This window comes from Symphalangus syndactylus, chromosome X (genome assembly GCF_028878055.3).
Source record: "Symphalangus syndactylus isolate Jambi chromosome X, NHGRI_mSymSyn1-v2.1_pri, whole genome shotgun sequence".
Taxonomy (NCBI): domain Eukaryota; kingdom Metazoa; phylum Chordata; class Mammalia; order Primates; family Hylobatidae; genus Symphalangus; species Symphalangus syndactylus.
Window position 1 is genome coordinate 105,789,680 of NC_072447.2, and position 103,119 is coordinate 105,892,798.

At 43.0% G+C, this 103,119-nt stretch overlaps 5 protein-coding genes, 1 non-coding gene and 1 pseudogene across 14 annotated transcripts; 3 read left to right on the top strand and 4 right to left on the bottom strand.

The window, feature by feature from the left end:
* Window positions 1–9,188: 9,188 nt before the first annotated feature.
* LOC129476545 (U6 spliceosomal RNA) lies at window positions 9,189–9,293 on the top strand. The gene has a single exon (XR_008654981.1). It is a non-coding gene; the product is annotated as a U6 spliceosomal RNA (small nuclear RNA).
* Window positions 9,294–21,065: 11,772 nt separating this feature from the next.
* On the bottom strand, window positions 21,066–28,571 carry LOC129475366 (NANOG neighbor homeobox-like; annotated as a pseudogene).
* An 882-nt stretch (window positions 28,572–29,453) lies between these two features.
* On the bottom strand, window positions 29,454–32,778 carry TIMM8A (translocase of inner mitochondrial membrane 8A). Of its 2 annotated transcripts, none has more exons than XM_055269369.2 (2): window positions 32,310–32,778; window positions 29,454–30,456 (listed from the first exon to the last, which is right to left on the bottom strand). In XM_055269369.2, the coding sequence occupies exons 1-2, from the start codon at window positions 32,439–32,441 to the stop codon at window positions 30,295–30,297; spliced, it is 294 nt and encodes a 97-aa protein (XP_055125344.1). In that variant the 5' UTR covers window positions 32,442–32,778; the 3' UTR covers window positions 29,454–30,294. The 2 variants fall into 2 exon arrangements, with proteins under 2 accessions (XP_055125344.1, XP_055125343.1); XM_055269368.2 differs by having other exon boundaries at window positions 29,454–32,179; window positions 32,310–32,737.
* A 448-nt stretch (window positions 32,779–33,226) lies between these two features.
* On the bottom strand, window positions 33,227–70,779 carry BTK (Bruton tyrosine kinase). Of its 5 annotated transcripts, none has more exons than XM_055269354.2 (19): window positions 70,519–70,779; window positions 59,662–59,832; window positions 59,040–59,138; window positions 55,614–55,682; window positions 53,979–54,060; window positions 46,541–46,669; window positions 46,151–46,218; window positions 44,509–44,696; window positions 44,029–44,091; window positions 43,085–43,139; window positions 42,408–42,487; window positions 42,101–42,228; window positions 41,301–41,375; window positions 40,574–40,745; window positions 39,838–40,054; window positions 38,412–38,476; window positions 37,641–37,759; window positions 36,965–37,122; window positions 33,227–33,733 (listed from the first exon to the last, which is right to left on the bottom strand). In XM_055269354.2, exons 2-19 carry the CDS (start codon window positions 59,800–59,802, stop codon window positions 33,662–33,664), a joined length of 1,980 nt encoding a protein of 659 aa, XP_055125329.1. In that variant the 5' UTR covers window positions 59,803–59,832; window positions 70,519–70,779; the 3' UTR covers window positions 33,227–33,661. The 5 variants fall into 5 exon arrangements, with proteins under 5 accessions (XP_055125329.1, XP_063491169.1, XP_063491170.1 ...); XM_063635099.1 differs by having other exon boundaries at window positions 44,035–44,091; window positions 70,519–70,737; XM_063635100.1 differs by having other exon boundaries at window positions 36,998–37,122; window positions 70,519–70,737.
* A 4,508-nt stretch (window positions 70,780–75,287) lies between these two features.
* Window positions 75,288–80,165, top strand: RPL36A (ribosomal protein L36a). The gene is made up of 5 exons (XM_055269367.2): window positions 75,288–75,474; window positions 75,886–75,991; window positions 76,182–76,249; window positions 79,710–79,832; window positions 80,098–80,165. The coding sequence occupies exons 1-5, from the start codon at window positions 75,364–75,366 to the stop codon at window positions 80,116–80,118; spliced, it is 429 nt and encodes a 142-aa protein (XP_055125342.1). The 5' UTR covers window positions 75,288–75,363; the 3' UTR covers window positions 80,119–80,165.
* Window positions 80,166–82,200: 2,035 nt separating this feature from the next.
* GLA (galactosidase alpha) lies at window positions 82,201–93,180 on the bottom strand. Of its 2 annotated transcripts, XM_055269356.2 has the most exons (8): window positions 92,759–93,034; window positions 89,822–89,944; window positions 88,527–88,701; window positions 86,029–86,206; window positions 85,073–85,164; window positions 83,183–83,344; window positions 82,768–82,965; window positions 82,201–82,497 (listed from the first exon to the last, which is right to left on the bottom strand). In XM_055269356.2, the coding sequence occupies exons 1-8, from the start codon at window positions 92,950–92,952 to the stop codon at window positions 82,207–82,209; spliced, it is 1,413 nt and encodes a 470-aa protein (XP_055125331.1). In that variant the 5' UTR covers window positions 92,953–93,034; the 3' UTR covers window positions 82,201–82,206. The 2 variants fall into 2 exon arrangements, with proteins under 2 accessions (XP_055125331.1, XP_055125332.1); XM_055269357.2 differs by lacking the exon at window positions 89,822–89,944 and having other exon boundaries at window positions 92,759–93,180.
* HNRNPH2 (heterogeneous nuclear ribonucleoprotein H2) lies at window positions 93,179–99,470 on the top strand. 3 transcript variants are annotated; one of them, XM_055269366.2, is made up of 3 exons: window positions 93,231–93,368; window positions 97,272–98,426; window positions 98,478–99,470. In XM_055269366.2, the coding sequence occupies exons 2-3, from the start codon at window positions 97,325–97,327 to the stop codon at window positions 98,672–98,674; spliced, it is 1,299 nt and encodes a 432-aa protein (XP_055125341.1). In that variant the 5' UTR covers window positions 93,231–93,368; window positions 97,272–97,324; the 3' UTR covers window positions 98,675–99,470. The 3 variants fall into 3 exon arrangements, with proteins under 3 accessions (XP_055125338.1, XP_055125339.1, XP_055125341.1); XM_055269363.2 differs by having other exon boundaries at window positions 93,179–93,368; window positions 97,272–99,470; XM_055269364.2 differs by having other exon boundaries at window positions 93,185–93,356; window positions 97,272–99,470.
* Window positions 99,471–103,119: the final 3,649 nt, after the last annotated feature.

A 103,119-nucleotide genomic window follows, 5' to 3' on the forward strand; every position in this document is an offset into this window, starting at 1 on the left:
GCCTGGCTTATTTCATTTAACATAATCACCTCCAGGTACATCTTTGTTGTTGTAAATGACAAGATCTCACTCTTTTTATGGCTGGATAGTACTCCATTGTGTATATGTATCAAATTTTATTTATCTATTCATCTGCTGATTAACATGTAGGTTGCTTCCAAATCTTGGCTATTGTGAAATAATGCTGCAGTAAACATGGGAATGCAGATATGTGTTCAATATACTGATTTTCTTTCTTTAGAAGTGGGATTGCTGGATCATATAGGAGCTCTATTTTTAGTTTTTTGAGGAAATCTCCAAACTGTTCTCCATAGTGGTTGTACTAATTTACATTCCCACCCACAGTGTACAAGGGTCTCTTTTTGCCACATCCTCATCAGCATTTGTTATTGCCTGTCTTTTGTATAAAAGCCAGTTTAACTGGGGTAAGATGATATCTCATTATCGTTTTTTAGGGGGTTTTCTTTTCTTTCTTTTTTTTTTTTTTTTTGACGAAGTCTTGCTCTGTGCCCCAGGCTGGAGTGCAGTGGCACAATCTTGGTTCACTGCAACCTCTGCCTCCCGGGTTCAAGTGATTCTCCTGTTTCAGCCTCCTGAGTAGCTGGGATTACAGGCATGTGTCACCACACCCGGCTAGTTTTTTGTGTTTTTAGTAGAGACGAAGTTCACCATGTTGGCCAGGCTGGTCTCGAACTCTTGACCTCAAGTGATCCACCCGCCTCAGCCTCCCAAAGTGCTAAGATTACAGGTGTGAGCCACCGCACCCGGCTGGTATCTCAGTATAGTTTTGATTTGCATTTCTCTAATGATCAATGACCTTTTCATAAACCTGTTTGCCATTGGTATGTCTTCTTGTGATAAACGTCTATTCAGATATTTGGCCCATTTTTAAATTGGATTATTAGATTTTTTCTTTTTCTCATAGAGTTGTTTGAACTCCTTACATGTTCTGGTTATTAATCCCTTGTCAGATGAGTACTTTGCAAATATTTTCTCCCACCCATGGGTTGTCTCCTCACTTTGTCGATTGTTTCCTTTCCTGTGCAGAAGCTTTTTAAATCACTTGTCCATTTTGCTTTGGACTGTGCTTGTGGGTTACTCAAGAAATCTTTGCCTAGTCCAACATCCTAGAGAGTTTCCCCAGTGTTTTCTTGTAGTAGTTTCATGGTTTGAGGTATTGGATTTAAGTCTTTAATCCATTTTGATTTGATTTTTGTAGATGGTGACAGATAGGGACCTAGTTTCATTTTTTCTGCTTATGAATATCCAGTTTTCCCAGCACCATTTATTGAAGAGACTGTCTTTTCCCCAGCATATTTTCTTGGCAACTTTGTTGAAAATGAGTTTGCTGTAGATGTATGGATTTGTTTCTGGGTACTCTATGCTGTTCCATTGGTCTACATGTCTGTTTTTATGCCAGTACCATGCTGTTTTGGTTACTATAGCTCTGTAGTATAATTTGAAGTCAGGTAATGTAATTCCTCCAGTTTTGTTCTTTTTGCTGGGTATGGTTTTGGCTATTCTGGGTCATTTATGGTTGCATAAAAATTTTAGGATTTTTTTTTCTATTTCTGTGAATGTCATTGGTATTTAGATAGCGATTGCATTGAATCTGTAGATTGCTTTGGATAGTATTGGCTTTTATTTTTATTTTTTAGATGGAGTTTCACTCTTGTTGCCCAGGCTGGAGTGCAATGGCGCAATCTCAGCTCATCACAACCTCCGTCTCCCGGGTTCAAGTGATTCTCCTGCCTCAGCCTCCTGAGTAGCTGAGTATAGGTATGTGCCACCATGCCCGGCCAATTTTTGTATTTTTAGTAGAGACGGGGTTTCATCTATTGGTCAGGCTGGTCTCGAACTCCTGACCTCAGGTGATCCACCTGCCTCGGCCTCCCAAAGTGCTGGGATTATAGGAGTGAGCCACCATGCCCAGCCAGTATTGACATTTTAACAACATTTATTCTACCAGTTTATGAACATGGAATATCTTTTCATTTCTTTGTGTCTTCTTCAAGTTCTTGCATCAATGTTTTATATTAGGTTGGTGCAAAAGTAATTGCAGTTTTTGCCGTTAAAAGTAATGGCAGCTGGGCGCGGTGGCTCATGCTTGTAATCCCAGCACTTTGGGAGGCCGAGGCAGGTGGATCACTTGACGTCAGGAGTTTAAGACCAGCCTGGCCAACATGGTGAAACCCATCTCTAATAATACAAAAATTAGTCAGGCATGGTGGCATGCACCTGTAATCCCAGCTACTTGGGAGGCTGAGGCAGGAGAATCGCTTGAACCCAGGAGGCAGAGATTGCAATGAACCGAGATCGTACCACTGCACTCCAGCCTGGGTGACAGAGCAAGACTGTCTCAAAAAAACAAACAAACAAAAAACAAGTAATGGCAAAAACTGCAATTACTTTTTACCAGCCCAATAGTTTTCATTGTAAAGATCTTTCACGTCTTTGGTTAATTCCTAGGTGGGTTTTGTTTTTTTCTGTAGCTATTGTAAATGGAATTGCTTTCTTGATTGCTTTTTCAGATTGTTCACTGTTGGCTTATAGAAATGCTACCGATTCTTGTATGTTAATTTCGTATACTGCAACTTTACTGAATTTATCAGTTCTAATGGTTTTTTGGTGGAGTCTTTAGTTTTTTCCAAATATGAGATCATATTATCTGCAAACAAGGATAATTGGATTTCTTCCGTTCCAATTTGGATGCTCTTTATATCTTTCTCTTCTTTGATTGCTCTAGCTAGGACTTCCAGTACTATGTTGAACAACAATGGTGGCAGTGGGCGTCCTTGTTGTGTTCCACATCTTACAGGAAAAGCTTTCAGTTTTTCCCCATTCAGTATAATAATAGCTATGGGTCTGTCATATATCGTCTTTATTATGTTGAGGTATGTTCCTTCTATACCCAGTTTTTTTAGGGTTTTTATCATGAAGAAATGTTGAATTTTATCAAATGCTTTTTCAGCATCAATTGAAATCATCATATGGTGTTTTTGTTTTTGTTTCTTTTGATATGGAGTCTTGCTCTGCTGCCCAGTTTGGAGTGCAGTGGCATGATCTCAGCTCACTGCAACCTCTGCCTCCCAGGTTCAAATGATTCTCCTGCCTCAGACTCCTGAGTAGCTGGGATTATAGATGTGTGCCACCACACCTGGCTAATTTTTGTATTTTTAGTAGAGACAGGTTTCACCATGTTGGCCAGGCTGGTCTCAAACTTGTGACCTCAAGTGACCCACCTGCCTCGGCCTCCCAAAGTGCTGGGATTACAGGCGTGAGCCACTATGCCCACCCACATCATATGGTTTTTATCCTCCATTGTGTTGATATGATGAATCATATTTATTGATCTGTGTATGTCTAATCAACCTTGCATCCCAGGGATAAATCCCACTTGGTCAGGATGAATGACCTTTTTAATGTGTTGTTGAATTCAGTTTGCTAGTATTTTGTTCAGGATGTTTGCATCCATATTCATCAAAGAAATTGGCTTGTAGTTTTCTTTTTTTTTTATGTGTTTGTCTAATTTTGGTATCAAGGTAATACTAGCCATGTAGAATGAGACTGGAAGTATTCCCTCCTCCTCTTTTTTTGGAAAAGTTTGAGTAGGACTGGTATTACTTCTTTAATGTTTGGTAGAATTCGTTAATGAAGCCATTGGGTCCTGGGCTTTTCTTTGCTGGGAGACTTTTTATTATGCCATTGATCTCATTATTTGTTATTCGTCTGTTCAGGTTTTGGATTTCTTCCTGGTTCAATCCTGGTAGATTATATATGTCTAGAAATGTATCCATTTCTTCTAGATTTTCCAATTTATTGGCTCACAGTAGCCACTAATGATCCTTTGAGTTTCTGCAGTATCAGTTGTAATGTCTCCCTTTTCATCTCTGATTTTATTTATTTGGGTCTTCTTTGGTTTTTTCCCTCATTGTTCTGGCTAAGGGTTTGTCAATTTTGTTTATCTTTTTAAAAAACCAACTTTTTCTTTCATTGATCTTTTGTATTTTTTCTTCATTTTTATTTTATTTCTGCTCTGATCTATATTATTTATTTTCTTCTAATAACTTTGGATTTTGTTTGCTCTTAGTTTTCTAGTTCTTTAAGATTGATGGTTAGATTATTTATTTGAAGTTTTTCTTCTTTTTTGATGTAGGTGCTTATAGCTATAAACTTCCCTCTCACTACTGCTTTTGCTGTATCCCATAGGTTTTGGTATGTTGTGTTTCCGTTATCATTTGTTTCGAGAAATTTTTCAATTTTCTTTTTAATTTCTTCATTGACCCACTTGTCATTCAGGAGCATACTGTTTAATTTCCATGTGTTTGTATAGTTTCTAAAATCTCTCTCATTATGGATTTCTAGTTTTATTCCATTGTGGTCAGAGAAGATGCTTGATGCTATTTCAATGTTTAAAAATGTTTTAAGACTTGCTTTGTGACCTAACATATGGTCGTCCTTGAGAATGATCCATGTGCTAGGAGAAGAATGTGTATTTTGCAGCTGTTGGATGAAATGTTCTGTAAATATCCATTAGATTCACTTTTTATATAGTGCAGACTAGGTCTGACATTTCTTTGTTGATTTTTCTGTCTGGAAAATCTGTCCAATGCTGAAAGTGGGACATTGAAGACATGATTGTGCCACTGCACTCTAGCCTGGGCAATGTCGCAAGATCCCATCTCTAAAAAAAAAAAGGAAGAAGAAAATGTGGTATATATACACAGTGGGATACTATTCAGCTATAAAAAAGAATGAAATCATGTCATTTGTAGCAACATAAATGGAACTAACTAGATGTTATTATATTAAATAAGCCAGGCACAGAAAGACAAATACTACATATTCTCACTCATATGTTGGAAACGAAAAAAGTTGACCTCATAGAAATAGAGAAGAGAATCACAGATACCAGAGGCTGTAAAGGGTGTGTGGGTGGGAGGGGGGTGATGAAGAAAGGTTGGTTAATGGATCCAGTCATACCGTTAGAAGAAATATGTTCTAATGTTCCATGACAGAGTAGGGTCACTAGAGTTAGCAACAATATATTGTATATTTCAAAGTAGCTAGAAGAGAGTACTTGAAACGTTACCAACATATAGAAATGACATGCCAGGCACAGTGGCTCACGCCTGTAATCCCAGCACTTTGGGAGGTCAAGGCAGGTGGATCACGAGGTCAGGAGATCCAGACCAGCCTGGCCAGCATGGTGAAACCTGGTCTTCACTAAAAATAAAAAAAATTGGCCGGGCATGGTGATGCGTGCCTGTAGTCCCAGCTACTCCGGAGGCTGAGGCAGGAGAATCGCTTGAATCCGGCAAGCAGAGGTTGCGGTGAGCCAAGAGCACGCCACTGCACTCCAGCCTGGGCGACAGAGTGAGACTCCATCTCAAAAAATAAAAATAAAAAAATAAAAAACTCAGCTTTGCTCTCATACACTGCCAGTGAGTATGTAAATGGTTTCAACCTTTCTGAAAAGCAGTTTGCTAACATATATTAAGACCCTTAAAATGTCATACCTTTTTTACTTAGTAAGTCCACTTCAGAGTAACTCCCCTAAAAGGGTTTATCTGAAGTGCACACAATATTTTATGGGCAAAGATGTGCTTTACCAGGTTGTTTGTCATAGGAAATAAATGGAAAGGATCTAAATGTGCAACATTTGAGGAATATTGTGGTGAACTTTATGATTTGTACATACTATGAAGCCTTTAAAATGATATGGAAGAGGCTGGGCGTGGTGGCTCACACTTGTAATCCCAGCACTTTAGGAGGCCGAGGCAGGCAGATCACGAGGTCAGGAGTTCGAGACCAGCCTGACCAACATGGTGAAACCCCATCTCTACTAAAAAAAATACAAAAATTAGCTGGGCGTGGTGGCGCATGCCTGTAATCCCAGCTACTCGGGAGGCTGAGGCAGGACAATCGCTTGATCTCGAGAGGCGGAGCTTGTAGTGAGCCGAGATCGTGCCACTGCACTCCAGCCTGGGTGACAGAGAGAGACTCCGTCTGTAAATAAATAAATAAAATAAAATAAAATGATATGGAAGAACAGTGTAGCACAACAATCGAGAACATAGGTTTGGGGGATAGATCTGAATTCAAGTCAAAGCTCCATCATTGGCCATATGATTTTGGGCAAATCACCTAAGAGTCTTTCTAAGCCCCACTTTTCTCATCTATAAAAATAGGACCAAGAGCAGTTTCTAACCCACTGTTTTTTTTTTTTTAATTAAATGGCATTATTCATGTGTTTAGCACAGTGCCCAGCAGATAGCTTAGTAAACAGGAACTCACAAGGCTGAGGGTGCGGTGGCTCACGCCTGTAATCCCAGCACTTTGGGAGGCTGAGGCGGGTGGATCACTTGAGGTCAGGAGTTCGACACCAGCCTGGCCAACATGGTGAAACCCCGTCTCTACTAAAAAGACAAAAATTAGCTGCGTATGGTGGTGAGCGCCTGTAATCCCAGCTACTGGGGAGGCTGAGGCAGGAGAATCGCTTGAACCTGGCAGGCGGAGGTTGCAGTGAGCCGAGATTGCACCATTGTACTCCTGCCTGGCTGACGAAAGCGAAACTCTGTCTCAAAAAAAAAAAGTAAATAGTAATTCACAATAACCCCAGGATGTAGGTTTTTACTACTGAGGACATGGAATCAGAGAGAGGATGAGTCACTTGTCCAATGCCACATGGCTAGTAAGTGGTGAACTGGGACTCAAACCCAGAAAGTTTGATTTCAAAACCCTTACTCCTGACAAAAACACTAAAATGTTAGTTGTCATTTATGCTGTTATTGCAGCTATTGCTGCTGCTTAATAACATAGGAAAATGCTTATGGTAAAATGTTGAGCAAAAAAAAGAAGAATATAAGTTTTTATGTATAGGATTATTCTGATTTTGTTTTGAATTTTTGTATTGTGCATATACATGCATCAATAAAACACTGGAAGAAAATATACCAATATATTAAAATGATTATCTCTTGGGTACAGTGTTTAGAACAATTCTGGCACATAGAAAATGTTAAGTATTATCTCCAGGAGCATTTGTTTTGATGTTCTAAAGATTCAATAAAATGGTCTAAATGTGAATTTAGTTGTATTTATCTTGCTCAGGACTCATAGTTTCTGAATTTGAGAATTCACATTTTTATTATTTTTTTTAATTTTAATTTTTTTTTTTTCTTGAGACGGAGTCTCAGTCTGTCACCCAGGCTGGAGTGCAGTGGCACGATCTCAGCTCACTTCAACCTCTGCCGCCTGGGTTCAAGCAATTCTCCTGCCTCAGCCTCCTGAGTAGCTGGGATTGCAGGTGCCTGCCACCACACCTGGCTAATTTTTTGTATTTTTAGTAGCGACGGGGTTTCACCATCTTAGCCAGGCTGGTCTTGAACTGCTGACCTGGTGATCCACCTGCCTCGGCCTCCCAAAGTGCTGGGATTACAGGCGTGAGCTACTGCGCCTGGCCCGAGAATTCACATTTTAAAATAATCAGTTCTAGAATACCCTCAGTCATTACTTCTTTGAATATTACTTTTAAAATTTGTCCTGCATGTTTCTTTACCTCTTTTCATATTTTTTATTTCTTTATCTCTCTGTGTTGCATTCTACATATATCTATTTTTCCAGTTACCACTTTTCTCTTTAATTGTGCCCAATCTGTGGTTTAACATGTCCATTGAGTTTTTAAATTTAAAACTTTTTTTCATGTCTAGAGTTCTTTTTCAATACTACCTGGCCTTTTAAAAATAGTGTAGGCCGGGCGCAGTGGCTCACGCTTGTAATCCCAGCACTTTGGGAGGCCGAGGCGGGCGGATCATGAGGTCAGGAGATCGAGACCACGGTGAAACCCCGTCTCTACTAAAAATACAAAAAAAATTAGCCGGGCGTGGTGGCGGGCGCCTGTAGTCCCAGCTACTCGGAGAGGCTGAGGCAGGAGAAAGGTGTGAGCCCAAGAGGCGGAGCTTGCAGTGAGCCGAGATTGCACCACTGCACTCCAGCCTGGGCAACAGAGCGAGACTCTGTCTCAAAAAAAAATAAATAAATAAAAATAAAAATAAATAAATAAATAAAAAATAAATAAAATAAAATAAAAATAGTGTACTGGAGTGGAATAATAGACATTGTAGACCCAGGAAGGTGGGAGGTGCAAGAGGTGTAAGGGATAAAAAATTACCTAATGGGTCAGGCACAGTGGCTCACACCTGTAATCCCAGCACTTTGGGAGGCCAAGGCGGGTGGATCACCTGAGTTCAGCAGTTTGAGACCAGCCTGGCCAACATGATGAAACTCCGTCTCTACTAAAAATATGAAAAATTAGCTGGGCTTGGTGGCACACACCTGTAATCCCAGTTACTCGTGAGGCTGAGACAGGAGAATCGCTTGAACCCAAGAGGCAGAGATTGCAGTGAGCCAAGATGGTGCCACTGCACTCCAGCCTGGGCACCAAGAGCAAAACTGTCTCAAAAAAAAAAAAATTACCTAATGGGTTCTATGTATATGATTTGAGTGATGGTTACACTTTAAAGCCCAAACTTCACCACTACACAATATATCCATGTAACAAAGCTGCATTTGTAGCCTCAAATCTGTAAAAATAAAATAATGTCTTGTTCTTTTCTTACGTTTTCAATTGTATCTTTAATCATTTTAAGCAATTTTATAGTGTGTATTAGATAAGTCTGCATATTTTGGGGTCTAATTCTATGTGTTGTGTCTTCAGACATTTGATTATGGTGTGGTGTTTTTTCATGTGTTTTGTAATTTTTTATTTTAAATTGTGTTCAGTGCAGCTTTACTTGTGAGGATCTTGTGAGGGATATGTCTCTCTAGAGCTGTTTTATGTTGCTTCTGCTAGGTAGGAATAACAATAGTTATACTCTTAAGTGAGTATACACTTTGTACTCATTTTTTGGTGTAGAGGGTTCCTGGACAGTGTAGGAGTTATAAATTTTGAATCCCAAACCCATGTGAAAGCAGGCCTCAGAGGGAGACCCTGTTTTCTACCTTCTTAGAACCCAGGTTGTCTTCCTATGCTAGTGAATGAATTTTTGTCTAGTTCAACCTTATTGAAGGTGTAGTCCTTTGAAACTCCCAACTTCCTACAGGTGTTTCAGTTCCAACCCCCTGCCTTACTTAGGACCAAGGCTCTGTCTCCTGCCTCTACAGGCCATCAGAACCTAAGCACGTACGCTCGCTTCAGCAACACATGTACTGGAATTAGAATGATGCAGAGAAGATTATCATGGTCCCTGCACAAGGATAATGCACAAATCCGTGAAGTGTTCCATATAAAAACAAACAAGAAGAAGAAGGTGGATCATGGCAGATGGGAGGCAAGACTAGATTGCAGCTCCAACTTGGACGAACAGAGCAGCATGTGGAGGCTCGCATCATGAATTTTTGCTCCAGAATGACTGCAGAAATACATCAGGAAACCCAAGAGGACCCACAGACCCTCTGAAGGAAGCGGACTACTCCTGCAGGACCCAGGAGGCACACCAAATACTGTGAGTGTGGAAGTGGGAAAGGGAGATCGTCTACCCCTGAACACACACTCCCACTGGAGAAACTGAAGGCCTAGGTTATGGGAGAAGATTCTGACCTTACTTGGAGCTGAGTCAATTTAGACACCGAGCGAAATACAGGAGTAGAGGAAAGAGCAGGAAAAGCCCTGTGAGCTCATTGGGTCCCCTAGCAAACCATTTCTGCCTGGCCTTACAGGGGTCCTTTGGTAGGGCGTCCAGAGGCACTTGGAAAAGGTCACAGGGAGAAAGAAATCTCCAACCGAACTTTGTAACAATTTGAACTGAGGCCGGGCACAGTGGCTCATGCCTGTAACACTAGCACTTTGGGAGGGTGAGGAGGGTGGATCACCTGACGTCAGGAGTTCGAGACCAGCCTGGCCAACATGGTGAAACCTCGTCTCTACTAAAAATACAAAAATTAGCCAGGCGTGGTGGCGCATGCCTGTAATCCCAGCTACTCTGGAGGTTGAGGCAGGAGAATCACTTGAACCTGGGAAGCGGAGGTTGCAGTGAGCCAAGATCATGCCACTGCACTCCAGCCTGGGCGACTGAGCAAAATTCTGTCTCAAAAACAAACAAACAAACAACAAAAAAACAGTTTGAACTGATCGAGAAGTCTTCTGGTCAGAACTTGGCGGGGGGTGGGGCATGAATCTGGTGTGCAGACTCCATAGGCGGGGGAAGAAGGAAAGCCATACTTGCTTTCACAGCTGAGAGGTGGGTAGCCTGGGGCAAGTTCTCAGCCCTGCTCACTCACTGTCTGGAAACAGACTCAGTGCTGTTGGTGGGGTGGGGGTGGGGGTACAGTGGGAGTGAGACCAGCCCTTTGGGTTCTGTGGGAGCTGCGTGAGGCCTGTGACTGCCGGCTTTCCCCCACTTTTCTGACAACCTGCATAACACAGTAGAGACATCCATAATCCTTCTAGGATCATAACTCCATTGACCTGGGAGCCTCACCCCCATCCCCCACAGCAGCTGCAGCAAAACCCACCCAAGGAGACTCTGAGCTCAGACACACCTAGCCCTGCCAATGGTCCTACCCTAACCACCCTGGTAACTGAAGACAAAGGTCATATACTCTTGGGAGTTCTAGGGCCCCGCCCACCACCTGTTCCTCCCCATACTACCACAGCTGATGATCTCTGGAAAGCACCACCTCCCAGCAGGAGGCCAACCAGCACAAAAATAGTGCATTAAACCACCAAAGCTAAGAACCTTCACAGAGTCCATTTCACCCCCTTTCCATCTCCACCAGAACAGGTGCTGGTTTCCACAGCTGAGAGACCCATAGATGGTTCACATCACAGGACTCTGTGCAGACCACCCCCAGTACCAACCTGGAGCCTGGTAGACTTGCTGGGTGGCTAGATCCAGAAAAGCTGTAACAATCACTACAGCTCAGCTCTTAGGGAGCCACATCCACAGGAAAAGGAGGAGAGTATTACATCAAGGGAACATGCCATGGGACAAAAGGATCTGAACAACAGCCTTCAGCCCTGGACTTTCCCTCTGACAGAGCCTACCCAAATGAGAAGGAACCAGAAAACTGACTCTGGTAATATGAAAAAACAAGGTTCCTTAACACCCCCAAAGGATCACACTAGCTCACCAGCAATGGATCCAAACCAAGAAGAAATCCTTGATTTACCTGAAAAAGAATTCAGGAGGTTAGTAATTAAGCTACTCAGGGAGGCACCAGAGAAAGGTGAAGCCCAATGTAAGGAAATAAAAAAATTGGCCAGGCACGGTGGCTCACGCCTGTAATCCCAGCACTTTGGGAGGCTGAGGTGGGCGGATCACAAGGTCAGGAGATCGAGACCATCCTGGCTAACACGGTGAAACCTCGTCTCTACTAAAAATACAAAAAAATTAGCAGGGTGTGTCCCACCTACTCAGGAGGCTGAGGCAGGAGAATCGCTTGAACCTGGGAGGCGGAGGTTGCAGTGAGCCAAGATTGCGCCACTGCACTCCAGCCTGGGTGACAGGGTAAGACTCCATCTCAAAAAAAAAAAAAAAGAAATAAAAAAATGATACAAGAAGTGAAGAGAAGCCCGGGCATGGTGGCTCATGCCTGTAATCCCAGCACTTTGGGAGGCCAAGGCGAGCGGATCACCTGAGGTCAGAAGTTTGAGACCAGCCTGACCAACATGGAGAAACCCTGTCTCTACTAAAAATACAAAATTAACCAGGTGTGGTGGTGCATGCCTGTAGTCCCAGCTACTCAGGAGGCTGAGGCAGGAGAATCACTTGAACCCAGGAGGCGGAGGTTGCAGTGAGCCGAGATAGCGCCATTGCACTCCAGCCTGGGCAATAAGAGTGAAACTCCATCTCAAAAAAAAAAAGTGAAGAGAGGAATATTTAATGAAATAGACAGCATAAATAAAAAACAATCAAAGCTTCAGGAAACAATGGACACACTTATAGCAATGCAAAATTCTCTGGAAAGTCTCAGCCATAGAATCGAACAAGTAGAAGAAAGAAATTCAGAGCTCAAAGACAAGGTATTCGAATTAACCCAATCCAACAAAGACAAAGAAAAAAGAATAAGAAAATATGAACAAAGCCTCCAAGAAGTGTGGGATTACGTTAAATGACCAAACCTAAGAATAATTGGTGTTCCTGGGGAAGAAGAGAAATCTAAAAGTTTGGAAAACGTATTTGGGAGAATTATCGAGGAAAACTTCCCCAGCCTTGCTAGAAACTTAGACATCCAAATACAAGAAGCACAAAGCACATCTGGGAAATTCATTGCCAGAAGATCATCACCTAGGCACATTGTCATCAGCTTATCTAAAGTTAAGATGAAGGAAAGAATCTTAAGAGCTGTGAGACAAAAGTGCCAGGTAACCTATAAAGGAAAATCTATCAGATTAACAGCAGATTTATCAGCAGAAATCCTGCAAGCTAGAAGGGACTGAGGCCCTATCTTCAGCCTCCTCGAACAAAACAATTATCAGCTAAGAATTTTTTTTTTTTTTTTGAGATGAAGTTTTGCTCTTGTTGCCCAGGCTGGAGTGCAATGGCATCTTGGCTCACTGCAACCTCAGCCTCCCAGGTTCAAGCTATTCTCCTGTGTCAGCCTCCCGAGTAGCTGGGATTACAGGCATACGCCACCATGCCTGACTAATTTTGTATTTTTAGTAGAGACGGGGTTTTTCCGTGTTGGTCAGGCTGGTCTCAAACTCCTGACCTCAGGTGATCCGCCTGCCTCAGCCTCCCAAAGTGCTAGGATTACAGGCGTGAGCCACTGTGCCCGGCTAAGAATCTTGTATCAAGTGAAACTGAGCTTCATATATGAAGGAAAGATAGGTTTTTTTTTTAGACAAATGCTGAGAGAATTTGCCACTACCAAGCCACCACTACAAGAACTGCTAAAAGGAGCTCTAAATATTGAAACAAATCCTGGAAACACATCAAAACAGAAACTTTTTAAAGCATAAATCTTATAGGACCAATAAAACAAAAATACAGACCAGGTGCAGTGACTCACACCTGTAATCTCAGCACTTTGGGAGGCTGAGGAGGGTGAATCATGAGGTCAGGAGTTCGAGACCATCCTGGCCAAGATGGTGAAACCCCATCTCTACTAAAAATACAAAAATTAGCTGGGCATGGTGGCACTTGCCTGTAATCCTAGCTACTTGGGAGGCTGAGGCAGGAGAATCACTTGAACCTAGGAGGCGGAGGTTGCAGTGAGCCAAGATGTCATTGCACGCCAGCCTGGGCAACAAGAGCGAAACTCTGCCTTAAAAAAAATAAAAAACAATTTAAAAACAAAAAGAAAAAAAAAACAAGCTATACAGGCAACAAATAGCATGATGAATGGAATGGTACCTCACATCTCTGTACTAACATTGAATGTAGATGGACTTAATGCTCCACTTAAAAGATACAGAATTACAGAATGGATAAGAATTCTATAAAAAAAAAAAAAAAAGAATTCACCAACCAACTATCTGCTGCCTTCAAGAGACTCACCTAACACATAAGAACTCACATAAACTTAAGGTAAAAGCGTGGAAAGAGACATTTCATGCAAATGGACATGAAAAGCGAGCAGGAGCAGCTATTCTTTTTGTTTTTGTTTTTTGAGATGGAGTCTCGCTGTGTGGCCCAGGCTGGAGTGCAGTGGTGCGATCTCAGCTCACTGCAACCTCCGCCTCCTGAATTCAAGCTATTCTCCTGCCTCAGCCTCCTGAGTAGCTGGGACTACAGGCACTTGCCACCATGCCCAGCTAATTCTTGTACTTTTAGTAGAGATGGGGTTTCACCATATTGGCCAGGCTGGTCTTGAACTCCTGACCTTGTGATCCACCCACCTCAGCCTCCCAAAGTGCTGGGATTACAGGCGTGAGCCACAGTGCCTGGCCAGGAGTAGCTATTCTTATATCAGACAAAACAAACTTTAAAGCAACAGCAACTAAAAAAGACAAAGAGGGACATTATGTAACAGTAGAAGGCCTTGTTCAACAGGCAAATATCACAATCCTAAACATATAAGCATCCAACACTGGAACTCCCAAATTTATAAAGCAATTACTAATAGACCTAAGAAATGAGATAGACCTCAACACGATAATAGTGGGGGACTTCAATACTCCACTGACAGCACTAGACAGGTCATCAAGACAGAAAGTCAACAAAGAAACAACAGATTTAAACTATACCCTGGAACAAATGGACTTAACAGATACTTACAGAACATTCCATCCAACAACCTCAGAATATATATTCTCTTCAACTGTGCATGGAACTTTCTCCAAGACAGACCATATGATAGGCCACAAAGCAAGCCTCAATAAATTTAAGGAAAATGAAATTATATCAAGCACTCTCTCAGACCACAGTGGAATAAAACTGGAAATCAACTCCAAAAGGAAGCTTCAAAACCATGCAAATACATCGAAATTAAATAACCTGTTCCTGAATGATCATTGGGTCAAAAATGAAATCAAGATGGAAATTAAAAAATTCTCCGAACAGAAAGACAATAGTGACACAGCCTATCAAAACCTCTGGGATTCAGCAAAGGTGGTGCTAAGAGGAAAGTTCATAGCCCTAAAAGCCTACATCACAAAGTCTGAAAGAGCACAGACAGACAATCTAAGGTCACACCTCAAGGAACTAGAGAAACAAGAACAAACCAAACCCAAACCCAGCAGAAGAAAGGAAATAACCAAGATCAGAGCAGAACTAAATGAAATTGAAACAAACAAACAAAAAAATACAAAAGATAAATGAAACAAAAAGCTGGTTCTTTGAAAAGATAAATAAAATTGATAGATCATTAGCAAGATTAACCAAGAAAAGAAGGGAGAAAATCCAAACAAGCTCAATAAGAAACGAAAGGGGAGATATTACAACTGACACCACACAAATACAAAAGAACATTCAAGGCTACTATGAACACCTTACACGCTTAAACTAGAAAATCTAGAAGAGATGGAAAAATTTCTGGGAAGATACAACCCTCCTAGCTTAAATCAGGAAGCATTAGATACTCTGAACAAACCAATGACCAGCAGTGAGACTGATATGGTAATTTAAAAATTACCAAAAAAAGGGCTGGGCGTGGTGGCTCACGCCCCAGCACTTTGGGAGGCCGAGGCAGATGGATCACCTGAGGTCAGGAGTTCGAGACCAGCCTGGCCAAACATGGTGAAACCCCATCTCTAGTAAAAATACAAAAACATTAGCTGGGCGTGGTGGCAGGCGCCTGTAATCCCAGCTACTTGGGAGGCTGAGGCAGGAGAATTGCTTGAACCCCGGAGGCAGAGGTTGCAGTGAGCTGAGATCACGCCAGTGCACTCCAGCCTGGGCAAAAAGAGTGAGACTCCATCTCAAAAAACAAGAAAGGGCCTGGCGTGGTGGCTCACGCCTGTAATCCCAGCATATACTTTGAAGACAGAGGCAGGTGGATCACGAGGTCAGGAGTTCAAGACCAGCCTGACCAATATGGTGAAACTCTGTCTCTACTAAAAATACAAAAAAATTAGCCAGGCATGGTGGCACACGCCTGTAATCCCAGCTACTCAGGAGGCTGAGGCAGGAGAATCTCTTGAACCCAGGAGGCAGAGGTTGCAGTGGGCTGAGATCGCACCACTGTACTCCAGCCTGGGTGACAGAGCGAGACTCCATCTCAAAAAAAAAAAAAAAACTACCAACAAAAAACAAAAGTCCAGGACCAAACGGATTCACAGCAGAATTCTACCAGACATTCAAAGAAGAATTGTATTGACACTATTCCACAAGATAGAGAAAGAGGGAACCCTCCCTAAATCATTCTATGAAGACAGTATCATTCTAATACCAAAAGCAGGAAAGCACGTAACCAAAAAACAAAACCACAGACCAATATCCCTAATGAACATAGATGCTAAAATCCTTAACAAAATACTAGTAACCAAATCCAACAATATATCAAAAAGATAACCCATGGGCCAGGCGTGGTGGCTCACTCCTATAATTCCCAGCACTTTGGGAGTCCAGGGCCGGCTGATCACCTGAGTTCAGGAGTTCGAGACCAGCCTGACCAACATGGAGAAACCCCGTCTCTACCCAAAATACAAAATTAGCTGGGTGTTGTGGCGCATGCCTGTAATCCCAGCTACTTGGGAGGCTGAGGCAGGAGAATTGCTTGAACCCAGGTGGCAGAGGTTGCGGAGAGCCAAGATCGCGCCATTGCACTCCAGCCCGGACAACAAGAGCAAAACTGTCTCAAAAAGAAGAAAAAAATAAAGATAATCCACCATGATCAAACAGGGATGCAGGAATGGTTTAACATATGCAAGTTAATACATGTGATACACCACATAAACAGAATTAAAAACAAAAATCACATGATCATCTTAATAGATGCGGAAAAAGCATTTGACAAAATCCAGCATCCCTTTATGATTAAAACTCTCAGCAAAATTGGCATACAGAGGACATACCTCAATGTAATAAGAGCCATCTATGACAAACCCACAGCCAACATAATACTGAATGGGGAAAAGTTGAAAGCATTGCCTCTGAGAACTGGAACAAGACAAGGATGCCCACTCTCACCACTCCTCTTCAACATAGTACTGGAAGTTCTAACCAGAGCAGTCAGACAAGAGAAAGAAATAAAGGGCATCCAATTGGTAAAGAGGAAGTCAAACTGTCGCTGTTTGTGGATGATATGATTGTTTACCTAGAAAATCCTAAAGACTCCTCCAGAAAGCTCCTAGAACTGATAAAAGAGTACAGCAAAGTTTCCAGATACAAAATTAATGCACACACATCAGTAGCTCTTCTATATACCAACAGCGACCAAACTGAGAATCAAATCAAGAACTCAACCCCTTTTACAATAGCTGCAAAAAAGATAAAATACTTAGGAATAGACCTAACCAAGGAGGTGAAACACCTCTACAAGAAAAACTACAAAACACTGCTGAAAGAAAGCATAGATGACAGAAGCAAATAGAAACACATCCCATGCTCATGGATGGGTAGAATCAATATTGTGAAAATGACCATCCTTCCAAAAGCAATCTACAAATTCAATGCAATTCCCATCAAAATACCACCATCATTCATCACAGAATTAGAAAAAACAATTCTAAAATTCATATGGAACCAAAGAAGAGCCCACATAGCCAAACCAAAACTAAGCAAAAAGAACAAATCTGGAGGCATCAGATTACCTGATTCCAAGCTATACTATAAGGCCATAGTCAGACAAACAGCATGGTACTGATATAAAAATAGGCACATAGATGAATGGGACAGAATAGAGAACCCGGAAACAAACCCAAATACTTACAGCCAATTGATCTTCAACAAAGCAAACAAAAACATAAAGTGAAGAAAGGACACCCTTTTCAACAAATGGTGCTGGGGTAATTGGCTAGCCACATGTCAGAGAATGAAACTGAAACTTCATCTCTCACCTTCTACAAAAATCAACTCAAGATGGATTAAGGACTTAAATCTAAGACCTGAAACTATTAAAATTCTAGAAGATAACATTAGAAAAACCCTTCTAGACATTGGCTTAGGCAAGAACTTCATGACCAAGAGCCCAAAAGCAAACGCAATAAAAACAAAGATAAATAGCTGGGACTTAAACTAAAGAGATTTTGCACGAAAAAAGGAACAGTCAGCAGCGTAAAGAGAACCCACAGAGTGGGAGAAAAGCTTCATAATCTATACAACTGACAAAGGACTAATATCCAGAATCTACAATGAACTCAAACAAATCAGCAAGATAAAAACAAACAATCCCATCAAAAAGTGGGCTAAGGACATGAAAAGACAATTCTCAAAAGAAGATATACAAATGCATATGAAAAAATGCTCAACATCACCAATGATCGGGGAAATGCAAATCAAAACTGCAATGCAATACCACCTTACTCCTGCAAGAATGGCCATAATAAAAAAATAAAAAAAAAAGTAGATGTTGGTGTGGATGCAGTGAACAGGGAACATTTTTATGTGCTGGTGGGAATGTAAACGAGTACAGCCGCTATGGAAAACAGTGTAGAGATTCCTTGAAGATCTGAAAGTAGAACTACCATTTGATCCAGCAATCCCACTACTGCGTATCTACCCAGAGGAAAAGAAGTCATTATACGAAGAAGATACTTGCACGCATGTTTATAGTAGCACAATTTGCAATTGCAAAAACGTGGAACCAACCCAAATGCCCATCAATCAACCAGTGGATAAATTAACCGTGGTATATATATATACAATGCAATACTACCCAGCCATAAAAAGGAATGAATTAATGGCATTCACAGCGACCTGGATGGGATTGGAGACTATTATTCTAAGTGAAGTAACTCAGGAATGGAAAACCAAACCTTGTTTGTTCTCACTCATAAGTGGGAGCTAAGCTATGAGGATGCAAAGGCATAAGAATGACACAATGGACTTTGGAGACTCAGGGGGAAAGGGTGGGAAGGGGGTGAGGTATAAAAGACTACAAATTGGATTCACTGTATACTGCCCGGGTGATAGGTGCACCAAAATCTCACAAATCACCACTAAAGAACTTACTCATGTAACCAAATACCACCTGTTCCCCGATAATCTATGGAAAAACAAAAACAAAAACAAAAAACAAACAAAAAAACCTGAACACCTTATTTAATGAGATAACCAAGCTACCTGCACCCCACCTCACCCCCACCCTTAGTGGAGCGACTGACATTTTAACTCCTACCCAATGCCCTGGTTTTGGGTTTTTCCACTTTGTTTTGACTCCGGGGGATTTCCTTTACTTACTTGCAAGTTCAGCTGTACATTTAAAAGGATTTTATATTTGGTATTTCTAAGTGTTTTGTAGTGTGGGAGGACTTTCATTCAGGTTATTTTGGCTACCATATTACTGGAAATGGACATCAAAGATTATTTTTAAAGGAAAATAATTTTAGGATGGCAAGCAGCATTGGCTTAGATGCCAATATTAGATTGAATTCTTAAAGAATTTTTATTTAGAAGGACATCCTTCTTTCTTTCATAGAAGAAGGTAAATGGATTTTTTTTCTGCCTTATTTTATCTTTAAATATTTTGGCTTGCCTAAAAAGTAAACAAAACAGTCGACCTACCAGCATTATATATAATATGAATATATACATTCATATTTATGTAGAATAATTTGGGAGAAGTTCTAGTAATCTGGTGCAACTTAAATGCAAGGTAGACATTGGAGAATCTCTAGAGATGAGAATCACAAAGTAGACATGGACTACATAATTATGCCACGCTAAGGAGTTTAGATTTTATTTTGAAGGTGATGGGGAACCTCTCTATCTATATATGAATCTTGGCATATTTGGCAGAATACCAGTTTTCTTGCCAGTTTCTTAAAAGAAGACTTTCTTGAAATGGACTGTAGTGGGGGTGAGGAGAAGGATACATCTTACATATGTGCATGTGTATTCTGGATGGGTATGAGAATCATGATCAGATTAATGGTTCTGAAGTTTTTTTTTTGTTTGTTTGTTTTTTTTTTTTGAGACGGAGTTTCACTCTGTAGCCCAGGCTGGAGTGCAGTGGCACAACCTCGGCTCACTGCAAGCTCCGCCTCCCGGGTTCACGCCATTCTCCTGCCTCAGCCTCCCAAGTAGCTGGGACTACAAGCACTCGCCACCACGCCCGGCTAATTTTCTTGTATTTTTAGTAGAGACGGGGTTTCACCGTGTGTTAGCCAAGATGGTCTCAATCTCCTGACCTCGTGATCCGCCCGCCCCTGCCTCCCAAAGTGCTGGGATTACAGGTGTGAGCCACCACTCCCAGCGGTTCTCAACTTTTTATGGTGAACTCTGCCCCACAAATAAAAGGTGCTTGGCATGCTTCTTAGAAAAGAGAGAGTAACTTATTTCCTTTCACACGTCAGGAAGAAGATGTAATATGGATAAAGAGCAGATTGTTTATGGTGAGTCTTGAGTGGTCATCCTCTTTTGTTTCCTCTTACTCCTCGTATTCAGAACCTAGTCTGTCTGTCTTGGAATTACATTTCTACCTTAGAAATCGACTAAGTCTCTACTCCAGTCTTGTCCTTTTTGACTTCAGCACTCACTCACGTGATTGTAATCTTCTGGAATTAGGTGCTTAAAATATTTGAGAGGTTCCCCATCACCTTCAAAATAAAATCTAAACTCCTTAGCGTGGCATAACTATGTAGTCCATGTCTACCTTGTGGTCCTCATTTCTAGAGATTCTCCGATGTCTACCTCACATTTAAATTGCACCAGATTACTAGAACTTCCCCCAAATTGTATATGTTAGACCTAAGCTTGTGATTTTTATTTTATTTTATTTTTTTGAGACGGAGTATCGCTCTTGTCGCCCAGGCTGGACTGCAATAGGGCCATCTCGGCTTTGCAACCTCGGCCTCCCAGGTTCAAGCGATTCTCCTGCCTTAGAATCCCGAATACCTAGGATTACAAGCATGTGCCACCACCCCCGGCTAATTATTTGTATTTTTAGTAAAGTTGGGGTTTCACCATGTTGGCCAGGCTGGTCTCGAACTCCTGACCTCAAGTGATCCGCCCACTTTGGCCTCCCAAAGTGTTGGGATTATAAGCATGAGCCACCGTGCCCAGCCAAGCTTCTGGTTTTTTTTTTTAGGGGATGTTTATTTATTTATTTAGAGACAGAGTTTCTCTTTTGTCGTCCAGGTTGGAGTGCAATGGCGTGATCTCAGCTCACTGCAACCTCCGCCTCCCAGCACAAGCAATTCTCCTGCTTCAGCCTCTGGAGTAGCTGGGATTACAGGCATGGGCTACCACTCCCAGCTAATTTTGTATTTTTAGTAGAGATGGGATTTCACCATGTTGATCAGGCTGGTCTCGAACTCCTGACCTCCAGTTATCTTCCAGCCTTGGCCTTCCAAAGTGGCGGGATTATAGCCGTGAGCCACCGTGCCCGGCCTGGAAGGGATGTTTAGAGATATACTGACAAGTTGCAGAATGCACTGAACCCATTAACTTCTACAATGGATTTCCCTTTCAGTCTCAAAACACTTCCGGAGGTTGGTAATTTCTTTATTGATTTTTTTCTGAAATAAAATCAATTAACATCCATTATAAAAACTTTAAAACCACAGTAGTGTAAAAATAGGATATTTAGGAACTCCTTTGCACTCCCCTCATTTAGTTCTACCCCACGGAATTAACAATTGTTAATATGTTCTTGTTTATCCTTTCAGAACTCCATTTATTGGTGAGAATGTTGTCATATAAAACTTCTTATCTAGACTCAGGAGGCTGAGGCAGGAGAACCGCTTGAATCTGGGAGGTGGAGACTGCAGCGAGCTGAGACCGCACCACTGCACTCCAGCCTGGGAGGCAGAGCGAGACTCCGTCTCAAAAAAAAAAAAAGGAAAAAGAAAAAACTTCTTAGCCAGCCACAATGGCTCATGCTTGTAATCACAGCACTTCTGAAGGCCAAGGTGGGAAGAAGATCCCCCGAAGGCAGGAGTTTGAGACCAGCCTTGGCAACTCAGAGACCCGCCCCCCCATCTCTTATGTTTTTTCTTATGCTTTCTCTTGGACATTTCTTTATTATATTTCTTCCTCTTTTTACAAAACCATTGACTTATCTGTTTATCTGTCATGCCAAATTCAAATGAGAGTGATAAACTCTCTTGTATTGAGGGGCACCTGTTTAACTTCAACTTTGCCCAGAGAGTGTCCATGAGGGATTTGCTGACTAATCTTTTATTGGGATATTGTTTTTCATTTTCCCTTTCCCTTTTTTATTTTCCTGTTCATCTTCCAGCTCCTTTTCATTTTCCTCTTCTTTTTCTCCCTCTCTCTTTCTGCCTGCTTTCCTCCTCCTTCTCTCCATTTCTGCTTTCCCTTTTGTTCATCTTCACTGTAATTTCCATTTGATTGTTCTGGATTTTGATCCCAAGGCATAGCTGGTTGTTTCTGTATAACAAGATCCCAACTCTTCAATTTTGTGAAGTTATCACCACCTTCCAGCCCTTGCTGATTTAGATCCATGATTGTTTTGCTTTGGGTCTTCTCTCTTAGAGGCTCTGTTTGATTTTTAGAAATAAAAAAATTCTCAGCCGAGCGCGGTGGCTCATGCCTGTAATCCCAGCACTTTGGGAGGCCGAGGCGGGCGGATCATGAGGTCAGGAGATCGAGACCATCCTGGCTAATACGGTGAAACCCTGTCTCTACTAAACATAGAAAAAATTAGCCGAGCGTGGTGGCGGGCGCCCGTAGTCCCAGCTACTCGGGAGGCTGAGGCAGGAGAATGGCGTGAACCCAGGAGGCAGAGCTTGCAGTGAGCCAAGATTGCACCACTGCACTCCAGCCTGGGTGACAGAGCGAGACTCCAAAAAGAAAAATTCTCAGCTCCAGATGGTTTCACCTCATAAAAGTCACAATTGTAGGAACTGTATTGGCCAGTCTGAAAGGATCCAAGCTTCTGATTTTAATGAAAATATTTCCTGGCTGGGCTCAGTGGCTCATGCCTGTAATCCCAGCACTTGGGAAGCCCACGTGGGTGGATCATAAGGTCAGGAGTTTGAGACCAGCCTGGCCAATATGGTGAAACCCCATCTCTTCTAAAAAATAAAAAATTAGCTAGATGTGGTGGCATGCGCCTATAGTCCCAGCTACTCGGGAGGCTGAGGCAGGAGAATGGCATGAACCAGGGAGGCGGAGGTTGCAGTGAGCTGAGATCTCACCACTGCACTCCAGCCTGGGCAACTGAGCGAGACTCCATCTCAAGAAAAAGAAAAAAAAAATTTCAATGAGTTTGCTTCCACTAAAGCCAAGAAAGTAGAATTTAATAAATTCTAGTTTTGGCGTAAATAACATGTTTTAAACTTAATTGCTGTGAGTTATAATTTATCTATTTTTCGGCCGGGCGCGGTGGCTCACGCTTGTAATCCCAGCACTTTGGGAGGCCGAGGCGGGCGGATCACGAGGTCAGGAGATCAAGACCACGGTGAAACCCTGTCTCTACTAAAAATACAAAAAATTAGCCGGGCATGGTGGCGGGCGCCTGTAGTCCCAGCTACTCGGGAGGATGAGGCAGGAGAATGGCGTGAACCCGGGAGGCAGAGCTTGCAGTGAGCTGAGAACGTGCCACTGCACCCCAGCCTAGGCGACAGAGCGAGACTCCGTCTCAAAAAACAAACAAAACAAAACAAAAAAACAACCAAACAAACAAAAAATCATTCCTCTTGATAGCTGAATTTTTTGGTACCCCCTTAAATTTTGCACATGAAACAAGTGCCTCATTCACCCTACCCTATTCCCAGCCCTGCTCGAGGTCCTTAGGTGTAAATAATCTATTTGATATGCCAGTGTTGTATAATACTTTTTTAAAAAAAGAGCTTCCTATGAGTGGGAATTGAACAATGAGAACTCATGGACACAGGAAGGGGAACATCACGCTCCGGGGACTGTTGTGGGGTGGGGGGAGGGGGGAGGGACAGCATTAGGAGATACACCTAATGCTAAATGACGAGTTAATGGGTGCAGGAAATCAACATGGCACATGGATACATATGTAACAAACCTGCACATTGTGCACATGTACCCTAAAACCCTAAAGTATAATAAAAAAAAAAAAATAAAAAAAAATAATAAAAAAAAAAAAAAAAAAAAAAGAGCTTCCTTTTGGCCGGAACTACCATCTTCCAGTAATTTGCCAAAATGATGACCACAAAGGGTAAGAGGCAAGGCACCTGATAGATGTTCTCCAGGCCTTTTAGAAAATGGCTGAGGTGGGAGGATCACTTGAGGTCAGGAGTTCGAGACCAGCCTGGCCAACATGGCAAAAACCCATCTCTACTAAAAATGCAAAAACTAGCTGGGCGTGGTGGCAGATGCATGTAATCCAAACTACTCGGGAGGCTGAGGCAGGAGAATCACTTGAACCTGGGAGGTAGAGGTTGCAGTGAGCCAAGATCACGCCACTGCACTCCAGCCTGGGCAACAGAGCAAGACTCTGTCTCAAAAAAAAAGAAAACATGGAGTTGTTCCTTTGGCCACATACACACAAATCTATAAGAAAGGTGATATTATTAGCCGGGCGTGGTGGTGCGTGCCTGTAGTCCCAGCTACTCAGGAGGCTGAGGCAGGAGAATCACTTGAACCTGGGAGGTAGAAGTTGCAGTGAGCCGAGATCTCACTACTGCACTCCAGCCTGGGCAACAGAGCGAGACTCGGTCTCAAAAAAAAAAAAATATATATATATATATTTCTTTTCTATATATATAGAGAGAAAAATATATGTTCATTATGGACTATATATACTTCTATATACATTTTTATCTATATATTCTATATATAGATAAAAAATATATACATACACACACATATACAGACATCGAGGGAATGCGTACTATTCAAAAAGGAATGTCCCATAAGTGTTACCATGGCAAAACTGTAAGTGTCTACACTGTTAACCAGCATGCTGTTGGCATTGTTGTAAACAAAGAAGCTAAGGGCAAGATTCTTGCCAAGAGAATTAATGTGCGGCTTGAGTACATTAAGCGCTCTAAGAGCCAAGATAGCTTCCTGAAATGCATGGGGGAAAATGATCAGAAGAAGAAGGAAGCCAAAAAGAGAGGTACCTGGGTTCAATTCAAGTGCCAGGCTGCTCCACCCAGAGAAGCGTACTTTGTGAGAACCAATGGAAAGGAGTCTGGGCTGCTGGAACCTATCCCCTATGAATTCAAGCATAATAGGTGCAAAAACATAAAAGACCTCTGGACTGTAAAAATATTTCTCTTCATTAAGTAGAAGTGTGCTGTCCCCTCCCCCAATAAAAATTAAAACAAATTTTAAAAGTGTCCTAATTCATTGTGTAATGTCTTTACTATTCAAATTTAATGTATTTCTTGCTGAAAGATGTGAGGTGGCTTATTGTGCAACAAATTACTCAATTGGCTAGAAACGGCCAGATATTATTTATGAAATATTTGTACTTGTTTGAAGATAGTCAGGCCTGGCATGGTGGCTCATGCCTGTAATGCCAGTTACTCGGGAGGCTGAGGCAGGGGAATCGCATGAACCCGGGAGACGGAGGCTGCAGTGAGCCGAGATCATGCCATTGCACTCCAGCCTGGGCAACAAGAGCAAAACTCCGTCTCAAAAAAAAAAAAAAAGAAAAAAAGTCCATTTAAATCATCATGGAAGAAATAAAATAATTTACAAAAGTTAAAAAAAGGAAAAAGAATCTATTTGAGACTAGGGGATATCTGAAAGTACTGTAGTTGAAATATAAGTTTTTTATTCCTAAAAGTGGTTTCTATCACACATCCCTACTTTTTAGTACAGAGTTTATAGTGCTGAAATGGAGAGAAATTTTGTTATTTCATTTTTTTAAATAATATGTATTTTTTTGAATAGGTAATTCATTCACATGATTCAAAACTCAAAAGGCATAAAGAAAAGATACATGGCAAAAAGTCTCCCACCCCTACTCCCCAACCACCCAGTTCTTTTCCCCAGAGGCAATCAATATTAACATCCTTCAAGAGTTAATTAATGCTTATTCAAGCAAATATTCGTACATATATTTTAATCCCCCCCCCTTTTTACACAAATGGTAGTCTTTAATCTTGCTTTTTAAATTTAACAATATGTATTGGAGCTCATTCCATATCAGTTTATAAAGAAGTTTGTGATGGTTAATAATGAGTGTCAACCTGATTGGATTGAAGGATACAAAGTATTGATCCTGGGTGTGTCTGTGAGGGTGTTGCCAAAGCAGATTAACATTTGAGTCAGTGGGCTGCTATTCCTTGAAAATGGCAAGTGAGTCATGGCAGTAGTCGGGAAAAGTATATACTACATGGAAATGACTGCACTCCAGCCTTGGAAACAGGGTGAGATCTCATCTTTTTTTTTTTTTTTTTTTTTTTTTTTTTTTTAAAAAAGGTATTGCAATGGGGAAAAATTGTTTTTTAAGAAAAGGACCATCGATTGTTTTCCATTATTCCATGTAAAGACTATTTTACATGGAGTTCATTGATTTGTTAACTTTAGAATTAAAATTCCTTATGGAGTTTATTGTAAATAAAGAGCAAGTTTTTGCTTGATTTCCTTCTGTTATCCCTAATGATCGTACATAGACTCACTTTCAGAGTGTGCTTGGTAAAACCTGGAAGCTTGAAGACGAGCCTTAGGCATCACTGGCAGTGCAGGTGGGTGACAACACGACAGTAGGAAGGCTTCCAGATACCAACCACCAGAGCAGCTTGGCTTTTCTGTTTTACATATCAGTCTTCTAAGTAAGATTTCATTTCATGAAAAGGGTCTGCTAATCCAATTCTTTTGTTTTACAACTGAGTTTTGAATTTTCTACCTTGAATATTTGAAATGAGGACTTTGTCATCAGTGCTAACAGTACCACCTGTCAAGGTTCTGAAAATGCATTTCTGAGATTGACAAAACAAACAAAAGCCCAAATTGTTGCCTTGGGGCTTATTAATCTCAGACAGGGGATTTGTTACACCTTTTCTTTTCCATTGTCTTTGTGCCCAGTAGTGTCAAAACACATAATTGGTGCTCAAGTTTACTGTATGAATCTGACAGACCTTTCTCATGACATATATTCGCTGAGCAAGCAATACTGTAAAGCAAAGACATTTAAGTTTGTGTGTACAAGTAATGAGAACACTTTAATACTAAATAAGGTGGGGCGCGGTGGCTCACGCCTGTAATCCCAGCACTTTGGAGGGCCGAGGCAGGTGGATCACGAGGTCAGGAGATCGAGATCAGGAGATCCTGGCCAACATGGTGAAATCCCGTCTCTACTAAAAATACAAAAATTAGCTGGGTGTGGTGGTGTGTGCCTGTAATCCCAGCTACTCAGGAGGCTAAGGCAGAAGAATCGCTTGAACCCGGGAGGCAGAGATTGCAGTGAGCCGAGATTGTGCCACTGGCTTGGAGACAGAGCGAGACTCCGTCTCCAAAAAAAAAAAACAAACTAAATAAGAAGCAATAATATAGTAATAAATAACATAATAAACATAATAATAAGGAAAAGACTAAAGAACCATTCCTATGACTTGAGGTTTTAAGAACACATTTTATTTTTGAGGTAAGGTCTCATTGTCACCCAGGCTGGAGTGCAGTAACGTGATCGTGGGTCACTGCAGCCTCGACCTCCACAGGCTCAGGTGATCCTCTCACCTCAGCCTCCCATGTGTCTGGGACTACAGGTATGTGCCACCATGCCCAGCTAATTTTTGCATTTTTTGTAGAGATGGGGTCTTGGCATGTTGCCTAGACTGGTCTCAAGCAATCCTCCCACTTCAGCCTCCCAAAGTGCTGGGATTATAGATGTGAGCCTCTGTGCCTGGCCTCACATTACATTTTGTAGGAAAAAAAAAGTCAACAGGGACATATAGTTACAAGGTATATGTATTTTAAAGTCTCTTTCCTGGATTTCAAAATGCCATTATTCTTACTACTACTGCTACTGTTACAACTTCTTCACCATGTGATGTTGCCCAAAGAGCAGCCAGACCCTCCTAAAATTAAGTTATATTACATCATTCATCTGTTAAAATCCCTCAAATGGCTCCCCACCTTGCTTAGTAAAAGCCCAAAGTCCTTGCCATGGCCTACAAAGCCCCACATAATCAGTGCACACACACTCCTCACCCTGATCCATTGCGTGTTTTTCTCCAACCTTATTTGTTTTTTGTTGTTGTTGAGATGGAGTCTCACTCTCTCACCCAGGCTGGAGCGGCTCACTGCAATCTCTGCCTCCTGGGTTCAAGCGGTTCTTCTGCTTCAGCTTCCCAAGTAGCTGGGATTACAGGCACCTGCCACCACGCCTGGCTAATTTTTGTATTTTTTGCAGAGCCAGGGTTTCACCATGTTGGCCAGGCTGGTCTTGAACTCCTGACCTCAGGTGATCCAACCATCTCGGCCTCCCAAAGTGCTGGGATTACAGGCATGAGCCCACCGCACCTGGTCTCTCCAACCTTATTTCTTACCATTCTCTTTAACTCACTTTACTCCAGCTATAATGACCTCTTGACTGTTCTCCATGGCATCATGCATGCAGTTCCTACCTTGGGGCCTTTGGACTTACTGTTACTCCTGCCTGAAATGTTCTTCTCTCAGACACCCACAAGGTTTTGTGGGGGATTTGTTTTGAGACGGAGTCTTGCTCTGTCACCCAGGCTGGAGTGCAGTGGCGCAATCTCGGCTCACTGCAAGCTCCGCCTCCCAGTTTCATGCCATTCTCCTGCCTCAGCCTCCCAAGTAGCTGGGACTACAGGCGCCCGCCACCTCGCCCTGCTAATTTTTTGTATTTTTAGTAGAGACGGGGTTTCACCGTGTTAGCCAGGATGGTCTCGATCTTCTGACCTCGTGATCTGCCTGCCTTGGCCTCCCAAAGTGCTGGGATTGCAAGCGTGAGCCACCTTGCCCGGCAACACCCACAAGGTTTGGTTGCTTAGTTCATCCAGATCTCTGTTGAAATGCCACCTTCCCAAGGAGGCCTTCTCAAACCATCTTATATAAAATAATCACACTCCATAAATATTCCCTAACACCCTTACTCTGCTGTTCCTCCATGGCACTTATTATATTGATATATTTATGTGTTTATCGTCTACCTCCCCTAACTAGACCACAAGCTCCTCAAGGGCAGGGACTTTGTTTCTGTGCACTGCTGAAATCCTGTCACTAAAAACAATGGCACAGAGTATGAACTTAAATGTTTAACTGTTTTCATAATGATTTAAAAAAAATTCCAACTGGGTGCAGTGGCTCACGCCTGTAATCCCAGACTTTGGGAGGCCAAGGGGGCAGATCATGAGGTCAGGAGTTCGAGACCAGCCTGACCAACATGGTGAAACCCCGTCTCTACTAAAAGTACAAAAATTAGTCAGGCATGGTGGCGTGCGCCTGTAATCCCAGTTACTCAGGAGGCTGAGGCAGGAGAATCACTTGAACCCGGGAGGCGGAGGTTGCAGTGAGCCGAGATCCCACCACTGCACTCCAGCCTGGGCGACAGAGCAAGACTCCGTCTCAAAAAAAAAAAAAAATGTCCTTGTAGCACCTTTATGGGGAAAATCTAAACAGGAACTTGAAGCTTTTAGAGATGTTCATTTCCCCAGATTTCATGGATTTGCACTAGAGGCTCCCAACAAGTAGGTCCACTTTAGGTCTATACTCCAGTCTACAAGGATTTGAAATAAGAGGAGAATCCAGTCAACACAACCTCTACTGTACTCACGGACTTGACTGCCAGCACATAACCGCTTCCCTCCCCATCTCATCTCTAGGTTCTCTTTTCTCTCAAAAAGGTCAGGAACCCCTGGAATACTGTGCTGTACCTTACACAGAGCAGATACCCAGACTGACTGACTACATTTTAACCTTGGAATCAGCCCATGCTAAATCTCTCCGGGTTGCAGATAAGAACTGCAATAGAATGCCTTCTCAATCACAGAGTTGAATCTTATATAGCTTTTATTTCAGTGATCAAAAGAATGCAGTAAATGGAATCTACACTAATTAACATTAGGCATGCACCTCTATCTGAAACTGCTGTTAGCTTCTGATTGGCCTAAATCTTTATAACTTATTTAGGCACATCATTGAATTTTTTGTACCCTGATATACAGGGTAAGTTAATTTCTTCCTTGTGGCAGTCTAGTAATAAGAATTATGTTCACTGGCTAGATTCCTTTATAACTAAAGGCCTCTAGACTCTCAGGCTGCCTACCCTACCTTGAGACTATACTTAATACGGATATTTAAGCAAATCATCATATAGGAAAGGGAGATCATCAAGAAAACTGAAGTGTACGGTATAAACACTCTTACAGATATTTTTCTCCAGGATTGATAATCAAACACTAGATAAGGATACCAAATTATTCTTCCCCCACTTCTGCCCTTTCTGATAAACACAAGGATCTCCCCTGAAATCAGAAATGACTCCACACAAATGAGATTTTTACGTATGTGGTCCCACTATCAAAACTATAGGAAGCAGTTAATGGAGCTTTGAGAAAAGCATAGTCCCATGTACAGTAATATGCATCTAAATAGAATTTTCCATTCACCTGTCAATTATTTTCACAAGATTAGCATTAAAAAATACAAGCAAACATATGACCCTTAAGCTTCACACACAAAAAATTGGTCTTTGTTCATTCTCAGATGACAGGATGTCCCAAGAGTAACAAAAGATGGGAGCCAATCCTCTCATAGCTGTTTCTTCAATCATCCCATCAACAGCTCTTCATTTCTTGAACTACCTTCCTTTTCCAAAGAGGTAATGCTGAGATCAGTCAGAAAGGCTTTCTGAGAAAACTGGCTTGGATTTCTGGGTCTGTTCCAGTCGATTCAAGATGAACTGGCTTGTATCAATGAAGCGCTCAACGCAGTTCACAAAACAGGCCTCAGCCCGACTGTCCAACTTTGGCCCAGGCTTGTCCATGCACTTCTCCTGCTCAGGACAAGATACAGAATCACAAAGGGAACTTGGAAAGAAAAAGACGGTTGGGGGCAGGGGTCCCTTTTTGTTGCTTAGAGAAAAAAAACTTTACTTAAAAATACTATCTGATATGTTAATGATAGTTCACATTTGGCAGCTGACCAAGTATATAGCAATGTTCTCTAGCCTTACATTAAATTCTTACAACAATCCTATGGAACAGATACTATTATAAATCCTCATTTTACAAGGAGGAAAACTGTGGCACAGAGATACTTTGCCCAAAATCATAGGGCCAGAAAATGGCAGAGCTGGGATATTCCAGAGCAAGAAAATGGCAAAATACAAGTGAAGTAACCTTTCGATGAATTTGGTTTTAACTCCACAATGCTGTTTGCACTAAATGCCTTTAAGTTAACTACAGAATAAAAGGTTGAAAGGATAAATCATTACAGCAAGATACCCTAAAACCTACCAAAGAAGAAAAAAAATATGACTTGAGATTCTATAACCTTGTCTACTTAAGCTAGAGATTCTTGAATCCTGTCATGATGAATGGAAAATTGAATGCATTTTCCTAAAAGGTTCATAGCTTACAGCTTTTTTTTTTTTTTTGAGACAGAGTCTGGCTCTGTCACCCACACCCAGGCTGGAGTGCAGTGGCATGATCTCACTGTAACCTCCGCCAGGTTCAAGCCATTCTCGTGCCTCAGCTTCCTGAGTAGCTGAGATTACAGGCGGGTGCCACCCCGCCCAGCTAATTTTTTCTATTTTTAGTAGAGACAGGGCTTCGCCGTGTTGCCCAGACTGGTCTCGAACTCCTGACCTCAAGTGATCCACCCGCCTCCCAAAGTGCTGGGATTACAGGCATGAGCTACCGCGCCCGGCAGCTTACAGATTCTTGCAATAGTACTTAACCACACGCCCTCCTGGCCCCAAAGTAACGAATCACAGATATTTTTAAAAAAGAATCAAAGCACTCTGGTCCAAGGCAGACCAGAGTTAAGTAAGCATCTGGTAGGTGTCATAGTCCAGCAATACTGTAAGTTTATGGGAAAGGGCCTATGGAAACCAATGACTGTACATAGTTCAAGTTAAGTGGTTCAAAAATTTCGTTCATCATTCTCTGCCATGTACACAAGCCTCAGACCCTCTAATTCCAAGGAAAATTATCCTTGGCCTCTGAATTCTATGAATTGTGTACATTAAGGGAGATCTGTCCTTGGCAAGCAGAACACGTTGTTGTCAAGCTGCAAATGCCTTCCACCCTTTTGCCAAAGTCCCCTCACAGGGCAGGCTCAATTCCTCAACCTTCAGACCCGAAACGGCTTGGTATTACACAACAATCCAACAAGAAAACAAATAAGTATGTACGTTGGAAGAGATTACACCACTTTTATAGTTAGTGGGCTGGAGCCACTCATTTCTCAGCGGAGAAGGTTAGAACTGGGTAATGAAGGTAAATCCCGAGGAGTCCAGGAATAGCAGATTCACTGATTCACTGACTCTCTGGGACTCGGGCTGCCAAAAATAAAATCCCAGTACTGGGGGCTCCGATCAGTCTTGGTGACCAGCACTAGGCAGCTTCAACCTCGGGTGCCTGAAAGTGCTGGGTGTCCAGTGGCATAAGTCTTCTTTGATACCCAGTCCTCTGCACCAACAAAGCCGAGGTCCGGAATGACAGTCCCCAGAGAAGCGGAGTCACCCTTCTCCCATCCGGCTAGGCCACAGGAACCTGAGAAAATCAAGGGTTGCTGCCAGGTGCCCGCCCCCTCCCCGAATCCCCGACGTTGTCGCGAGTCCCGCGGTACAAGGACAGAGGGAAAGTAGGTACAGTGTTCAGGTCCCAGCCCCAGGCTCCTCACCCAACAAAGTTCAGTCATCTGGTGCACCAGCTGCTGGAAGCGCTGCTTTTGAGTCTCTACCTCGATGAAATGCTGCAACTGCGGGTCCACTGCACCCAAACCCGCCGCGGAGGAAGAGGAGGAGGAATCCATCCCAGGGCGACCACGCTTGCAGAGACGAACTCCGCACCGACCTTCACGTGTCTCCGGGACGGAACCGGAACCACAACTCACTGCCTCTGGGACCGCCCCCGTGAGTGCACTGCGTCGGCGCGAGGCAGGCGCCCAACTCCACCCCGCCGCCTCCCACGCTTTGGCGCCGGTGCTTAGTTCCCGGAGTCGGCGGGTCCCACTCCCTGGACCCCGCAATCCCGTAACCCTGCAACCCTGCGGTTGCGCCCAGCCTTGCGCCTTGAGATCGCAGGGCTTACAGCCCAGAGCCGAGGTGCCGTTGAGATGTTACTCCAAAAAGAAAAGAAAGGAGAAAAGGAAGTTACTTCAGACCACGTGATCCATTCCGTGCTGGCCCAACAGCTCCGCCCCTGTCCACTTCCAAATTGGCCCGCGTTTTCTGAGCTACCAGAGTTGTGCACTGGGTCGGTTAGTTGGCTGGGTCGGTTAGTTGGCTATCCTGGGCCCCTGGTTTTCGTTTTTTGATGGAGTTTTCCTCTCCCGACGTAGGGAAATGAGGCTATGGCAGTTTGTGCCCAACTTTCAGATTCATTCAAATAACATTGCATGGCTGCTGTGACAGGCACTGTTTTGGCTTAATGCATCTCTGATTCAGAGGCAGGAGTTAACAAGAGGGCTTAAATCCGGAGGATCCTGTCGAGTTCTCAGGGTAGGAATATGCCAAACTAATGCCACACAGCAGCTTTCTGGAATACTGAGATAGGGCGCTTCAGGGAGGCTGCATGATTAATAGAGATACCAAAGACTTTCAAGCTTTCTGGTAATTTTATTTTATCAAAACACCCTCCCCTCCCATCTTTATGACACCATTTCATTCTTGCCAAATTCGGCCCACCCCCACACACACACCCCCAAGCTCTACCAAATGCCTACTCAAAGAGCTGTTGGATCCCTTTGTGCGGCTATTTACATCCTCCCTCCTAAAAAATGTTTTCATTGCAAATTCAGTCTGTCTTAATTCTCTCGGGAAATTTCAGGCACGATAATTTCTTGGCCTTTGCTCAGAAGCCACTATCCCAGGGAATCAAAGAAGAGGTGCATTCCCAGATGTAGAGAGGGACCTTTTTGTATTGAGTGGGAGCACAAAGGCTCCAGGGCTCGTAAGCTTGGGATTTCCTCTGAGAAAGTGAAATTGGGGCTTGTGGAGAAGAGAAGTAGAACCAAGAAGCTTATTGGCGAGCTCAGGATTCTTCATCCATGACATCTAGAATATTGCTTAGAAGAATTTTGAAAGTGGGACGCTCATCTGCTTTCTAAAACCAAAGAAAAAGTAAAGTGTTACAGTGGCTAGAATCCAGAATTCAAGGGAAATGCAATGAGTAAGCAGCAAATGTTTATTAAATATATGCTCTATGCCCAGTAGCATGCCCTGTCGATTACAAAAGGAAAAAAAAAAAAAGAAATAGCAGCTCTCCATAAAGTCTTTGTGCACTTTTCATCTTTAGTAACTCAGGTTATTAGTGTGATAAGAACAATTTGCCAATTAAACTGACAATCACACTGATCAAAATTGAGGGCAAGTTCATTATGTAACTGTACACAACACATTCTTATTTTGGATCCTCAAGTGAAAAATGGCTACCAAACAAGTTCAAGTGGTTGGCAGAACAGAAATCCCATGTGATAATTTTTAGTGATTAATATTTCAAAACCACAGGCCGCATCACTGAGCAGGGATTCTGAGTACCTGGGACCTTTTTTTTACCACTGTCTGGTAACAAAAAGACTAAGGTTTTTTTTTTTTTTTTTTTTTTTTTTTTTTGTGACAGTCTCACCCTGTTGTCCAGGCTGGAGTGCAGTGGTGTGAGCTCAGCTCACTGCCACCTCCCAGGTTCAAGCGATTCTCCTGCCTCAGCCTCCCAGGTAGCTGGGATTACAGGTGCACGCCGTCACGCCCAGCTAATTTTCATATTTTTAGTAGAGACCGGGTTTCACCATGTTGGTCAGACTAGTCTTGAACTCCTGACCTCAGGTGATTCACCCGCCTCAGCCTCCCAAAGTGCTGGTATTACAGGCGTGAGCCACCGCGCCCGGCCTAAGACTAAGGTTCTTTTTGATGGCCATGGCCCATAAGCCCCCGAGGTATTTGGTATTTAGTGGTTCAGGGAACATTCATGCCAGAATGCTCTCAATCTGTCAGAACCAATGGTCATCAATTTCTTGATTCCTTGACTCAGTGATTCTTAAACTTAGCTGAGTATCAGAATTTCCTGGGAAGTTTAAAAAGAGATTTCTGGGTTCCACTTCAGGCATACCTAATCAGAATTTCTGGAGAAAAGACCCAGTAATCTGAATTTTTGTGTGTGTGTGTGTGACACAGTCTCGCTCTGTCACTCAGGCCAGAGTGCAGTGGTGGGATCTTGGCTCACTGCAACCTCCGCCTCCCGGGTTCAAGTGATTCTCCGGCCTCAGCCTCCTGAGTAGCTGGGATTACAGGCACACACCACCACACCTGGTTAATTTTTGTATTTTTAGTAGAGACAGGGTTTCACCATGTTGGCCAGAATGGTCTCGATCTCCTGACCACGTCATCCGCTTGCCTTGGCCTCCCAAACTGCTGGGATTACAGGCATGAGCCACCATGCCCAGCTGGTAATCTGCATTTTTAAGAGCTCCTTAGGGTTTCTGATATGCATCCAATTTTGACCACTGCTTTAAACAGGCTGTGGATAAAGTGCCTGTCTGAAATCATTTTTAATTAGCAGAGTAAGAAGGTCCTGGTTGGGAGGGAGCATAGCCAATCACCCTTAATCCTGCATCACACAGAAGAAAGGAGTCCTTCCTTTCTGCACTTTCTCTGTGATCTGTCATTTGTTCAAGGGAAACGAGCCATGCTCGGATCCAGATACCCACTTTTCACCTCACCAAGAGGGCTCCAGATTCACATATGCACTTGTTGGACACTCTGAAAAGTTGAGCATTTATTTCCTACTAGAAATTTAGGTTGCCAAGGATCTACTGAAAAGTAGAGAAGGCATCTTGGGAAGAACTCAAGGTAAGAGGAGCAAAGCAGTTTAATAGTAATAGGACAGATTTCCTTATTTCCAAAATACCACACCTACCCACATACCCCACAATGCACCATATTAAAAAGCAAAACAAAACAAAGCAAACAAAAAAACCCACTACCTGTTTTAGTTCCCTTTCAAGCAGGAGGGTTTTAAAAAAAATCTCATTTAGCCGGGCGCCATTGCTCATGCCTGTAATCCCAGCACTTTGGGAGACAGAGGCAGGCGGATCACGAGGTCAGGAAATCGAGACCATCCTGGCTAACACAGTGAAACCCCGACTCTACTAAAAATACAAAAAATTAGCTGGGCGTGGTGGTGGACGCCTGTAGTCCCAGCTACTCGAGAGGCTGAGGCAGGAGAATGGTGTGAACCTGGGAGGCGGGGCTTGCAGTGAGCCGAGATCATGCCACTGCACTCCAGCCTGGGTGCCAGTGCAAGACTCGGTCTCAAAAAAAAAAAAAAATCTCATTTAGGACCCCAGCCAGAAATGGTTGGCAGCTAATAAAGTAGAAGAAAGGGCCAATGACACGCAAAGGAATGAACAAACTTTCATAACTTTTCTTTTGTAATGCCCATTGACTTGTCTGAGTGCCTCTGGCTGCCTGCTTATGCTAGATGACATGGCCCCACAACACCTCACTCCCTAAAGCTGAGTTGGCATTGGAGTGTACTAATGACACTCTAGTGAGAATTGGAGTGGGCCTGGGAAAGCCTCTGGCCATCAGATGATCAAGGTGCAGGCCAAGGTCAGAGAATGTGTGCAAGGCCTGGCATGGTGGTTCACGCCTCTAATCCCAGCACTTTGGGAGGCCGAGGTGGGCGGATCACTTGAGGCCAGGAGTTCGAGATCAGCCTGGTCAACATGGCGAAATGCCATCTCTACTAAAAATACAAAATTGGCCAGGCGCGGTGGCTCACGCCTGTTATCCCAGCACTTTGGGAGGCCGAGGTGGGTGGATCACCTGAGGTCAGGAGTTCAAGACCTGCCTGGCCAACATGGTGAAACGCTGTCTCTACTAAAAATGCAAAAATTAGCTGGGCACGGTGGCATGTGCCTGTAGTCCCAGCTACTCGGGAGGCTAAGGCAGGAGAATCACTTGAACCCAGGAGGCAGAGGTTGCAGTGAGCCAAAATCGCACCACTGCACTCCAGCCTGGGTGACAGAGCGAGACTGTGTCACCAAAAAAAAAAAAAAAAAAAAATTAGCTCGGTGTGGTGGTGCACGCCTGTAATCCCAGCTACTTGGCAGGCTGAGACATGAGAATCGCTTGAATCTGGGAGGTGAAGTTTGCAGTAAGCCGAGATCGCGCCACTGTACTCCAACCTGGGTGAAAGAGACCTTGTCTCAAATTAAAAAAAAAAAAAAGGAAAAAAAAGAGAATGTGTGCAGCTATCAGTCTGTGGCTGAATGGCCAGCTAAATGGGCAAGTAGATTCAAGGAAATAATTTAAGAGGTCATAATAAAGCACTTACCTCATGCCAACAACTGTACATGATGGTATATACCTTCTCTGAAGCCAGATGAGGCCTGTAGAGACGTAGGCCTTGGGCAATGTGTTCAGCAGTCTCACTGTTAGTAAATCTCTCATATGGCATCTTCCCCAGGGAGTAAATTTCCCACATCAAAACCCCTAGAAGATGAAAAAAATTATTAAATTGGTTTGCAGTGTTTTTGGATAGCAGGGGTCCTAGTCTTCCTAGATCAACCTCAAAGATTAGAATCAGTTGGTTCCCCGCTCTGTGCTTTTTACATTTTGCCCAAATTTCTACTATAGTACTGACCACACTAGATGGAGATCAGGGTCGTACTAGACTATTAACTCCTCTAGAAGAGAGACAGCATCTTATTTGTCTTTGTAGTTATAGGGTCTGGCAGAGTGCCTGGTACATAATCAGTATTCAGAAGCTGTTGAAAACTGAATGAATTGTTTTCCTTAACATGGTTTAAGTTCTAAAAAGGCAGAGATCATGTCCAGTTTAGTTTTCATCCTCAGAAACCCCTGTGGTGGCTGACACACAGTAAGCACTCCCCAAGGACTGGATGAATGAAAGCAAGAACAATCTCTCTGTGGAGGTTGCAAAGTGTGAATTTTCCCATTGCATTTCTTATCCTTTGAGCTGTATAATCTGTGTAATCTTATCCACTTACCAAAAGCCCAAATGTCAGATTTGCTGCTGAACTTGCTATACATCAGGACTTCCGGTGGGGACCACCGGACTGGAAATTTGGAGCCTACTGAGCTTGTGTATTCATCATCCAAGACATACCTGCAAGGGATTCAGGACTTGTTGTCATTAGGATTTGGAGAGCTTGGAATTTGCTTACGTTTTCTTGGCACGGTCACAAGAGTGTCACAAACACACACAGCCTTCCTCAAAAGTCTCTCCTCCTCAACTAGTGTCTTCTACAAATGTTACTTTTAACGAATTTCCTGTTTTTGTATCTGATTGAGCTTTCCTGATTGGCAATATGGTTACAAGAAGGATGAAGTGAAATAAGATCTAGTAGGTACTCCCTTCCTCTTCTCTATCCACCTTTCCTTTCTCTGCTCTTCTCCTTCCCTTTCTTTTATCTGCAGTTGTCACTGGAAATTAGACTGATTAAGAAAGAAGGAGGAATGGAGTAAAGTCATCAGGATTAATAGATCAAGATAAGGTATTGGGGAAATAGATTGAAAAAAGAGGAGGTAGAGATAAAGGGAGAAAGGAAGGAAAGGGATATGACAATAAAACAAAAGGATGAAAGAGGTGGCTTAAATAACTCAGAGGAAGAAAAAGAATAGAAAGATCAGCAGAAAACACTAGAATGAGAAAAAAAAAGAAAAGGAGAGGATTAAAACTATAACACCTACCCACCTACCCATGTTTCATACTGTGCTATTTTTACTTCTGGAGGGAAAGATGAAAAAGGCACACTCACCTGGACAGGCCGAAATCGGATACTTTAACAACTCCTTGATCGTTTACCAAACAGTTTCGAGCTGCCTGTAGTGCAAACAGAGACCAGTGAGACTCCGTCCCCAGCACAGAGGTTAAAGGCACAAAGCTTCTGCTGACCAGTAGAATGAAGCCAGGGAAGCTTCATCTCCTTCGACTACAGACACCTTCCCACCTAACAGGAATCTGTTGATGCCACCAAGAAATCGTGATTCATTTCCACCACGTGGAAAGCAACCTACTGTGTAGTCCTAGGTAAAGCACTGAGGACATACAGAAAGATTGCATTCTCATGGGCAATTCCACACCACCCCATTCCCTCACTAATATGCTGAAACAATTAAGGGAGAGGCTGGGTGCAGTGGCTCATGCCTGTAATCCTAACACTTTGGGAGGCCGAGGTGGGTGGATCACCTGAGGTCAGGAGTTCAAGACCAGTCTGGCCAACATGGTGATACCCCGTCTACTAAAAATACAAAAATTAGCTGAGCATGGTGGTGGGCGCCTGTGATCCTAGCTACTTGGGAGGCTGAGGCAAGAGAATTGCTTGAACCTGGGAGGCGGAGTTTGCAGTGAGCCGAGATGGTGCCATTGCACCCTAGCCTGGGCAACAGAGCGAGACTCCATCTCAAAACAAAACAAAACAAAACAGACAAAAAAACAAAGAAAGGAGAGTGAGAAGTAAGTTTGTTTTGCTTTCTGCTTTTCTGCCAGTGAGACTAGGACAATTTGAGCCTTGGCCTGACTGAAAGAAACAGGGGCGCAAACTCTGATTCTTACAGGGGCCAGGCAAGTTAAGTAAGAGTGAAGTGAAGTGGATGGAGATTGCAGGAAATGGAGAGTACATGCCTGGTCTAAAAGAAAGGAGGCGGTTCCTGAGAATGTGGACCTGGTATTTCCAGATGGTCTAGATTTTCAAGAGAAGCTGGAAATTCCAGGGGTTTTTTTTTTTTTAAGCGAAATGTTTCTTTTTAAGGATTTGCTAATTATTATATAACATAAAAAAAAAACCACACATGTGGGCCAAATGCATCCACAGGCCCCAGTATGTGACTCTGAAGGAACCAGATGATGGCCCCATGCCAGGAGCAGTCCCATTGGGAAGCACAGTCCCTTCTGTTGCAAATCCAGAATGGCCACTGAAAGACCCCACCATTTTCTTGTGGGTGGTAGGGGGTTGGGAGTGAGTGACTGCTCTGATTCCCACCACGGCAGACTTCATGGAGCTGAGGCTGGAGATATTTGATGGGGTCAGCACTGGGGCAGAGGCACACCTAACTTATAGTATTTTCTAGGTAAAATTGAAATGATGGCACCAGCAGCCCCCCTCAACCATGTATGATATATCTTCCACTGCTACTTCCACCCCATCAGCCCTTGGTCCTAGGCCAATCCTTCTAAGGTCCCACCAGGTCTCGGTGAAGGAACTGCTTTGACTCCAGGTATTCCATGGCTTCACAGACATCCTTGCACATCTCCAGCAGCTGCTGAGTCTGGAAGCGGTGGCGCATCTCCCTCAGGTAGTTCAGGAGGCAGCCATTGGCCATGTATTCAGTGATGATGAAGATGGGGCGCTGCTTGGTGCAGACGCCATACAACTGCACCAGCTTCTCATGGGAAAGATTCCTACAGGAAAGGCAAGGAACTAGTCTTCCCCTTTTGGCTCTGCATACTAGCAATAAAGGGGCTGGGGAGGAAGGGGTTGACCTGGGAGTAGAGCATCAGATAAGGCGTCACACCAGAAAGTTTATTTTCCTCTTTCCCACCCTAAATCTCAAAAGTGCTTAATATGTGGAAGTAAGCAGGGATCTGGAGCCCATAAATTGAAAAAGAAACGAGTCCAGGAATGAAAGAACGCTAAAGCTAAATTAGAATCTGTCTTTCTCTTGAAAGTTTAATTTTCTACATCTACCCCCAAATGCTACTGAGATGGTACACACCCATGATCACCACTATTCTCAACCAATATCTAAGGCACAGAAACTATTATCTTAGCAGTTAGGACTACCGCCAGTTAAAGGTTAACTTCAGTCCCTCATCCCAAACCTCTCTTACTGTAAGTCATCTTTAAGCCTCAGTGGGTTGTTGTGTGAATTCCTAGACTCCAGCAAATAGATTGAGAATTGAGTTTGGGCTATAACTCACATCATGACTTTGGCTTCTTCAATGAATTCATCTTCAGACATGGAGCCTTCTTTGATCATCTTGATGGCCACGTCATACTGGCCTCTCCATTTCCCATACTTCACTACCCCAAATTGTCCAGTCCCCAGCTCCTTCAAGAAGGTCAGGTCCTTTGGATCAATTTCCCATGATCCTAACAACAAAGTCTTGGTGTGATTCTTTGGGGTCATGAATGTATAATTCTTACAATAGATAAAAATCCCTACTGGGGTAGAAATAGGAATACTAGTAAAAGGGAAATTTTTAGAAGTACTAATCTGTCTTTGCTTAAGTCAATCTCAGAAACAGGGGATTCACTGGTTAGAGGAATCTGGGAATTTTAGGTTCAAGGTGGCCATAAGGCAAGAAGATAGACTAAGCAACCTCCCCAAATCCCTTTATGATTATGTTAGTGATGGTAGTTAATGAACTCAGGGATAGTACTGAAAATTTTCCCACAATTAAAAATAAAAGACAAAAAGACCCAGGACAACGACAAAGCCCTTTATGAATCTGTGTTTTTGCAGTCCCAGTAGTAGCCACTAGAGGAAGAAAATCAGTGAATAACTTTTACTTGGATCTGTCTTGAGCGTCCTTGAGGCAGCTGCTGCAGAACAGTGTACCTCAAGGACACTCCCTAAGGCAAGGCCAGCAAAGGTAGTTTTTGCAACTGGCCAGTCCACCCTACCCCAGAGAAATAAGGAGTTACCATATCCCAGGCCTGCAGTGGAAGGTGCATTCTTGTTTTGTTGAGACACTGGATATTTGAGCCTGGATATGAGTCCTGAAACAGAGAGAGAGGTCATGCTGTTGGTGTGCTGTAGGAGGTGGGATGCCTCACATATCCTCACTTAAAGCCTCACACTTCTGGTGTGTATCTTTCTAGTACACTTTGAATCCCAGAAGACCTCCATGAACCCACATATTTCCAGAGGTTTCTCCTCTCACAAAATACTTTTCAGGGACAAAAAAGAGGAAATACTAATTGAAATACGCTGCCTAACTGAATATATTCCCACCTCCCAGCCCACGCTTAGCTCACATCCTACCTTCTTGATGAAGCTGTTCCCCCATATCCATGCCCTCACGAATCTCTCAGTTTTTAGAAATTTTACAGTGCTTAGAAACTTTCTTCTGATATTGTCTAACCTGTATGTTCTTTGAGGACAAGGACCTCGACTCAGAATGTTCCTGTGTTCTCCTCTAGAACTGAGGAAATCGCTGAGTACACAGTAGGAACTCGATGAATACTTGCTGATGAATCGGTCACCAGCCTCTTTTGTGTCTTCTCTTAACACTGAACATCAATCACCAAATAAAGAGTCAGTCCCTGTTGGGTGTAGGTCTGCCTCTGACCACCTCTTTACCAGCTTCTAGCCAGTATCACAGGGATTTCCTTTCACAGCGAATTCACACTGTCCTGTGAGGCAGATTCTTCCTCTTATCACCTTGTCCTGCATTGCTTATCCTGGTGTCTGTGACTCCCTTCTCAGTTGCCCCGGCACTCACCTGCAGAGTTGTGCTGATGGTAGTTAATGAGCTCAGGGATGGTGCTGAAAAGGTGCTTCTCAGCCAGGTAATACTGGCTCTGAGGTGTGGAACACACAACATAATGACGTATCACCCCTTGAGGGTCCCTGAAGAAGTGGATGCTTAGTCAGTAACTTGGGCACAAAGGTCAACAGAACCCAGGAAGTAAAGTGAGATGAGTTTTGAGTTTCAGAGACAGAGGAAGTGGGATGGGCACACCATCAAGGAGCTATTAGGAGGGTACCCCTGTTCTTTATCCTCAGGGCCTTGGAATAGTAGCACTCACCCTGTGGATTTAGCAAACACAGACACTGTATATTTGCCAGCTTTGCTGGAGTCTCTGACAATGAAACCTCCTTCTTTCCCCTGAAACAACGAAAAAGAAGCTGTCTGTAGGAGGAAGTGGTGCTCACACCTGCATCCCACCTGCCCAAACTTGAGAGAGAAAATAGAACAACCCCTGATTTTACTGCCAAGTTCCACGCTTGAGCTACAGCCTCATTGCTTTTAATATTAAAAGGTGCAGGCCGGGCGTGGTGGCTCATGCCTGTAATCCCAGCACTTTGGGAGGCCAAGGCGAGCAGATCACCTGAGGTCAGGAGTTCGAGACCAGCCTGGCCAACATGGTGAAACCCCGTCTCTGCTAAAAATACAAAAATTAGTCGGGCGTGGTGGCATGTGCCTGTAATCCCAGCTACTTGGGAGGCTGAGGTAGGAGAATCGCTTGAACCCGGGAGGGGGAGGTTGCAGTGAGCCCAGATCACGCCACTGCACTCCAGCCTGGGTGACAGACCGAGAGTCCGTCTCAGAAAGACAAAAACAAAAAAAAATGGTGTAATTGGGACCTCAGACGATGGCAGCTTTGACACTGCCTTGCCCAAAGGTGGGGAGCAGAACAGGCCCTCAGTTCAAGATCCTCACTTATGCAAGGAGAATGCTGTGTGCTAGTGGTTCCACACTTACCTCTTGCTTTAGCAGTTGCTCAGCCTGACTCCGAGTCATGTGTTTGGAATACCACCTGTGAAGGGAGAGTGCTGCTTGAGTGGCTCCTGGTCATAAGCAGATTGGAGGTTATAGCACCCTCCGGGGCTTGTCCATGTCGGTGATTCAGTCAACTCACTCAAACCCTATCTACTGAGCATCTGTCATGTGCATAGCACACTGTATCCCTTTCCCAAACCCAGGTTGGCATTGAAGATTCATGGAAATGGAGAGTAGCAGGCAAAGGCAGGCAGCAGGGAGTTGCAGGGAAGAGATCAGGGACTAGGGCACTTGAGAACAATCCACTTCCATGATTAGGGAGGAAAGGACAACAGTAGCAGTTTGACATTTTAATTCTTTCATCAGGTCGTCAACTCCTTTTTCTTTGAGTGTGATTCTTCTGGATTTGAGGGCATGGTGACCTCTCTAGCTCTCGTAAGTGGAGGGTGTTTGGGGGGTAAAGGTAAGACAGACACACTAATTTGAGGTGGTGGCATCATCTGATTCAGATGGCACTAATTTTAATATATATCTTGAAATAAAAAATATGTTGAAAGTATAAAAAAGTGTATATATATATACACTTGTGTATGTATACATATGTATACATAACATACCTATATATACACCAGTGTATGTATACATATGTATACATATATACACTTGTGTGTTATATATCTATACATATATAAATATATATGTGTATGTGTATATATATACATATATAAATATATATGTGTATGTGTATATATGTATATACACATATATAAATATATATGTGTATATATGTATATACATATATATAAATATATATGTGTATGTGTGTATATATATATATATAGAGAGAGAGAGAGAGAGCGAGAGAGAGAGAGAGAGAGAATGAGAGTTCCTCCTGGAAGATTGTGGACTGACATAAACATACTTACTCATACATTTCTATGGAGTCTTCTGCTTCAGTGACATAGTTACTAGGGATGTAGCCTTCCTGCCTGTGAAGGAGACAATGTGGCAGTTCATCCAGCACTTCCCCATCCTCCAGGAGACAGATTCATATGCCCACATCCCTGAGCTCAGAACAAATTTCAAATGGAGGTATATGTATCATGCACCTCCCTCAAAGACAACCATGTCTCTGATGCATGGTTAGGCAGTGAGCCAGTGAGGTGCAGAGCTTCTGCACATGTCGCATTGGTTATATGTGCCCAACAATAGAGGCTCAGAGAGGTGGCAGAGGCAATGTATAGGGAGCTGCACGCTGGGAAGTACTTGGAGGATGAGCATGTTCAGTTTGGTGTGGGAAGAACAGTCTCTGATGAGGATGCTGATCAGGGGAATTATGCCGCAGCACTTTTCACGTGTAGGGAGTGGGCAGGCACCAGGCTCAGGAAGGGCTGGTGTGGACTCACCCATTTTTATCTCGTGCTCGCCACCATGGTAAGTTGCTTTCCTCCAAGATAAAATATTCATCACCCTTCCGCAGCTGTAGATCATTTGCATTCATTGGCATGTAATCATAAAGGGCCACAACCTTTTTCAGCTCACTTGTGGAGACTGGTGCTCCTGCTGGCTCAGGCGGTAGTGGCTTTTTCAAGATCTATGTAGTTAGGTGAAAAGGTAGGAGGGTTTGTCAAGATACCAAGCACTCTTCTCTTCTCTCCCAACTCCCTGGCTTACTCAAGACACCCAAATCAGGCATAATAAAATATTACTCAGCAGTCATTCAACAACCATTTTTAAGCACCAGTGCAGGAGTTCTCAGCCTTGCATGCATATAAAGACCATCTATGGAGCTTTTAAATTCCAATGTACTTTGGGAGGCCAAGGCGGGCGGATCAGTTGAGGCCAGGAGTTCGAGACCAGCCTGGCCAACATGACGAAACCCTATCTCTACTAAAAATGCAAAAATTAGCTGGGCACGGTAGTGTGTGCGTATAGCCCCAGCTACTCAGGAGGCTGAGGCAGTAGAATCACTTGAACCCAGGAGGTGGAGGTTGCAGTGAGCCAAGACCACGCCACTGCACTCCAGCCTGGGTGACAGAGCGAGACTGTCTCAAAAACAAACAAACAAACAAACAAACAAAAAAACCAATTCCAATACCCAGTCAGTTTCCTCACAGACCAATTACATCAAAATCAAACTCTCAGGAATGTGACCCAAACATTACTATTTTTAAAGTTCACTAGACAAAAACAATTTATAGCTAACGTCAGGAAACCGGCTTGGCACTAAACTTGTACATGAATCTACTAAGTGGCTCAGAACCTTGGTTTCCTTCTTTGTAAAATGAATATAATAATACCTGCTCTACTTACTTACAATATGTGAGAAAGGGCTTTCTAGACCTCAAGAAGGAATCAAAAAAAAAAAAAAAAAAAAAACTTCTAAAATGTTGGTGATAGGTGGTGTTAGTGCTAAGTGTTGAGTATGTTGGTATTAAGCGTAAAATTCTTCTAACTTTACTGTATGTTTGAAAATACTTTCCAGCTGGGCACGGTGGGTCACACCTGTAATCCCAGCACTTTAGGAGGCCGAGGCGGGCGAATCACGAGGTCAGGAGTTCGAGACCAGCCTGACCAACATGGTGAAACCCCTGTCTCTACTAAAAATACAAAAATTAGCTGGGCGTGGTGGCGCGTGCCTGTAATCCCAGCTACTCCAGAGGCTGAGACAGGAGAATCACTTGAACCTGGGAGGCAGAGGTTGCAGTGAGCTGAGACCATGCCATTACACTCGAGCCTGGGCGACAGAGCGAGACTCCATGTCAACAAAAACAAAAACAAAAACAAAACAAAACAACAACAACAAAAACTTTCCATTAAAAAAATCAGGCTTTGTTCTAAACAGGTGATTGGATTACATGGTTGCTGAGAGCCTTCTATCTTTCCATTGAGGAGGAAATCCTAATTAGAAGAACAAATCCCCCATCTTAGCAAGAATACCAATTAACACTGCCAAGTCCCAGGGTAATTCTAAGACTCTGGTGTGTTCTCAGGGTTTGACTATAAATTTCCATTTAAGCAGTGGCAGCACCCAGTTTCCCTGTATACCTGGTCCTCCTCAGGCGTTGGGGGAAGAGGCTTTTTTGTCTTCCGGTGAGAACTCCCAGGTTTTAAGCCTGCAAAACAAGAAGCCAGTGATGATATGGAATGCACTTTAGGAAAGGGCCCAAGGACAGGTTTGGTCAGGGACTTTGCCGTCCATATTGAGTGCCTTTAGGCAAGTTAGAAAAAGTAGCTAGGCATGCCAGGTCACATAGCTCGGAGAGCAGATTACCAGCTGGATTTCAGTCCCCATGTACCTCCTCTCTCCCCCAGGACCCTTTGTTTAGCACCCAAAATGTACAACCTTATGCTATGTGCCTGGGCTTGACAGACCCTTGGGAGAGTGATGGAAACAGAGTCAAAGGAGGAAGAAATTATATCGATCAGATCGCTTACTTCCATTCCTGTTCTCCAAAATTTGGCAGCCCATAGCATTTTTGGCTGTCTGAGAGCAGCAGAGATACTGCCCATCGATCCAGAAGCAAGGGTGGTATTTCTGAACCAGATCACTGTTGTACCGGATTACTGTAGCAGGAAAGAAGAGAGAGATCACATCTGACATGGAGGAGAAGCCACCGTTTGCATGTTTTCCTCTTTGAGCTTAGTGGTGAACTTCAAACAACTGTCCCCTCCTTGGACACCCTGAAGGAGAGCAGATCACAGGACCAGTTGGCTCACATGACTGGCCTGCCTGACTGTGCCCTGGTCCCAGACAGTTCCTGTGCAGTTTTCTTTAGTGGTCTGCGATGAGGAGTATCTCCCAATCAACAAGATAAGACTATCGGATGGCTTGAGAGCCCAATAACAGAAATACGTTATCTATGTTTTCCCAGTAGCCATTACAATCTTCCTGTAAGGCAGGTGTTCATCGTGGTACTTGTTTCCCAGATAAGGGAAACAATGTGCCCAAGCCAATCGCCCCAGCTTTTAATACTGATTTCTCAGTTCCTTGAATGCTCTTTTAGGGATAATTAGCCTTAGTGAGAACTTCTGCATGAGGCTTTCTGTATAGAATAGTCAACAGAGCTGATCTCAAGGGCAAATGAAGGTGACTTTGCCTCTAGAATCAACATGATTTGAATCTTCCTAGGGCCACTGAGGTAGACTGAGCTCATTGTCGGAGGTAACACAGCAGCTTCACTTCCCTCATGGAGTTGTGAGGCCCAAAAGATCTCTCAGAGTAAAAGTATTTTGCAAAGAATAGAGTGGATGCAGAGAGGAGGAATTAGTATTGGTGTTTATAATACTACGGCATGTCAAAAACCTTAACATGAAGTCAATTAGAAAAGTTGGCCAGACGCGGTGGCTCATGCCTATAATCCCAGCACTTTGGGAGGCCGAGGCGTGTGGATCATGAGGTCAGGAGTTCAAGACCAGCCTGGCCAAGATGGTGAAATCCCATCTCCATTAAAAGTACAAAAATTACAGCGCGCCTGTAATCCCAGCTACTCGGGAGGCTGAGGCAAGAGAATCGCTTGAACCTGGCGGGCGGAGGTTGCAGTGAGCCGAGATCACGCCACTGCACTCCAGCCTGGGTGACAGCGTGAGACTCTGTCTCAAGAAAAAAAAAAAAAAAGTCATCCAGGGTTCATAGTGTCAGATAACTGAGAGAAGCAAAGACAATTGAAATAACTGACAGCAGCAAACACTGGAGCAAAGACCCAGGCTGGTCCAAGAACACGCACATTTGAGATCATACACATTTCATTATTTACGGCTAAGAAGAATCCCGCATAACATTATTATTATTATTATTATTATTATTATTATTATTATTATTATTGGAGATGGTGTCTTCCTGTGTTTCCCAGGCAGGCCTTGAATTCCTGGACTCAAGCAGTCCTCCTACCTCAGCTTCCCAAATACCTGGGACTACAAGCACTCACCACCAGGTCCAGTGGCTGGCATAACCTTTTTAAAAAAGACAAAAACAAAACAAAACCTTCCACTGTAGAAGACAACTAAAATTCAACTGGGTGTGGTGGCTCACGCCTGTAATCCCAGCACTTTGGGAGGCAGAGGTGGGTGGATCACCTGAGGTCAGGAGTTCAAGACCAGCCTGACCAATATGATGAAACTCCGTCTCTACTAAAAATACAAAAATTAGCCGAGCATGGTGGCATGCACCTATAATCCCTACTATTCGGGAGGCTGAGACAGGAGAATCACTTGAACCCAGGAGCGGAGGTTGCAGTGAACCAGGATGGTGCCATTGTGCTCCAGCCTGGCCAACAGGAACGAAACTCCAACTCAAAAAAAAGAAAAAAGAAAAAGAAACAACTCAAATCCTTAAGGGCTTGCTAGTCACACTTCACTCAAGGCTTTGCGGGAAAGCCTAAAAGCTTCTAGTAGTTGGTGCATTTTGCAGGCAAATGAACAAAAGTTCTTTTTTTTAAAGAGCCATTTTGATGCTTTTCTCCACATAGATTTGAAAATTTCAAACCATTCTCCCCTGCCCACCCTCACTCTGACTTTTTCAGCACTCCTCTTCACCAATGTACCAAGGACAGAATGGTGAGAGCTGTTCAGATAGAGTGCAGGTTATATGGGACTGCATTGCATAGAGGGAATTTTTTTTTTTTTTTGAGACAGTGTCTCGCTCTATTGCCCAGGCTAGAGTGCAGTGGTGCCATCTCGGCTCACTGTAACCTCCACCTCCTGAGTTCAAGCGATTCTTCTGCCTCAGCCTCCTGAGTAGCTGGGACTACAGGCACGCGCCACCAAGCCCGGCTAATTTTTGTGTTTTTAGCAGAGACGTGGTTTCACCATATTTGCCAGGCTGGTCTCGAACTCCTGACCTCGTGATTCACCCCCCCCCCCCCCCCCACCCCTCAAAGTGTTGAGATTACAGGCGTGAGCCACCACGCCCGGCCCAAAAGGGAATTTTAAAACAATAATAAAGCCAACCCAAAGTCTTTCTGCCTTCTGTTATTACTAAGCACTGGTAGTTGTGAACAATGTCATTGATACTCCTCCCTGCCAGGATTGATTACTCCTACCACATTCACACTCTGGCGCCTCCCCCCATGCCACTCCCTGTCACCTAGGGATTTGAAGACCCTCAGGTTTGCTCTGTCTTCTGCAGGGCTGGGCACCAGTAGACATGCCAAAGGATACCTAATCAACAATTAGCCACTCTAATAAACCAAGCTTGCTAATATGATAATGAGGGGAAATAAGGCTTCTTGCCTTCTCCACCCCAAAGCACACTCATTAAGAAACCTCCCTACATTCTCAAATAATGTCTGTTTCTTAAGAGGTCCCTTGAAGATGACACCCCTTCTTTTGTTGGCTAATCCAAAGCTGGTATTTCCAGCTACTTAGGAGAGGTTTGCAAAAGCAGGGTGTCCAAGTGCGAGGGCTGGGGGAGACTGCTTGCTTCACCAATGCACATTCCCCTATTGGGAAGCACCAATGGTTAGTACACATTCTCCAAGCGCTTGATGGGCTGGTCTTTTCTATCCATATTTATGAGGTTAATGTCTAAAATTCTGTTTCAGGCATACATGAATCATTCCTTTCCATACTGTTTGTAGGAGATTTGTCAATGCCATTCTCTTATTCATTTTGGCGAGGTCAGGTCATTTGCCTACTTTTGAATTTGCGATTAGGATAGGTTCTGTTGAGCTTGACCAAACAAAGATTCAAGAATAAGTATAGGCAAATATTTGTGGTACTGGAACATAGAAGGGCCCACTGCCATATTTAAGGAAATGGAAAGAGAGAGTCTGTGGCTAAGCCCTTAGGAATACAATCTTTGCATGGCAAGCACCACTGAGAAAATGTGGCAGCTGCATATGAGGTATCTGAGGCTGTGCTTTTAAAATTGAGGTACAGGCCTGGTGCAGTGGCTCACGCCTTGGGAGGCCGAGGCGGGTGGATCACTTGAGGTCAGGCATTTGAGACCAGCCTGGCTAACATGGTGAAATCCCGTCTCTACTAAAAATACAAAAATTAGCTGGGTGTGGTGGTGAGTGCCTGTAATCCCAGCTACTCGGGAAGCTGAGGCGGGAGAATCGCTTGAACGCAGGAGGCGGAGTTTGCAGTGAGACGAGATTGTGCCACTGCACTCCAGCCTGCATGATAGAGCAAGACTCTCTGTCTCAAAATAAATAAAAATAAATAAATAAAATTGAGGTATAATTTACATATAATAAAGTGCACAGATCTAATGTGTAGAGCAAACCATATTTTTCCACACTCATTTAAACTCCTTGAGATCCAGCACCTCATGCCTCTTCAGTCAGTATCTCTGCAAAGGTAGCCAGTATTCTCATGAGGTCCCCTTTTCATGTCAATGATTTCTTATTGGTGCATTTTACCCAAGAGTAGGATAATAAAAACATAAAAACAAACAAGAAAAAACAAAAAGAGTGGAATAACATTATTATTTTGTGGCTCCTAGGGTAACTCACTATTGACATTGGCAGCACCTGGGACTGTCCTGGGATTGTTAGGACTTGCACCTAAATCTCCCAGCAATCATGGTATTTGTCGGAAGGTGCCTACTTTTTGGCTCCTGTTGTTAGCCCAGGACAGTTCAACAAGACTATACCCAGGTGGAACTACTGGGAAAAAAAATGCCTTTGGTGAAACATAAGGGAAGAGAAGGCAAAGATGTGCCTAGCCACACTCCCTGATCACACTGATGACCCAGCTGAAGTGATGGTGTTTCTGTTTATTTATTTTGGCTTTATTTTAGCCTGTTGTGAATTTACTTAGCTAATGAACTTTAAAAGCAGCACATAATCAAGATTGTAAGGTTAACATCTGAGTTAAGAAACCAAGCTCGGCTGGGCATAGTGGCTCACGCCTGTAATCCCAGCACACTGGGAGGCCGAGGCAGGTGGATCACCTGAGGTCAGGAGCTCAAGACCAGCCTGGCCAACATGATGAAACCCTGTCTCTACGAAAGATACAAAAATTAGCCAGGCATGATGGTGCATGCCTGTAGTCCCAGCTACTCGGGAGGCTGAGGGAGAAGAATCGCTTGAACCTAGGAAGCGGCGGTTGCAGTGAGCCAACACCACGTCACTCTCCAGCCTGGGCAACAGAGTGAGACTCCATCTCAAGAAAAAAAAAAGAAAAAAAAGAAAGCTCATAAGCTGGATAGCCTTATCTTCGGTCATTACTCACCCTTGAATATAGTGGACATTCAATAAATATTTGTTGGGCCAGGTGTGGCGGCTCATGCTTTAATCTCAGCACTTTGGGAGGCAGAGGCGGGTGGATCACCTGAGGTCAGGAGTTTGAGACGAGCCTGGCCATCGTGGTGAAACCCCGTTTCTACTAAAATACAAAAATTAGCTGGGCATGGTGGCAGGCGCCTGTCATCCCAACTACTCAGGAGGCTGAGGCGGGAGAATCGCTTGAACTTGGGAGGCGGAGGTTGCAGTGAGCCGAGATCGTGCCATTGCACTCCAGCCTGGGTGACAAGAGCAAAACTCCATCTCAAAATAAATAAATAAATAAATAAATATTTGTTGGACTAAGCTACGACTGGTTTTGAAATTAGTATATGAAGTGTAAAGAAGTTACCAACTTGAGCATGCCAGTTTCTCCCTTATTTCTCCTTCAGCTAGTCTGCCTTGCATTCCCCCATTTCCAGACTAAAACCTAGCCATTTATCGATGTGGAGCCCAAGCTGGTGGTGGTTGTTTATTCCCACAGATAAATCAGTTAACGCAACTATTGATCCCTTTCTGTGTGCAAGGCGCTGTATGAGGCATTGTGGAGAGAACTAAAGAAGTACAAGTATATATGTCCTGCAGAGCTCCTATCCCAGTCTCTGCAAATATTTCTGTGGCTGGAGATAGTATATTGGTTCAGGACATGGAGTCTGGAGCCTGAATTCAAAGCCTGACCCTGCCATTTACTAACTGAGGGCCTTTGGGCAAGTTACTTAACCTCTCTGTGCCTCAGCTTTCTTATCTGTAAAATGGGGATGAAAAGATAACTGCCTCATATGGTTAATACAAAGTTAATATATGTAAAGAACTTAAAGAAGAGCCTGTATCACAATAAGCAGTATTAAAGAGTTTGCTCATTTTGTAGCCCCAGGGTTAAAGCAGACCTCTTATCTTAAAATATGCCAAGAACTGAACTGTGTAATGCAGGATATCACCTATTTGTAATATTCAACATAGCTTTACTATAGAATATTTTGCAACCAACTACATGTGAAATTTCTGGACTTGGAAACCAAGCAGCGCAAAACTATGTAATGAGCTTGGGCTTTGGAGTCATACAGACACAGGGATGTGATAAGAATCCAGGCTCCACCACTCACTGTGTGCCCATGAGCAAGTTACATAACATCTTTGAGCTTCAGTTTCCTCATCTGTAAATGGGGGAATAATACATACTTCTTAAGGCTACTGCAAAGATCAAATAAGTAATACATTTGAAGCACTTGACACAGAGCCTGCTACATAGTAAGTGCTCATTAAGTGTTAGTTATCATTGTTGTTGTTTTTAGTCCAAGGTTGTTGTGAAAATTAAATGAGATATTATATACAAGGTATTTAGCTCAATGTCTGGCACATAGCAATAATTGAATAGATGATCCTTCATCTTCGTTCCTCCTGTTCCCTTTCAGTTTGAAAGACTTGGCTAATATAATTTTGACCAACCAAACTTGCATTCAAGGGAGTGTACAAGGCTGGTATAGCCAGCCAGTGAGTATCAGAATCTAAATGTTTATTAAGACAAAGGGCTGTCATGCAATAACCCAACCATACCATTATCAGTCTGCCATCCTTCCTGTTTCTCTAGGCAGCCTTTCCTGATGTCAACTCAACCAGTTAATCTCTCAGTCACTTGACATGTGGCTATATATACACGCAAATATGTGTGCATGCATCCTGTGCTGCAAGCATTTACAGTCAAGTTTATCTGAACACACTGTATGGTTGATGTGAAATGCTGAAACTGTTCAAGTTTAGGTCCTCACAAAGCAAGGAATATAAAATATTTCCTTGGGAAATATTTATCTACAACAAAGAGATGTACAGTGCTTTCGCATACAGTGATTTACAGTTTTCCATGTGCTTTTACATGTATTATTACTTCATTTGATCCTTACAACAACCCCAGAGGTAGGTGTGGCATGAATTACCATTATTCTCCTTTGAAAAGAAGAAACTGAGCATCAATGAAGCTTGTTGGCCTTCTTGCCAGAAATCACCCAGTTTGTAAGTGGTAAAAGAGGGCTTGAAACCAGGTTCTCTGACTCTGACTTCAAGCACTCTAATACATCATCTATTTAATTTTTTGGAGCTAGGTATTTTATACTTAGGATTCTAAATATTGCATAACCATTGAATGCCACACCACCCTTGTATTCAGTGCAATAAAGGGACTTTTTTTTTTAATAAATAGAGAAATGGAGATGACTAAAATTACAAAATTGCACTAGAGAGATAGTGATAGAACTGGGAAACTCTTAGTCTAATATTTTATCTTTTATTCATATGATGGAATACTAAGCTCAATTGTATTACTAATATTGGAACAAAATACAAACTTTCCTTTGTTTCTTTTTCTGTTGTCTTTCTTTCCTCCCTCATCCCCTTCCTTCTTTCCTCCCTCATCCCCTTCCTTCTTTCCTCCCTCATCCCCTTCCTTCTTTCCTTGCTTCCTTCCTTCCCGTCTCCCTCCTCCCCTCCCTCTTTCTTTTCTCCCCTTCTATCCATTTTTTTTCTTTTCTCTCTACATTTCTCCTTTCTCTTTCTTTCTCGTTTCTTTCTTCCTTCTTTCCTTTTCCTCCCATCTATCTCCTCTTCCTTCCTTTCCTTCTTCTTTTGGAAACATTTATTTTCCAAATAATTCTCACCATTTTTGAGCTGGTGAATCCACCGCTTCCTTAGTTCTTCAGTTGGGGAGAAGACGTAGAGAGGCCCTTCATCATATACAACCTGGGTCAATGAAAACACAGACTTCAGCAGTTAGGATTCAGAAAAAAGGAGAAAGACCTTGAAGGTACTAATCTTAGGGGACAATCTGTATATTTATTATAGAAAACAAAGAAAGGCAGAATCTTCAGTCAGCAGTGGTGTTCAGGTTATGTGAACTATCTGAAGGATTCCTGAACTCTTCATATCTAGGAATGTAGCATTTAAAAGCTCTTAGAATTTTTCATACTCTTAGGTCCTCCTGACTTGTGTTTCAATTCGTGCATAAACTTATGTTATAAGGTCTCCGTCTGCCCTTGCTGGAGATAACATTTTTGTTTATCCAACAAAGGGTATTTTATCTTATTATTAAATTCTGACTTTGTATAGAAGGGAATTGAAGTGATAATCTATATAAATTAAGTCTTGATTAGTACATAGGGGTTATTCACTTGGATAATATGGAGTAAAATTTTAATTCATGGCTAATTACCTCCACTTCCACTACCTAGTGGCATCCCCTCACCAATATTAGTCAAAATAAATCAAATTTGGAACTACAAACCTACCCCAAATAGGGTAAGGTATATAATAAGCAATATCATCAAGTCAAATAGTATTTTTTAAACCATGTATAAGGCATCATGCTAGGTGTTACGAAGATGCATGAAATATATAAGATGTGGTTCCAACCCGCACAGAGTTTATAGACATCACACAATAAATTCTAAAGTCAAATATAAATTAATTTAAAATTATCTGCTGTTCAGCATCGTTCACTAGTGCAGCCAAACAATGTCATCTTGTTGAAAGGCATTGGTAGTAAAAACTGTGCCTGGAATACCCCTCTTTCAAAGGTTTTGTAGCTTTGATATAGTGAGGGACACGAACAAGATCCTTTTACATTTTTCTTTTTGCTTGTTAGTCTTGCTGTGCTCATAAATCCATGACAGAAAGCCCCCTCCCCTGAGACTTTCCACTTCCTTTTCTGGCTTTCACTGTTGCAGAGGCTGCTATATTCACGACATGTGGCCTACAGAGTTCTCAGGATGTAAGCAAGCCAAACTGAAGACCAAATTTGTAGTTCTTGCTCTCCTAAACAGATGCATATGTGGCACTTCAGCTCTTCTAGATTACAACAGAATTTAGGTGTATGCATAAGTCTAATAAGTCTTCCTCATACTGAACTTCCTAATACTACTCCCCTTTTCTATCTTTTCAACCCACATGACCACCATTAGACAGATAGTCAGAACCAGAAGGAAGTGAAATGCTCACTCAACAAGCAGAGCATCTTTCTCAATGCGGTTATCATAGACAAGACACACTATGATAGAATTGGTGCTGCTATGTATTCTTTTTGAGGTATAGAGACTAAAAGAAACTATATTCGATTAGGTAAATAGAAAAGCAAACATTCTTAGCCCATGGCAGTCTCATTTTTTGGTTCAGCACCCTTGTCCACCTCAACTTCTATTCACTGGGTCCTCCTAGCCTTCCCTCTGCCCTGTACCCCACCACCCCTTCTAATTGTGTTATAGGGGCCTTTCGAGACTTGGTGAGAGAAAATAACTCACCTGGAAGGGATAAGGGAACCTTTCAATGATTGAAATTTGCTCCATTTCACTGGACTCTTCACCTCTTCTCTGTAATGAAGTAAGAAAAAATGGTAATTGGTTGATGCATTGCTCTTTTCTGAATTTCCTTAGTTACTAGAAGCCTTTTGCTGTGGCTTCAGAAGTTGCTCCTGCACAGACAAGGCTGATTCTTAGTGATTACTTTCTATAGGCCAATAGGGACACATATCCAATAGGACCCAGCACATACCCAGTCAAGAGAGACTCAAGTATTTCAAATCACTGGGAAAATGGAGGTTTCTAAAAAATTGTTGTTGGGACAAGTATTTAACCACTAACGTTGTGGGGAGGAGAGGAGTTAGGTAGCTATGTTACACCATACACCAAAGAAAATTCCAGATGGATTCAAGAGCTTAATATAAAAAATAAAACTATGAATGACTGCGAGTAAATATAAGTGATTATTTATATAATCCTGTGGGAGGCAAGCTTTTTCTAATACAGTGATAAAACTTAGAACTATTAAGAAAAAGCTGAACTAATTTGATGACATAGGCTTTAAATCCCTATATGGCAAAAAGCAACATAAACAAAATTGAAAGATAAAGGATAAACTGAAAAACATTTTCAACATACTTTACAGTTAAAGGATAAATGTTCTCATATCAAGATCTCTTTAAAAGTATTAGAAATGAGGTAAACATCTCAACATAAAATATGGACCAAAAATTAATGGGCAATTCACAAATAAAATATAAATGAGCAGTAGACCAACTTTATGAGTAAAAGAAATTGCAAAATAAGTTAGCAATAAAATGCTATTTTTTTTTGAGATGGAGTCTTGCTCTGTCACCCAGCCTGGAGTGCAGTGGTGCAATCTCGGCTCACTGCAACCCCCACCTCCTGGGTTCAAGGGATTCTCCTGCCTCAGCCTCCCGAGTAGCTGGGATTACAGGCTCGCACCACCATGCCCAGCTAATTTTTGTATTTTTAGTAGAGACAGGGTTTCACCATGCTGGTCAGGCTGGTCTCAAACTCCTGCTCATGATCCGCCTGCCTTGGCCTCCCAAAGTGCTGGGATTACAGGCGTGAGCCACCGCACCCCACCTGAAATGCTATTTTTCTTGGCTGTCAAATTAACTAATATTTAAAATATCTAGTGTTGAGCCGGGCACAGTGGCTCACGCCTGTAATCCCAGCACTTTGGGAGGCCGAAGTGGGAGGATCACTTGAGGTCAGGAATTCGAGATCAGCCTGACCAACCTGGTGAAATCCCATCTCTACTAAAAATACAAAAATTAGCCAGGTGTGGTGGTGGGCGCCTGTAGTCCCAGCTACTCAGGAGGCTGGGGCAGGAGAATCACTTGAACCAGAGGCGGAGGTTACAGTGAGTGGAGATCGCACCACTGCACTCCAGCCTGGGCAACACAGTGAGAATCCGTCTCAAGTAATAATAATAATAAAAATAACATAAAATATCTAGTGTTGGAAAAAACGTACAGAAACAGGCACTCTCATACATAGCTTGTAGGTGTGTATGAAATTCAATTCCACTTCTAGAAAATGAAATAAAAAGATAAAAATAACCAAAGTGCACAGATTTTCTTAAAGAGAAGAACAAAATTTTACTTCTAGGAAATTATCATAAGGAAAAGAATAAAAAAAGTACAGAAAGATGTATGCAAGATTGTTCCTCTCAACATGGTTTATACTATCAAGTACTTGTAGACAAACTGAATGTGTAATAATGGGAGATTAGTTAAACAAATCACAATACATCCATAATAGGGAATACCATGCAGTTATTAAAATTCTGTTATTAAAGAATATCTATTGCCATGGGGAGATATTGTTACATTGAAAAAGTAGGTTACAAAGCAAGCTGTGTACTATGAGTCTATGTTTTAAATATACAACATATATATATAAGTGTATGTGTATGTGTTCTTAGTGAAGAAAAACATCTGTAAGTCTGTATACACCAATATGTTAATAGTTGTTTTAACTGAGTAACAGGATTATGAATCATTTTAATCTTTTTGTGTTTTTTATATATTCCAGAGTTTCTATAATAAATATGCAATTCTCTTGTGATCAAGAAAATACCGAAAATGGTCAGACACAGTGGGTGGCTCACGCCTGTAATCTCCACACTTTGGGAGGCTGAGGCAGGCGGATCACTTGAGGCCAGGAGTTCGAGACCAGCCTGGCCAACATGGTGAAACCCCGTCTCTACTAAAAAAATATGAAAAATTAGCTAGGCATGGTGGTGCACACCTGTAATCCCAGCTACTTGGGAGGCTGAGGCATGAGAATTGCTTGAACCTGGGAGGTGAAGGTTGCAGTGAGCCAGGATGGCACCAATGCACTCCAGCCTGGGCAACACAGTGAGATTCTGTCTAAAAAAAAGAAAAAGAAAAAAAGAAAATAATGAAATTGATATATATTTTTTAAAAGTGAACTCAGGAGATCGAGACCATCCTGGCTAACACGGTGAAACCCCGTCTCTACTAAAAATACAAAAAATTAGCAGGGCGAGGTGGCGGGCGCCTGTAGTCCCAGCTACTTGGGAGGCTGAGGCAGGAGAATGGCATGAACCTGGGAGGCGGAGCTTGCAGTGAGCAGAGATCTCGCCACTGCACTCCAGCCTGGGCGACAGCGAGACTCTGCCTAAAAAAAAAAAAAAAGTGAACTCAAAAGTCAGTAGGTTTTATGCCTCTCGCTCTGGAAAGTGAGAAGAGAATAAATAGTAAGGTAGTAAAGGATATTATGTGACTCAGAGCCCTAGGATTATGGCATTCAGACTTAAGCCTCTAAATCTGATCCTGAGGGAACTGAGGGAATAAAACCAATGATCTCTGACCAGTTTGAAAACTAGATACACGGCCGGGCGCGGTGGCTCACGCTTGTAATCCCAGCACTTTGGGAGGCCGAGGCGGGCGGATCACGAGGTCAGGAGATCGAGACCACAGTGAAACCCTGTCTCTACCAAAAATACAAAAAATTAGCTGGGTGTGGTGGCGGGCACCTGTAGTCCCAGCTACTCGGAGAGGCTGAGGCAGGAGAATGGCGTGAACCCGGGAGGCGGAGCTTGCAGTGAGCCGAGACTGCGCCACTGCACTCCAGCCTGGGTGACAGAGCGAGACTCCGTCTCAAAAAAAAAAAAAAAGAAAAAAAAAGAAAACTAGATATAGCATCATTTAAAAGTTTGTATTAACAAATTTTCCAGGTTTAGTGAGATGTTCTGAATATGAAAGAAAGAAGCTAAGATTTTTTATAACCAATGTGGTAGAGTGAAGAATTTTTAAAGGAAACTTGACTGTGTTCCATGTTGCACAGCATCACCAGTCTATTTACAGAGAATTTAAATGTTGCAAATTTCTTCAAATCTGCTGTTCCCCATCTCAGACATTGGTCTCTTCTTACCGGAATCTGTCTTTCAGGAGGGGGATTTTTTTCAGGAACCACTGTTTCAACGCAAGTGATCTTCTCAACATCTATTGAACCCTTCTTACTGCCTCTTCTCTGAGAAATAGAATGAGGAAGAAAACGGAGAAAGATTAAGAGGGATTAAGCAACCAGATGATTAGATTTTGTTATCTAATCATTCAACGTAGTGAGGTAGCACCCACAGTCTACATCAGGACCTGTCATGTGGGGGAAGAAAAAAAAAATCCTTCCAGATCTATAAATCTATGACTACCAAATGGAGGGCAAATACCATGGAAGAGTGAATGACTGTATGTACCTTCCTCATAGGAAGTAAGGAAGCAATTTCCAACTCTTTGATTTCATTCTCAACAATCATTTAATGAGTGCTCATCAATTCCAAGATTCCATGGTAATATTTTCCTTGTGGCTTCTTAAGACCTTTGACTTTCCGGCTTTAGCTAGTTATAGGCTAGGAAATATTTAGCTGACTTTGAAGGGACTTAGGTCCATTCTACTCTCCTCCTCCTACCAACGAAAATTTATCTTTTCCCCAAGAAAGATCTAAGGCCAGGTCCTTGACAGCTTGAAACTCAGGTTTCATAGTCGAGAAACTTACCCCACGTTCAAAGTCATACTCATAGTAGGAGAGTTTGTGCACGGTCAAGAGAAACAGGCGCTTCTTGAAGTTTAGAGGTGATGTTTTCTTTTTCTGTTGGGATCGCTTCAGAAAGATGCTCTCCAGAATCACTGCGGCCATAGTTTCTTCTTTCTGGAGTTCACCTGTGTGCTGTTGATAATGAAAGTTCCTGAGGACCCAGGACATTAATCCTCATCTCTCTTGGTTCCCCCTCAGCCTAGCTACCTAGTTTCAAATGGAACAAAAATGTGCACAGCTCACAAAATAATTTCTTCCTACCACCCTCCTCCCACAGCCCCCAGCACTGTCAGGTTTCAGGTATAATGGATGCACACTGAATTGGGGGGTATTGGTTCGATGCTGTGAGCTCATATAAACTGGGTTCTTATATAAGGCAATGGAATGCTCTAGATGTTAAATGGCATGCACCTGTGTGCTTGGTAAGGCGTAGAGGTAGCTTTACACTATTCACCTTTATATGATATGTGTAGAATCTGTGAAAAGCAAAAGTATCTGTGCAGCTGTTGATCTTGATATACCCAGAAGGGATAATGCAGGTGCCAGAACTCCACTGAGGCAGATATTGGACTTTCAGTTCCCAATTTCCTAGATGGTGAATATAATTTTTCAAACATTGTCCCACTGGGGTCTGTAACCAAGGGAACTAATAAGGATATGGAGGCTGCACCTGCAGTTCTGGACACACACTAACTGCTGCCCAACTGATTTTGCCCACACACACTGACCTAGCTACAAAGGATAGAAGCTTTGTTCTAAAGTTGAAAACATAATTTTTTTTGGTGGGTTTTGGTGGGGGGGTAGTTGTTGTTTTCTGACCTTTTCCCCATTTAGCTTAAATTAGTTCTTTTAGACAGCATCATGCAAAAGTGATGCAACTGTCTTACTGATATGGATGCTACTTCTGTTCATTTATGAAACGCAACTTATTTAGCCTCCCCAAACCTACAGTACTCCAGAAGGATTCAATTTAGGTAACTGAAACACAGAAAGATAAATAAAGTTCCCAAAGTCACCATTGGCTTTTTTATTCACACCAAGCAACACTTCATATCAGTTATTCACTTACAGTTTATGCACAATGTAATATTATTACTAATTCCGAACTTTCGTTGGAAAGATAAAGTGAAAACAAATGCTGTCATAAAAATAGAACACTAGGCCAGCGTGGTGGCTCACATCTGTAATCCCAGCACTCTGGGAGGCCGAGGCTGGCGGATCACCTGAGGTCAGCAGTTCAAGACCAGCCTGGCCAACATGGCAAAACCCCGTCTCTACTAAAAATTCAAAAAATAGCCGGGCGTAGTGGCGGGTGCCTGTAATCTCAGCTACTCAGGAGGCTGAGGCAGGAAAATCGCTTGAACCGGGGAGGGGGAGGTTGCAGTGAGCCAAGATTGTGCCATTATACTCTAGTCTGGGCAACAAGAGTAAAACTCCGTCTCAAAAAACAAAACCAAAAACAACAACAAAAAAACACTAAGTAAGTAATGAAAAAATCACCAGCCCTCCACTCATTTTATTAGAGGTAGGGATTTTTCCTCTGGCGGGGGGGTGGGGGTGGGAATTTGTCTATTTTTTAAGTAAACTCCTTATTCTTATGGTGGCACCGTGGAAGCAGAATGAATAAAGTCAGCAGTTTTTTTCTACTTTTTAAGCAGATTATTGCTCACACTAGGAAAGCAAGGGAGTGAATTTTATCAAAGCCTGAGGGCTATCCACACTGTTATTTTGCTCTTTCCTGTGGTGTAGGAGGTTCTATTCTCATGCTGGGGAGATGAAAATAGGTCAAAGGAACACCAGGGGTGTTCTCGACGATCGCTTTGCCACTTATCTACCATGTGTATGCCACTATCTTCTGGAGGTGGATTAATTCAATGTTTTGTAAATTAGATTTTGAGAAAAATTGGGCAAGAGAGCAAACCTTTTCCTCCACCCTGCCACACACCCTGACTCCCTGGTTTAAATGGTCTCTCACTGGAGTGACAAATTGATGGGTTTACAATCAGCCCTTCCCAACACTCAGTTTTAGCTCTAAACTCAAAGAGGTTCATTTTAACATTACAATTATGCATTTACTCAGGAGTAGTGGTAACCAAATAATACTACTCTATTCTCAGGAACTACCAACTCATTGAGATCCCTGTAATCATACCACAATTGTTCTTGTGGCAAATTATAATTAAGTACCTCTTCACAATCAAAGACTCAAATTACAGGATAAAAAATAAAACCCTAAATAAATTGAGTACCGTGACCAGTAAATGGGGTCAGAAGCATCCCAACAAACCACGTCTGGTGTACTTCTCTTAGCTGAATAAATTGCAGGCAGCATTTTATCTTTAGTTTTGTTGCAGGCTCTTGGTGGATACATTCCCTGCTTAGACCCACCGTCTGTTTCATTCTTGGCCCCTGCTCTTACTTCCTATAAGACAAGTCCTTCTGGAAGCTGCCTCTACTCTTTTTCTGTTTTAGAACAAATCCAGTTTGTACAAGAGGAAGTCTTCCTCTCAAGTATCTGTGTTTGGGCAGGGTTTAGTGCTGCTCTGACTATGAGGAAGTAAGCAAGTCTCTCACTAGCCATCGCCCCTCTGAGCAAAAGGTGAAATGGCCTCCACCTCTAGATCATTGAGCTAGAGGTCTACCAGAATTGCCATGATTTGGTATCACCTTCTTTGGCTGCTTTTCTCCTATTTCTTGTGATGCAGTGCAGACTCACACATCCTGAAAATGTGATAGCTCTTCCTTAGGCGCCACTGGTCCATCACTCAATAATGTGAAAGGAAAGGGATCCATCTTTGAGTCCTCCAGAAGGCTGGTGTGTAACACACAGCTCTGAGTTAAAAAGTAGTTAGAGGGTAAAACTTCTGTGGGTACTTATTGTGAAAGGCCCCATTTTTTTTTTTTTTCAGACGGAATCTTGCTTTGTTGCCCAGGCTGGAGCACAGTGGCACAATCTTGGCTCACTGCAACCTCCATCTCCTGGGTTCAAGCAATTCTCCTGCCTCAGCCTCCCAAGTAGCTGGGATTACAGGCATGTGCCACCACACCTGGCTAATTTTTGTATTTTTAGTAGAGGTGGGGTTTCCCTATGTTGGCCAGGCTGGTCTTGAACTCCTGACCTCAGGTGACCTACCTTGGCCTCTCAAAGTGCTGGAATTACAGGTATGAGCCACCGTGCCTGCCCAGTAAAGGCTCCAATTTTTTTTAAAACAATTTCAGTAGCCTACAGAGTCGGTTTGACCACAAAATATGCACAATGATGGCTGACCCTGAGCTCCACTCTGGGTGAAGGGTGGAAATGGAAATGACTTGAATGTCTCAGACATACACAAACACACACACACACACACACACACACACACACACCACTGTTGTTTATAGAAAGAAAGAAATGGGGGAGGAGAAATAATAGACATAGAGCTCTTCATTTAAAATATGGGGTTCCAGTGTTACAATGTTCTCTTTATTAAATTACAAATGCAAAGATTTTTACATGGCCACCTTTTGCAGCCTCCCAGCTCCCTATGGAGCAGCAGAATTCAGAAAGACAAAGCTTATTAACAAGAGGTCAGCCATCATACAAACTGCACTATGCCAAGGAATTAATAGAAATAGCACTTGCAGAATCAGTAAACTAAACCATCTTGGGCTCTTATCTTCGCTCATAAGATAAAATACTATTAAGAATAATAAGGCCAGGAGCGGTGGCTCACACCTGTAATTCTAGCACTTTGGGAGGCTGAGGCTGGTGGATCACTTGAGGTCAGGAGTTAGAGACCAGCCTGGCCAACGTGGTGAAATCTCATCTCTATTAAAGATACAAAAAATTAGCCAGGCGTGGTGACAGGCGCCTGTAGTCCCAGCAACTCAGGAGGCTGAGGCAGGAGAATCGCTTGAACCCAGGAGGTGGAGGCTGCAGTGAGCCAAGATCATGACACTGCACTCCAGCCTGGAGTCTCAAAAAAAAAAAAAAAAAAGAAGAAGAAGAATACCAGAGCAAAATTCAGAAAACTACACAGCCAGCCTATGATTGGGAAGAGTCTATGAGATATGACTTAAAATAACCAGTCAACTGTACTTCAAATGACTACTTAGCCAAAATATCCAAGAAGTAGTGTTTTCTCTTGATTTCTCCTTGAAAGTACTACTCAATTGGCTAGGAAGATTCTGGCCATTCCCTATCTTTCCCTAGGGGGATGGAATGGAACTTCTGTTCCTTTCAGTGACTTCTACCTGTCAGACATTTTACAGGCATTATTTCATTTATTCCTCACCACAGACAGATGAGGAAACTGACACTCATAGAGGTTATGTGACTTGTCCAGCCTCATCCATCTATAGCTCTTGGCGTATCATCCATAGCCCTTGCTCTTTTTGTGGTGTTTCATTGCCACTGGAGGGATTTTTGTTTGTTTATTTGTTTTTTGGTCTTCGATGAGGTTGATGCCATCTGCCTTGGGGCCCCTGTCATTCTCCATGGCTATCATCAAAGAGCAGTTGTGACAAACTCCTCTCCGTTTTCTAGGAATGTTCAGCAAGAGAGGAAATGGTGGTAAATATAGGAGATAACAGAGTATTCAAGATCCTAAGCTCTTTCCTCTGCAATATTCCTCCAGGCTGGTAAGGATGATCTGTCCCTGTTAACTGTCAACTATACTTTTTTGCACTTGAGGACTCTTCTTAGCCTTGCCAGTTTTTCTTACATTTTCCCTCTTTAAATCATTCCCAAGGAGAGTCTGTCTAACTAGTGAATTTCTAGAGTCACTTGTTGTTTCCTTTCCTGGATGTTTCATTGTTGATGGAATGAAAGCACAGTGTTTACGTGGAACATCCACCCTTCTCTGTCCCTAGGGTTCTTATTGCTTACTGTGAATATAAAACTTTGATCAAATGTACCTTCTTTTTTTTGAGACAGGGTCTCACTCTGTCACCCAGGATGGAGTGCAGTGGCAGCCTCCACCTCCCGGGCTCAAGCGATCCTCCTGCCTCAGCCTCTCAAGTAGCTGGAACTACAGGTGTGCACTACCACACCCAGCTAATTTTTAATTTTTTTGTAGAGACACGGGTCTCACTTTGTTGCCTAGGCTAGTCTCAAACTCCTGGATGCAAGTGATCTTCTTGCCTCAGCCTTCCAAAGTGTGGAGATTACAGGCGTGAGCTGCCACACCTGGACTCAAATATACTTTGTTTTATATTATGAAATATTTCAAATAGAAAGTACAGAGACTATAACATTACAATCTTGGACTCACCGCTTAGCTCTACAAAATCCTAACATTGTGCCATATTGCCTCACGTGTTAAGAACTGAAATACTATCTATATAATCAAGACCCCTTTATGTACTCCAAAATCTTAGTCTTCTCCCTCCGTAGAGATTACCAATATCTTGAATTTGGTGTTTATCATTCCTAGGTATGTTTTCATATTATTATTACAGATGTAAGTATCTATAAAAGATATATAGTATTGGTTTACGTGCTTAAAATTTACATATGGCCAGGTGCGGTAGCTCACGCCTGTAATCCCAGCACTTTGGGAGGCTGAGGTGGGTGGATGGCACGGTCAGGAGTTAGAGAGCAGCCAGCCTGACCAACATGGTGAAACCCTGTCTCTACTAAAAACACAAAAACTAGCTGGGCCAACGCTACTCTCCCAGCTACTCAGGAGGCTGAGGCGGGAGAATCCCTTGAACCCGGGAGGCAGAGTTTGCAGTGAGCCGAGATCTTGCCATTGCACTCCAGCCTGGGCAACAAGAGTGAAACTCCGTCAAAAAAAAAAAAAAATTATGTATATATATGGTACACATTCTTCAGCAACTTGCTTTTTTCCCCTCAATATAATATGTTAGGATTTATCTGGGTAGTTCTATTTCATATGTTTTAATTCATTTTTATATGCATAAAATATTCTATATGATGATACATTCCAATTTATGTATTCTTTCTCCTGTTGATGGACATTTAGGTTGTTTGTTTTCAATGATAATCAATACTGCTGTGAACATTATTTTGATTTTTTGATCTCAGAATGAATTCTCAGTTACTTAGACAAAGTGGCAAACCCAGGTCCAGCTTATCTTTTGGACTATGCACTTTGCATCATTCCTTCTTGCCTTTTCAGTCCTGTCTTCCTGATGCTTCACTATGAAATGTGGTAGAATTATCAACTATCTCTAGTGGGAGGTTAAATTTGGCCTACAGAAAATCTCTTCCCAGTCCCAAGAAGCATCCTTCACGTTCTGAGATTTCAGTTGAGAATTCCTTGGCCTTGGGACCAGAAGAGAAGTCTTCTTTAAAATATCATAACCGGCTGGGCGCGGTGGGTCACACCTGTAATCCCAGCACTTTGGGAGGCTGAGGCAGGTGGATCACGAGGTCAGGAGTTCGAGGCCAGCCTGACCAACATGGTGAAACTCCGTCTCTACTAAAAATACAAAAATTAGCCGGGCGTGGTGGCGTGCACCTGTAATCCCAGTTACTCAGGAGGCTGAGGCAGGAGAATCGCTTGAACCCAGGAGGCAGAGGTTGCAGTGAGCTGAGATTGTGCCACTGCACTTCAGCCTGGGTGACAGAGTGAGACTCCGTCTGAAAAAAAAACATGAAAAAAGAAAAAAAATATCATAACCACAGCAACAAAGCAAGCTTTAATCTTGTTAAATTCCCAAGATGGTTTTGTTCGGGCCGCAGTGAAACCTAATTATTTTATGATAAGCTTCATAGTTAAGGCTACAGGGGACCAAATTTGTGATGAAGGCATCAAGCCAAACTCAATTTTCTGGCTGCATGCTGACCAGGGAAACTCTCCTGCTGTAGTCATTTACAGGAGGCCTTAGGGCTCTCTGGTTCTTCCACAGCAGTTCATGTTTTATTTATTTATTTATTTGTTTTTGAGACAGAGTCTCGCTCTGTCATCCAGGCTTCAGTACAGTAGCGCAATTTTGGCTCACTGCAGTCTCTACCTCCCAGTTTCAAGCGATTCTCATGCCTCAGCCTCCTGAGTAGCTGGGACTACAGCCGCACACCATGACGCCTGCCTCGGCCTCCCAAAATGCTGGGATTACAGGCCTGAGCCACCGCGCCTGGCCTTATGTTTTTAGCATTTTACATTTTTCTTCTGTGGTTTTGGAAACTTCTAGGTCTCTGTGATTCATCGTCTCTTTTTGTCTTGCACTAGCGACAATATATTCTGGCCAACTGATGATGGAAGGAGAGCCAGAGAGCCAATCTGCAAATTTATAGTCAGTGCCAGATCAGATCGGTGGTAATACTTTCAATATTCTCCCTCTGCTCTGAGGGTGACTGCTGGGGTGTCTGTCTTTCACTCTGGACTTGTGTGCCCCTTTGGCCTTCTTTTTCAACCTAGTTTTTGTTTTCCTTGGCTTAAACATTTTATTTATTTTTTCCATCGATATCAAAATAACACACGCAGCTGGGTGCAGTGGTGTGCACCTGTAGTCCCAGCTACTCAGGAGGCGATATTGGAGGATTGCTTGAGCCCAAGAGTTCAAGGTCAGCCTGAGAAACATAGGGAGATCCCCATCTCAAAATAAAACAAAATATAGTAAAATAAAACATGCTTATTGTAGAAAATATGTCAAGTACAGGGATATAAAAAAGAAAAAATCATTCATAAACTCATCCAGAGGCATTAATATTTCAGCATATTCCTTTTTTTTTCTGTGCGTGTTTCTTATAATATTTGAGATCATATTGCACATTCGGTTAATTTACCTATTTTTCGTAACATCTATGTATGTATGTATGTATGTATGTATCCATCCATCCATGCATTCAAGGTACCTTTTTCCAAAAAAAGATCTAATGTTCTTATTTAACATAATTCCTAATTATTTTCCCATGTTATTAGGATCTCTATACAAGCACCATTTCCAGAGTCAAAAAAGTGTGTGCATTTTGCATTTGGATACATACTGCCAAAATAGTTTCCAGAAACATTGTCCCAATTTCAGCTCCAAATAGTTTTAGAGAGCCCCCTTTCTCATTATCCTTATCTGTTTTCTGGTCCATTTCTAATCATTTTTTAAACTCTGGTTTTACCACAGACAAATCTGTTTTTTTTTTTTTTCATTGAGTCAATGATCTTAAACTCCAGTATATTCCAACCTCCAACTTGTCTAAAACTTAACTTCTCTTGACTCTAGAATTTCCTTCTTCTAGGGTGAGCTAACAGACTACAGTTTGTTTTATGTTCAGGGAGGTAGGGCAGTGAGATGAGCTTCTCCTTGAGATTCAAATAACCAATATAATCCTAAAGACATCTTGTGAGAACTTTCTAAGAGCGGAGAGAAGAGCCTGGTATTAAAGCTTCTGGGTTTCCAATGCTCTCAGATCGCCCTCAGCCACTGCACATGAATCTCCATAGAAACTGAAAGTCACACGTGGCCCAATTGTTTCAGGGTCCTCAGAGGAGTTCTCCCTCCTCCTTCCCCTCCCCAGATGGCTTCATGCATAACCAAGTAGCTTTGGAGTCAAATATGTCAAGGCCTCTTTTCTAGCTTCTTGTTGAGCACTGTGTCACTGAAAATTCTAGTTCTTCCTTATTTTCAGTAGTTAGCAATCAGATCTCAGCAATCAGATCATTGCGGGGGTAGAAGGGGGTATCTGATAACTCTTTGGAGAACACCCAAACTTTGGTTTTCGAAAGCTGTATCTTGCTTTTATACCTAAGTCACTTCCTGATATGGGTCTAGTCCACTGAAAGGAAACTCTATAGGAAATTTGCTTGAATGGAAATAGCAAATCATAGTGATAATTTAAAATTGCACCAATCCCCCATAACTGGATGGAAAGTTACATTAGTTCACACCATAAGGAGTTTACAAAGAATTCCAGGCTGGGTGCGGTGGCTCACGCCTGTAATCCTAGCACTTTGGGAGGCCCAGGCAGGCAGATCACCTGAGGTTGGGAGTTCGAGACCAGCCTGACCAACATGGAGAAACCCTGTCTCTACTAGAAATACAAAATTAGCTGGGCGTGGTGGCGCATGCCTGTAATCCCAGCTACTTGGGAGGCTGAGGCAGGAGAATTGCTTGAACCTGGGAGGCGGAGGTTGCAGTGAGCTGAGATCCCGAGATCATGCCATTGCACTCCAGCCTGGGCAGCAAGAGTGAAACTCCGTGTCAAAAAAAAAAAAAAAAGAATTCCAAACAAAACATCAATAGCCATATGCAATGGAAATTTGGATTTCAACACAAGCAAGCAGTTTAAATAGTTTGAATATAAAAGGAGTCAGAATAGACAGGACAAGCCCTAAGGGACACTGTTTGGGTATAATGCTTTAGGTTGCCATGAGTATTTGCATTTTGTGGCTTATCTGGAAAGTGACATTGTTTTATCAAATAACTGAGGCTCCAGAGAGGCTATAGCACTCTTGCTTCTGGGGCTTGGCATGCAAAATGAGGGAAGGAACAGAGCTAATACACAACTAGCAGCAAAGATGACAGCCTCTGAGCTGTGTAGACCGCCCCCCACCCCCCAACAGCCGCTGGGCTTTGCTGCTGCCCTGCCTCTAGACATGCATGGCATGAGATAAAGACTTTCAGCTTTGAGAGCTAGGTGGCCAAGAAATTGGAATTTCATTTGGAGTCTGGGCAACTTATCCGAGGATGTCTTGATTGGGGTTACCAATCACTTTTATTCTAAATGTCATATCATTTGCTCTAGGTAGGCCCTCTGGGGGACATTGGCAGGTCTGAGGCAGAGTAAAAACTATAGCAAATACTGAGATCCAGCACTTACTATTGCCAGGCCCTGTTTTAAAAGCTTTACATGTATTTGCACATTTACTGCTCACAACCACCTTATGGGGAAGGTACTAGGCAGGCAGGGAGGAAGAAAGGGAAAGGGAAAGGAAAAGGGAAAAGAGCGGGGGAAGAAAGGAGCAAGAAAAAGTCAATACAATTCGGCAATTATTTATTAAGTGCTAACTGTATGTCAGAGTCTGGTAATCAACAGAACAGAGGAGGGTATAATGAAGAGGGGATACAGGTAGAGAAAGGAGGATGAGTGGGAAGAGGAGGAGGTTGGAGAGGAGGAAAGGAAAGGAGAAATAATGAAGACAAGAGAAAAGTAAGCCATGCACATGGAGGGCAATGGTAAGAGGAGAAACCTTTGCCACAACCTCAGGGGTTGGCCGCACTGTCTGGGCTGAGGCAGAGGCTGCTTTCTCCTGGCCCGGTCTTTTACCCATTGTTACCACGAGGATGGCACAGCTTCCACACAGTCCTTTAACAAGCCAGCTCTGACCCTGGCGACATTTGGCCTGGTGCAGCTCAAGGCAGGTAGCCTACACCCTGGCCTAGCCAGGCCTTTCCCTAGCTCACAAAGGTCAACTTCATAACGTGGAGCGTGAGCTTTTACCATGTTCTCAGAGAATCTGCCTCTTAGTATTTCTTTTTCTAAGGGCTTCATTGACCCATGTGTCCCTATTGAGTCTTCAAGCACTATTTGACAAAAGGGCTTGTTTTTATCTGACTGTTCCCTGCAATATTACTTTTCCACTAAGTTTGCCAGAGGTACCCCTTTCTAACATTTGCTACCTGTTTGGATGGTCACCTCATGTCACATTTTTTTCTTCCGTTCCCCCCACCCACAGCCCTTGTCGGAAAGGACCCTTACGGCCTCTCTAATCACCAGAAGGGACTGCCAGGGTCTTGTGCTGATGACACTCCCACCCTCCGTCAGCCTCCTCCACTAGCTGATAAATGGCACCAGCCATGCTGTCTCTCTGGTTTTTAGGGGTCCCAAGAAAGGTATATTGCTGCTGCTGCCCAGCCCCTGCCATACCCCAGACCCACCTCAGTCCTGACTTAATGCAGGTAGCTTCCCAGATGCATTGAGATGCCAGGACTTGGAAGGTGGGACTCGATCGCAGCAGACACTGGCCCTGGAGACATATTCTTACAGTCCAGAGAGGAAGGACAGCCTGAGCAAACCCCACCCTTTCACAGCCACTCAGTTCCCTTTTTTTGTTTCCTGACCTAAACCAATGTCTTTTTTTCTTCTCAGCAGCATGCTATCTGGTTCCCTGCTGCCGTCCCCATTCCACCCCCTCAACTGTCCCCGCCCTTCATTTGCTTGGGACCTCTGACACTACTATCTTGAGTCTATCTCTGAAAGAACCTTTCTCAACATGACTGGGGCCACTGAGACTCTAGATGGGGCTGGCCTGAGCAGACAGGTCATCAAGCTATCCTCTCAGAGGTAAAGGGACAACATACCTAAAGTACTATGAAGACAGTCAGCACAGGGAGAGGGGCTTACAGGAAAGAGGAGAGATGCTGGGGGCTGGCAGGCACAGAGCAAAGAGACTGGCCAGGAAGAGCTTTTTTTGAGTCTCCTGTCCTCCGGGGCAGAGGAGTCTCAGGGACACACAATTGAACTTGATAGTGAAGGGACCCCAAAGGACAAAACCAGACAGAGGTAGAGACAAGACTTCCCCCTGCTGAGTCATTTTCTAAGAAAGCATTTTTCCCCTACAGATAAAAATGTCTGAATATAAGCCCACAGAAATACTTGTGCCCTTCCCCATTTTCTGTGGATGTTGATTTTCTCCATTTAAGATTTGACCTCAGGGATTAGCTCTCAATGTCCACTTTTCTCTTGAGTCGTGTAAACCGGTAAAGCAGACTAGGTATGTCACTTGAAGCCTGGAGGTTTTCTCAGGGGCCCCCTACATTATGCTCCAACTGCGATGTTCCCTCCAGGGATTCTCCTAGGAAATGCAGCCAGTATTGAATGCAGACCATGATGGTGGAGCCCCCCTGCTGACTGATCTGCCTGCCCACCTTGACACCTCGGGCACTGCCATATTTCCTTGCTCCAAGGCACTGTATCCTAATGTAGAAACAGATCACAGGTCCCACTACAATTTCATCCGAACTTTTAAGTCAACAAGACCTTACTTTTTTTTTCTTTATTTTGTCTAAAAAACAAATGAGCAAACAAAAAAATGGGATATATGTGCAGAAGGTGCAAGTTTGTTACATAGGTATATATGTGCCATGGTGATTTGCTGCACCTATTTACCCATCCTCTAAGATCCCTCCCCTCACCCCCAAGCCCCAACAGGCCCTGGGACCTTTTTTTTTTCTTTTTTTTTTGAGACAGGGTCTTCCTCTGAAGCCCAGGCTGGAGTGCAGTGGCATGATCATGGCTCACTGCAGCCTCCACCTCCTGGGCTCAAGCGATCCTCTCACCTCAGTCTCCCTAGTACCTGGGACTATAGGCACACATCACTGTGCTGGGCTAATTTTTGTATTTTTTGTAGAGATGGGTTTCACTATGTTGCCCAGGCTGGTCTCAAACTTCTGGGCTCAAGCAATCCTCCTGCCTTGGCCTCCCAAAATGCAGGGATTACAGGGGCGAGCCACCTCTCCCAGCCATCAACAGGACTTTAAATAAAAACATTTAAAGCATTTGTAGACTGATGATAGAGTGGTTGATACTCACATTTGCACAAGATAGATGGACAGCATGTGTTGTATGATTGCCTTACTTTATTGACAACTTCTATCCTTTTGCTAGTCACCCCCAATAGCTGTTCCACTCACCTGCCTGCGGGTTGGCCATAGGTATTCATCTTCCCTCCTCTTTTCTTCAGTTTTTTTTTTTTTTGAGACGGAGTCTCGCCCTGTGCAGTGGCATGATCTCGGCTCACTGCAACCCTCCACCTCCCGGGTTCACGCCATTATCCTGCCTCAGTCTCCTGAGTAGCTGGGACTACAGGCGCCTGCCACCATGCCCGGCTAATTTTTGTATTTTTAGTAGAGACGGGGTTTCACCATGTTAGCCAGGATGGTCTCGATCTCCTGACCTCGTGATCCGCCCGCCTTGGCCCCCCAAAGTGCTGGGATTACAGGTGTGAGCCACCATGCCCAGCCTCTTTTCTTCAGTCTTATGCCACTTGTTGTCACATGCCCTGTCCTTTCTCAAGGTCCATCTTGGGGTGGGGACTGGGAGGTGATAGGCATCTAATGGGAGAGCTAAACAAGAGAGAGAGAGGAGCACAAGGGAAAAGAGCAAGTAGACGTAGGCTCTTCTTCACCCTCTGCCCACGACCACTCCCCTAGCACACTCATCCTTACTGACAGAAAGACTGTACTCAGATAGTGCAAATGAACAGCTGAGTGTCACCTGAACAGATTCCCAATGCAACATAAGGTTCTATTCTTGGCGCTATCCTGTTCAGCATTTTTATTGATGATCTTTGAGGAAAATATAAAAAGTAGCCCGGTTAGTCTATGAATGGTGCAAGGCTCTGTGTGCTAGACTGGATGATAGAAGAGGGCAATTAGTTCCCAAAAAGATCTTGATCACCTGGTGTGAGAAGCCAAATTCTACAAAGTGTATTTTACCGGGGCTAAAGGTGATGTCTCATAACTGGGCCCCAAATTTGAACTTCAAATGACTCCAGGAGAAAGTGGAGTAGCAGTAGCATTTGTGAAAATGGTTCAGGGGTTTTTGCTGATAGTAATCAAAAGGCATGTCATCAGTTAACATGGCTTCCAGAAAAGCCAAGGTGACATTGAGGCTTCCTTACAGAAGTAAAATATCTAGACAGAGGAAGGTAACATGCCACTTACCCTGCAAAGCCAGACCATACCTAGAGTCCTGCATTCAGTTCTGAGTGCCTAGTCTTAGGGGAAATTAATGAGCAGGAGCATGTCCAAAACAGAGAACAGCTCAAGCGATCCTCCCACCTCAGTGTCAGCACTGGTGTACAAACTTTCACTTATAGGATGTATAAGCTCTGGGGATCTAATGTGCAATATAGTGACCACAGTTAATAATACTGTATTATTGAAATTTGATAAGAGAGCAGATTTTAAGTGTCCTCACCACCCCCATGGTAACTCTGGATGGTGATGGATGATAGATGTGTTAATCAATTTGACTGTGGTAATCATTACACAGTGTATACACATATCAAATCATCATGTTGTACACCTTGAATATAATTAATTTTTGTCAATTAAATATTTTTAAGTAAACAAAAACAAGCAAAACCCCCACAAAGCCACGCAACACGAGGTATGATAGAAAGAATTAAGATTGATTAAATGAAGAGGGGCCACGTTCACGGTCTTCCTATTTCCATGTTACTAACATAAACCCCTAAAGGCCAGTGAGATTGCTTAAGAGTCTGGAAAGAAAAAGAAAATGCTGGAAGTTTGGCAAAGAAATTTTCAGGAAATGTAGCAGGTAGTGGTAATATATTTATTACCAGAGACCACCCAACAAAAAAGGGGGTGATCAGAGTGTCAGCTCAGGTCCCACGCGTGTTCCTGGAGGGCTGTGCAAGCAAGATACCCCAGACTCTCATGGTTCTTCAGCCCCTATTCCACTGCCACCTCCTCCTGTGTCTCAGCCCAATTCTGTCTCCTCACCATCCTCTACACTGCAGATGCCCCTGCTTCCTTTGTATGATGTAGCGGTTAAGTGCAAGGCTATAGTGTTAGACTACCTAGGATCAAATTCCAGCTCCACAAAAAAATAACCTGTGTGACTTCAGGTAAGTAAACTTAACATCTCTTGTGCCTCAGTTTCCTCACCTGTTAAATACTAATACTGGTACATACCTCCTGGGGTTGCTGTCAGGATTAAAAGGGGTAGTATGTAAGGTGGTTAGGAGAATGCCTGCCATATAGTAAGTGCGCCATAATTTTTTTAGCTATTATAATTACCAGGCTACAACAGCAATATTTTATAATGTTAAAGGAACACAGGCTCTAGAGTCAGTCTACCTGGGTTTGTATCCTGGATTCACTAAATACCGTTGACATTGCGAAAATGGTTTAACATCCTACGGCCTCAATTTCTTAATCTGTAAAATGGGACTAATAGTACCACTTGTCTCCTAGAATTACTGTGAGTATTGTATGACACAATCTATTTAAAATGTTTAGCACCCTGAAGTCTTTCTATGCTGGACTGTCTTGAAACCTAGTATATGCCTTCTGCCAGGTTTGCAAGGAAGGGAAGAGCCGCTAGGTACTTTCTATTTCTAGGCTTGATGATTGCTATTACGGGAGCCGAACAATTTCATTGTTACTTTTCAGAACCTAGAGCAGCTGACTTACTCCCTCAGCAGAAGGGTGCTGCTTTAATGCCAATCATTGTTCCTTTTCTTCAAAGTACTTAGTTCATAATTGTACATTTATAAGCCTATTAGATTACTGTACCCCTCCTCCGGAACAGTGCCTGACACATGATGGGCATCCGATAACCATTTGTTGAATAGACTAACTGGCCATGTGATAGATGAACTGGAGCAATTGGCTCCCTCCAGGTCTTCATTGAATCAGCAGTCTGCTGCGAAAGATGTTCCCAGTGACCTTGAGGTGGAACAGGAATGGAACGCGGAGGTGGAGGACCCCTTCATTCGACCCTAGTCCTGGCTTCCCTCGGGGACGGGGAGGCCAGAGGATCTGGGAAAAACACTGCTCCCTTCACTGAACGCCACTACGTAGCAGCGTCCACCAAAAGAGATAAAGTGACGAAACGTTGCATAGCTGCGGGGCGAGAGGAAGTCGTGGTGAGTGGACCACCCTTTAGGCGGAGTCCTTCCGTAAGCTCCCGACCGCGGCTCCGAACTGAGTCCTCTCAGCCGCCCGAGGGCGCTGCGCTGAGCCTTACACTCTATGATTGCTCCTACCGACTCCCATGAGGAAGTGCGATCCGGAACCTCCTATATACTTCCGTTTGCCGAGCAGTTTCTTTCTTTCCGTGCCGATAACGCTCACGCAAGCATGGTAGGACTTGCTGGTGGGGGCCGAGTAACATCCAGCTTAATCTTTCCCTCCTTCGTCGCCCGTGCTGTGCCGGGATGGGTCCAGGCTCCTGTGTGGGCTCGATATACCAGAGCAACCCAATCTTGCCGGGATCAATCCTAAAGGGACCGGGCTACGGGGCCAGGAATTGAAGTGATGGGTTCAAAGAGGTAGAGTTAGCCGGGGGTAGAGTTAATAAGGTCTCTTCCCTCTTTGGGGCTCGACGGAGGGAGGAAGCTCTGCTTGAAGCACATGGGGCTGGCCCACCCTGTAGTCAGAGGTAGCATGTAATGAGGAGTCCTCGTGGAGTGCCTCAGCTTTAGATGGGTAAGGTAGGGCGTTGTGCCATTGTGGTCAAATAACATTGCAGGTTCTGAACTGTTTCTTTGCTAGGTTAACGTCCCTAAAACCCGCCGGACTTTCTGTAAGAAGTGTGGCAAGCACCAACCCCATAAAGTGACACAGTACAAGAAGGGCAAGGATTCTTTGTATGCCCAGGGTAAGATGGATTCCGCATAATTTGGTGTTAATGTGACATTTGTGTTGTAGAGTAACGTACAAGTCCAGGTCTCTTTCCCTCCACACCTGGCTTGAGCGTTAATATTTCTGCTGCAAAATTAAGATAAAACCTGTAAGACTTAATTGCTGATCTTCAGTATTTTATAACAAATACCAATTCGTTTTCCCAGGAAAGCGGCGTTATGACAGGAAGCAGAGTGGCTATGGTGGGCAAACTAAGCCAATTTTCCGGAAAAAGGTGAGTGGTAATTACTATTTGACGTTTCCCACTTAATTGCGGTAAGGATGTGCACTTGTCTCTAGTCCACACACTTCATGATATAGGTATAGCGTTAGTTTAGCGAGGTTTTCACAGTTGACTGCACTGATATATCTAGTAGGTGATGGAGCTGGGAATGCAACTCAGGTCTGACTAGTTCACAATACCGCACTATTTCAGTGTTTACGATTTTTTATCCTTTCCCTTCTGAAGAGGCAAAAAATCCAGGAATGTGCCCCGCTTTCCTAAGAACTGAAGTGTGAGTACACTGGTAAATCCTTTCATTTGCCTTGTTCCTTATCTGTCATCATGTCTGAATCCTCGACTGTTGGTTGCACTGAGAATTGTTCTGTTGTTTCTCATCACAGAAACCTGCAGTCAGCTACCTGTTCTCGTGAAGTCGTAAACTTCTTACAGAATAGCCATTTAGGCCTGTCTGCTAGCCTCCTGAATTCTGTATTCTCAGGCTGAGCGAGTTTCTGTTTACTCTCAAACCTTAGGTGATTTGGCTAACTCTTAAAGTAATTAGCACCATGATTGGAACGGAGCATTCCCTCCAACACAGCATTTCTTTTGGCACTTTGCTTCTCCTGCAGTTTAGCTCCAGAACATATTAAGGAATGACTTTAGTGCTCATTTGGATGCAGTAAGTGGTTTGATCTCAGGGTGGCAAAAAGAATGCTTTTTTTTGTACCTTTTCACATTCGGATAAGACAGGTTCTAACTAGGTTTTGGCCTATTAAGAACTGCAAACTAGCAGCAGCAGCAGAACTCTGGCTAAAGGGGCAAGCTTATTAAGAAATTGAGTATTTAAAAATTGAGCTACCATATGATCCAACAATCCCATTGCTGGGTATATACCCAGAAGAAAATCGGTATATCAAAGAGGTATCTGCACTCCTATGTTTGTTGCAGCACTGTTTATAATAGCTAAGATTTAGAAGCAACCTTAGTGTCCATCAGGGGATGAATGGATAAAGAATCTACCTATACGCAGCCAGGCACGGTGGCTCGTGCCTAGCACTTTGGGAGGCCAAGGCAGGTGGATCACCTGAGGTCAGGAGTTCGAGACCAGCCTGGCCAACGTAGTGAAACCCCCGTCTCTAGTAAAAATACAAAGATTAGCCAGGCGTGTGGTGTGGGCCTGTAATCTCAGCTACCCGGGAGGCTGAGGCAGGAGAATCGCTGGAACCTGGGAAGCAGAGGCTGCAGTGAGCTGAGATCATGCCGCTGCACTCCAGCGACAGAGCAAGACTCCGTCTCAAAAAAAAAAAAAAAAAAAAAAGGAAAAAGGAAAATGCGCCTATACGCAATGGTGCTATTCAGCCATGAAAAGAATGAGATCCAGTCATTTACAACATGGGTGGAACTGGAGATCATCATGTTAAGTGAAATAGGTACACAAAGACAAACATCACATGTTCTTGTTTGTGGGATCTAAAAATCAAAACAAGTGGACTTGTTATATAGAGAGTAGAAGGATGGTTACCAGAAGCTGAGAAGGGTAGTGGGGGGAGGTGGGGATGGTTAATGGGTACAAAAAAAAAAAAAGAATGAATTAGACCAACTATTTGATAGCATGACAGGGTGATTAAAGTCAATAACTTAGTTGCATATTTTAAAATAGAGTGTAATTGGATTGTTTGTACCTCAAAGAAAAAATGCAATAAAACTTTACAGTGGAGAAACCTAACAAGCACTACCTCAGCCAGGTAATCAAGGTTAACATCAACAGTCATGAGTCATGTTGATATATACCCTTGATAACGTGTGATGAAAATGACACTTAAACCTAAAAATCCATAACCCTATCTAATCATGAGAAAAATAACAAATCCCAAGAGAGGCATTTTACAAAATACTTGACCAGTAGTGCTGAAATTGTCAACGTCATTAAAAAAGTCTTGAGAAATTGCCACAGCCAAAGGAGTCTAAAGACATGATGACTAAATGTTAGATGGTGTCCTGGGTGGGGTCCTAGAACAGAAAAGGACATTAGGAAAACATAAGGAAATAAAAAAGTATGGGCTTGAGTCAATAAGGCATCAGTGTTGGTTTGTTAATGAGTCATACTAATGTAAGATGAGAAACTGGTTGTAAGGTTTATGAGAACTCAGTAGCATGTTTGCAATTTTTTGGTAAATATGAAACTTGTAAACAATAGTTCTGTTTAGGTAAAAAGGAGCAATCAAGGCAGTGCGTGGTGGCTCGCGCCTGTAATCCCAGCACTTTGGGAGGCCAAGGCGGGTGTATCACCTGAGGTCAGGAGATCAAGACCAGCCTGTCCAACGTGATGAAACCCCCGTCTCTAGTAAAAATAAGAAAAAACTAGCTGGGCGTGGTGGTGGGCGCCTCTTATCCCAGCTACTCAGGAGGCTGAAGCAGGAGAATTGCTTGATTGCTTGAAACCAGGAGAAGGAGCTGAGATCACGTCATTGCACTATAGCCTGGGCAATAAGAGCAAAACTCCGTCTCAAAAAAAAAAAAAAAAAGAACAATCAAAAAAGTTGAGGATTAGTGGGGAGTGTAGTTTGAGTTAAATAATTCAGTTGAATGCACATAAATTCTAGACATAATTGTAGGTAGTCTTAGAATTTATTGATCTTTTATAGAGATGGGGTTCTCACTATGTTGCCCAGGCTGATCTCAAACTCCTGGGCTCAAGTGATCCTGCCTCAGCCTCACAAACTGTTGGGATTAAAGAACTATGCAGAGCTGCTGAATGGCCACAAGTTCAGGGTGGCAAGACGAGTTGCCCATTTGATAGGAAGCTCTAGGATGTTTGATCTGAATGGGGTTTGGATTCAAACTTGATGACGACTGGATGACATGCCATCTTTGCTATTACATTTTATATATATAAATGTTTTGTGTTTTTTTTTTTTTTTTTTTTTTTTTTTTTTTTTTTGAGATGGAGTCTCGCTCCGTCACCCCGGCTGGAGTGCAGTGGCGTGATCTCTGCTCACTGCAACCTCCGCCCACCTCCCGGGTTCAAGTGATTCTTCTGCCTCAGCCTCTTGAGTAGCTGGGATTATAGACAGGCGCCACCAAGCCTGGCTGATTTTTTTGTATTTTTAGTAGAGATGGGTCTCACCATGTTGGTCAGGCTGGTCTCGAACTCCTGACCTCATGATCTGCCTGCCTTGGCCTCCCAAAGTGCTGGGATTACAGGCATGAGCCACTGTGCCCAGCCTTCTCTTTATTTTTTTTAGTCCGCAAGTTCTACACATTTTCTCTTAAATTCACTGATTTTTAGATTATTTTCTCCCTATGGCTTAAGAGTATACTGAGTACTATTTAAAGCAAAGCATTGCAAAAGAATAGTTGCCCCACTATTCATTTGCAATGCTTTGCTTTAAATAGTACTTAAAGTAGTCATTTTTGAAGAAAGTGATCTTCTGTAGTTATTTATTAAGGCTTTAATTTAATTTTTTTTCAGGCTAAAACTACAAAGAAGATTGTCCTAAGGCTTGAGTGCGTTGAGCCCAACTGCAGATCTAAGAGAATGCTGGCTATTAAAAGATGCAAGCATTTTGAACTGGGAGGAGATAAGAAAAGAAAGGTATATAATTATGGGTGGAAGGTGCAATCTTTTTCATAGCTTTATTTGAAAAGGTGAACATTTATTCATTGTGGCATAGAGCTCAGGGGTAATCATCTAAAAATACTAGATCTATAGCTAAAGGTATGTGAAGTCTTGCTACAAGGAGGAAAGGAAGAATGAGGCAGCTTAACAGCATGGTGAGCATTTTAGGAACAGATAATGTTCTTAATGGGGCAGTAGTTCATGGCAAAATACAAAACAACTTTTTTCTGTTCTGTTACAGGGCCAAGTGATCCAGTTCTAAGTGTCATCTTTTATTATGAAGACAATAAAATCTTGAGTTTATGTTCACTTCATTTGTTTGCCGTTCATCTTTTGGGAGGGAATAAGCTAGAGCCATCAATACAATTCCACCTGTGGGGAAATTTATGCCTCTTACTGGTGCTACTTGTTTTGGATTGAAGCTGACTGGTTGAGTTCACATCATACGTTACAATTTTCTAATTTGGCACTTCAGTTACTAGGGGCCTTATGAGATGCAGTTTGCCGTTACACAATGGTTATTGGTTATCATGCGAGTAGACACATTTCAGGCTAATAGGGAGAAGTCAGTAACACATTCATAGTGAATATGAGATGTTTTTGCTAAGGGTTAAGTGTCAGATCTTTGTTATAACAGTTAATTTAATAAAGAATTTTGGCATTGTTCTCCAGACACAGTACACTGTAACATATATAACATTGTCTATGGACTTGGTCTTACACTCCTAAAAACATTTTGACATGCCCCCTCACATTTTAAAGTAGATATATTTATCATACCAAAATAACTACAAAGAATAGGTTTTCTGGTGTATGAAACCCCCCAGTGGAGTTTTTTTTGTTTTTGTTTTTTTTTTTTTTTTTTTGGAGACAGGGTCTCCCTCTCGTAAGTGCCAGTGGTATGGATCATAGCTTGCTACAGCTTTGAGCTTGCAGGCTCAAGTGGTTCACCTGCCTCAGCCTCCTGAGTAGCTGGGACTATAGGTGCCTGTTAGCACACCTGGCTAATTTTAGTTTTTGTGTTGGGGGTGTCTCTTTGTTACTCAGCTGGTCTGGAACTCCTGGCCTTCAGTGAAACTCCCATCTCAGCATCCCAAGATGTTGAGATTACAGGTGTGAGCCACCAGGTCTGGCCAAACTCCCTGGTGGAAGAATCTTGAAACAAAACACCCATTCTTTAAAATGCCTCCTAATAGTTCCAAATTATACATTTTTTTTTTCCTGTTTTTGAGACAGAGTGTTGCTTTTGTTACCTAGGCTGGAGTGCAATTGGTGCAACCTCAGCTCACTGCAACCTCTGCCTCCCAGGTTCAAGTGATTGTCCTGCCTCAGCCTCTGGAGTAGCTGGGGTTACAGGTGCCTGTCACCACGCCTGGCTAATTTTTGTATTTTTAGTAGGGGGTTTCACCATGTTGGCCAGGATGGTCTCGATCTCCTGACCTCGTGATCCGCCCGACTTGACCTCCCAAAGTGTTGGGATTACAGGCGTGAGACACCGTGCCCGGCCTATACATCCTTCTTATTACGTTTCAGTCTTAATGATGTTTAGCTCTTGGTAGTTAAATATGCTACACATTTTGATAATTGGGAGAGAATCTCAACAAGGGGGGTGGGTATCTGGATGAGTAAATATGGGTTTAATAGTTTTATTCCTAAAGTTTAAACTTTGGAAAATTTTATTCAAGGAAATAGAACTTTTTTTTTTTGAGATGGAGTCTTGCTCTGTTGCCCAGGCTGGAATGCAGTGGCGTGATCTTGGCTTACTGCACCCCCGCACTTCCCGGGTTCAAGTGATTCTCCTGCCTCAGCCTCCTGAGTAGCTGGGACTACAGAAGCTCACCACCATACCTGGCTAATTTTTGTATTTTTAGTAGAGACGGGGCTTCACTATGTTAGCCAGGCTGGTCTCGAAATCCTGACCTCAAGTGATTTGCCTGCCTCAGCTTCCGAAAGTGCTGGGATTCCAGGCATGAGCCACTGTGCCTGACTTTTTTTTTTTTTTTTGAGATGGGAGTCTTGTTCTGTTGCCCAGGCTGGAGTGAGGTGGCATGATCTCGGCTCAATGCAACCTCCACCTCCTGGGTTCAAGTGATTCTCATGCCTCAGCCCCCAAGAGTAGCTGGGACCACAGGCGTGCGCAACCACACCTGGCTAATTTTTGTATTTTTATTAGAAATGGGGTTTCACCATGTTGTCCAGGCTGGTCTCAAAGTCCCGACCTCAGGTGATCTGCCCGCCTCAGCCTCCCAAAGTGCTGGGATTACAGGCATGAGCCACCAAGCCTTGAGTTTTTAAAGTGAATAGAGAAAAAGGTGGACAGGAAGTAGTAGTTGGCAACAAAATAAACATTTTAAAGTAAGTCTTTTAATGACATCTGCATTGTATTTTCTAGCCGAAGCAAAACAGTGCCAGTGGGATTTATGTGACTTCTTAACCTTGAAGTCCATTCATAGAACCCTAGCTTCCTTTTCACAGGGAGGAGCTGTGTGATGAAGCAGGCAGGATTACAGGCCACTCCTTTACCCAGGGAAGCAACTGCGATGGTATAAGAGCGAGGTCCACCAATCTCCTGCCGGTTTATCATAGCTACAGCCCAGGCTAAGTCTGAGAGAGGTCGTTCCCACACTTCAAAGTTGTCTCCCTGAAAAACCAAGAAAGTGTGATTGCTTAGCAACTAGTGATAAGTGGCCCTGTTAGTTTGACATTCATTCTTAATGTCAGAACTATCAAGCACTTGTAGGAAAAATTAAAATGATCCTGTAGCATTATTTTGGAAATAAAGTAATGGTTCTAGCAAGAAGCTTTATTACTGATAGTAACATCAAGAGCAAGGGAAAAAAATAGATTTAGGCCCAAGACAAAGTTGGTATTGGGTATATAAAGCCATCTTAAAATATATACCCTTATTTACCTGTCTAAGCTGGTACCCCTGCTTGCCCAAGGGGTCCTGATTGATGGCAATTACGTCCTTATCCTGAAGGAGAGCTTTGGCTTGAGGTCTGATGTGTCGGAGGTCATTAGACATGAATAAAGGAGCGGCCATGATAGCCCAGAGGGCCATCTGAGTTACTTGCTGATTCCAGCTGAGGCCAAAGTTGCCAATCACTAACTGAGACAAAGAATGAAATAATTCAAACAAGAGAGGAGGAAACATTCTTAAAGTTACCTAGATGACCCATACGGAGAAACCACTTTCCACAGCATCCTGCTCTAAGTACTCTCACATAAAGCCTCCTCCCAGGAACTTTACCTGTATTTACCTTGAATGTCAAAATAGGAAACAAGCCTACTGCAGGGTCTTGAACAAGGAGGGCTCAAGTTTTTACCATATCTGGGTCATTCCAACCCCCTGGTCCAGCAACATCAACAATTCTCTCCTGGTTAAAAGATGTCCAGTCCAAGATACTCTTTATACTTTTCCAGGAATCATCAATGTCAGCAAAATTTCGCCAGTGATTGCAGTACTGTCTGATTTCTGTATAATTGGGCTGTGAAAACAGATATGACTCTTCTGTTTACTTTCTACTAACATCCTTGTGAGATGAAAACAGTTAAGTTTAAAGGAGGCACTTGTAGCCTTCTCTTGAGTTTACAGATTGAAGGTCTCCATAAGGAGGTCTAAACCCTTATAATGAATTTTCACTGTAAGAAGTTTGCTTTAGAAGTAGGCCATATAACTTGAAATCCCTTAAAGTTAATTTACTTCTATAATCAGAACTAAAATGATCTCAGTAAAATTAAAAGCTGCAAAATTACATAGGACTCCATCAAGCATTAAGAAAACTTAAGTCCTAGGCATATAGTTTGTTAATGGAATAAAAAGTTTGTAGAGGCCGGGCGCGGTGGCTCATGCCTGTAATCCCAGCACTTTGGGAGGCCGAGGTAGGTGGATCATCTGAGGTCAGGAGTTCGAGACAAGCCTGGCCAACATGGTGAAACCCTGTCTCTACTAAAAATACAAAAATTAGCCAGATGCGGTAGTGCACGCCTATAATCCCAGCTACTGGGAGGCTGAGGCAGGAGAATCGCTTGAACCCGGGAGGCGGAGGTTGCAGTGAGCTGAGATGGCGCCACTGCACTCTAGCCTGGGTGACAGAGTGAGACTCTGTCACAAAAAAAAGTTTGTAGATAGGCAGGTGGGATATCAGGTTTAAGATGCTGAGAAAAAAGACTATTTTGTAGAGATAATGAGGGAATAATAGGGATTCATTCCATAAATAACTATTCAACACTTAACCATATGCTACGGATACAGTCAAAGTTAGACAAGGTCCCTGCCTCATGAAACTTACACTCTAGTGGGGAGACATGGTAACAAGTCAACAAATACTTCGAAATAGTGCGGAGCTCTGAGAAGGAAATTAAACAGGTTAATGTGATGAAGAATGAATGGACAGAGGGCTATTTTAAAGTAGTTAGAGAAGAACTGTCTGCATATGTGGCGTTTGGTCTGAGACTTCAATGTTAAGGAGCCCGGCCCTTTAAAAATCTTTGGGGAAGAACTGTTCCAGGCAGAAAAAAAGCAAGTGTAAATGCCCTGGGGCAGCAATAGGCTTGCAGTGTTAAGGGACAGAAAGAAAACCAGTGTAGCCAGGGAAAGAGCCATGACCCCTTGGACTTTGGGGAGGCAGGCAAGGGCTGGATCAGTGCAGTTTGGTTTCATTCCAAGTGCAATTGGAAGCAAGTTAAGGGTTTTAAGCAGAGAACTGATGATGCCATTTATATTTTTTATAACTCTGTTAAGTCTCGGGTTTTTTCTTTAAAAAAAAAAAAACCTGACATTTACATTTTAATAAGATAACTCTAGTGCTGCTTGGAAAATAGATGGCGGTTGAGACAGAGTGGAAGCAGAGAGATCAGGCGGTCACAGCAGTCTGGGTGAGAGCCAATAGTAGCTTGGAAGGCCAGGGTGCATGTAGTGAAGATGGAAGGAAGTGGGCTGATTCAGGAGATATTTTAGAGATACTGGTGGAAGGACTGTTGATAGACAGGACATGAATGGTGAAATAAAGGGGAAGACACACGGATAACTTTCCAGGTGATGATAGCTTAGACTATAATTACAGCAGTGGGGATGGTGAGAAGTGGTTGGAACCTGGGAGAGATGGTAGGATGATATTAAGTAATGTTGGACTTTGAAGGAGACCTTGGTTTCCTTTGTTGTCAAGTTCTATCTATCAGTACGGTTCTATTGGATTCTGGGCTCGCTATCTCACCTTTTGAAAGGGCCACATATAAAGAGGCCACTCACAGGAGTACACAATGCTTCTGCCAGTCCTATTCAGGGCCAAGGACATGTGCTTATAACCTGTATGAGAAAACAATGGGTAAAATAAGGGAAAGAAATGAATTACCAGCTGGGGCTATATATATAATTATTTTATTTTATTTTAATTTTTTGAGACGGAGTTCACTCTGTCATCTAGGCTGGAGTACAGTGGTGTGATCTTGGCTCACTGCAACCTCTGTTTCCCAGGTTCAAGTGACTCTTCTGTCTTAGCTTCCCAAGTAGCTGGGATTACAGGTATGTGCCACCAAACTCGGCTAATTTTTGTATTTTTAGTAGAGATGGGGTTTCACCATGTTGGCCAGGGTGGTCTCGAACTCCTGACCTCAAGTGATCCACCCGCCTCAGCCTCCCAAAGTGCTAGGATTACAGGCATGAGCCATCACGCCCAGCTGGGGCTGTATATTTTAAGAAGAGGCTACCTGGAAGGTTCATGTTTAAACTAGCAGCAGGGACAGGCAGTTGCTCTGTGCTTAAATTGTGTAAAGTACCTCCCAGACTGCTGGGATTGTTCTGAGGAAGTAGTGCAGAGATGGTGTGTATATTGAGGAAAGGCAGGAATGAAGATGCTTCTTTCTCTGTGACCGACTGACAACCTGGACTCTCCTAAATGATGTTATAGAGAGTTACAATTACTAATTAAATCTTAGAGCCCTCTTGAATTATAAGTGCACAATATTAGCTATGGTTAGGTATGCATGGATTTTACATGAATTAATTAATTAATGAACTGAAAGAGAAGAGATGGGAGCTCTGGCACATGGAGAATAATTATTTTCAGTATTGTGACAGGGTATTTAAAATTCTGAAGATTGGTTCTTTGTCTCAGCTACCATGGCCTCAAAGTCCTTTCCTTTGTGGCTAAATCTCTGGAATGAAACATACCATCTGCCAAATTTTCCAAACTGTCACAGTAACAACCATCAAATTTTAGCAGATCTACTCCCCAGTCAGCAAAGGTCTGGGCATCAATGTCATAGTATCCAAAACTCCCGGGGAAGCCTGCGCAGGTTTTATTTCCAACATCTGCATAAATCCCTAGCTTCAGTCCTTTGCTGTGAACCTGAAATGAGAGGGAGGAAAAGAGTCACCATCGTAGATGCACAATCGTGAGGTAGCAGAAAGAGAGAACCATTCCAGGCTGGGGGAAGAGACAGGGTTACTTCACCAGGTATTGGGGGCTTTTTCCCACAAACCCCCAAAATCATCCAGATGAGTTTGTTGGCAGACAAAGAATAAATCCCCCAGTTCTGCTGAGCTAGTTCAAACTAGGCATGTGAGCTATAGCCCAGAACTGAGGAGAAAGCTAGCAGCCATGCAAATCTTCCTGATGGGATCCTGAAAATTACCTTTTGAGGGAAATGATAGATTTACCTTGACAAAGACTCTCCTTGACCAAACTTTAGTTAGACTTCTCTGATGAGCCTTCTTTTCGACTAGACCTCCACCTTGGCTTCCTATGTCTGTCCTAGCAAGACCTCTTAGCAAGAATCCTGCTAAGTCAATACTGCCACCATTGATATCTGATCCATTTCCCTCATTCCCCCATCCTTCTTGTTTAAGTTCATGGTCTGCCTTTAGCAAGAAGTTCCCTACCCTTGATGTCTTCTTAAATATTCCATCCACTGACCCCCTCAATCTGCTCATTGGCTATAAATCTCCACCTGTCTTTGTTGTATTTGGAATTGAACTTGACTCTTTCCTCTACTGTGGTAGTACTGAATAAAATCTGTCTTCATTGGCCGGGTGTGGTGGCTCATGCCTGTAATCCCAGCACTTTGGTAGGCCAAGGTGGGCAGATCACAAGGTCAGGAGTTCAAACCAGCCTGGCCAATATGGTGAAACCTTGTCTCTACTAAAAATACAAAAATTAGCCGGGCTTGGTGGCACGCGCCTGTAGTCCCAGCTACTTGGGAGGCTGAGGCAGGAGAATCGCTTGAACCCAAGAGGTGGAGGGTTGCAGTGAGCTGAGATTGTGCCATTGCACTCCAGCCTGGGTGACAGAGCGAGACTCCATCAAAAAAAAAAAAAAAATCTGTCTTCATCATCTTTAACTGGTGTTGGACTCCATTTCTCTTCAATGATCTCCAGAATATTTTCCTTCTATCTTCGAAAATTCTAGTTTATAGTACCATTGCAATAGCTTCCCAAAGGTTATATGAAAATACATGCACACATATGTCAAGAACCAAGTTCCTTTTTCCTCCTAGAGAGTTCAGTGGTTTTAGCAAAAGGAGAACTTCAAGATGGGCCTCAAGAGCTATTACAAAACATTTGTAGGCCTGGCGTGGTGGCTCATGCCTGTAATCCCAGCACTTTGGGAGGCCGAGGCGGGCGGATCACGAGGTCAGGAGATCAAGACCATCTTGGCTAACACGGTGAAACCCTGTCTCTACTAAAAATACAAAAAATTAGCTGGGCGTGGTGGTGGGTGCCTGTGGTCCCAGGTACTCGGGAGGCTGAGGCAGGAGAATGGCGTGAACCTGGGAGGCGGAGCTTGCAGTGAGCCGAGATGGCGCCACTGCACTCCAGCCTGGGAGACAGAACGAGACTCTGTCTAAAAAAAAAAAAAAAAAAAAAAAAAAAATTGTAGGCCGGGCGCGGTGGCTCACGCTTGTAATCCCAGCACTTTGGGAGGCCGAGGCAGGCGGATCACGAGGTCAGGAGATTGAGACCACAGTGAAACCCCGTCTCTACTAAAAATACAAAAAAATTAGCCGGGCGTGGTGGCGGGTGCCTGTAGTCCCAGCTACTCGGAGAGGCTGAGGCAGGAGAATGGCGTGAACCCGGGAGGCGGAGCTTGCAGTGAGCCGACATTGCGCCACTGCACTCCAGCCTGGGCGACAGAGCGAGACTCCATCTCAAAAAAAAAAAAAAAATTGTCTGCTGATGGAATGCAAAGTCCACCTGATAAGCCTTATAATTCAATGTTCAGATAACAGCCAGCTATTCTACTTTCTAAGTGTCATGAGGGCTGTTTCTTTCTTTTCTTCTTTTTTTTTTTTTTTTTTTTTTTGAGATGGAGTTTCGCTTTTGTTGCCCAGGCTAGAGTGCAATGGCACGATCTCAGCTCACTGAAACTTCCACCTCCTGGGTTCAAGCGATTCTCCTGCCTCAGCCTCCCAAGTTGCTGGGGTTACAGGTGTCCACCACCATGCCCAGCTAATTTTTTGTATTTTTAATAGAGTCGGGGGTTTCACCATGTTGGCCAGGCTGGTCTCGAACTCTTGACCTCAGGTTATCCACCCGCCTCGGCCTCCCAAAGTGTTGGGATTACAGGCGTGAACCACCACGCCCGGCCATGAGGGCTGTTTCTAAACAAGCTTCTGTACAGAAGTGCTTACAGTCCTCTGAATGAACAAGAACATTATCTATAAACTCACATAATTAGCTAGCTGGCGAATCCCATGAGGAAAGCGCTGAGGGTCTGCCTGAAGTCTGCCTTCTGAATCTCTTTGGGGAGCCATCCAACAGTCATCAATGCAGAGGTACTCATAACCTGCATCCTTCCAGCCATCTGAGACCATGAGCTCTGCCATCTCCATGAAGAGCTTCTCACTGAAAGAGAAATTCCAACAATCATTACAATTCATTAAGTGAACACTTAGGTACCTCCTATTTATTAGGCACCTTGGGATTTCACAATTTTTTCCAACCCAGTAATAGTGTGGTAGTAATCACAAGCAATGTAAGGTAAAATGAATTGTTTTTCCAGATTTTCTTTTGTCTCTCTTATCCCCTTAATATTCCTGCCCTAAAAACCCCAAACAAAATAGGAATGAGAAATATATGATGAAATCGAAAAGATTATTAGATCTAAGAAGACAGTTCAGTAAATTAAGAAACTACAAAGTTAACATAATCAACAGATATCAACAATAATCCTATTTGGAGAAAAAGATCCCATTCACAAGAACAATTGAACAACCTAAAATGCCTAGAGATAAATTTAAGATATGTACAAGGCCCATATGTTAAAACTATGATGCAACTAAATGATTTGAATAAATGGAGAAATATTATTTTGCTCTTGGATAAGCATATTCAATATTAAAAATAAGTTAATTTTCCGTGCAATCCTTTGTATATTTAACAAAATCCTTAACAAAGCCCAAAAGTACTTAGGTTTCCTTTTTATCTTTTTTTTTTTTTTGAGATGGAGTCTCCCTCTGTTGCCCAGGCTGGAGTGCAGTGGCGCCATCTTGGCTCACTGCAACCTCAGCCTCCCCGGTTCAAGCGATTCTTCTGCCTCAGCCTCCCGAGTAGCTGAGATTACAGGCATGCGCCATCGCACCTGGCTAATTTTTGTATTTTTAGTAGACAGAGTTTTGCATTTTGGCTAGGCTAGTCTTGAACTCCTGGCCTCAAGTGATCCACCTGCCTCAGACTCCCAAAATGCTGGGATTACAGGCGTGGGCCACCTGCCCAGCTTCCAAAAGGGCTTTTTAAGGAACTTGGCACAACATTACAAGAAGTTCACCTAAAAGATTACATACATGTACATTCATTAAAAGACAAAGGAAGGCTGGGCGCGGTGGCTCACGCCTGTAATAACAGCATTTTGGGAGGCCGAGGCAGGCAGATCACCTGGGGCTGGGAGTTCGAGACCAGCCTGACCAACATGGAGAAACCCCATCTCTACTAAAAATACAAAATAGCTGGGCGCAGTGGCGCATGCCTGTAATTCCAGCTACTTGCAAGGATGAGGCAGGAGAATTGCTTGAACCCGGGAGGCGGAGGTTGCGGTGAACCGAGATCATGACATTGCACTCCAGCCTGGGCAGCAAGAGTGAAACTCCAGCTCAAAAAAAAAAAAAAAAAAAAGATAAAGGAAGGTAGTGTGGAACTATTAGCATTAGAATAAGAATACACAGATTAATGGAATTAAACAAAGTTTAGAAAGAGGTCCTTCCAGCCCTCTGATACCATGGGACTTATTATTTATTAAATGTGGCATTTCTTATAGAAGAACAAAGTTCAAATGGACTAAAGATTTAAATATTTTAAAAATCCACAAAAATACTAGTAAGAAATGCATATACTGGCCGGGCGCGGTGGCTCACGCTTGTAATCCCAGCACTTTGGGAGGCCGAGGCGGGCAGATCACGAGGTCAAGAGATCGAGACCACGGTGAAACCCCGTCTCTACTAAAAATACAAAAAATTAGCCGGGCGCGGTGGCGGGCATCTGTAGTCCCAGCTACTCGGAGAGGCTGAGGCAGCAGAATGGTGTGAACCCAGGAGGCGGAGCTTGCAGTGAGCCGAGATTGCGCCACTGCACTCCAGCCTGGGCGACAGAGCGAGACTCCGTCTCAAAAAAAAAAAAAGAAAAAAAAAAAAAAAAAAAGAAATGCATATACTGTATTATCTTCAGGTAGGAAAGGACTTTCTCAGCATGACCCCAAAGTCATAAATCAGAAAGGAAAAATCGATGTGTTTGATTACATAAACATCAAAACCAACACACAGGACGAACCACCGTATTTGCAGACTAAAAATTAAAAAAAAAGACTATGATAGACTAAAAAAGAAAAAAGAGGCCGGGCGTGGTGGCTCACACCTGTAATCCCAGCACTCTGGGAGGCCAAGGCGGGCAGATCACTTGAGGCCAGGAATTCGAGACCAGCTTGGGCAACATGGTGAAACCCCGTCTCTACTAAAAATACAAAAATTAGCTGGGCGTGGTGGTGCGCCTGTAATCCCAGCTACTCGGGAGACTAAGACAGGAGAATTGCTTAAACCCGGGAGGTGGAGTTTGCACTGAGCAGAGATCGCGCCACTGCACTCCAACCTGGGTGACAGAGTGAGACACCCTCTCAAAAAAAAAGTTAAGGCTGGGCGTGGTGGCTCACACCAGCACTTTGGAAGGCTGAGGCAGGCGGATCACAAGGTCAGGAGATTGAGACCATCCTGGCTAACATGGTGAAACCCCGTCTGTACTAAAAAATACAAAAAAAAAAAAAAAAAAAAAAAAGAGCCAGGCGTGGTGGCAGGCGCCTGTAGTCCCAGCTACTCGGGAGGCTGAGGCAGGAGAATGGTGTGAACCCAGGAGGCAGAGCTTGCAGTGAGCCGAGATCGTGCCACTGCACTCCAGCATGGGCAACAGAGCGAGACCCTGTCTCAAAAAAAAAAAAAGTGTAATTTACCCAATGTCACAGGGCTAAGTAACAATGAGGCAGAATTTGAGCCCAGGCTGGGTGCCAGGGTCTTGCCATTAGCCAAACATGACATACACATGATCCATTTTTTATGGAAAATAATGAAATAAAGAAATCTATGTTTTCATTTATATAGAAAACAATTGTAAGGTTGTATATTAACATTTTAACCATGATTATTTCTGGGTGGTGGAACGGTGGGGGGAAATCTTTATTTTCATTTTGCTCTTCTTTATCTGCATTTTTTGCAATGATGATGCATTAGTTTTATCATCAGATGCAAATACCACTAAAAAAAAAATCCGTGATGGGCAAAATTGCCACACATACTGTACCACAGGGTCACATGAAACTTAGAAGGCCAATTTCTTCTGTGATGTCTGACCAACATCCTGACTTTATCTGTAAAGATATTCACAGGAATAACTTATGGACACAGAAATGTACTGTGACTGCCACCTTTTACCAACATCTATCAGTGATTCCTAACCTTTTTTAAATCACAGAGCCCTTTGAGAATCTGAAGAAAGGTAAATATTCTCTCTCCAGAAAAATACACATATTCATTCAGATTTGTAGATTTACATTCATTTTCCCATTGATTCCAGGTTAGGGAACATTTGCTCTGTAAGCGCAATTGAATGGTCAAGCGCTGTGCTATGTACTTTAAATAGGTTATCTCCTTGAAAGCTCACCTGTGTGAGATAAGAACTATTTTTCAGATTTTTTTGTCAGCTCCCTGAAATTAAAAGGTTGTAATCCTAATTTACAGATAAGGATTGTGAGGGTCAGATATGTTCAATACCTATCTAATCCAGCCTCAACCCTCACCCAATGGTGTAAATGTATAAAGTTCCTCCATGTCAACCTTCCAGCCTGATGCCACGCTCATGGGCGAGGTGGGAGAGATCTCAGCGACCTTATGGTCTCTCTAACTCCCTCGAGATACTGCCGAGAAATCCACGACCCCAAAAAGAGGAAAAAATGGCATGAATCTTAGTTCCCCATCCCTCCTACCCACCCTAGATGTTCTCACGGTTGGCACCTGGCAGAGGAAGAGCAGAAGTTCACAAGAAGGGTCTGAATAGAACCGGGCAGGGCTACTTTGGGCACACTGCCTATGGGGTGGCCCTGCTCTGCAAGGGGCAGTGAAAAAAGAGAACTGGGCAGGGAGAGAGAGAAAGAGAGAGGAGAGAAGAGAAAGAGAAGGAGAGCGAGAGAGAGAGAGAAAGAAACAGGGGCCGCTGGCCGGACTCCCATCCCAGGAAAGGTCACACAGAGAAAGTTTAGGGCTAGTTCTCATTCTGGACAGTTTGCTGGGGATAAAAAAGCAGCAGCAGAGTCGGGTTGGGGGAGCTCTCCCTCGGGCTCAACTGTTCCCATTGAGACTCTCCAGTTCCCCAAACACACCCAAACCCATGGAAAAGCAAAGGGAAGGGAGTACCCAATATCTGATACCTGATGCAGGAATCTGGCTCTTCCTGGCAGTCAAGGTTGCACATGAAGCGCTCCCAGTGCAGCCAGCCCATGGTAGGCGTCCTTGCCAATCCATTGTCCAGTGCTCTAGCCCCAGGGATGTCCCAGGAAACGAGGGCCAGGAAGCGAAGCGCAAGCGCGCAGCCCAGATATAGTTCTGGGTTGCTCAGCTGCATTGTCACGGTGATCGGACAGCGTAGATTTCCACGGGTAACCTGGGCTTTTAAGATTAACCTCAGGGGCGGACCAATCACCGATGACTTATTAAATAATGACGTTATTGTTTCTCTGGCAACTGGGACGGTTATCCCCAGAGGTAGACCAATAATCAGTCACGTAAGACGTTCCACTAACCAATCGCCCTCTTCCTTTCTTGATATTGACCCGCCCTATTTCCATACCAGAAGGAAGTGCGGCACCTTAGTGATCCCGAGTTTAAGCCGAGAGTTGCTCACGTGACCGAGATCTCACATGACGTAGGCGCTCACGTGATTACTCGCTTACGTGAGCAGAAGTAGTTCTGGTCGTCGTCTACCGTCTCGCTATAGCCGTTTGAGGGAAGAAGGAGGAAAATTACCCGGTATCGTTAGAGGTTGGTGTGTGGGTGGGAACTGGGGACCCAGGGGTGGTGATGATGAAGACCAAAGCGGGGTTCGGGGGCCGCCTCCGCCTCTTTCGTTCTCTGCTTTCCCCTCCCCCCTCGCGCTCTCTCTCTCCTCCCCCCCCATCTCAGTGCCGGGAAGCCGCCTGTGCTGCGCCTGGTGGGGAAATGGTGGACGCTCATGACTGTGTATGTGTTTTTGTATATCTGTCTGTGTGGGCCGGTCTCGGGGGACCCCTAAGGGTGACCGTAAGGCGAAAAACGTTTGAAAACCACGGCCCTGAGTTAAGAAAAACAGATACTGAAAATAGTGGTCTGAGTGCTGGTCTATCCATTCAGGCACTCAGTCTCCACTGCCTGATTGTCTGTAGGGGGAGGCCCCAAGTGAATTTTATCTGTAGAGTCACATCTAGGCAAATGCGTGCTTGACAAAGGCGCCCAATAAATTACTTTACTGAATTGAGTATTTGAATAATGTTTATTTTTCTGCTGATAACAACAATCTACATACTCAATTTCGAACATTTGAAAAATAACAATATAGTATAAAATTTAAAAATACACGTAGTTCAACACCCGGAGACGACTACTCAACCTCATGTCGTTATAGTTTTTTTAAAAATGTGTATAACACGCGTATAAATACACAAATTCTTAACTCACAAAGAGTCCTGGTTCCCACTTTAGCCAACAGTCCTGATGGCCTTCCCAGGAGACGCAGTAATGAAGTAGAACCTCTCTGCCCCTACAGAAGGGCTCTTAAGGAATAGAGTGGTGCAGGGAATTAAATGGGACGGGTTATCCCAGGGATAAGGCAAGCAAAAAAAAAAAAAAAAAATCTTACAAAATGAAATAAAAAAACAGCCTGTAAATCTGTCACTGAGACCTTAGGATGGTTAATAGGAAAACTGTTATCACTGCAGATGCAGTGTGCTAGGCACATAATAGGCAATCAGTAAATGTTTGTTAAATCGTTTCCTCAGTGTAGTTTTATGGCTGTTACTACACTTTGTACTTTGTTTCCAAGAGGCCCAGTGCTCCCAGACCATTTCAGATAAACCATCCACATACAAAATTAGAAAATTTTATACAATCTCCTGTACCAAATCCCAGAAATGCAAACATTTTAATTTGTTTTATGTTACTTTTTTGCTGAAGTAAAAGTAATTATTTCTGTAGAAATTTAAGGCTGCATAAAAAAATTGGAAAAATAACATGGAAAATCCATAAACCTACCACTCAGAGTAACCACTAATATGTTCTAACTTAAAAAAAAAACCCCAGTACAGCAAATTTAAAGAATTAAAACTGTATAGAAGTATATAGGGTAAAATGCGAAAAGCCCACTTCACCCCCACTACCCTTCAGTTCTCTCAAATACAAGTTTGCTTCCAGATCTTCTTTTATTTATTTACATACGTATATACATGCATGCCAATCTTTTACTGTAAGTAGGATCATACCATGTATATTCTTTCATTTAATGTATTTTGGAGATCTTTCTGGGTCAAGGCAGATTTTTTTTAAATGGCTGCACTGCATTCCATTTTAAGGATAAAGTGTAATTCATTCAGCCATTCCTCTAATGATGGCTATTTAGGTTTCCAGTTTTCTGCCATTACTAACAGTGCTGCGAGTAACATTTTGTAAGTATTTCTGTTGACTAGATTCCTGGAAGGATTCTAGCAGTGTCAAAGGGTATGGAAACATGTATTTTGTACATAGTTGATATTGTAAAGCAGTTGTGCTCTTGGGTCACTTACAATTATAGCATAAGTAATTTCTCATGTTATTATTTTTGTAACTTTTAAAATTAAATGCATAATATTCCAGTTTTCTTAATAAAGTACTATTCAAAGAATATATAGCTCCATAAATCTTTGTCTGAATTTCAGATCATCTCCTTAGGGCACATAACTGAAATGTATTTGCTTTCAAAAGGCGTGATACATATTATCAAATTGCTTTCAGGATATAGTGGGGTTTATCAAAAAGGAAATAGTTTATATCAATTATCACTCCTCTAGTAGTGTATTAGTTTGTGAACTGCATAGCACTGATTTACTGTTGCTGTTTAATTTCCATTATCTTGATGGGTGAAAAATAATGATTAGTTCTGATTTTAACTTGCTGGAAGATTGATTAAATTTGAACATTTCCCACATTCCTCTCCTGTATCCTCCTATACCTGTATTCTCTCATACTTAATCTGTTATCAAGTCCTGCAGATTCCACTTTTTTTGGTATGTGTAGATACATCTTTTCTCCATTTTACTCCTGTTGCCTTAGGCGATTCCTTTAACATACATTTAAGAGACAAGTTCTAACTAATCTCCCTAGTTCCACCTCGACCCCCTTCTGTTTGAGTGCCACGCTGTTGCCAGGGTGATCTGTCTGAAAGAGTTTTGGTGAAGTCACCCTACATACTCCCCGGTTTAAAAGTCTTAAAAGGCGCTTAGTGTTTGTATATCAAAGTCTTTGGGATCTGATCTATGCCTTGCCAGTCTTTTCTCTTGCTTTTCCCTCTCCTATTTGTGCTTCATCATAATTAAAAAAAAAAAAATGTTTATGGATCCCTGGGCAGATTAGTCTGTTTCATTTAACCATTTGGCCTCCAACCAATTGAACTGATCAGCTAGTCCTTCTTTGATACTATGCTTACGCCCCACTCAGAGGGTCATGGCAAGTATAATGTATATTTGCATTTACATCTTTAATAATGACATTCGGTGCTCCTGTAGGACCATAAGCCCCTTCTGGGCTTATTGATTCTTGTATGCCAGAGCCGAGTATTGGACATGGCAACTAAAAAATGTTTCTAAGGCCGGGCGCGGTGGCTCACGCTTGTAATCCCAGCACTTTAGGAGGCCGAGGCGGGCGGATCACGAGGTCAGAAGATCGAGACCACGGTGAAACCTCGTCTCTACTAAAACTACAAAAAAATTAGCCGGGCGTGTTGGCGGGCGCCTGTAGTCCCAGCTACTCGGAGAGGCTGAGGCAGGAGAATGGCGTGAACCCGGGAGGCGGAGCTTGCAGTGAGCTGAGATTGCGCCACTGCACTCCAGCCTGGGCGACAGTGGGACTCCGTCTCAAAAAAAAAAAAAAAAAAAAAAAAAAAATGTTTCTAAAATGAATGTGTGAATTCCCAATAATGTCTTTTTTTCATTTATCTCTGGAGCCCAAATATTTCCCTGATTTTATTGATTTGCATACATTTTTATATAATGAGGATATTATATAAAGAACTTACATAACCTGTGTTTTTTTTTAATTGTTTAATCTTTTGATCTAGTGAAGTTTTTTATGTTTATATATATAGCCGTCTTTTATTTGTTGACATCTCCCAATGATTTGTTGCTGTTAATTTTTTTTTTTTTTTTTTTTTGGAGACGGAGTTTCGCTCTGGTTGCCCAGGCTGGAGTGCAGTGGCGTGATCTCGGCTCACCTCCGCCTCCTGGGTACATAAAAGCGATTTTCCTGCCTCAGCCTCCCGAGTAGCTGGGATTACACGCACCTGCCACCACGCCTAGCCAATTTTTTGTATTTTTAGTAGAGATGGGGTTTCACCATGTTGACCAGGCTGGTCTCGAACTACTGACCTCAGGTGATACACCCACCTCAGCTTCCCAAAGTGCTGGGATTACAGGCATGAGCCACCACACCCGGCCGATTGCTGTTAATTTTTAATGGTATCTAACACATAATAGGCATTGAATAAATAACTGCTAAAAAATGAATGAGTTAAAAATTTGGTGAACTCTTTTTGTTTATACAGATGTCTTACAGAAAAGCTGGCAGCATAATTGAATTTTCTATTAATAGTTTGCTTTTTTCTTGTACTATATCACGAGCATTTTTCCATGACAGTAGTCTTCTAATTTTTTTTTTTTTCAGCTACACCAAAATTGCATTGAGCCAAACTTGCCACCAAGAGCCCAACAGTCACCATGATGCTGAGCACGGAAGGCAGGGAGGGGTTCGTGGTGAAGGTCAGGGGCCTACCCTGGTCCTGCTCAGCCGATGAAGTGATGCGCTTCTTCTCTGATTGCAAGATCCAAAATGGCACATCAGGTATTCGTTTCATCTACACCAGAGAAGGCAGACCAAGTGGTGAAGCATTTGTTGAACTTGAATCTGAAGAGGAAGTGAAATTGGCTTTGAAGAAGGACAGAGAAACCATGGGACACAGATACGTTGAAGTATTCAAGTCTAACAGTGTTGAAATGGATTGGGTGTTGAAGCATACAGGTCCGAATAGCCCTGATACTGCCAACGATGGCTTCGTCCGGCTTAGAGGACTCCCATTTGGCTGTAGCAAGGAAGAGATTGTTCAGTTCTTTTCAGGGTTGGAAATTGTGCCAAATGGGATGACACTGCCAGTGGACTTTCAGGGGCGAAGCACAGGGGAAGCCTTTGTGCAGTTTGCTTCACAGGAGATAGCTGAGAAGGCCTTAAAGAAACACAAGGAAAGAATAGGGCACAGGTACATTGAGATCTTCAAGAGTAGCCGAGCTGAAGTTCGAACCCACTATGATCCCCCTCGAAAGCTCATGGCTATGCAGCGGCCAGGTCCCTATGATAGGCCAGGGGCTGGCAGAGGGTATAATAGCATTGGCAGAGGAGCTGGGTTTGAAAGGATGAGGCGTGGTGCCTATGGTGGAGGGTATGGAGGCTATGATGACTATGGTGGCTATAATGATGGATATGGCTTTGGGTCTGATAGATTTGGAAGAGACCTCAATTACTGTTTTTCAGGAATGTCTGATCATAGATATGGAGATGGTGGGTCCAGTTTCCAGAGCACCACAGGGCACTGTGTACACATGAGGGGGTTACCTTACAGAGCCACTGAGAATGATATTTATAATTTCTTCTCACCTCTTAATCCCATGAGAGTACATATTGAAATTGGACCCGATGGCAGAGTTACCGGTGAGGCAGATGTTGAATTTGCTACTCATGAAGATGCTGTGGCAGCTATGGCAAAAGACAAAGCTAATATGCAACACAGATATGTGGAGCTCTTCTTAAATTCTACTGCAGGAACAAGTGGGGGTGCTTACGATCACAGCTATGTAGAACTTTTTTTGAATTCTACAGCAGGGGCAAGTGGTGGCGCTTATGGTAGCCAAATGATGGGAGGGATGGGCTTATCCAACCAGTCTAGTTATGGAGGTCCTGCTAGCCAGCAGCTGAGTGGTGGTTATGGAGGTGGTTATGGTGGTCAGAGCAGTATGAGTGGATATGACCAAGTTCTGCAGGAAAACTCCAGTGACTATCAGTCAAACCTTGCTTAGGTAGAGAAGGAGCATTAAACAGCTACTCCAGATATAAAAGCTGTACATTTGTGGGAGTTGAATAGAATGGGAGGGATGTCTAGTATATCCAGTATGATTGGTAAATGGGAAATATAATTGATTCTGATCACTCTTGGTCAGCTTCTCTTTATCTTTCTTTCTTTCTCCTTTTTTAAGAAAACGAGTTAAGTTTAACAGTTTTGCATTACAGGCTTGTGATTCATGCTTACTGTAAAGTGGAAGTTGAGATTATTTTAAAACTTCAAGCTCAGTAATTTTGAACACTGAAACATTCATCTAGGACATAATAACAAAGTTCAGTATTGACCATAACTGTTAAAACAATTTTTAGCTTTCCTCAAGTTAGTTATGTTGTAGGAGTGTACCTAAGCAGTAAGCGTATTTAGGTTAATGCAGTTTCACTTATGTTAAATGTTGCTCTTATACAACAAATACATTGAAAACTTCGGATGCATGTTGAGAAACATGCTTTTCTGTAAAACTCAAATATAGGAGCTGTGTCTACGATTCAAAGTGAAAACATTTGGCATGTTTGTTAATTCTAGATTTTTGGTTTAATATCCTGTAAGGCACGTGAGTGTACACTTTTTTTTTTTTTAAGGATACGGGACAATTTTAAGATGTAATACCAATACTTTAGAAGTTTGGTCGTGTCGTTTGTATGAAAATCTGAGGCTTTGGTTTAAATCTTTCCTTGTATTGTGATTTCCATTTAGATGTATTGTACTAAGTGAAACTTGTTAAATAAATCTTCCTTTTAAAAACTGGAAAAAAATCTTGTACTGATTGATTTTTATTATGTTCTGTCATATGGGCACACTGACTTTATAATTCCCTCAAAATTAAAATTTTTAATTTTAAAATTATAAACGATATTTAGCATCTTTATATGTTCATTGTTGGATATATCATTAATTATTTCTAAGATATATCCCTAGAAATGGGATTGCTGAGTCAAAGATATACTCATTTTTAAGGCTTCTGATTTGTGTTACCAGAAAGATTCTGGTACTTTATCTTTCTAGCTGGAGTGAGTGTTTTATTTTCCCCCTTATACCTTCCTTATTGATGCACATTATTCTTTTTGATCTTTACCAGTTTGTTAGTTGAGAAATGATATCTCATTGCTATTTTAATTTGTATTTTTTTGATTAATATTAAAGTTGAACATTCTTTTTTTAAAAAAACTTACCGTGTCTACAAGATTATTGAGCTACTTTTGGAGACTGTACTTACCAAGATAGTATTCTCTAAAATCCAAAGAAGTGAAAGCAAATAAATAATCCTTTTTATTTCACCACAAACTAGAGGGCACGTTTGTATGTTAAAAAAGAAGTAGGCTTACAATTATTATGCATTAAAAACAACATAAAAAAGAAGCAGGTTTATGTTATGGAAATAAATTGTCTCCTCCATGAATTCATTAGTAGATTTTCTAAACACTCTCAGGTGTATTTTAGGGCATCTAAAGCTTATCTTAAACCAGTGGTTCTCAAACTTTTCATGTGCATCAGAATCATCTGCAGGGGTTGTTTAAACATTCATTTCTAGGCCCTATCCCTAGAGTTTCCAATTCAGTAGTTTTGGGATGTTACTTGAGAATGTGCTGATACTGCTGGTCTCACCACGTTTTGAGACCCGTCACAGTTCCCCAAACAGCAACTTTAAGGAGCAGCTTCCTTTATGATCCCTGATTGCCTCCCCTTTGTTCCCATAACAAGTAGTTTAAATTTTCTATTAAAGTCCAAACCATGTATTTACAATACCTCGCACCTCTCATGAGGATTTTGAGCTCCTGTGGCATTGTGTGCTGATATCTTAGATTTCTGTCTGGATCATAGTGGTCATTAACAATTCCAACCTTCAATGACTTTAAGGCCCTGATGTCCCTCTAATCAGTACCAACTGTACCGTGAACTACATATCTCTTTGTAGTTTCACTGACCCCTCGGGAACTTGGTTGCTATACTTGGGCTGTTCAGGGCTTGGGGCCCAGAGAAATGAGATGGGAGGCAAATACCAAGTTGGTATTATCTGACTCCCTTTCATTCAGGAAATGAAAATCAATTCTAGAAAATCATTCAAGCTGAAGATGCAGTGAGACGTGATTGAGATTCTTTGATGACTTCTAATTTTTATCACAGCTTTCAGGAGAGCAAGAAATCCATTTTGACTCCTATCATGTTGAGCCAGTCCTTGCCCTTCAGGAAGCCTTTCTCAGAGGGTAAACAAGTAGGTGTTTTTGCCTTCCCAGGCTACTTAATTTTCCAGAAGTTTCTCTAAGTCTGAGCAAAGATTCTCAAGTTAGCCACTAGATGGCACCAAATCCCAGGAGACAATAGAGGGTTCCTTGTGATCTCAGACGTTCACTTACTTTTCTTCGCTGGATAAGAAAACTCAGAGGGGCTTTGGGGAGCAAAGGAGAGAGAACCTGGAGAAGGTCAGCGGTCAGCACTAGAGGTGTGCAAAGGGACAGCAGTACAGCTGGTGTGCACACGCGTGCACACACACCACCACTCGTGCTCCAACACTCTACTACCCAGGAAAGTGATGGGAGGTCGAGTGGGCAGCCCACCCACAACACCCCCCAAACACTGAGTCAGAGGATTTATTTTCAACTGCGTGTGTGAGCTATTTGGCAGGATCAGGCAGAAAATTTGCAGCCACAATTGTCATGGTCTAAGTATCTGATGGCTTGTGCCAGTGGTTCTCTGGGTGTGGTGCCTGATCAGTAACAGCATGAACCTCCACCTTGTGAGATATGCAGATTCTTTTTGCCCCCCCGCCTCGTCCCCTTTCCCCCAACGACTGAATCAGAAATGGGGTGGAGCCCAACAAGTTGTGTTTTGTTTTTTGTGTTTTTCTGAGACAGGGTCTTGCTCTTGCCCAGGCTGGAGTGTGGTGGAGCGATCTCAGCTCACTGCAGCCTTGAATTCCAGGCTCAAGTGATACTCCCACCTCAGTCTCTCGAGTAGCTGGGAATACAGGCGAGTGCCACCAAGCCCAGTTATTTTTTAAAATGATTTTTATAGAGACGGGATCTCACTATGTTGCCTAGGCTGGTCTCAAACTCCTAGGCTCAAGAGGTCCTCCTGCCTCGGCCTCTCAAAGTGCTGGGATTACAGGTGTGAACCTCTGTCCAGCCAATAAGCTGTGTTTTAACAAGTGCTCAGGGTGGTTCTGCTGCAGGAAACTACTGGCTGATGGATACATGGATTCCGTTATCCACCCATTCATTGATTCCTGCATTCACTCATCCAACCCTAAAGGAGGTAACCAAAACAGAGACAATCCCATGTGTAAGCATGACATATCTTCTCTGCCTTCTCTACCCAGCAAAGTGATATGAAAATGCATTGCGAATATGTTTATAAATCAAACTCCTTTTCCATCAGGTAGAATTCCTAGCGCTGTCAGCTAAAATGAAGATTTCTCCAAGATGGGCCTCGAGGGCTGTTGCAAAACAGCTGCTGATGGAAGGAAATTCCACTTGCTGTGCCTTATACCAGGCTGGGAGTGTCACAAGAGCCCTTTACAAGCTGCTCCCACACTGACCAAAACTATCTTCTCATGAGTGCAAAGCAGGCATGTCCAAGGGGCCCAGGTTAGCATGGTGCAGGACTCTGCTAGGAAGGTGAGGGGTTATCGTCGCGGGGGAGTGTCGACTAACTGGGCTGGTGGTGCAGGGGTAAAATAATTTACCAAGACAGTTGTAGGTAAAGAAAGGCAGATTTATTAGAGAAAGTAGGAAAATACATTTCGAGAAGGCAACGGGCAGCCTGCAAGAGAGGAGCCGACTGCAAAGAAACAAAGGCTTGCTGGAGATTTTATAGGATGGTTTTTGGGCTGATTGAGAAAACCAAGGCAGTAGGGAGCTAACTTGCATTCTTCTGTCAGCTGGGGTGTTTGATAGATTGAGGCGTTTGATAGTGAGCAGGAAGTTTGTGAGTTATGTATGTTATCTGCGCAGGAAGCCACATGTCCTGGGCCATAAAGAAAAGCAGACCTATAGCTTATCTGCTTCCTCTTTTTGTTTATATGTTCTGGACCATGAAGAAAGACAAACTTACAGCTTATTTGCTTTCTCTCTTTGCCTTCCCCTGCTCCAGCCAGCCTAACTCCTTTTTTCTAATTAGGATTCCACAGTTATGTTGTCCCTGTGCCTGCAGCCTGTGAATGGACGCCCCACCCCCTCCGTCACAGCAGTGGTCAGCACAGATAAATGCACAGAACACACATCGATCTGGCCCTCTGAGAAGAGAATGTTAGGCTTCTGAAAGAAGAGACAAGTACTGAGAGATAACATCTAAGAATCAAAATAATATATTCAGTAATTATTTTCTGAACCACTGACCTATCCTAATGCTCTGACCGATACATTCTTTAGAACATCTACCCGTACATTCCAAGGACGCTTTTTCCAG

Bases quoted from the DNA above. Each gene is read 5' to 3' on its own strand.
- HNRNPH2 (XM_055269363.2), top strand. From the start codon at position 97,325: ATGATGCTGAGCACGGAAGGCAGGGAGGGGTTCGTGGTGAAGGTCAGG.
- TIMM8A (XM_055269369.2), bottom strand. From the start codon at position 32,441: ATGGATTCCTCCTCCTCTTCCTCCGCGGCGGGTTTGGGTGCAGTGGAC. The intron at 30,457-32,309 runs GTGAGGAGCCTG...TGTCCTGAGCAG, and splicing joins AGATGACTGAACTTTGTTGG to GAGAAGTGCATGGACAAGCC.
- GLA (XM_055269356.2), bottom strand. From the start codon at position 92,952: ATGCAGCTGAGCAACCCAGAACTATATCTGGGCTGCGCGCTTGCGCTT. The intron at 89,945-92,758 runs GTATCAGATATT...TTTTTTTTTGAG, and splicing joins GAGCCAGATTCCTGCATCAG to CTGGAGTTTCACTCTTGCTG. The intron at 88,702-89,821 runs GCATGCGCCACT...TTTCTCTTTCAG, and splicing joins GCAAGTAGCTGGAATTACAG to TGAGAAGCTCTTCATGGAGA.
- BTK (XM_063635098.1), bottom strand. From the start codon at position 70,505: ATGGCAGGGGCTGGGCAGCAGCAGCAATATACCTTTCTTGGGACCCCT. The intron at 54,061-55,613 runs GTGAGTTATTTT...TCATTGACCCAG, and splicing joins GGTTCCCTTATCCCTTCCAG to GTTGTATATGATGAAGGGCC. The intron at 40,746-41,300 runs GTAACTCCTTAT...CTTTGTTGTTAG, and splicing joins CACTGCAGGCCTGGGATATG to GATCATGGGAAATTGATCCA.
- RPL36A (XM_055269367.2), top strand. From the start codon at position 75,364: ATGATTGCTCCTACCGACTCCCATGAGGAAGTGCGATCCGGAACCTCC. The intron at 75,475-75,885 runs GTAGGACTTGCT...TTTCTTTGCTAG, and splicing joins ATAACGCTCACGCAAGCATG to GTTAACGTCCCTAAAACCCG. The intron at 75,992-76,181 runs GTAAGATGGATT...TCGTTTTCCCAG, and splicing joins GGATTCTTTGTATGCCCAGG to GAAAGCGGCGTTATGACAGG.